The sequence below is a fragment of the Protomyctophum parallelum genome (genome assembly GCF_964188405.1).
Source record: "Protomyctophum parallelum genome assembly, chromosome: 1".
NCBI classification, from domain to species: domain Eukaryota; kingdom Metazoa; phylum Chordata; class Actinopteri; order Myctophiformes; family Myctophidae; genus Protomyctophum; species Protomyctophum parallelum.
The window spans coordinates 71122772-71266950 of record NC_139697.1 but is presented as its reverse complement, the minus strand read 5'-3'; the positions used below and the strand labels follow the sequence as shown (position 1 = coordinate 71266950).

The 144179-nt window shown below is 43.1% G+C and overlaps 2 protein-coding genes across 3 annotated transcripts in view; one reads left to right on the top strand and one right to left on the bottom strand.

The window, feature by feature from the left end:
- The window catches only part of gabra6b (gamma-aminobutyric acid type A receptor subunit alpha6b), a gene marked incomplete at its 3' end in the record, with an annotated part of 34548 nt that extends 19943 nt beyond the window's left edge, over positions 1 to 14605 (bottom strand). Inside the window, exons 1-7 of the mRNA XM_083759462.1 lie at positions 14511 to 14605; positions 14220 to 14347; positions 13744 to 13811; positions 11998 to 12218; positions 9652 to 9734; positions 9108 to 9251; positions 6712 to 6864 (exon numbers count right to left, since the gene is read on the bottom strand). Coding sequence (XP_083615588.1) covers positions 6712 to 6864; positions 9108 to 9251; positions 9652 to 9734; positions 11998 to 12218; positions 13744 to 13811; positions 14220 to 14347; positions 14511 to 14599 — 886 coding nt within the window. The 5' untranslated portion in view covers positions 14600 to 14605. The remainder of the gene's footprint in view (positions 1 to 6711; positions 6865 to 9107; positions 9252 to 9651; positions 9735 to 11997; positions 12219 to 13743; positions 13812 to 14219; positions 14348 to 14510) is intronic.
- A 24299-nt stretch (positions 14606 to 38904) lies between these two features.
- Positions 38905 to 123748, top strand: gabrb2b (gamma-aminobutyric acid type A receptor subunit beta2b; the record flags this gene model as incomplete). 2 transcript variants are annotated; one of them, XM_083764908.1, is made up of 10 exons in its annotated part: positions 38905 to 39017; positions 39159 to 39262; positions 39938 to 40005; positions 76608 to 76828; positions 94626 to 94708; positions 110457 to 110594; positions 115587 to 115739; positions 119033 to 119277; positions 121284 to 121424; positions 123401 to 123748. In XM_083764908.1, 10 exons carry the CDS (start codon positions 38929 to 38931, stop codon positions 123746 to 123748), a joined length of 1590 nt encoding a protein of 529 aa, XP_083621034.1. The 2 variants fall into 2 exon arrangements, with proteins under 2 accessions (XP_083621034.1, XP_083621035.1); XM_083764909.1 differs by having other exon boundaries at positions 38929 to 39017; positions 39168 to 39262.
- Positions 123749 to 144179: the final 20431 nt, after the last annotated feature.

The window sequence follows — 144179 nt, the reverse complement described above, 5'->3', positions numbered from 1 at the left end:
ATATATTCCGATACACTTCCATCAAGCTAAAGCAAGTAGGGAAAAGAGGCCCATTGAAAGGCAAATATACGCCGTTGTAGCAGTGCACAGTTCATTAGCAGAAAGGGAATGATGGAGTTTTTAATGCAACTGATAATGGCAGGCAGGCAGCTTTGGTTGCCAGAGCTACTGTCTGTAACAACACAGCATTTAAATCCACCCCCCCCACCCTACTCCACACCATGCACCCCAGACCGAAGCGTACCATCTTAAACCAGCTTGAGTTAAATGGCGTCGGGCAGGAGAGACATGGGGGGTGTGGGGCATGTCAGGTTAGGAGGCATAAGTATTGTGAGAGAAAAAGACAGAGATAAAGAGGGAGTGCTGGAGGGATGGGGGGGTGGCGGGACATGGGGTTTGAAGTATAAAGACGGGATAGAAAAGTAGTACTCAGGGGCATGTGTGTGCTTTTATAAGAAGAGAAGCAAGAAAAGGTACAAATTAGGCCACTATCAATTAAGACTGTGTGAGTCTTGTGCTCAGGGGACTTTGAGCTCTTAAGAGAGGTTGTTGACAATGCGCTGCACAACAATGGCTTAATGTACCATGTCGGGCCGGAGTGCCACTATACAGCTATTTTCCCTCTCTCGTCTTTTTCTCCTCTGCCATGCCCTTGTTTCCTTCCTCCCTCCACTCTCCTGCCTAGATTCCCGTGCTTCGTATAACTTTATCAGATTTTCTCCAACATCTTCTTATACAGTACCTCTCTTATTGTTTCTCCACCAACGTTTGTCTCCTTCTGTTCCCCTGGCCTCACCTCTCACTCACTTGCCCCTGTTCTTCTTCTCTCCGGGGGTGTGAAAAAACACATTTCAGGTACTCTTGTTATTGTAATTCAGTAGCTTTCTCATAAACTCCAAAATCAGTCATTCTACTTTGACTTAAGCAGATTTTTGACGGAATGCAAGAATTACAGTATCTTACAATGATGCTCTCAAGGACACCATCAGCAGGGTATTCCATTTAAGTTTGCTTTGAAACTCTTTCCCCTTGTGAACCTTTCAGAAAGCTTTATAAAGAAAAGAGAGCATCACTGAATTGGAAAGGGATTGCTTGGTTGGATGTTGTATTCATCATTGGCATGGTTACATCATCAGGATTAGGCCTAGTACAAAATCTCATTGCTTATACCAGTGTTTCCCAACCTTTTTTGTCCCAGGGAACACTTTTCATAGCCTAAAAGTCTCGGGGAACACCTAGGGGGGGTATATACATACATATATATATATATATATATATACATACACACATATATATACACACATATATATATATATATATATTAAATATACATATATATTAAAAATATATACTAAATATATAGTCAAAGTAAATATACTTTTAAAAACACACATGACAGCACTCATCAAATAACTTTAAAGAGAAAGAAAAGGACAGAGACAGTGCCTCAGTTTAAAAAAATTGCTCATATACAATGTGAAATTCCACCTAATCATTTTCCTTGTCTTTATTATGGGCCAACTTGTGAAAGCTGCATGCTTTTATTGTGAAGGGTCTCAGTTCTCACAGCCTGCTTATTTCCACGTGCTGAAAATAGCTGATCGACAAGCTCACAACGCATTGAGTCCGCAACGCGTTGTGAGCTTGTAGATCAGCCACTTTCAGCATGCAAGCATAACACGTGTACGACAAAGAATAAATCAGGCATCACTGCGCTTCTGTGGTCACTGTGGAGGGAGGGAGATATATTTTGTTGGCCGAACGAGGCGATCATGTTTGGACATCTATGGACAGCTATTTTGGATATCTATTTTTCGTGGCACATTATGTTTAATCACAACAACGTCACGTTTACTTTACGTGTTTGGGTCGGGACATGTAGCCTAGGACTGTATGTGTCTGCTGTCTACGTGCATATGCGCTCTGCGCGCTCCAGTCTTTATAGAGGGAGCGAAATGTAGCGTCTTCTGCATGCATCTAAGCATTAACATTTCAATGGCCGAGGGTCGTTAGAGTCTATTGTTCCGTGTTGTTGTTATCGACGACGCAACAATAAGAATCCTGCAGCCCAGTAGCTATAATATTGCTTCCGGGGGAGAGTTAGTGTGCCGCCTGATTTGACAGAAAGTAACACTATAACTTAATTTCGGTTAAATTACGCGGAGCACTTGGACACATCAAACGGAGCACCAAAGCTCCACAACACACAGGTTGGGAAACACTGGCTTATACATCTTTCTTTGAGATTTATATTAGACAATTAAAAATCTGATCTTTTCTCCCCGATTCCGATCTTTTGAAAATCATGTGATCGGAGCCGATTTCCGATCACCCTATCTGATCGGGACAACACTACGTTTATTTTCTGATGTGATGTAGTCTCCTACTGTATCACAATTGGATTGTTCATAGTGATCATTACGTATGTGACTGTTAGTCCGAGTTATCACACTTCTTGCTAGCATTACTGCTAATATCTAAACCTCTTCTCTTCTCTTCTCTTCTCTTCTCTTCTCTTCTCTTCTCTTCTCTTCTCTTCTCTTCTCTTCTCTTCTCTTCTCTTCTCTTCAACCTCTTCTCTTCTCAACCTCTTCTGTTATGTACATCCATCAGCCAGAGCATTAGTGAGACATAGCCATATGCAGCTGCTGGCTTTCTGGATTTCATATGACTTCTTGTCATTTCAGCAGTAAACCATTAAAACACAGAAGCCATTTATCATCTCACAGCCAGAGCTCTATGAAGCATGACGATAAAGTTCATGTTGGTTCACGATGGTTTTTCATTAGTTCGTGGCCGCACACCATTAACACAGCCACTCTTAAAGGGTCCAGTGCTCTAACAAGTTGACCCCACGTTCCTGCACGACACCAGCCAGTCCACGGAATGTGTACTTTAATATTTGATCCCCAACATGGTGTGAAATGAACACCAGCAGGAGGGTGAGGTTAATGAGTTGACACAGATGTGCGGTCCACATGGGGGCCTCAACTTCGGCAAATGATGATTGGGAACAATCTTCTGAAGGAGTGTAGGCGCTTCCCGCTGCACTGGCAGCCCTCCGTGCACTGATGTGAGGCTAGACTCTACAAAGGCCAGCAGAGTGACCCTGCTGTCTCCTATTTGTTGAAAGTTCTAGAGGAAAAATTGGAATCGGGGTACGGAAAAGGACATATATGCTCTCCTTCACCCTCTTTTTCTGTTCCTCAGTGTTCTCTGTGTGCCTCTATTCTCTTCCATCTCTTTCTCCATCTCCTCTACCGCTGTTTCGTCTCCCCCCCCCCCCTCTCTCTCTGTCTCTCAGTCTCTAACTTCCCTCAATCGCGTTCTGTCTCTCTCCCTCTCCCACTCCCGGCCTCGTCTCCTCTCTCACTCTCTCTTGGCACCCGAGGCTAGAGCTTGGTGTCAAGTGTAGCGTGGTGTAATGTGAGCAAGCGGAACCTGCAAGTGTTCGGAGGCAGGCCAAGTAAACATCCTCTGCCCTCCCCCCGCCTCCCTTGCCCTGGCATGACCAATTTCAGAAAGGCACATGTATTCCCAATGAATTCACTGCAGTGGAGGACGAATAGAGATGAAGGAAGTATAAGAAAGAAGTACTAAGCCACTATGTGACTATGCTCCTCTACTTCTTTGTTCTGCTGGGATGTCACATTGTGTGGACTGTGCCATTCATTCAATCCATTGCCAGGGCCTCTGCCCTCCAACACAATAATCACTGAGCAATAAACTGTTGCTGTCAGCTGGAAACCTTTTATATTAATATATATGTAAAAACTACACAGACTTAACCATTTTCAACCATATCATTGTGAGCTTGCAGATCTGCACATTTGTTACAACTTCTGCACAAGACAGTTATAAGTAAAACAAGAAAAGGAAACAAAATACTGTATGGAGATAGAAGGTTTCTGCCCATAAGAGCGACAAAATGGAGGAGAGCTTTGTCTGATGCGCGTCTCGCTACAGTACGCACTGCATGGGGTCAAAGCTGTGGGTGGTGAGTCAGTAAATCCAGATTTATTTTTTGTACACTTGGGGAGAAAATAAATAAATTAATATACCTTTAGCTGTGAAATCTTGGCATTTAAACTCTTTTAACATCTTGGTGCTGACCTCAGAATGAATGCATATACGGGTGGGTGGTAGCATATATTTATATCATCATAATTTATAATATAATGTGCAATAGCTTGTTCTAGTTTGTCAACCTGTGGATAACATATAGAACAAAATGATATATTTGAATATGCAATATCATAAGTGTTCTGTACTTCCAAAAACATGAGGTTTGGTGGATAATGCGACGCAACCGGCGTTATCCACCCACCTGGAAGTATTTTCTTGCTGTTGCTGTGGTGACGCCATGATTTGTTGTCTACTATATCAGGAGGAAAATGTGATATTTTTTTTAAAATACAAGAATAGTAGACATAGTAGTAATTGCTCACCCCTACGGAGACCCTGCAAAAGCTCTTTCTGTGAACATTTTAATAAACAACAAAGTATTCTATCGATTCTATTCGATAGAAAGCACTTTATCATTATTCAGTAAATTCCCACTTTACTTGCAGCCTTTATCAAAAATAGAATATTACAGCTAAAATTATCTTTAACAGCCAGTTGTTCGGCCATAGAAGTCGTCTTTTGGCAGATTAAGAACAAGAAGAAGAAATTCTTAAAACAATTCCTCCCAGCATGTCCGGCATTCGCTCTGTGTTTGCTCGTCGTTGCTCATACACTTTGAGACAAACCTGTTCATAATTTGTGCAGTAAGCCAGTGGTTCTCAAACATTCCCCCAAATTGAAGTGTATTTATTTTGGCCACAGATCCCCATCTGAAATGATGTGCCTGGGACTACCATGCAAGATTTGGGTTTATTAAAATGTCCCAAAAATAAGTTTAAAAAAAACTGTAGATCTACCTTTTTGAAGATTACTATTTGAAAATAGTCAATATATAGGGTAAAAGTGGTTACGCAGATTTTGATGCTATATTAATTTCTGGGGACCGCCTGGAATCCCCCAAAGGACCCCATAGGGGTCGCAGAAACCCACATTATGAACCCCTGCAGTAACCAACAGTGGTAACTCTGCCAGCTCTCAGTGATTCAAAACACAGCTGTCATTGCTTCTCCATTTGGATTCTCCGATAACTCATCTCTCCCATGTGTCTCTCGACCAACCAGGGGAGCTCCCTGAACTTGAACTATGTGAGGGATCATGCCTGAAAATCCTGCATGTGGGTGTTTTCATCTATAAGAAATACAAGGGATTGGGCCATGCATCCAGCAAGCAAGCCTGACCCAGTAGTCACTTTGAGTAGCACCACACAAAGCCATGGGTGAACATGTACTACTGTATGTCACTGTCAGACATTAGTATTATTAACCCAAACCTAGCTCTAAATGCAAGCACGACGCAACGCATGTCGGACCAAAGCAAACTTTACTTTATCCACCAAAACAAAGTATTGCCTAACAAGCCATATGCTACAAGCTGGCTGCTGGAATGCTTTTCCAGAGCCTATACTAGATTATAACACGCCCAACTCATGTAAAAGAAAAGAAAAACCCCACCCAGTAGGGGAGAGGTAAGAAAAGCCCTGCCCAGTAAAGGGAGGAGATGGGGAGGGGAAGCATCAAAGCCTCGGGGCGAGGCTTCCCTCCACATCCCCTCCTAGTATTTCTTACAGGAATAGCTGAGAGCTGATTTCACCCAACACCGAAAATCCTACACACCGGCATCATTGCTACAGTAGGCCATAGTGGATCAGGCAATGCAGGCAATGCTCACATTGCTAGTATGCATCCAGCTTGCTCTATTTATTCTGTAAAGGTAACAAGCTGTGTTCTTTTTTTTTTAAGTATCTAGCTATATTATCTTGTAACATTACTCAACTATCAACTGTATGAAGGTAGAAACATAAAGTGTCATAATTTCAGTTATGGCCCTTAAAGGAGCATTCAGTGATTTGGGTGATTTGGAAAAACCCCCGGTCTGCCTCGGTAACAACATGTGCACATGCACACACTACAGTGGGGGGGCCAACAGCCTGGCGGAAGGCCCCTCCCTATCCTGATTGGATGAAGGCTGGGCCACCTAGCCAAAAACGAAACCTAAGGTTTTTTGACGCCAGGGGTTAACTGGGGAAAGGGAGGAACTCCTTATATGGTCAGCACACTCTACAGTAGGGAGGATTATCACAACAAAACAAAAAAATAAGTGATGTTTGAATTAAGTGAAATCACTGAATATACCTTCAAACATGCCTTGTAAAATGTAATTACTGAACGTGAAGGTGTTAACTACTTAATGATGGAGTGCCATGATTTCCCCCCCTAAAACATGACCATCCTACTATGATTATATTAGGATTATATTATGTTGTTGTATGATAAAGGGGGAGGGGTTAGGGGAGGGGATGATATTGTGATGTCACCATCACTGTCATTTCCATTGGGCCTTTTGACCTGGGCCTCGATTGGGCCTTTTGAGAAACCAAAAGACACATTTAAATATTCTAACTACACCTGGGGGCTGGGGGTCTATAGAGTAATGTTAAGTCCATAGACACATACAAAACAGAAAAATCACAGCACTCCATCTTTAAACCCCAGCAGTTTGCGACACATTGTGGGATATTTAATATAGACAGAGAACTTAAATGAAGCCCAGAGGGTCAACCAAATATAGTGTTAAAGTGAGGCCTACCGAACACGGTGCGTGCCGGGACAGATTCCTTATTAATCCAGAAGGAGACTTGCGCCAGGATGACGGTCATGATGCAGGGTATGTAGGTCTGAATGAGGAAGAAGCCCATCTTCCTTTGCAGGTGGAAGTGTACGGTCATGATGACATATTCACCTGGCACAGAGGGTCGAACAAACGGCATTTAGTCACACATACTGGCTCAGTTATACATCATAATGAAATGTGCAATGCCTGTGTGTGTGTGTGTGTGTGTGTGTGTGTGTGTGTGTGTGTGTGTGTGTGTGTGTGTGTGTGTGTGTGTGTGTGTGTGTGTGTGTGTGTGTGTGTGTGTGTGTGTGTGTGTGTGTGTGCGTGTGCGTGCGAACATGGTTAACCAGTGTCTTCCAGTATGCCTAACTTTGCTTTGACGTAATCATTGCCCCGCCCCTTTGCTTTGAATGAAGATCTATCTATGTAGATTACATATTACAGAATGCTGTCATCATAACGTCAGGTGAATGATGCACACTGGTTTTCTGCCGTGCCTGCAGGCATGTCACACACGTCGTCCCATCAAACAATGTGAATGTGAGGCTTATCAGAACAACCATTGATCACACAGAAATATTCAGCTTGAGCCAAAGATTATTCTGGGTGACATATTGTTCTAAGAAATACAAAATATAACGAGTTCAATGGCCTATACTGCCGGAACATAAATCTATGTATGCACAATCAGTTGTATCCCTTTTTCTTCTTCATTCAATGTTGATGAAGATGTGAAATGTACAGCATATTTTGTACAGTGTGCAAGGCTGTGGCCTTTATAATATATGCATACGCGGAATGCTGGCATCAAGTGCCGACAATGCTTAGTATAGGATTAAAAGTCATTGGGAAAATTAGAAGCGATGCCTTGTATTATATTCATGCATGCAAGGTTTACCTTATACATAAATCCAATTGTACACATCAAACGTGTTGAGAAATTGAAAGAATCGGGCTACCCCATGCCTTATGCGTATGCATAAAGCCTATAATACATTACATAAGTGCATGGCTGTGGTTAAAGCCTAAGGACCCGCTGCCAAATACAGCTGGAGTGTGTTTAGACTCTAGAGTGTTTTTTACTTTTTTTTCTTAATTTTTATCCCACGATTTTGTAACCCGTTTTTTCACCCAGTGTCAATTATCTAATGTAATCCTGGGCGCAACACTTCCTCTGCCAACCTGGAGGGGCAGTGGACTGACCTCATGCTCCCTTCTATGCATGAGGAGTCTATGCTGCTTCTTTTCACCTGACAGGGGAGAGTTTCCCCAGCCGGACCAAGGACTATTAACCCTTGGACTGCCAGTCCCAATTTTTTTGTTTGGGTAACAAATTGGCGTATTTTTAATTCATCGTTTTAACATACAAGAAAGATCTTGTGGCTTGAAAAGATGTTTTTTCATTTTTTTTACATTGATAGTGTATTCTCTCGATTCGCCACCAGATGGCGGGAAAGCACCATTACGCTGATTTTGGCCAAAATAGACGAATCTTCCTAAGTCACTTCCGGTTCAACGATCAACAACATCCTGTAGTATTTTGACCCTAGTCAATAGCTTGGCTGGTCCGGATTGCTAAGCTAATGCTATATTTTTCATAACTAAGTCAAATTAACCTCAAATCAACCCCAAAAGATCGCAAAATATCAAATTTTTTACAGCGACGCACATAGAGACGGCGCGCGTGCACGATAGCGCACGATCACGCGGATTTCGGCCGTTTTTTGGTAAATTACATCCAAAAATATTAATATTAGTGAAAAAATATTAACTTTTGATCTTTTGACCCCCCGATAACTGATATTGATTGTCATTCCGTTAACAGGAGGTTTAGATTTTTAGATTAATTCCGTTTTTTCCGTTAATTGTAGGCCAAGGGTTAAAAGAGGACAGGAAGCGAAGACTGTAGGGTGGACATGTTGCTCCCTGCAACCAGTTCCTTTCCCCTCCATCAGGCGCCCCGGCTGGCCAGGGACAGGTAGTTTTAGAGACCAGGATTGCTGCATGTTTTTGTAAGGGTACCTACCCTAGGGTACACAGGGAGAACATGCAAACTCCACACAGAAAGGCTCTTTCGCCAACCCCGCCTCGGGTATGGGCACTGATGACGCGCAGGAGGGAACACGCCCCCCAGCGCCCACAGACTCTAGAGTGTTTACTGTAACAGTGGTCCTCAAACATCTTCATTGCAAGGACACCCAAATTGGTATTTATGTATTTGGCAATGGACAGCCAACCGAAAATATGTTGTGCCAGAGAACATTTTCACAATAATTCTCAAATCTTTGACAATGTTGTCAAGGCATTGTTTTAGGGCACCGGTGGACCCCACTTTGAGAACGACATGGTATAGGAAGGTCCAAACTCACCCGTGTTGGATTTCAACCTCTCACTTGACACCGTCTGGCCGATGAGGTCGTACTGCAGCAGGCTGGAGGATTCCTGCGGCACTTCCACTGAAGACAGGGGGCCTTTCTTCCATGTGTACACGATCTCACTCATGGGATAAGCATCTGGCGAAGACAGCCACGGGATGAGCACGACACAGAGCAAGAGCAGAGAGATTTGTTCCATATTATAAAAAAAAAGTGTGTGCTCCTGTGAAATGATGGATTGCCCACATTTACCGAAGATTAAATTGGGCTAGTTTTTTATAGGATATAGGCCACAGGAACGCTGAAATGCACAAGATGATTGCATGAAGTTCCATTATGTTATATGTAGTGGTGTGTGTGTGTGTGTGTGTGTGTGTGTGTGTGTGTGTGTGTGTGTGTGTGTGTGTGTGTGTGTGTACTGTGTAGCCTAGTATACCATCTCAACTTATTATTAAGTCACACGCCAATAGTGACAGCATATCTGAGCTCGATAAGGATATAAATATATAAATTATATGAAAGATAATTGAAAACCTACAGCTCCCAAACTTCAGCGGGCAGGCATGGCCATCCATTGGAAAGTTCATCAGTCGCATAGGACATTCTGCATTTATAGTTAGTCTGCAGGAGAGGACAAAAAAGACCATAACTTAAAACACTTTTTGATGTATACTTTCATTCATCGCCAATGTTTATGCTTTTTATTTTCTCGACTCCCATGTGTGTGTGCTATCCATATTTGGAAGCTACCACCACCATCAAATGAATAATGTTTGAGCAACATATTGCAGATAGACTTAAGACTTCCGATTTCATTATGAAAGACATACAGTGTGAACTGTACAGCAATCTGACGACTATCTGATGACTTTGAAAGTGAAGAGATAATTGTGTATGTGTTGTTGCTGTTTGTTGTTACTGTTTGAGACCGAAGACAAATTTCTACATTGTGGACAATAAATGGAACTAACTAACTGAGTCTTGTGGGCTTAATTAGCATACATTTTTAACTTCTGTTTGATTTCATCCACACTGAACACAGATCAAATAAATGAAGGCAATACCAAATCCATAGTTTGATGTGAAATATTCAACCAAGCATTTTCAAATTGTTAATTTGTCACGCTCCCGGTGTTTAAGAATCTTTGGAAGTAGAAGTGTAGCATTACCAAACAAGAAGCATTCTTATTAATGGTTCCACCATAAAATAATGAGCACTATGAACTGCACTCAAGTGAGCTGTGGTATGTGAATCCACGTCTAGCCAGCCACACAGGATTGCATGCTTTTCAGGGTAAATGGTAAATGGTGCATTTATATAGCACCTTTATCCAAGGCGCTTTACATAGATTGTGCATTACATTCACCCATATTCATACACCGATGGTGGCGGAAACCATGCAAGGTGCCTTGCATGGTTTCTAGCACATCGGGAGCAATTAGGGGTTCAGTGTCTTGCTCAAGGACACTTCGACAATAACTCTGGGGGAGCCCGGGTTTAAACTGGCAACCTTGCGGTTACCATCCGGCCACTCTACCCCTGACCCCCCGCCGCCCCATACCCAGTTGTTCTCACATAACATCAAGGGGTTTAGTTGTGGTCCATAGTTAATGGACCACAATGGAAACAAGTCTTTGGTTTTTTGTGATTGTTTTCCTTTTTTTCTTCTTTTCTTTTTTTGAGGGGCGCTAGCCCCTCCTATGCCTAGCTTTGTGTGTTTGTAAAAATGCAAGCAGCTATATTTGCAGCTATATTGCAAAAAAAGGAAGCTATACGCAATACACACAATGAGCCTATAGATGACATATTATATTATACTGTATATTGTTTTATTATTTCGTTTATGCTAATTGGCTGAAGGGGTTGTTTGTCAACACTGTAGTCCCATAACCATTCCATTCGCATGTATGAAAATGCTATTTCTTTGACGTGGCCAAAAAAAGGTAGAAAAGTGGATCGAGCAAATCATAACATTTTGTCAAAAAGATATATAAAAGTGTGGGCCAGCTGAAAATAGCCTGAAACAATTTGCTTTTGTTACAGGGAAGACAGAAACCTACAGAATTATGGGACTCTGATAAGACAAGATATAATATGGAATGATACTACATCTAACAACAGGTCAAGAGTTCCGATCATACAAATTCATGGTGGTGTTTGAGAATGCTCATCTGAACTACAGTTGCCAAGGGCAACAGAACTATAGCTACCTACAGTAGACAATAACCCACCTCAAGCCTATAGTACCCAACTCAGGCATGCTTTCATCTGCACAGGACTCCATTCAACCGAGAGACCTTTAATCAACTCTGGCTGATATTCAGGTCAGCCCTAATGTCTACAGTGTGGCAGTGAGCTTTGGGCGATTTTACACTTGCAATAATTATTATTAATAATAAGCATCCCTATTTTAACATTATTTTGGGAATGTCATTATAGTCACACAATTTCATACATTTTCAATGTATTTCTAAAAATGTTCAGAAAAAAAGAAAAGAACATCTATAAGCAGATCTACAAGCATCACAACATTGTAGCGGGATGTGTTGTACGCTTGTAGATTGGCTATTTTAGCTAGCCTATTTGTAAGGAAGTATATCAATAGGACTTACTGTGCTTTTTAACATGCTTTAGAAAAGCTCATAAAAAGGAAACTTTAGCGAAATCATGCACCTGTTCTCACTATAGCCATCGTTTTCTTTAAAAAGCCTGCCATTTTTTGGCTTTCAAACGGGAGGCCGTCTTGCTGTTTTGGCACAAAGATCTCCCATGGCATTTCAAAACCTGCCGTGTATTTGCAGACGCTCGTCGGGTTTGATTTGTTTCCCGGGTCTGTGTTCTATTCTGGTCCTGGCTGGGGGAGGGTCCAGCATTACACTGTACCTCATGGTGTAGAGGATAGTTCCGTTCTGCATGATGCGGAACAGCTTGTTCGGGGTGGTCATGTTGTGCGAGATGGACCTCTTGCCATTTCGGAAAAAGGTGTCCGGTGTCCAGATCTTGCTGACCATCAGGTTGTTGAGCCGCAGGATCTCAATGGGACCCTCGAATTTCAGCCGCTCGTCAATCCACGTTTGACGGAAGAACACGTCCATGGTGTACTCCTGGAGAGAGAGGACAGATGACACACACACACAGTCACACACACACACACACACACACACACACACACACACACACACACACACACACACACACACACACACACACACACACACACACACACACACACACACACACAAGTCTGTCGGTTCAGTGCAACCACCCACACAATCCTGAGGGTTAGTTAAACTATGTGTAAAAGAAATCACACTTGTGTGAAGTGAGAGGTGATCTTATCATATTTTTTTTACACTGGTCCTGTCGGGGTCCATTTTCCAACAGGTTAGTTAAATTGACATTCAGGATTGTATGTACCTATACCTACTGTATATCAGATGGAGTGCATGAGTCTGTGGATTCATTTCAACTATACGCAGGCTAGTATATATACTAGCCTGGGTGAGCTGTTAGTACCACTTACTACTAGCATTAACAGTATCAGTGCAACATCTCACCCTCAGATATTCACTGGTCTTCTCAACTTTATATTCAAGAATTTAAGTCACGGAATTAATTGTTGATCAGATTCACTTGCAATGCACCGCATTGATTGACATCTACTACTAGCTCCTTCACTGTAACAATATTCATGCATGATGTCATCTTCTCAGAGTCACCCCGAGGGTGATATTTGTATTTCACATCACATGTATTGAATTTGACAGTGCAGTGTATTCACAGCAATCCCACACCCAATGTTCTGATTATTATCTCAATCAGAGGGGAACAAAGCAAAAGAAAAGAAAGGTTACACCCAGTAATCGAGCAATACATGCAGTTCAAAACTAAAACCCTCTTATCCATGCATGTGTCACTCTCTGAGTCTACAAAATGGAACCAAATGGAACCACCAAGGCCCATTTGACACTGTGTACATAACGTGTATAAATTATACTATAGCCCTACAGCATGAGGAGGAAGTATGCATATACTGGTGTGGCTCAATCACTGATGCTTTTAGATCAAATGGAAGGCTTTAGTGCTTCAGAGATAGCCGGACGCACGCTTGCCTATAGGGTTGCCCCACCAGTATATCACATGGTGAGGCAAGTAGGCTTTAGGTGCCATGAGGGAGGGAAAAAAAATATCATTATAGTGTGTTAGGGAAATAAAGCGCTCAGCCTATCCCAGGACAGAGAGAGAAAAGCCCATGCCTGTATCAACCATCTCTCTCTCTCTCTCTCTCTCTCTCTCTCTCTCTCTCTCTCTCTCTCTCTCTCTCTCTGGGATGGGGGAGATTGTCAACCAGATTAAAATCCTAAGCTGCACTAATGACATCGTGCTCAAATGCTGTAATAATGAAGAGCTGGTCATGTGAAGGGCGGTCTGCAAACTTGAAGGTATAGTGTGCACTAGGGAGAGCTATATGCGTGTCCACCTGCACTAGACCTGGCCCTAGAGAGACTGACAGCGGGTGCAATGACACCTCTCTTGAGATAATGAAGTGGGGGAATTATTATACAGCATGTGCATAATTATAGTACGCCAGGGCTATATATGCAAAGTTAAACTGTCGCTTGTACATACCATCTCAACATCTGAAACCGGTCCAAAGCTGGTGACAAAGATGTCAGTTTTGACCTCTGTAACTGGACCTATATATACAAGCGATAGGGTTGATGCAGATAAAGAAATATTACAAGTTAAAACAATGTTAAAGACAAAGTTATATGAAATTGAACAAAAAAGCAAATAAGCATGAGGTCCATTCTGAAGAGACCAAACCATCACTCCATGGGCTGTTATAAAGTGGTCTTAAATGTAGGCTACCTAAATTGCAAGGCGAGTATAGCCTATGGGCTATAAAGTAACCGGTTTCACCAAAAGCACTCAACGAAGATGGGACACCTGCGAGACAAAGAGTCACACAGATCCATGCGGAGTGAAAACTTGTGCGCACTTAGGAAAGGGACATCGTTGCATAATTATTAATACAAGTTAATCACGCATTCTAAGTTATATCAACTTGTTGAAACATAAAACGGATATTTATTTTGCCATACCTCCAAATCCAGGTCGTAGCCTGTTGTCATAGCCGTCCAATAATCTATCCAATATGCGCGTTATGTTGTCCAAATAGATCTCTGCTCTGCTCTGATCGGGCGCCTGATTCCCCGAAACGCTGCTCATACTGTAATCAAAGTACATATTCACATCGTTAATGCACATTTAAACTGCTAAAACGAGTCATTGCGATGATTCTTAATTTTGCTTCCATCAACAACAGTCTTTATAGTTACCGTGCGTAAAAGTCGGATAAACACACACACAAAATAAATAGTTTGGTTACTCACCAGGACAGGAATAAGCAGGTGAAAACGAAAGCCATGCCTCGCAAGCACCCCACAACTAAAAAACCCTGGTCAACTTTTAAAATCAGCATAGTCCATCATGTGAATACAAGGTGTTTTTTTTTTTTAACGTAGTTATTATTGCGCCAGTCCGGTACGGCTTGACTTCCCCTCTAGTGCGGTTGCGCCCGACTCAACCTGAATCGCTCTGTTGAGAGTAAAGGAAAAAAGAAAAAGAGAGAGAGAGTGAGAGGGAGAGAGAGATCGAGCGACAAAACTAAAACGAAAGTGTTTCAAGAGGGTGAAAGTGAAGAGCGGCAGCGAAGAGATGAACAATGGTCGTATTATAGGATACGAGATACTGCTGGATTCCTCTTGTCTGTCAAATAAGAGACCTTTTGAATATTTGGAACAGGTTACTGCCGTATCAAAAATAGATACCATTCACTAGAGATGGATTCTATTTCTATTTGGCTAACGGGCGAGCAGAGAAGAGAAAGAGACATGGCTAGAGAGAGAGCGAGGGGGAGAGAGAAGCTTAAGTGGGCTTAAGCGACATTGACTATATAGGCTATAGCCTATACCTGCAGCGCTATGGTTTATAACCCCGTGACCTTTAGACCACTTGTGACAGTCTGTCACCCACAGATCATATTCAATCAAATGTGCGACGACGCGTGTTTAGCTTAAATCAGTTGTTTTGGGCAGCGCAGTACTAAAAATTTAAATTAAGCTAAAGCACCGCAAGGATCAGTCAGTGCCATTCAGTAAATGGCTGAAGGAATAGAGTGGGAGGCAGACAGATGCGACCCACCCCACGGGCCTATTATACTATAGCGTACAACAAGTGATAGAGCACTCAGTGGCACCAAAGGAAGGAATTCAATCATTTTCACATTTCTCTTCAGTCAGCTCAACCAACAGCAGCCATCGACCCTGATTGTTGACTGAGGAAAGTTATGATGAACCTGACACAACAATGCATTTAGAGTTTTGTCAACAGATGTGACATTTAAGTTTTTGGCTGTGTCAAATGGAAATGTCACTGAGTGATTACATTACACCATTGGTCAGCCGTTTGACCTATAACAGACTATAGCCAATCGCAGAGCAATCTTCCCTCCAGGCTATATGGGCTAATAGTACCATTATCATTATTATTATTATTATATTTCTCCTCATTGATTAATTCTTGAGGGGTTGGGGCATGTCTTGGGGTTGTTGTTGTATAAAATCACCGATGTGTGTGTCGTCCGCACGGGGAGTGAAGAAGAAAGGCAGGACAAAAGGTTCTCCAGATCTCAGCGTTTATTTGATAAAACACAAGAGATTCAGTCGCTACAAAGCAAGCATGTCACAAAGGTACATGCAGTTGTCTGTTCCAACCATAGTAAGAGCCAAATGAAGACTCGTTCGAACAGCCTCATTCACAAGAAATACAAGGTGTTATATACTTCAGATCTGATCCCTCCTTCTCAGTACATGAACTAGGCACTTCCTGACTTTTTCGACCAATGAAATCTGGGCTAGTAGCTCATTCACGTTTACAGAGCCTCTTAGCAGAGACACTGTACATGGAATTTAACTTTGCACTAAAACAACAGATGATGACTTAAAGATACAATGACAAATTGTAGTTAAACATAACCGGTCCTAGATGAAACTGAACACTCTAATGAACATAGTTAAATATAACGGAACTGAAATGGAACAGAACAGAAGAAGTGAATTAAAACAGTTTGACCCAGTAACGAACACTATAATCTTATAGCACATTCTAAATCAGTACAAATCGCACTCACTATTAATAGTTATAGCGTCTAATTATTCTATACTGACAGTGTTGAAAGTCATTCTTTAAGTTTTAACTGTGGAATAGTTTACTGAGAGTCATTGACAAGGAGAGTGACCAACTGGTTACCAGAAGAATCTAGCTTCTTCACCCCAGGAGGGCAAGCTTCAAACAGAGTTAGAACAATAGCTTCTGATTCAGGTGTGTAATACATTCCTGGCCCTGAGGAGTGAGGAATCTACAGAGGGACCCTTGTATATCTAGAGTATTTCTGACCTATCCTATACAATGATGAATTTGGTTTAATTTTATACAGAATTATACGACATAGTCTCACCAAAAACTTGGGCTCCATCTTCCCTTATCCTTTATCCCTTATCCCTAAACGTATTTGCCATTTTTTACTATTTTGAAAAACATTTAAAAATAGTTCAACTTACTAGCCGATCTACATCGAGACATTGTGAGCTTGTAGATTGGTGGCGCAAGGTATAGCCTTTGTCTTTATAGGTCAGAAGAATTCATTTCTGTGCTTTTTTTCCCTTCCTTCTTTTATTTTCATCACAAGGAGTACAATTGCCACATTATCTATAATTCATGTAAGGAAATAGAAATATAGGGTATTCTTCTGGCAGCATTAAAATCTGTGGATTATGCAACGTATAGGCTAATCCTTCATCTCTTATTGCTCAACGCAAATGTAAGTTATATAATGATCTGGGAATATACAGTATATATACATATGCAAACCTGCAGCCACAAATAACTAGCATACACATTGTATGATGACAAGATTAGAGAGTGGCTATTATAATGTTGCTGACTCTTCTGCTTTCAACATAGTTTGGATGTGTATCTTGCTGAGTCATACACACATATCCATTTCCAAAACAAGCAAGCCAAGAAACAAGCAAGCCAAGAAAACGAAGGTACTGACAGTCAATCTGGTGGTGCCAAACCACAACCAAAGTAGTATGAAGAGACAAGGAGGCCCTCCACAGAGTGGTCAAGGCTGCAGGGAGGATCATTGGTACCAGTCTCCCAGAGATCTCCACAGTCTTCACCTCCCGCTACCTATGCCATATAAATAACATCCTACAGGACCAGTTCCACTCAGCACACCACCTTTTCCAACGTCTGCCCTCTGGTAGAAGATATCGACCCATCCGGTCCAGAACCAACAGACTGACCAACAGCCTTTAACCACAGGCTGTCAGGCTGCTGAACTGCCCCCCACCCCCCCATCCCCTAAAAGGATACTGAAAATGGACTTGATCTTGGCATTGAACTTTGGACTTTGCACTATTACATTGCAGCAGGTTTTCGTTAAAAAAATAAATTGATGACGTTTTTTTTTCTTCTATTTTTTGTACCTTATTCTTATTGTATTTTTTTATTTTTGTGTAAACACTGTTACTATTGGTCGTTGTTGTCTCTGTTCAATTTCAAGTATCTGTTTTTAAAGAAAGACTATAGCGACCACTTTGTGGAAGCTAATGGGGATCCGAATAAAGAATAAAGAACACAGAGGACAAAACCATTGCAGTGCAGACATACTGCAGGTTCGAGCCAGTCAAGGACTTAAAATACCGTGGGGCCTGGACTAGCTCAACAGAACAGGACCCAAAGGTCTGGGGAGCACTTGCCTGGAATGCCTTGCATGGGTTGAGGAGAGTGTGGAAATCAGACATGGGAGAAGACCTTAACCCATTCTGACCTGAGATCAGATTCATACGAGGTTTCCGCCGGACACACACTGGTCTGATAAACCCATTCTGACCTGAGATCAGATTCTAAAAATGCCAGTCGCTCTTCGATTTTTCAAAAATAGCAGACCTACAAGCTCGTATCGCGCCACTCGGTGGCGCGATATGAGCTTGTAGATCTGCTATTTTTAAATAGCTAAAGCATAACATGATGCTGACACCAAAATGGGTGCCCGTTCAGAATGGGTTAAGAGGCGGCTGTTCATAGCTATACTGTGGAGTCAGTACTGCTGTATGGGGCTGAGACATGGACCCTGACAGCACAACAGGAAAGAGCCCTGGATGGAGCCTAATTAAAAAATGTAATTTTGCATAATTGTGATCTGCAATTTCTGTGTCAATTAGCATTGTGGAATCAGCCGAGTATTATGTCCATTGTGCCCCGTCCGCTGTGATGAGCTGGTGTTTTGATCTCAATGGCAGTGACCTATCTGACCATTCACATGGCACTGGCCTTTGGCGGGTGTCTGACCTGATTCATTTAACTGCCGGGGCTCAGGATGAGCTCGGAAGGGACTGAGGAAACAGACATCTCATTGTTCCATGTAGTGGGTATAATGCCTGCCAAACACAAGCGTTTTCCATTTGTTTTGATGAGGCATATCGTCCATTATGAATGGCTGTTCCTGCATGCATCCATTCACACAGTATACAATGTCATGTAGAAAGTGGTCTTAAACTAGACATCATTATGGTCAGTCTGTGGTTGGCCTACTGAAAGCACGGTTTCTTCGTGCCTGCCTGCCTTCCTTCCGCGTACACGCAGGCCTGTCTGTCTGCATTCCCATCTCAGGTCCCCAGTCTGTATGTTCTATCTGAAAGATATGCAGGGTGGCAGAATGGCCATTTGGATGACAAACAAACTGAACTATTCATCCTGGCAGGATGAATAGTTGCATGATGAATGGCTAATGTACAGAAAGTTTACTTACTAGTTCTGGATCAGCATACTGTGACTGCTAAATGCCTAAATCTATATAAGTCACATCAGAACGACATTGTCATTATGATAAAGTATACATTGAACATGGTCTGACTTGTAGAATAAGTTGTGGGCTGTATTGGATTGATGTCCAGTTAACTGACTGAGTGACCGGCTGAGTTGTTGACCGCAAGTCCACTATATTTATTCCCTATAGTACCTGTCTGACCGAGACACAGACGGACAAGTGGCTTTAATTAATTTCACATTTTTAATGTTAGGCTCCAAGTGGAAGGCAGTCAAGCAGGGTTAGAAGGCAGGATTTTGATGAGCTGAGTTAATGCTGTTTATTTAGATCATAAAAGCAGCTAGGGGCACGGTGGCACAGTTGGTAGTGCTGTCGCCTCACAACTAGAAGGTCCTGGGTTCGATTCCCGCTGGGGACGCTGTGGACACTGGCGGCGTGTTCCCTCCTCCGCGTCATCAGTGCCCATACCCAAAGGCGGGGGTTGGCGATAGGGCCTTTCTGTATGGAGTTTGCATGTTCTCCCCGTGTCCCCTAGGGTAGATACCCTCACAAAAACATGTAATCCTGGTCTCTAAAACTACCTCCCCCTGGCGCCTGATGGAGGGGAAAGGAACTGGTCGGAATAACGTGTCCCTTCCACGCGCTACGTCCGGCCGGGGAAATTCCCCTCTGTCAGGTGAAAAGAAGCAGCTTGGACTCCTCATGCATAGAAGGAGGCATGAGGTCAGTCCGCTGCCCCCCCAGGTTGGCAGAGGAAGTGTAGCGCCCAGGATTACATTAGATAATTATAAATTATAAATAAAGAAAACTGGGTTACAAAATCGTGGGATAAAAAATAAAAAAAAAGCAGCTGAACAGACGGAGAAACTGAAACCTTTCTTAGAGGCAAAGCTATAATGGACAGTTTTAGCAACGTTTTCCACCGGGGTTGTTTAACTATAGAGACTATGAAGCCTATAATTTAAATGTAAGTGCCACACGTCAAAAATAGCCAATCTACAAGAAATTAAGTATATGAATCAGTCTGCTGTGCTCTTGTCTTCAACCTAACCCATAATCTCATTAATATAATCAGCATAAGCTTTGTTTCACTCTTTTGACGAATATCTCAGAGGGGAGCATTTAATATGATTTTTAAAGAAAATCACAATATTTAAGATAAATACAATAATAAACAAACTATAATAAGAGTTTAGAGTCTTGGCACAATTTCCAAGCCATAAGCCCCTTAAGCCCCCCCACCACCACCCCTCCTCCCCAACACCACTATTTTTGTCCACACTTTTTGTGATGTTCCACTGTGGCACCATGGCAAGTATTCCCCATTGACCGGTCTGCCTGCCCTCTCTCTGACCAATTAGAAAACATGGTCATTAGTTTCCAGTTGATGCTTAAGTGTTAAGTGAGGACAGAGCATTAGCTTTCACCGACTAAAAAAAGGATGATCCCAGGAACTGTTCATTAGGATAAACATCTGAAATGTGCTGGAAATTACATGGTCATAATGGAGGACTGCAATTAGTCGTGCTTTATACCACGAGAACAATATACCTCGCATGCCCAGGGTTGGAAGCAATTCAATTATGTCAGTTAAGCAAGTGTGATTGCCTTCAAAAGATAAGGAGACGCCCATTGGAACCCAAAGAGTGTTGACAAAGCACATCTCTGGTATAGGAGCGCTGGTTAATTAGTTCTTTATTCAATAGAATAGGATTTAATTAAGTCGACCGTGATGCACACGTCACATTTGGATAGGTTACTGTGAAACGTGCTGCAGCATTACATGGGGAAGAAAGAACACAAAATTGTGGCTGTCAAATTCCAGACTTTTTGCAAAAACTATTTTTTTTTACAAAAAAAGTGGACAGACAGACAGACAGACAGACAAGATACATATACTGTTGGTGTGGGGAGACAGAGAGGGTGGTGGGGGACAAGAGATATTTCTTTCTTGAGATCAGAAAATGATCAACTCTTATGGGCAGCATCACGCCACTTAAACATGCAATGTACTGTAGCCTTCAGTACCATGGAGAGCGCTGCTCTACTTCAACACAGAGTGTACTGTGGTATTCAGCACCGTGGACAGTGATTTTTCGGCCATTTTAATTTTATATTTGATAAGTGGCATTCGGAAAACTGTCCGTGCCCCTGCCCGACCTGCCCGACCCCCGGAGCTACTCAGCAGAGGGGGGAGAGGGGAACGGAGCCCAGGGTCGTTATACTCTCTCATTTTCCTGACGTTTTCGGCGCGGGGCGGACCGGACAGGTCCCCCGGAGACGACAGTGGGTCTTGCGGGGGACCCTCGGGGACCCCGCCTGGCACCCCCAGACGGAGAGAGGGGCTTCCTGGTTGGATAGCCTCCGGCCACGGACCACAGTGTTCCGTACCGCTTAAACGGAAATCTGGAATCAGTTAATATTTTATTTTGTAATACCTATTTCTACGTTTTATATTCCATGGAATATAACATTCAAATGGCTGAAAAATACATGGACCGCCACTCCACTTGAACATACAATTTACTGTAGTCCTCAGCACCTGGGACAGCGTACAGTTTACTTCAGCACCATGGACAGTATCAACCCTCAGTTTGATATCAATGTTGACTTCATCGACTGAAAAGTTTGACAACAATGTTTGTCGACAACCCTCACTGATGAGACTACGACTAAAACCAAAATCAACACGGTTTGATGTGCATTAGGCCATAGACCTTTGTCATTATTTTGAGACAATTCTCATACGACTTCAATATGCACTGTAAACTCCTCAGTGTTAATTTAAATCTGAGGGTGTGCAAATGGATACAAATGGACCTGTTAGGATCCTTTTGGTTCCTAACTATCAATCATTTTGCTATAGCATTTTGCTATAGCCCTTGGAACCCCCTTAAGGGGCGTGGCACTTAGAGTAATTCCCTAAGCTATAAGTATGAATAAGTATTGTCATAACCAAACTCTGAACACAGTACAGCAGTGCTTCTATAAATATATGCCGCCCACATGGGACGGACCTTCTCAACTCCTCGCGCCTCATGTGTTGTATCTATGGTAACCGGCTAACCGCTTACTGTTGCACTTGTGATGGAACGTGCGTGCGTGTGCGTGTGCGTGTGAGACTGTGTGTGTTTGTCAATAAGATATACAGTTCAAGTTATGATGTGTGTACAATTCATACAGATCTCTATTAGGGAATTCACCTGCCTCCCTAAAAAGTTTCCTTTGAAAACTTTAATACCATCTCTCTCTCTCTCTCTCTCGCACGCACACACACACATGCACGCGTGAGCTTATAGCATGAAAAAACTGAAAAAACAGGAACAGAAAGGGGAAAAGCCATCTAGATTCATTCCAGTACAGTTTCTATGGCAACCGCAGCATTTTGTGTGCTGATAAAGTAAATGGTGTGTGTGTGTGTGTGTGTGTGTGTGTGTGTGTGTGTGTGTGTGTGTGTGTGTGTGTGTGTGTGTACGTGCGTGCGTGTGCGTTCATGCATGCGTGCGTGTGTGCTTGCGTGCGTGCACGACTGCGGGCATACTGTTTACGCTGCCCTGACCTTCTTGCCCAAACAGTCAGAAAGTTTGCCCACAACTTACTACTGCACCATGGTGGCCAGCCGCCATTTGCTGGCAGCAAACAATGCAAAGGGAATGAGAATAGATGGAGATGCACCAGGGCTGGCAGTAACAAAAGCACCGAAAATTTCACTGCTTGTCATCGCTTGGTACTAGAAAAAGGTTCTGCGTGATTCATCCTCTAATTCTCCAGACAAATAACAGAGCTGTTGGCAATGCACACGCTGCTTTTTTTTTGTTGCTTTCTGTGGAAAAGCACACAAAAACGTGTACACCCATGGCCCAGGGACTCGCACACGCATACTGTACATGCACCCATGTGTGTTATGCACACAGTGCACACATGCTACACAAACACAGCGCCCACACTCGCGTGGAATCAAATATCATATTCTAATATCGTTTCCATGGTAACGGCAAGCCCGCAACAGCATAAGACGAAGTTGGTGTTGGATTTGAGATAACTTTTGTCATCGTTTCTCGCCGCCTCTGCTGACCTGTTGTAACCGGTTGTACACCGACAGAAAGGGATGTTTGTATAGGAAACTTCTGCTTCACTGGACTGCTGCCATAAGCTAAATGTAAAGCTGCATGGGTTTTCAATGACTCCAAGTCACAGCCGCGGTTCAACCGGATGCCATGGAGGCTTGCAGAGAGAGTTTAATACTTATATTTTAATAAGAGTAATATAGGGTGTGGGCGGGGGTGGGTGGTTGTACTGACTCACCAGTAAATGCTGATCATTCAGCATTTGGTTCCATTAGCATTGCTACAAAATGACGACAAGCTTCCAAGTGGACATTTATGAGTAGCCTATAGCATATAGTGCCATTTCAAATGCTTTTTCAATCATTTCAACCATTGGAAATTGTGACTTGAAAGTTGAAACACAATATATGAATCTATGAAAAACAAATAGTTTACTAGTGCTGGGAAGTTTATTCAGTGAAAGCTCTTGTCTCTTATCAATACTCTAATAATAATACTAAACAGACAACAAGTGCACAGTGCACACACATAATCACTCACATACTCTATGCACACACACATATAGACCTGGGCTACATTAAAGAAACAAATCAAGCAGTCATTGAAACGTAGTTAATTCATACAATGAATACAAATGTAGGCCTATATACTTTACTACGACCTAAGTTAATATTCATAATTTAAACAATTGACTGGATTATGCGGTCTCAAGTCTCCATGCAGGTCTCAGGTCTCCAGCGAGAATCGACCCTAACATTATAGTCAATGGCATCATCTATGCATTTCTAATTTTCATTATGTAAAATGAACAAACGCATTAGCCAGTGCTGTTTTGCATCGCGCTGTGCTGCCTTGCATGTAATTTTCCTCACCTCCTACAACAGATGTAAGAATAGAGATGTATTATAATTATACAGTCTCTATGGTTACCGCTCATCATTAAGGAGAGGAAAAGCAAAGAGGGCATCTAATGTCAAGTCAAAGTCAGTGAGTGTGCAGAAGTTTTCTCGCTGGCTGACACGTCTCTGACAGGACTGATCTGATTCATAGTGACCCTGGTGGACATTTCAAACGCAGCTCATCTGTCAAGGTTGGGCTCAAGGTCTCTCCCGCCCAGTGATTTCATTTCAGGACGTAGAGTTCATGCCAAACTTCTATAAAAGTCAACCCACTGAAGGTTCCCACGTGGGCGATGATGACACAGTAGATATCTTTAAATGGATTGCAGTGTCGGGTTGTGTCAATTTACAATTAACAATTTAGGCATTTATAGCAGACGCTCTTAATCCAGAGCGACTTACATTAAGCAAGAACAAAAAGCATGGCAATACATCATATACATACAAAGTACGTAGTTATCATGAATCATACGTATAAGCTAAGAACGTAATACACATATACATGCATAATCAGGGACATGTGTATGTACATCTGACATTTTATAGTAACACACATGCAGGATTGAAAGGATTGTCACTGTGTGAAGTTAAAATATTTGTTGGTCACCCACCTGTCTCTCCTCTGCAGTGCTGGCAATCTAATCCTGTTGATTGGAAGGGGCAAAGTATTGCAGAGCAGGGGTTCTCAACAGTTTTGGTTGGGGACCCCGGGATATTTCTTTTTTAATAATCTGGGGACCACCGCCAAAATAATTTGGCGACCCCCACGCTGCTGTAGATGAGGAGGGGTTGAGATGTTTGTTCCTATGTTATTTTGCATGTTTCTTGGTTTGCCTGTTGTTTGAGTTACTGATACCATTGACTGTGATTGTGCTTGGTTTGTCCCACGTGTTTAAGAGCATAGGCATGCTGCAGACGAGGGGATTCAGTTCACTTTGACTTGAGGCCAGCCATGCAGGAAGAACATCAGGGGAGAGCTGCCAGGGCCTCATGGAAGGCACGTAGCCCGTTAGCAGTATATACTTTAAGGTCCTGTTTGTTGTTTTCTTAAGTGTACCTGTCTGTCTGGTGTCTGGTGGACCTGTCTACTTTGTGGAGCCTCGTGCCGTTGGCCAGCCTTTCCACAGGTTCAGGTTGTATTTGAGTTGTTCTGTGTCAATACGTCTCTGTTTCAAAGTGTCTTCCAAGAAGAGATAAGTCAGTTCACACACATACACACACTCACACACACAAACACACACACGTGCGCACGCACACACACACACACACACACACACACACACACACACACACACACACACACACACACACACACACACACACACACACACACACACACACACACACACACACACACACTCTCTCTCTCCATTTACCTACTACCCATCAATTCAAGGGTCAAGATTTGTAGTTGCTACAGTATGTCTCACAAGAGTCAAATAATTTGGCTTCAGTTCCTCAACATTGTAGAAAAATGCGCCGTCAGGCATGTCTTACGGATCAGAAGTGATAGAAAAAGTACTCAAATGTTTTACTTAAATAAAAGTATCAATACTGCAATGTTGAAATACTTTGTCTAGAAAGTCTAGAATTAAAAATTCACTTGAGTAAAAGTATTGGAATCAAATTGTACTAAGTAGAAAATACCCATTTTTGATCTACTGTACAAGCTCACAATGTGCTGAGGAATGTTTTTAATAATAATAAAAATCAACATAGTATCACATACAGTTTGCAAATGATTGTAGTGGTAGTAAAAGTACACTATTTGCCTCCGAGATGTAGTGGAGTAGAAGTAAAAATGCTGAGAATTGGCCTACTCCAGTGAAGTAAAAATGTATAGCTTACAATTGTACTTAAGTACAGTACTTTATAAATGTACTTTTACACCACTGCGGATCAGTATATGGCAACTCCAAAGAGGCACATCTCTTGGAGTCGGTCAAACTGAAAGCATAACTGTGACGACCGCGAGTCGTGATATTTGTAGTTTGCCAAGTGTGGTGTTTTTTCGCCGCGTGTCGTGGTGTAAACCCGCGCGCAAATCGATGCCAAGGCACCAAAAGAGGAGTTATTGGCAGGAGTCCTTCCTATAATCCCCCTCAATCTTTTTACCCCCTCTTTTCCATCCTTCCCTCCATCCCTCCCACACGGACTCTGACTGTGTGCAAAGCCGAGGCAACACCCCGGGTCCCTGTCGGCGTTCCTGGCTGTGTGTGGCGCCGAGCGTCTGTCAGTGCATCCCCGTACAGCGAACCCACAGAGCCAGATCAGAGACATCATGACTCTCTTGAGCCATTATGACTGGGGAAGCATCTGTGTCATTTTAGATTTTATTTATTTATGTCACACTTTGTCACACGTTGCAAAAGTGGCAGATTCACAGAAAAGAGAACAAAAAAAGTAGCAGATCCACTAGCTCGAAACACGGCACGAAGCGAGGTGGTTTGAGCTCTTTTTGCTGCTTTTGAATTTGAATCCTGAAAGGTAACAGTTTTGGATATAACACGTGGATAAGTTATCATTACTGTGGATGTGTAAACATGTGTTACATGTACATTATGGATAAACCATTGAAATAGAGGGTATGCGCATGCTTAAAGTGAATGGCACATCGAGTGGCAAAGCAACATGCAAAGTGAGTTTAATGTTGTTTAATGCAATCAGATAGGACTTTGGATGTATGGGCTGTCAAGGCCAGAAAGTAGTTTGTTGCCACTCAGTAGGCATTCCCACATAGTCCGGGTTTGATGATGATGTCACGCGCATACCCTCTATTGTATAAAGATTAGGGACAATGGATGGATGTTTCACCTTGTATAGCCTATACTGAATAGAAGAGAAGCAACATAACCTTTGAAATTACTCTACAAATGATGTATTATATATCATGCCAGTGACCGATTAATGAATTTAAGATAAGTAAGCCTAACTGGAACATCTCGAAATAGAGTCCAGAAGGAAGCACCCACATCTATAAAAGAAAGTCTTCAGGTGCTGAACAAAAAGATACGTACAGGGAAAAGGAAGGAGGTCCGCACACTGTTCTACAGCTTCCAGAGTATGTTATACCTGAAGAAGACCTGTTGTGGGTCGAAACTTTGTTTATTTCAAATACACTATATACTCTGGGAGCTGTAGAACAGTGTGCAGAGTTTCTTTTTCCCTTATTAGTACTATCCACATGTGTTAACAAACGTACAGACCCAGCTAGTATAAAAACCGATGTCTTCATATTATAACGGCATGACATCAAGGTGAAACATCCATCCATTGTCCTGGTGTGGCTAGATGGAAATTCAAGTACCTTCACTTAAAAAACCCTTGACTGTATCAAAAGTGGCAGACACTTCAGGAGGAATCCCTGGTATGGCCTAAGGAAGAACTAGAGACGGCCACGGAGCTAATAAAATGAGGCAACTCATATATCTGGCTGAGTATAGATTATACCGTACAATCAAAACTAGTCTTCTTAATGAAGTGCAATATACCATATTCTAGCCTGACGTCGCCAGACTAATATGTCAGAGCAAATTAAATTCACAAGTGGCAGATTGCCAGGTTGTCTGGGCTATATATAATACCACCCGTGACACAGTGAGACTCAGCCTATTACAAGGTTGTATCTTTTTTTTCCTGATTTACTGAGAGAAACTGTGTTTTGATAAGGGGGGTTTAAACTTTAAAAGATTATGATTTTGTCACCTCTTCTTAACAGAGACATCACTACCAGTTGTGTGTGTGAGCCCGCCTATATACGAGATCTATCGGAATAGCTGGAGATACCAGATCCCATTGGCAGGATAGATGGTTTTTTTGGACCTTAATTTCTCCAATGCTGTTTATATAACTTCAACATTTTGTTCTGAGTCAAATAAGGAATTTGCAACAATGGTATAGTATTTGCAACTCGATTATTTTTGCAGTCAGTGAAAGACACGCCTCGGAGACCCAGACGTTTTTATTTCCAGGGAGAATGACTGGACCAGGAGTGACTAGGAAGGTTTTATATTATTGTTCACATGCACTTAGGACACCATGCGGCGGGTTCTTTTTCACTGACCTAGACCTCAGCCTCATCATCTGAGGTCAGCTTTCACAGCTGAATGCCACGAATCAGTGGAATGACCAGCCTAGCAGCATGAAAGAGCTGTAGCTCCATTAGTACTTTTAAGAGCACATTTAAAAGTCCTCTCAACGCCTCTCAACTCTGTAAGCATTGACATTTTAACTCACTTATCTATGTTACTTTTGAGTGGTGCAGCCACTCCATTACGGAGCTTTGTGTGTGCCTGGGTTCCTCCCTGGGTCCCTGAACCGGCCAGGCCCCCTGGGCACGTTCCTGTGGGTCTGGAAGTTCCGGGGACCCCCCGGGGACCCCCACACGGAGTTGCACCACTCACTACACACGGGTGTGATTTCTTTCCCCTTTAAAATAAGAGTAGTCTTACAATTTTTCCACCCAGTTTAGTCATTAGGGCCACACACATTTCAGTGTAGTCCTGTCACTGCTGCCCCCACAGGCTTACCTGTCAGTGAGGAGCCCGCATGGAGCCCTTACTCACTGGGAGGGCGTAGGTATAGTGCCACCTCCCTTTTCCTGCTGACAGGCACCACCCTTGCAGCCCGTTGGACAAATAGAATGAAGCAAGAATCGTCTCATATAAGCATTGTGGTCCCAACAAAAAAACAAACTGTCTCTGCCATATTGTCGGGGAGGTGGTTCTGTATCTTTGACGAAAGTAAGTCACTCATATTTGATACTTTTTCTGGTGAAAATTGTACTATTTCGCAGGCTGTAACATTTCTTGCCGTCAGTTAATTCTTCATATCCATATCAGTCAAACCACTGGGAGCATGAATTTATTTTTGGAACACAGTTATTATTTGACACGATATAAGAAGTCTTTGGTGCTCTTATCTAGATATATATTCTATAACATCCACACCCATAATGTGGACCATCTTTGCCAGCATGCCGATCAGCTAGTTAGTTTGTTTAGTTAAATTTATTGTCCACAATGTGGAAATTTAGAGAGCTCATTAGCTTTAATCAGAGTCATGATGCACCCCAAATTAAGCAGATTAAAATATAAATATAAATTGGAGCACTCAAATTGAATCATGAACCAAAACTGAATGCCATACGCAACTAAACAGAGACATCAAATTGACAAATTACCAAGGAACACACAGTATACATATATTGTGTGACCATAGATTATACATTGAATAAGAGAGACCCCTTGAAGCAGAGGGAACAAATCATTGCGATCTGTAGTATAGGTAGATGGAGACACATTTCATTGCTATCCTTTCCACATTATTAGACGATTACAATTATAAATGTTTTTTTTGCTTGATCCCTCAAGAACAAAAACTATGATTTCTTTCTTTTTCTTGGAGAGCATGAACAATCTTTGCCATTGTGGCAGTTTTTGTTAGGATGCCACAATGTCAGAGAGAGAGAGAGAGAGAGAGAGAGAGAGAGAGAGAGAGGTCAGGAGAAACACAGTCGGTTGGGCAGGGAGTTGGCTGTCCGTCCGTCCGTCCGTCTCTGTGGTAGTGAAGGTCACAGCGACCTTGAGGTGGCAGCAGGTGGTGGCGCCTCCTCTGGTGACAGCTGGTTAATGAGGCATAAAGGTTGGCTGATGGATTCAGTTTATCCTGCTTATCTACACTTCACAGGTCGATGCCACCAGCCCACCACTGTGGCGTTTCACCTCGGGACCCAATTAATGTATTAATGAATTGATTGATTGATTAAAGGACAACTTGACCCATTTTCAACCTATATCTGCATGCAATTGGTCCTCACTGATGCTCATTTGTAATAATGGTAACATTTTTGTCTACCCCATCTGTGTCTCAGAAGAGGGCTGTGGGCAGTTCACAAACCCGCCTGCCAGTGACATCATCGATGGGGAATCCAATGTCCTTTAATGTGTTTAATTTACACGTTGCTTCTTAATGCTTCGTGTAAAGCACATTAGATGGCCTCGATTAAATGGTCCATAGACTCCATACTAATAAACGTGCCTTGCCTTCGAAATAAATAGTCAGGCAGAAAGAGCTTATCCTGCATTAGTATGTCGGCCATGTGGTTGGAGCAGCAGAAGTCCACCCCTGTAGCTGTCTCTCTCTCTCTCTCTCTCTCTCTCTGCCGGACAGCTGCCCTGTCAGAGAGCCTGTCTGCTGGGGGTGGACTTATACCTGCAGAGGGCAGACCAGGTGCAGACTCTACACGGTACCACAACAAGACAAAAGAGCTTTATCCCATCTAGACCTGAGGACGATTCTACAAATGTCTTCTAAATCCTGACAGTTTTCTGAAAAACAAGATTATATGTAATTGGCTGCCGACCCCCATCTGTGGGAGCGGGTCTTATGAAGGAATAAAGACTGATTGTTTATGGGATTTAGTAATATTTGGTGGTGGTTTATGGCGGCATTAGCAAGGCTTAATTGTGTGAGACCTCGCTGGGTCTTTTCTTCATAAATGTCCCCACATGCTGGGTGGGTGGAGGGAATTTTCTGTCTGAACGTGCATGCCCAGCGTGCACCCGTGCATTCAGGTAATTATGAAATGATAGATATGAAACCGGTGTTTTAATGTCAGAGGGGTTGGTTCTCTCTAAAATGTAAGGTAATATTCAGTGTTGCACTGAATATCATGTTTAGTTTATGTATTTTCAGATATTTAACCACTTAAAGCCTCAATGCATACCGAACTTGACCTTTGGCACTGCATGTACTTGGTGTGCTCGTTTCCCCTCTGAACCAAATGCTACGGTAGAAATCACACCCGTGTGAAGTGAGGGGTGCTCTTATCGTACATGCAAAATAGACATATGCCTATTTGCTCAGACACTATGACGTACAATTCTCCATTCATTGCGAATTGGAATTACATCTTTGTGTAGGACAAAAATACAGATTTGCTCAGGCACATATGATGTAAATTGTCAATGGGATTTAATGTTTCTGTGGACAAAAATAGACACTAAGCCGATTTGATCAGACACATATGACGTAAATTCTCCATTCATTGTCAATGGGAATTTAATTTGTGTATGACTAAAGTCTACACAAATAGCAAATAGCTCAGATGTACAAACTCACAACGTGTCACAGTGTGAGCTTGTAGATCTTCTACTTTGGCAAATGTTCCTCCCAGAATAAGGATAGGGTTCAAGTGGTTAATGTAGAAGAAATCACACCCGTGTGAATTGAGGGGCGCATCGTACCTCATCATGATGTAACATGTCCTTTCATTGTCAGTGGCATATAATGTTTGTATTAGCACAAAAAGCTGATTTGCTCAGACACATATACAGTATGACGGAAATTCTCCTTTCATTGTCAATGGCACACGAGTTAGGACATAAGCTGTATATAGGAGGGGCTAGCGCCCCCACAAAATCACACTTGAGTGAAATGAGGGGCGCCCTCTGTATTTATATCGGCCACATAACGTCTTACGTTGTCATAGTGCCCTAAACAAAATGGCTGGCAAACAATTGTGTCATACAAACATTGCAACATCCTCCAATTCGATAGACTTGGCTGCCATATGACATACAGTAATGGTAATCTTCAAAAGCCATGCATGCATTGGAGGGGCTAGGGACCCTCAAAAAAGCAAAGAAAAGATTTCCTATCACACAAACATTTGGCAGTCCCCCTGTAGTAACTGAGGACTCCCTATAGGGGTCCCGGACCCCATGTTGAAGGGCCATGCTCTAAGATGTAGGGTAATATTCAGAGTGTGTGCACCTGTGCGCGCGTTCATCCGAGGCAAACTAGAAGTTGTGACATTGAAACATCTTTGAGTGCAAAGCAGGAGCACACACTGAGCCAGCAGGCAGCACTGTGCTCCAGTATTCTGTTGGCCATTCTACTCATCCTGTTTGTTGTCAAATCAAAGCCAATGTCATGGCGGAGGATGTAATGCAATGTGCTATCGCATCTGTGTACACAGGCACAGTGTCCACGCACACACACACACACACACACACACACACACACACACACACACACACACACACACACACACACACACGCACAAGCGCTTACATGACAGACATACGCAAGCAAGTAGATATGCAAACACATGAATATTTACACACACACACACACACACACACACACACAAATCGCACGCAGACATGCACAAATACACATGACAGACGTGTATACATAAGAAAGTAATCAAGGACAGACAGGGTAAATATACACACGTATACATGCTACACACATGCACACAAATAAACACAGCCCCGTTCCAACTCCATTAGGTTTGTTTTCCATTCTGATCCTAGGATGTCAGTTTGCCAAATAGACAAATGGTAGACAGACAGACCTAGACAGTAATTCAATTCAATTGAATGTCCATCTGTGCAGACCAGAGCTGTAGTTCCAGGGTGCATCGTTAAGGTCCTTAAAATGAACACTCTTCCCACCGAGGATGCATGGAGGTGGGACGTGAAGTGACATTTTAAGCGACATTCGGTGATAACAATACAGCTGGGGGAAAAGGAGGGGGGGAAAGGAAAATAAATGTGTAAACGACTTCTGGAACCTGTTTTGCACAGGATCTATTCCCGTAAACATTAGTGTCTCCATCCAACCCTATTGAATGATTCCAGAGGGTAGCCGGAAGAGTGGGCACCAAAACATTCTGGGCACTATAAATCTGGGCACCAAAACATTCTGGGCACTATAAATCTGGGCAACAAAACAGAGTGGGCACTGTGACATCTGGGCACCAAAACAGAGTGGGCACTGTGAAATCTGGGCACCAAAACAGAGTGGGCACTGTGACATCTGGGCACAAAAACAGAGTGGGCACTGTGAAATCCGGGCACAAAAACAGAGTGGGCACTGTGACATCTGGGCACCAAAACAAGGTGGTTACTGTGACATCTGGGCACCAAAACATTCTGGGCACTATAAATCTGGGCAACAAAACAGAGTGGGCACTGTGACATCTGGGCACCAAAACAGAGTGGGCACTGTGAAATCTGGGCACCAAAACAGAGTGGGCACTGTGACATCTGGGCACAAAAACAGAGTGGGCACTGTGAAATCCGGGCACAAAAACAGAGTGGGCACTGTGACATCTGGGCACCAAAACAAGGTGGTTACTGTGACATCTGGGCACCAAAACAGAGTGGGCACTGTGACATCTGGGCACCAAAACAAGGTGGTTACTGTGACATCTGGGCACCAAAACAGAGTGGGCACTGTGAAATCTGGGCACCAAAACAGAGTGGGCACTGTGACATCTGGGCACCAAAACAGAGTGGGCACTGTGAAATCTGAGCACCAAAACAGAGTGGGCACTGTGAAATCCGGGCACCAAAACAAAGTGGGCACTGTGAAATCTGGGTATCAGAACAGAGTGGGCACTGTGACATCTGGGCACCGAAACAGAGTGGGCACTGTGAAATCTGGGCACCAAAACAGAGTGGGCACTGTGAAATCTGGGCACCAAAACAGAGTGGGCACTGTGACATCTGGGCACCAAAACAGAGTGGGCACTGTGAAATCTGGGCACCAAAACCTTCTGGGCACTATAAATCTGGGCAACAAAACAGAGTGGGCACTGTGACATCTGGGCACCAAAACAGAGTGGGCACTGTGAAATCTGGGCACCAAAACAGAGTGGGCACTGTGAAATCTGGGCACCAAAACAGAGTGGGCACTGTGAAATCTGGGCACCAAAACCGAGTGGGCACTGTGAAATCTGGGCACCAAAACAGAGTGGGCACTGTGACATCTGGGCACCAAAACAGAGTGGGCACTGTGAAATCTGGGCATCAGAACAGAGTGGGCACTGTGAAATCTGGGCATCAGAACAGAGTGGGCACTGTGACATCTGGGCACCAAAACAGAGTGGGCACTGTGAAATCTGGGCACCAAAACAGAGTGGGCACTGTGAAATCTGGGCACCAAAACAGAGTGGGCACTGTGAAATCTGGGCACCAAAACAGAGTGGGCACTGTGAAATCTGGGCACCAAAACAGAGTGGGCACTGTGCAATCTGGGCACCAAAACAGAGTGGGCACTGTGAAATCTGGGCACCAAAACAGAGTGGGCACTGTGACATCTGGGCACCAAAACAGAGTGGGCACTGTGAAATCTGGGCACCAAAACAGAGTGGGCACTGTGAAATCTGGGCACCAAAACAGAGTGGGCACTGTGAAATCCGGGCACCAAAACAGAGTGGGCACTGTGAAATCCGGGCACCAAAACAGAGTGGGCACTGTGACATCTGGGCACCAAAACAGAGTGGGCACTGTGAAATCTTGGCACCTCAGAAGAGTGTGCATGGGGAAATCCAGGGAACCAAAACAGCAATACTTGGTCCACTTGTGTCCACAGAACATGCTTTTGCAACTACATTCAGAAGATTTTCTCCCTCAATCCAAACATTTTTGGACAAATCATTTAAAGATGCCTCGTGCTGGCTCTTCTCCCCCAAATCATTCTCTTCTTGGAAGACTGGGCACCTCTACTGTCAACTTTTTTCACCCAAAGTCCCCACTCTTCTCTAGTTCCCGTCCTTCTTGTGTTCTTTGAGAGCAGTGCTTGAGGGTATCTGTAAGAATTATTGGTATAATCATTGCTATGTTTTTTCTTCCTTTTTGAGTGGTGCAACCACTCCTACAACCAGCAATGTCCGTGTCCGCCTGCCTATGTGTGTCTGTGACGTTAATGAGCACGAGAATGAGTACCAGTAGGGGCCAGAAACAGAGAGAGTGCTGCAGTTGCCTGCTAATGAGAGAGAGGGGGGGGGGGGGGGGGGGGGGGTCGGTTGCACCACTCAGTTCACACAGGTGTGATTTTTTCTTTCTTTTTGGCTATATATTTTAGAATGCATAGCATAATATGACACATACCAGGTTTGTCCAAGTTGTAATGCAAGATGTGTCATCTATGTATGACATGTAAGGCAGTAATTAGCAATATTAATGAAGCAAGCCCCCATCAGGTCAAAGTGGATATTGCACTTGAACCATGGCACCTTTTTCTTATTCTTCTGGAGACTCGTAACGGTAGCAAGCATTTGTAAACAGTATTAATGATAACTAGAAGAAGTGCCCCTCGGGGTACAGGTCTCCACCAGGATTGATTTTTGGATAAAATGAAAAGGACTAATATAAAAAACGCGTTGCACATAAGTCTGGTGGCGCTCGAAAAGGCAGAATTGAAAAATGCAGATCGGTGCAGTTATATGTAAAGATGCAACTCTGCCTGTTATAGTGCCACCACGGAAGGAGTGCAAAACATACTCTCCCCGAGTCCCCATGCCTTCGGCCTGGTGGAGACAACAGACAATAACAACAAGAAAATAATCATCTATACATGTTCATACATCATTGGACGTAAATTGAAGGGCATAAGGACTTCTCCACCCCCTATGGTATCTCAGAGGCCATATGGAACATCACATCACATCTGCTCTTTACATCCCACAGCTACTGTCCACAAGCCCTCCAGCTCATTCACCATCACACGCATGCCACACCGGCCACCCTGAAACACTGACTTCCGGATATATTGTCATTGCACATTGTCAGTGTGGGTTCCTTGGGAGGGGTTCCAGGGGGTCCCCACTCCCACCTAAATGATTGATAGATACTACCTGACCGTGCCGCATGGTCTGATACTCATAGAGCACTGTTTCCCACACTGACTTTGCTGATTTGTGGGATTTTTGGACAGAATCTGGAGGAGTAATAATAAAAAAAACGTTTTTTTTCAAAAGTCGGTCTCTTGGTGGCGCTATAAAAGGCAGTTGTGAAAAATGCAGGTCAAAGGTTTTTCCTTGGCCTCTAGGGAGTGTGAATTCAATGTTTCGCAGATCGGTGCAGTTATAGGTAAAAATTTGAAAATACCTCGTGGTGGCGCTATAACAGGCGTTTCAGGAACATTTGGAGTGACGCTGTCCATGGTGCTGAATACCGCAGTACACTGTATGTTGAAGTGGAGTGACGCTGTCTATGGTGCTGAATGCCCCAGTAATCTATGCTGAAGTGGAGTGACGCTGTCTATGGTGCTGAATGCCCCCGTAATCTATGCTGAAGTGGAGTGACGCTGTCTATGGTGCTGAATACCGCAGTACACTATGCTGAAGTGGAGTGACGCTGTCTATGGTGCTGAATGCCACAGTACTCTATGCTGAAGTGGAGTGGCTCTGTCCATGGTGCTGAACCCTACAGTACTCTATGCTGAAGTGGAGTGACGCTGTCCATGGTGCTGAAATCCACAGTACTCTATGCTGAAATGGAGGGGCGCTGTCCATGGTGCTGAAGACCACATGCTAAAGTGGAGTGGCGGTCTAGTTGAGAATCACTGTCCTACATTAAAGTAGAGCTATGAATACTCATTAAACCCCTTCCTTTCCACACAATGTAAATATGTAGGCTACTCTCCGTGACCATGCATATCAGAGTTTTATACAGTGCAGTGGCACACATCCTGCTTATCCAGCATGGAGCCACAACGGCTGAATACATGCATCAGCGGTCACTACACTACATTATCTCTACTTTCATCCACTGCGCCTTCAGGCACGGGGTTTTGCGCTTGTCCAAGGGTCGAATGCGAGGGGATCCATTAGTGAAGCTGGAATGCATGCCTATTGCCTATACCTGAAATATACCCTTGTAGAAAGGGAACGAGATTGAGTGTAGGGGGAGAGGGAGTGAGGAAGGAGGGGGAGAGAGAGACAGAGAGAGAGAGAGAGAGAGAGAGAGAACTATCTCCACATAATTTCTCAGATTCAGCAACATGGAGAGTGTTCAAAACGTACAGAGATGATAATTATTTTCTTATTTTCTTTAATTAAATCTTTTCTTAAGTAGGCTTATAATCTTACTCCTACTTATCCAAGGCACTATGGTGGAGAGCTTGTTTGTTGAGGTTTTGAGTGTACATCTGCGACACACCGTCATAAGACGAAGTAAATGACCTGGCGTTAACAGTGAGTTTTATCACACATCACCAACCTGACAGTGGCCAGTGAACAACAGCATCACCTCACTGTCATTGCCCTTTTAAGGGACCAAGCCCGAAGGGACTTCTTGGTCCTTTATTGTTTCTGTCTGTTTTATTTTTTCTTCTCACTTCTTCTTCCGTGCAGTCGTTTTTTGCGAAACTTGGCAATATGGTAGAGGGCTATATGCCAAATGGTGAGAACGCAAAGCCCATGGCCCATTGGCCAAAGGGTGGCGCTATAGCACTCAATTGAAAATGCAAACTTTGAACGCGCATAGCTCATGCATGAACATTTGTGAATTTGGACCTATTATGGACAATAAAAAAAAAGCTTCTTCTGCCCCTAATACATGCATACAGTGTCACATGCTTATGAAACTTTACAGTATGGTGGGTCATGCCAAATAGCACTGAAACCAGTCCTACTCAAATTGGCCATAGGGGGCGCTATAGCAATTTTTTGAAATGTCTGTCTGTTTGGGGTACAAACATCTGCAATACCGCTGGGTGACCTAAAGTGGCACTGTTGAGCAGCCTAAAATGGCTTATTGCTTGGTCCCGCCTTATCGCCGCTTGCAGCTATATTTCATTATTTTTCTTGACTTGAAAACTTAAAGGTGTCTTAATGTCCTGTATACCACTAGTGCAACACAGACAAGCACTGTAAATATGTGCCCCCGTCTCTCCCCCTCCCTCTCTCTCTCTTTGATCAAAAGTAGGCTATCCTGATATTTTAGGGGGCTTTAGTGCATGAATAGCCCATGATCTTTAATAATGAAAATATATAGGCCTATTAATATAATTTTACCAACCTTTTAAGACCCGGGGCTTCAGGGCTTTAGCCCCGACTTTCATGAATCTAAAAACACCCATGGCACCGCGGTGGTGTGCATCACTGTATCAACCCACGTCTCTCTTTCGCTTCTCTCTTTCACGTGCGCACCACGTACGTACACGCGCATACAAAGGAAGGAGTTCATGTCTAGCGAGCAAAACTCAACAATGTCCATGCAGCACACACAAAAGGTGAAATTAAATAGGCCAACGGCTCGTTTATTCTTGCATCCCTTCATTCCCCTTATTAGTTTGTAACGTTAACTTCACGAGGTTGTTTAATGTTCACAGTAAAATCACCAGTGCATGGTAAATGTTTACATGCGTAACTCTGAGGTAGCCTATATATAGCTATACATTTGTACTGAGTTAAACAGGGGTGTAAAGTATAGTAAGTATATAATTGGGATTTTTGTTTTGTCTTCCAATATTTCAATAGGCCTATACGACTTCCAATACTTTTACTTCTACTCCACTATATGCGTTGTGACTCGTGAGCCTGCTACTTTCAAAAATAATTCTAAGCTGTATACTTTTACTTTTGGTAGCCTATACTTTAAGTATTGTAGCGTCCCGGTATATTTACAGTAGGCTAGTATATTTTGATGCCAATACTTTTGTACTTTTACTCAAGTATAGGCTACATTTTGAATACAGGACTTCGAATTGTAACAGAGTAGCCTAGGCTACATATATCTACAATGCAGTATTAATGCGTTTACTTCAGTTAAACATGTGACTGTGAGTAGCCTACTATAGTAGCCTACTTCCATCCCTGCAGTTAAATTACTGCGGATTTTACTGTCAGGTTTTCGGGGGAGAGGGGGTCCTATATCCTACTTGAATTACGCTGCATGCCAAACGGGGGAATCCCCCCTCCCGTTTAACCGCTGTGTGTATCTTGGAAACTCGGAATCCCTCTTTCCCCTTTAAATTTTCCTCCGAACATGGGAGCAAACTCTACCACTCCTTCATGTTGTGGTCGAGTATTGCGCATGCGCCCGACATTGGAATTACCGCACTGGCCAGAATAAGTTGTAGCCTATCTCGTCTGTCTGTCTTCACTAAAAAGAAAAAAGAAAAATCCCAAAATCACATCATCACAACAATGGCAGTGTTTAGAATAAGGAGAAGGAGCCGTCTGTTTGGCGTCTTCTGGTCCTTTCCTCTGATCGTGGCTGTGGCATGTGCACAAAGGTAAGTGGCTGCTATTCCACGCTCCTTTACTTTCTGTGTGTGTGATGTTATATAGACACCGTGGACGTTACTTGGACATGTGGAGACCTGAGCATTTAAGCATTGATGTTCCTCTTTTGATCTCTTTTGTTCCACATGCAGTCCTCCCAGAGCAGCCAACGACCCGAGCAATATGTCTGTGGTAAAAGAAACGGTGGATAGACTGTTGAAAGGTTATGATATTCGATTGAGGCCAGATTTCGGAGGTAAACGAGCTCGTATTTTTACCAACTCCTTAATTTGACGTTATGTCCTATTGTCAGCCGGCATACCACTAAGTAGTAGCTTTTTGACGATAGTATAGGCTACATTTTCCACTCCGCTTCTTTAGGTAGGCTAATACACGTAGGACCTTTTTACACCTGATCGGGGACAGCTCGATCGTTCCACATGTGCTAATAATGTACGTAGCCTAATAAACACATTCGACACCATAATATAGGCTACTAGCACAATTAAAGCATGCCTTGTGGATGAATGGTTAAAATGGAATAGCTCACTGTAGGATTTTACATGTTGTTGGACGATATACGAATTGGACTACAATGTGAGTCGCACTGCAACTCTCTAGGCTAATTGTGAATTGAATGGTGTCCATTCGTGTAAAAATGTTGTTATAGTCGCGTATTATTTGGATCTGGTGGACATTTAACGAGATTATGTTTGAGTAGCCTACCAATTAGCCCATATGGGGATAACTTCTCATTATCCCCGACTATCGGCAGCTGCGTGCGCGACACTGCAAAAATGTATCCCGGCTAACAATAGTCATTTTATTTCACACTTATTACGATCGTGTCATTGTCTTCAAATGAGTCGTGACACCGTGTTTGCTGACTATGAATTATATAATGTGTTGTTCTCGTTTTGGGTCGCTTCAGGTCCTCCTGTGGCTGTTGGAATGAATATAGACATATCAAGCATAGACATGGTATCAGAAGTCAATATGGTAAGTTGAGATCCTTGTTTTTATTACTTGACCAATCATTTATCCCACGACACTTGCTGTGCAGTGTGTCAGTGACAGTGTGCATAACCACACCGCGGGGGACACCTCCCCTTCCCCCAGCCCCATGGGAACACGGGATACCCCCTTCCAGTGCTGGGTTGTCAAAATGTTTGGGCTATATGATTTTGTACACGCAACTTTTGTATTGTTCTGACGCATGCAGATTATGATTGAAACATCACAGATGAAAAGACGAGCCAGCCACGTATACGCTTTTCTATTGTCAAGGATCAGCCCGCTTCGTGATGCATGCTGCACCTGCTGCGAATTATAACCGTGTCAGATGATTGCTTTGAGAGTGAGCGTGTATAATGTGTGAGCATGTGTGGGCTTTATATTGGGCTGTCTCATATACAAAATGGTTGTTATTATGCCATACGCTCAGCATGTATGGCCTGGAACGTTTCAAGCAGGTAACATTAGGATTAAGATTAATAAAATGTGTCCGTGGACCGTCTCCCTGTTCACATGTCGGCATACTAGGCTATAACTTGAAACGTGTGATAGTGGCATGAGGAGATCAGGTTTTGCTTCATACAAGAGCACCCCCTAGTGATGGAGTTTAGGTACTGCGCCTTAGATTAGGTTAAAAATAACTTACCATTATATATAGCCTATATAGCCTATTTTTAAGGAAAGTCACTCCTCTTGACATTGACATTAAAAAACAACCCAAGACCCAATGGGGGGGGGGAACCATTGTCAACTAAATTATTTCACAGATTTGTTTGTTCATTTATCACTTGGATGATGTTTATTGGAGTTGCACTCATCACGTTTTCAGTGGCTATAGTTTTTACAAACTGGTGATAGCTCTCTCTCTCTCTCTCTCTCTCTCTCTCTCTCTCTCTCTCTCTCTCTCTCTCTGTGTAATTCTAGCTGTGATGTGAGTCATGACGTGATGTCAGAGAGTGATTACACGCCAGAGTATTTCTGGCAGCAGTATACCCGAAGGCTGTTGTTCTCGTTGTTATCTTTGTGTTCAAGCAAAGCGTGTTGATGAGTGGCGAGATGAGAGGAGGATGAAGCAGCGGTGCATTTGCATGCATGTATATTTGCATTGAAGTGTAGAAGGAGTTGCTGGAGAGTCTAAACACCTCAAGACACACGCACGCACGCACACTCGTGACCAAGCAACATGCAGTTGCATGCAAACTTGCACACATACTGTATACATACATTGATACACATACTGTACTCTTTCAGGACAACATGCACAGAGGGTCTCATGACCTGCACATTCATGTATTTATTGGGTGCTCTTTATGCGTTCATATGGACTAAATCAGTGATTCTCAATATTCGTATGTTCTTTAAAAGACCCCCAGTTTCATATGCATCAGGCCTAAAAATTTATGGACCTAAAATATTTGATTACGGATGGAACCAAATGGACACTTATGGTTCAACCTTGTTCCACCTGTACACTCTGAGTTACAGAGGGGTAGAACGAGTCAATTTGGTGTTCCCAACAATCATTTAGAGCCCCTGGGGGTCATTTAGAACCCCTGGGGGTCCCCGGACCACATCTGTGTAACCAAAGCATCATGCCACAGCTAGGGTCATGTGTCATACAGCTAATCCATTGTTTTCGGAGTGGGCGTACTGTATGTGTTGGAGGGCATCCACGTGTGTGTGAGATGCAAAAGTGGCACGCTTTTACACTGTATAATGTGTGTGCACAAAGAATATGTCAATCTTAAAAGTTGTAGCATCTGAACTATTGGCCATTATACTTTATTGCTTACTTGCCCTTTATGCCTGGCAAGAGCAGCAAGGATCTCCACTCCTGTCTGTACTTGGCCAGTGTCTTTACTGAACCCCAGGTGTGATGCAGGGTCTTCAAGGGCCACTTCACCCCTTTTGCAACCACATCTTATTTTAGTGATGTTTGGCAGACAAGAAGCATTTTGTAGTAATCCAGCAATCCAGTCAAACCCTATAGTCAAACACACAGACTGCATTATTCTTCTGACCATAGAGTGCACATTTCTAATTGAGCTACTGTTATCTACTATTGACATGTGTGACTGGAGGCTCTTCCAGCTGTGAAATGTCCCTTTCAGCTCTCCCTCCACTGTCCTACAGTGAAGGGCATTCCGGGTGGGGACTCCCTCTTTCATACTAGCTTCACTAAAACTATGCCTAAACCAAACCCTACAACTCTGTTCCCATAACACTATGCCTAACAGTATATAAACTCAGAGAGAATGTGCCTAAACCTAACCTTAATTCCACCACCTTTTCTCATAAGGTTGGTAGGCATGTGGTCCTGTTTACAGTACACCGGCTAAGAAGTTGTAGATTGTAGATATTATTTTGGTGTGAAATGTTGACAGGTTGTGGAGATTAGACGGGAACGCAGTTCTGGTACAGTCTCGGCATCATCAGCTCTGTTTTCATCTGGGTTACACTGTGTGTGTGTGTGTGTGTGTGTGTGTGTGTGTGTGTGTGTGTGTGTGTTGCATCAGCGTCTTTGATCTTCTCCTATGACTGTAATGTATTCACCAAATGGCAGCTGGTGTAGAGCATCTAGATCACTCTCCTGTCTTCTCTGGTCATTCTCCATATAGCTCCCTCTCTCTATGCCCCTTTAGTTTGGTGAAAAGATGGAGCCACCCTCTTCACTCTTTTGTGGATATACCCACGGAAGCTACGGGAGGGAGATGATGCAGTAGGTGTAGTGAACGGGGGTTCAGTCGATATAGCGGAATACTATTGACCATTATGGAGGAGTGCTAGGCCCCTACGGCTACCAGTAACATCACTGTGTGTGTGGACAGAGGCGTGCTTGCAATGTGACAGTTGCAAAGATGTTGTTGTAGCGCTCTTGATGACTTGGCCAAAGAATAGGAACCCGAGATAGAGCAGTTAGGAGGACTGCTGCCGAAAAATAACTGCTCCCTGACCTCTGCTGAATGCTGTGTGCCAACCTGTTGTCAGGTTGAGGTGTCGGCGTCAATCAAGTTGCTTCGTAACGTTTGTTTAGACCAGGGTTGTTCAATGTCTTTCAAGGCCAAGCACCCCTTAGGTGAGTGAGAGCTGAAGCACGGACCCCCCCCCCCCTCCCCTATATATTGTATTCATATTAAATGTGTGTTTTACTTTTCAGACATTTAATGACTTAAACCCTCAATCCTTTGTAAACTTGACCGTTGGGTTGTTAGTCGGTCCGCTCTTGTTTCCCCTGTACGTGACCAAACCTCTTTGCCGCAAATAGCCGATCTACACGCATTGTGATCTTGTAGATCTGCTATGTGCCCTCGCACCCCAGAATAGTGACGCAAGGGTTCAAGTGGTTAATGTAAAGCCCCCCCCGCCCCGTTCAGAATCTCAGAGGACCCACTAGAGGTCCTGGACCCCTGCTTTAAACCAATAGACTGCCGATAAGTTCCTCTGTTCCTACCTCTACATTGGTTGACGGGGCTCTAAAGTGACACTGATAACTTACAGTAAGTGTCATGAGCGACCAACCAGCAGTGTTTTCGTCAAGTGTCGAGTTGATAAGTGGCCTAAAGCTCTGCCTTCACAAACGGTGCTTATGTTTCTGCAGTGCAGAGCGGATCCTCACCCCGTTTCACCTCCACCCCTAAACCAAGTTTCAAACTGCCGAGGCACCTGGGCACAGTGCGCAGTGAACAAACACAATGTGAATTATGTATAAATGTAAATGAGGTATGGTGTATATGGAGCTCCAGGCCTCGGGTTATTACCAGCTCCACTGAGTCATATGGCATACAGCAAGTTACAGATTACTTGTATAGCGAAGCCCGGGAGCCCAGGTACGGAGTGAGAAAACGCTGTCTGGGTTCGTTACGTACCCACGAAAGATCCTTCACTCCCGGGTGTCCAACTCCAAGGGGCTGGATAATGTATGACGCAGTCATGTTAGACGTACAGGGGTCAGGTCTAGCAGCAGTATTTGTCTTTGTTTGAGAGTCCTGCCATTAACACCCTGTCATGTGAAGAGATCATAATGGTGTTGGAGGGAAGGTCACGTACCTACTGAGGGTTCATAACGCATGACTCAGAGGTGGACATTCACTCAAGTACACACACACTGAATGCCAATGGCATGTCAGACATGCAACCCATTGGGAAGCTGTACCTATGGAACGAGTGGAAAGACAGGTTAATGACGTAAACCCAATTTCTTTATTTTACATAAATAAAAAAACGTTCTTTCTTTCAGATTAAATACTGTGCCAACAGTTATTGTGACCCTGGATTGTGGTATGGAGAATACAGGAAGGAAACCAGCCTAGTCTAAGAATAGGAACAGTGATCTAGCACTGATCTGCTCGAGCGACTGCGTAAACAACTGCTTAAGACAACTAGTCTCAGTTCGAGAGAGAGAGAGAAGGTGCTGCCACACTTACTAAAGAGCCGTGGACGTTCTCGGCTGTCCGCAGCTTCTTTTCCGGGTTTTTAGACAGCTGGTGGATGGAAATTAAGCTCCACCTCCGTGGCTGACTGCCGCGGAGGAGAGCGTTTCCGGGAATCTGTCCGTTGCGGCAGTCAGCCGCGGAGGTGGAGCTTCTTTTCCATCCACCAGCTGTCTAAAAACTCGGAAAAGAAGCTAAGGACAGCTTCTTCTGTCCGCGGCTGTCGGCCGTTTTCCGCTCAGGTGTGGAAACACTGAGAGAGATCCAATTCAGCATTTTTGTCACTCCCTCTATCCTAATGTTCACTGTTACACATTTTGTTCATCTTTGCTGCCAACTGGCCGTGTGAAATGGTATGAATTAATAGCCTTGTAATCCTAGCATATCATAAGAGACTTGTAGCATCGCCAGTGAGTCGTCTGTAACCCACAAGTGCACAGATGGCCGGTGGTTATATGTGGCACGGGAGTACACCCAGTATTTCGGGTCAATGGACCATATCGTCCCTCATGATATGGGGGCCTGTGCCATGAGTGTGGTGTCATATGTGTCAAGGTGACCATCCAGGATTGGTCCATTATATTACATCCCACCAGAAAGTCCCCAACCTAGCCTTTATCGCTTGGCAGAGAGAATACTGTGTATGCTGATGACGAATGAACCTCCCATGGCCATCGTGACGCAAATGTCTCGGTTCAGAAGCAAAATTCTCATGGATTTTGTCGTCACGCATTTGTATTTATAGAATCAATTAACTTTCTTTCTATTTTGGTCCTTCACCTTCAACAGTCTCGGTGCCCCCTTTACACGTAAATAGTTTAAATGTGAGCCCAGTTTCACTCTTGCACCTTTTTGATTTTAACCCATTTTGGGTGGTTTGGTGTTTTAACTAAGCATTATGTTATACTTTAGCTATTGAAAAATATATACAGTACAGTACAGTACAGTACAGTACAGTACAGTACAGTACAGTACAGCGCAGCATCCAAGCAACTTGGTATATAGAAACATTGCCACTTGCCATGCTTGCTTTTAGACGGAAATAAAAACAAGCAAAACAAACAATAGGGCCACTCAGCCAGGTTGCCAACTTTGTACTTTCAACTGGATATTTTTGAAAAATCGTGAAAATGCGGCACAAATCTTTTAAATATATTTTCTTTCAGAAGACTTTATTTTATTTGGACGCCAGGCCTAAATGGGTTAACATCCCAGCTACCCCTCTCTCTCTCTCTCTCTTTCTCTCTCCCACCTGAGGAACTTTGCGGCAACCTGCTGGGCTTATCAACCAATTTTTCTCGGAAAGGAAAAAGAAGTCCACGCGCAACAGAAGCTGTATACATTACATGTAGCCGGGTCATACATCATTCAGAGAGAGAATGTAGCAAGCTCTTCAGAGGGCCTCCGGAGGGAAAGTCACAAGGGATGTGTGGAGGGAGGGATATTGGGAGCGAGAGAGAAATGGATGGATTGTGTGCGGGGGGAGGGGGGGGGGGAGGGGGGGGGGGGGTGCGTAAACAGCAACAAGCCCACCTCCATCTTGCATTATTCATTGCTGGTTTGTTTAGATACATGGGTCTCCATGCAGAGCCATGGTAATCCATTTAGATAACACTGATGTGCCTTGTAAAAGCAGAAAGACGACAGGCTGTTCTTTTGTTGTTGTTGTTGTTGTTTTCATATTGATAAAGATACTTTGTGTCATTAATAACGATGGTGTTTAGATGGGTGTTCATTAGCACACCGTTGAAAGTAAAGGATGATGGGGGCAGTGGTTGTAAAGCACTGCACAACTGTGCGCTGCATTCATTCACGCATGCGCGCACACACACAGGTTTGCGTCCTACACCCAGTTCTAAGCCCGGGTGCTGAACTTTTTTCACCCAGTGTCAATTATCTAATGTAATCCTGGGCTCTACATTACCTCAGCCAACCTGGGGAGAGCAATGGACTGACCTCATTCATCCTTCAACGCATGAGGAGTACAAGTGCTTCTTTTCACCCGACAGGGGGGGAGTTTCCCTGGTTGGACGTTCCAACCAGGTCCTTTCCAGGCCAGGGGGATAATGAAACCATATGGACCCTTACAGGTCCATTTGGTTTGGTTACAATCTCAAGAGTTACATTATTGTTAAACATCTGCATTACTTAATTTACAAGAAGTCTATACACAATTAAATAATTTGAAATAATTGTTATTTTGATCGTTTGCCCGTTATCTCTCCTACTGTATAATGGTACCAACATCAATACAGCATGGAATTGTGGACAAAGGATTAGTGCATGTTTTTTGTGAAGGTACCTACCCTCATGAACATGAATTTAGAGCCAATTTAAAAGCAGTTGAGGTGCAATGTAAGTGCAGACAAATGACTTTGTTTGATTTATGGCTCTATATAGTTAACGTGAGTCATAAAATCAGACAGACATCGAGTCATTGGCGTTCTAAATTAACACCATAAACAACAGTACAATATAAGCCTAATAAAAAGCTGCGTAGAAGTTAGTAGTTCATTGTGGACGTGCAGGTTACAACTACTTCTACAGAAAACTATGGCATCGCAGTTATTGCACGTTGCGTGCTCAAAGTAATTTCCCTCTCTGTTAATGTACCACACTTTGGAGGTTTGTAATTTTCTTCCAGAACAGTGGGCGTATATCCTCCCTGATCCCACTCACTCGTGTTGGTGGGGTGACGTCACCAGTGCATGCACAGACAGTCACACAAGGTGTGATTCCATTAAGCCTTTGCGAAAATAGGAAGCGTATGTTCAGCAAGTCGAAAAAAGAACTGCGCAGTGTCTCTTGTTTCCATCCACTGATTATTCGACTCACAGGATCAATAAGTTCATGAAATAAGCAGTAGGTGGCACTATTTTGCCAGTAAAGTGAGCCATACCGTTATATGACGTACATTTTTCTTTTTGATGTTCTTTTAGGATCGGACTGCCTGGTTGGCAATTGGGGACAGGTTTTTGTCCATCGGCTCCTAGGAATTTAATTAACTATTAAACTATAGGCCTATAGCTGGTAAGACTAGAATCACTAGATTGTAGCCTAAATATTAAAGTAGGCCTACTTTCCTGACTTTCTATTTAAGGGACATTTAACTATAAGCTGAACGCATTAATAAATAATAGCCTAAACATGTTTTTCTCCCCGACAGCCTGCTGCTCCTTGCAAACACAATTAACACACACAGAAACAGATACACATGCATGTATAGCCACCCTATAGCTTACTGTTGCCTGATTTGTGTTTCTTACCACGGTACAGAACTGATTCAACGCATCTCATCCGCTGTGATATTGTAGGCTTTAGGCTACATGAATGTTATTTGTGCCACATGCAACGTGCGACAAAAGCAATCCAAGTTTATGAGTTGAACTTAAAGGCTATAATATATTCGGGGCGCATGATGTAGCCTACGTTGGGACTCGATTGGAGCATAGCATTTCATTGGGTGTGTGTGTGTGTGTGTGTGTGTGTGTGTGTGTGTGTGTGTTTGTGTGTGTGTGTGTGGTGTTCGTCCCTATATTAAAGTGTGGTTTTTTTCCCCCCCGACAGCCCACCACCCCCTGCTGCCTCACAATAAACACACACGTAGGCTACAGACTGTTGCTTGATATGCGCTTCTTAATATTTACCAAAGTACATTGTGTCAGAAGTTCAGAGCTGATCTATAAGCTCCAACCAGGGAAACTTCCCCCTGTCAGGTGTAAAGGAGCAACTTGGACAATCAGGCATGAAGGAAGCATGAGTTCAAGTCCGTTGCTCTCCCCCATATATGGGGACTAGGTTGGTGGAGGGTGTGTAGAGCCCAGGATACTTTTTCGATATAGCCCCAAAATCCACCACCTTCGAGCGAAAAAGTGTTTTTGCGAAACATTTAGACTAATTCGCATTTTGAGGTGTTTCCATCCAGGAGATTTTGCGAAAGAGCCTTAATGCGCAAAAAAACGGCTTTATGGAAACACACCTACAGCAGAGCCAAATGAAGACTTATGGGAACCGTTTGCAGAACCGTTCATAAAGAAACGTTGGAACCGGCTCCGGATCCACAATCTTGGAACCAGGTCTGAAAAGGACCCGATTCCGAGTCCCAACCCTAGTAGGTACCCTCACAAAGAACATGCAGTAATCCTGGTCTCTATACTGCCTCCCCCCTGGTGGACTCCTCATGCATTGAAGGAAGAATGAGGTCAGTCCGTTGCTCTCCCCAGGTTGACAGAGTGAGTGTAGCGCCCATGATTACACTGGGTGAAAAAAATTGTTAGAAAAAAAGGAAGGCTGTGCAGTGTTCACCCATTCTCCATCCTCCCACTTGCCATTTTGGTGTGTGCACGTAAGCTATACGTTGTTTTACCTTAAATGCCAGTTGCGCCCTCTGTGTCACATGCATCTCTGTGTCTCATGTATCAACACTTATGTTTTTAACCCTTGGACTGCCAGTCCCAATTTTTTTGTTTGGGTAACAAATTGGCATATTTTTAATTCATCGTTTTAACATACAAGAAAGATCTGGTGGCTTGAAAAGATGTTTTTTCATTTTTTTTCATTGATAGCGTATTCTCTCGATTCGCCACCAGATGGCGGGAAAGCACCATTACGCTGATTTTGGCCAAAATAGACGGATCTTCCTAAGTTACTTCCGGTTCAACGATCAACAACATCCTGTAGTATTTTGAACCTAGTCAATAGCTTGGCTGGTCCGGATTGCTAAGCTAATGCTATATTTTTCATAACTAAGTCAAATTAATCTCAAATCAACCCCAAAAGATCGCAAAATATCACATTTTTTACAGCGACGCACATATAGACGGCGCGCGTGCACGATAGCGCACGATCACGCGGATTTCGGCCGTTTTTTTGTAAATTACATCCAAAAATATTAATATTAGCGAAAAAATATAATTTTTTGCTCTTTTGACCCCCCGATAACTGATATTGATTGTCATTCCGTTTATTCCGTTAACGGGAGGTTTAGATTTTTAGATTAATTCCATTTTTTCCGTTAATTGTAGGCCAAGGGTTAATAAGAATTTGAAGGTTTTCAGAAAACCATAGGTTAGGTTTTAGGAGGCGTTTTTAGAATCGTCCTAAATGGTCTAAATGGGTTAATATCATTTAAAGTAAAGGCCTGGAACCGTGGAGTTGGCTTTTTAGAATATAAAAAGATGTGAGAGGTTGCACTGATGCTGCTGCCTGGGGCCCATTTAGCTAAGTGATATTCCTTTTTTTTCCCCCACTGTAAGGGACATTTCTTAAATTGATACCATAACTTTTTGTGGCCCAGAGGGACCTCTCTCGTCTCTCCGGATCCAATATTGTTTAACTTTCACTGTTCGTGGTCTGAACATTATATGGAGATGATGCCCGAATCGGCTTCACTGCACTCAGTGGTTAATTGAAAAGTTTCTTCCATTGGGGAGTCAACTCTTTGCTTTCTAATGGAACATTGCAGGCAGCCTGCTGACCCTTTTATATTAAGAACATTGTGCACAACAGCGGGAATAATATGATACGCTGGTTATGAATAAGTCATTTTGGCACAACAACACTGGCCTAAATGGTCCTTGCACATTTTTTTTGTTTTTTGAAATGGACCATTTACGAGTGCAACACTGAGGACCGGCAATGTGATATAATGCCTGTGGCCGCTGGGCTTCAAAGTACCTTACAATTTCAAGAACCCCCATAACCCTGAGAGTGTATTATTACACTGTCAGACTTACAGACCCTTAGAGGTACATCTAGACCCCCTTCCCCCTTAGAACACAGAGGGTCTCTGTGGACCCCTTGAGAACCACTGTGTTCAGCTATTTCTCAGTATGAGCATTCAACCGCTTAAGCCCTACAGTACTTTGTGGATCTACAAGCTCACAACACATTGCAAAACATTGTGAGCTTGTAGATCTGCTGTTTTTGGATAAAAAAAATTTCTTCTTCTTTGGCATTTCTTTTTGTGTGCCAATAATCATTATAATATAGAGCAACATTGTTTTGGCAAGTGTCTGACAGTTGTTTTTCAAAGATATGCATTTTAATGTAATAATGAAAATCCTCTATAATAAAATCCTCCAAATAAGGGACGCCAGATTGAAAGTGGTTAAAACCTTTGGAGATTAAGGTAGATGTACCGTAATAAGGTTTACATCTACCGTGCGTTGCAGCTTTGAATAAGACATATCTTTGATTTCCCTGAACAGTGAAACACTACTGCAATTACGCCCCTTTTCCACTTAACCCAGTTAAACCGGGAAAGCATCTCATTTTAGATTTTTGCTTTGGCTGCCTATTCAAAAGTACAATTTGTGTGAGAAATACAGAAGCCATTTTGTAGACTCAGCCTCAGGTCCTAACGGGTTAAACCTTCAATGGTCAAGCACCAGGACATCAGGGTGGTATTTCTAGCCACCACATTACTCTCGCACACTTTAACTGTGACATTGTAATTAGTGTGAAGTATGTGTGGGAGCAAAATCCCTCATGTCTTTAACACCCGTGGCTCTCTCCCTTCACACCGGGGGCTCTTCTGCGAGGACTGTAATTACCGACTTGACTTGCAATAGCCATGAGCAGCCACTTGTCCACCCTGCTCTGAAGAGGACCCCTGTCAAAGTTCATTAGAGTCAGAGCGTGTTGCAAGGGCCCCTGTGAGGTCCAGTGTGCTCCTGTGCCATGACTGGTATTACACTGTATTACAGTGTACAACCAGTGGCATATGTAGAATAAGGAGAGGACAGGCGGCCGGCCGCCTGTCCAAATCCATTTCTGCCTGCCCAAAATCCATACACTGAGAAAAAAGATGACAAACAGACCTGAGAACTATTAGTGGCCAGCGGACTGGCCGTTGCGCGTAGAGCGCGACCCTCCAATCACCTGTTGGAAGGCAAATGCATGGCTTTCAGCCTTTGTAGCCTACTCGTCTGGCAGGTATATCTCTTTGAAAACCTTTAGTGCTTCTGGGGAGGTGGGGGAATTACATTTTGCCTGCCCAAAATGTAATTCCTGGAAACGCTATTGTGTACAACGCAATCAAGTGTTGTTTATCTGCTTATTTAGAGTATATTACCCCACCCATAATTGGGTATAGAGCTCGTTGATTTTTGAGGGGTGCTAGCCCCTTCTTTGTCCAGCTTTGAGTCTGTGTGAACACAAACATTGACAAAAGTGAGGACGCAAATTGTGATTGGCCAGAATGAGATGACGTATGATAAGAGTGCCCCTCACTTCACACGGGTGTCATTTTTATAAAGAACACCTTGTTGATCAGGCTTATCAAGCTGGGTTCTGTATCGAGCCCACTATCAAGCATTTTCTATTGTATTCTATTGTGGAAAGATGGGAGACAACAATACATTCTGAACAGAACTACAGTAGTATATTTTACTAGGGCCTTCAATTACAGTAATTTTCCAACAGACGGAAGGCAATTGACGAATAATATTGACACTGTTAACTGGTTAATGTGTGTAATGTATACCGTCACTTTGAAAGCGTAATGTTGTTTACCCGGGCAGCACTGATTGGCAGGTATCAATACAGTTTTAGACCAACATGTCTGTGCCAGCATGCGTAATTAGATTTATTTCTTCATCACCTCTTGTCTTGCTTGTTTAAACATGACGCCATGGGCTGCTATGCTCGATAACAGGTTTGATATGTCCAAAGCGTATTGATACCGGGCATCCTACTCATAATGGCTACTGGCGCGTGTGGTCTGATGCTATGCTACTGCCTGGGGGCCTGTTTTGCTAAGTGATGTCCTTTTTCACTGTAAAGGAATTGTTGGGCTGTTTAACACAAGTTTAACCATTTGCCACTAGCTTCCAAGTGAATTCATTCTTGCAGAAGCCATCGAAATGCACCTGTATGCTGTACGGCTAGAATGGATGCATTTTAATAACTACTTAAACTTGGAGCAGAATAGTTAAATCCAGGTGTCTTATTCTTAAAGGAGAATTCCATACTAAAAGGCTTTCTTACCTTTCTTTGTAGTTATTTCGTCCCCATCAAAGAGGTCCAGGTGTTTTTTTGTGCAAAAGCTCCTTATTGGCTATTTCCCCTAACATAAGCCCTAAATGAATTGCATTGAATTGAATGGGATGTATGGGGTGTTGTGCTAATTCGCTTATTTCCATCGCTCGAAATTATATATTTTTTGTATATATCCTCTCTTCATAATGTAAATAATAACCCAAGCGGCACACTTTACTACTTATTTTGATGGAAATAAGCGAATTAGCACAACACCCCATACATCCCATTCAATTCAATGCAATTCAATTAGGGTTTATGGTAGGGGAAATAGCCAATAAGGAGCTTTTGCACAAAATAACACCTGGACCTCTTTGATGGGGACGTAACAACTACAAAGAAAGGTAAGAAAGCCTTTTAGTATGGAATTCTCCTTTAATGGGAACATGAGCAGAGCACAGCATAAAGATCACTGCCGATACCCACGGGCCAGACTGCAATCAAAAACTCATAAGCTGCCAGGGCTGTAATGTCTGGGTGAATGTTGAATGAGGCTTTAGACCCCATCATAACTCTTCTATTAGCAGGTAGCCTGGGATCTGGATCACATTGTCTATACAGCATAAAATTCCTATTTGTTCCTTGGATGATCTTTTAAAATTACATTTCCCTCCAAGTTCCACAGCGATTTAGAGGTCATCTCCCAGTATGACTTTTCTCTGCCTTTGTTTATAATAACTTTGCGAATGACTTGCCTTTCTCATACTCTCGTTTAAAAATATTTTAATAGCAGGCTAGTTTATAATTGATTGGTTTGCGTATATAAAAGAGTATTCTGATTTTTTTTTTTAAGTTGGTCACAAAAAAAAGAAGAGCCAGAGACTTGTTTCCATTGTGGTTCATAAACATTCGAACGTCTAGAGATAAACAGCAAAAGAAACAATAAAAATAAAATAGAGTATTCTGAAACGGTTAGTTCCAATACTTGATTCTGATTGGCTGGTTGCCATGGTAAATCTCACAATAATCCACACCTTCAATCACTTTATATCATTCCCAGCTGTCTTACATTGATCCCTCAGCTCTGTAGCTGAACTGGGGAAGGGGAGCACTTGATTGCCTTACAAACAATGCGTCTAAGCACCGCCCGCGCTCATATGACTGTGAATGTGTGGCTCCGGGCGGCCTCGTAAAAGCATCAAGCGCCTCCTATTCCCCCGTCTTAGTAAAACCAAGGAAGTGTGGCTCGCAAAAAGGCGCAAAGTGTAGCTACTTTTGTGAATTGGCAATCGTTTTGAGGTTAATATTGCTATATGTTTGTAACCGTTTTAGAAAAGCAATAAGCCACTCGAGGTCCCAGGTTACTGGATATTTTCGAATGGCTGAAAGGGTCGGAGCCACGCCGATACACGTTGTGTCTTACTACGCCTCTCAGCCATTATATGATTATAAAATACCCGGTAACCTGAGACCTGTTGTGGCTTATTGCTTTATTATACCTTTGTAAAAAGGAGTTCTTGAGGAGCATTAAGTGGCTCAGGCATATGTTCTAGAGGCTGATGAACTAGTCGCACAAACCTAGTTACAAGATCATCGGATAGGCTACATCATACTATATGTCAAACTCCAGGCTCGTGGGCCAAATCAGGCCCGTGAATTTAATTATCTTTGGCCTGCGGCCCGGGATAATATTTAATTACTACTAGAACTCGTCCGCTTGTATATTGCATGCACCACCATAATAGTACAAGTATGTTAGGAGGAAAAGCATCAGGGAAAGGGTTAGGGCTCCATAAAAAAGTAAAAAAGCATTTATTAAAAATAAATGAAAAAAGTAATAAAAAAAAACCTGGACATAAAACCTTCACACCAGTGGCCTTGCTAGAGGCTGACCGGATAATGTTTTATTCCCCATTGTTGCGGCCATCACTTTCCTGACTTTTACACTATTCTATAATGCAAAGAACTGTCAATCCTACTATAAATGTGCAAGGGACGACAGATATTGCATAACTGGGTGCGGCAAGCATTTCCAACTTAATCATTCCAGACTTGCATCGTCTGAGTAGGCTGGTGCCGCCAGTAGTAGTAGTAGTAATACTAATAATATACATGCATGCACGCATGTACGCACGTATACTGAACAAACGCACACGATTAATCAACCATTTCCTTGTGGCTTAACTGGTCTGTATACATTAACCAGAAAAAGACCCAGGTGATGTGCATCAACACCCCAACAGAACCTCCAATCACCATTGATGGAGAGACATTGGAATGTGTTGAAGACTTCACATACCAATTGGAAGCCTCATAAGCAGAGAAAGTGGAATGCAAAAAGACATCAAGACGCGTCTAAACAAAGCAAGTGGTGCTTTCAGACAACTTCGCAACCTCTGGAAGTCCAAACAATATAGCCTCGAAAACAAGCTCAGGCTCTACAATAGTAATGTTAAGGCTGTCCTGCTATATGGCTCTGAGTGCTGGAGAGAAATGAAAGAGGATATGAGAAAGGTTGACGTCTTCCATATAGCTGCTTACGCAAAATCTGCAACATATTCTGGCCAAATAAAATCTCAAATGACGAACTCTATAAGAAGACGGGCAGCCTGCATGTGTCCCTTGAGATATAGAGACGCAGGTTAACGCATTCCGTGCGTTATAGCCTAATATCACAAGCCACGGTCACTGCCGATTTGTTTAATTACCTTTTGGAGCATAAGCCAAAGTATTTGTGCCTTTTGATCCATGAATAAATAGTCAACACGAGGAGAACTTCATCTGCCTGCGTCTCTACGTCTCTCTGCCTGTTTGTTTTTAAGAACTCCACTCCTTCTTTGTTTGTTATTTGAAGGTAGAACTGTTGTTTTGGTGCTTAACATTACCGATTTGGAGCTGGGGCGCGGACGTATTTAATCCGTCTTCCTAATGAATGGTCTAGCCATACACTCATACATCCCAGCATGCATCACAGACGTTATCCTTGACAGAAGCGCTAAAGATGTCGCTTGCGTCATTATTAATTATGGGAACCCTATTCATTGCGCAATTAGTGAATGTTAGAAAATGTCACGGGAAGGCAGACATGTCATGGGTTCCCCCAGGTTAAAGCAGTGCACTAGTTAGGCCCTCTGACTTGCTGTATGCCAGTGACAGTGAGTGATGAGTTGGATGTTTTCTCCCTCCAGCTGCAGGCCTAAGCATCAGGGCACAACATCTTGTTTGCTTGTCAACAGGCCACGCATGGGGAATTGACAACATATTGCCGTGGCGCCGTTAGCTCATTGCCGCACGATAATCCCTGCACCTGTCCTAGCTGCTCTCCCAAACTACACTGTCGCCGTCTCTCGCACACACTCATTCGCGCGCATGCACACACACACGTGCACGGCACGTCTTTCAAGCCTGACTTCATTGGGCAATAAAGACGAGCAAGGCTTATTGCCGTCAATACCCACAGATACACACACGCACCCACGTCTGCGTGCTCGCACATACACACATACACACACTGTTCTGTTATGATTTGAAGGCAGTGGGGATTACATTGATTCTCAAATCAAAATGGCTTAATCGTTGGTGCGTGCTGTTTCATGAGGTCCCCGGCTCTGCTCTGTTCTCCACTCCCCTCACTTCACTGATCTGTATTTTCATTACAATCAGCAAGAAAGTAAAGTAATATAAAGTTTAGATTAGCTAGTGGTACTTGAAAATCCCAAGTGTTAGCGGCCCACCCATCTGACCACTGAACTTACCGTATAATAATACTTAATAGGCACACATTTGTGCTTGCTAAAGGCAATGTTTTAGGCCCCGACGGCTGGCGTAGACGTCTGGGCACCGATAGGCTGCTAATCCAGCCCTTCAGCGTGTCGTGGGTTTAAATCCAGATCCCGACGACCTTTGCTGTGTGTCACTCACCATCTCTCTCTCTCTCTCTCTCTCTCTCTCTCTCTCTCTCTCTCTCTCTCTCCCCATTTCCTGTCAGCCTACTGTAATCTCCCAATAAAGGCAAAAAGGCCAAATCTAATAAATAAATAATTTCTTAATTTTCTTCAAGTGTCAGGTTGAACATTGATGAACCATGACCGTGCGCCAACCAATAGGACAGCGGTGAGCACACTTTCACCATTTCACTTGTAGTGAGCCAAAACGCCATCGCAAGTCAAATTACACCAGAACATGGGCATTCTGTCTGTGCTCCCCACTGCCCTACAAGACATCATGGGAAATGGAATGTGTCTGACGGATCAGCCTGAGATTCTGCACGGTGGACGGAGATGTGCATGTGACCATATATATATATATATATATATATATATATATATATAGCTTCAGATATCCTGCAGTGCTTAGTTCCTTCCCTTGAGAGAAGGACGTTAAGGGTGCAGAGAAACGGGTACAGTGGCAGTGGCGCTGAGTTGTAAGGAGCGTTGGCTTCTACATCAGCACAGCCGCTGAAAGTCAGATTCCCACAGAAATTCCCACCTCATTAATTATTCAGCGTTCCACTGGGAGCCAGGGGGAGCGTACTCAAGGAAACGAAGAGCCAAGAAAAATGGATGAGAGTAAGTTAACCGGAGTGGCGTTGAGAAATAGTTATTTTCCGTGCACAGAAGTTCTCACTCACTGCTTTTCAGAGCCGCGGAAGCTGTATGTGTGTGTGTGTGTGTGTGTGGTTGGTTTGCGCGTGCATGGATATGTGTGCAACTGTGCATGTACCGTTTCACTATTTATGTGCACAAGAATGTGACGAACACTGATGCACAATGACTCTAGAAGTTTTTCCATGTCTGCCGTACATGCCTGTGGGATTGCTGAACCACAAGTGGATGTTTTAGACTAGAGGCGGTAGAAGTTGGCGTCGGCAAAGAACCAAGTGCAGGAAGTGGTGCACGCCGAATATAGAAAAGCCTTCCTTGTTACGGTGTGTCGGGAGAATGGCAGAGCACGTTCAATGTATTAAATAAACAACAGGTGGGACAAGGCTTACAGCGTGATGAAGCAGGCAGGGGTCAAAGTTGCAGCTAGACAGTGTGTGCAAAGTAGTCTTAACACCTCTGTCCCTGTTTTGGGCATGTCATTCTAGGCCAAGATCTTCACGAATGTTACGATGCGACACGATACAACTTTATTGTCAGCTTGCACTGACATTTGTTTTGCGTCCATGACGTCACCGTTCAAGATACTGACAAGACAGACGAAATACATTACAAAAAGCTACGTTGCAGGACACAAATCACAGAAACGGACGGGAACAAGAACATAATTATCCTCTGGTTTACCGAGTTTGGTTTCAAAGCAGAACAGACTGGTGTACAAAAGAGTTATTTAGGTGTGTGTGTGTGTGTGTGTGTGTGTGTGTGTGTGTGTGTGTGTGTGTGTGTGTGTGTGTGTGTGTGTGTGTGTGTGTGTGTGTGTGTGTGTGTGTGTGTGTGTGTGTGTGTGTGTGTGTGTGTGTGTGTGTGTGTGTGTGTGTGTGTGTGTGTGTGTGTGTGTGTGTGTGTGTGTGTGTGTGTGTGTGTGTGTGTGTGTGTGTGTGTGTGTGTGTGTGTGTGTGTGTGTCTGTCTGTGTGTCAAACTGTGTAAAAAGATAATAAGGTTGGGAGCAGGCTTATATAAAGTGGTGAAGCAGGGGTCACACATAGGTAACGAATACGAACAGGCAAAATATAGTCCAAAGAATTAAGGCAAAAATCTAAATTCCAATGTGATGTAAAAGTCATTACAGAATCTAAATATTATCATAAACTGTTTATTTTGAGAAAGCGGTTTTGACGTTAACCCATTTAGACCGTAGGACGTGTGTAAACGCCATAGAGTAAAAGCTGCCATGTCTGCGTGCCCCGAGCTGCTATTTTGAAAGAAAACACCGGCGCTGATTGCATTAAGATCATAGCCAATTACTTTACCGAAATGTCTGCGACGCCAAGCGCGTGGTAACATAACTCTAATCTGGCAACGGGTGAGTTTAAAGGGTTTACTTTGGACGTATGGCAGCAAGCTGATGAAGGGATTGGAGACGCTTGAATAGATGGGTGGGGTACTGCAGTCCTGATGAAGCCAGTAGGAATAGGTGGGACTGAGGTGATGTGGATGGAATGTGGGAGTGAGCAGAGGGGACCGACAGAGAGAGAGAGAGAGAGCGAAAGAGAGAGACAGACCATGGCCTTTCGAAAGTCGTTCTCCCTCTGTCCTGCAGATGAGCAGGGTAGCTATATTGCGTTGGATGAAAAGGTCAAAATACACAATATCCCTGTTCCGCATAGACACTTAGGCCTACAGTATACCGGCTACAAGTTGTGCATATTTGCAAATGGTTGTATACTTGTATTACACTGTGCATAGTGTCAGACCACAGTCACCACACGCAACGGAAATAGTGAAATGCCTGCTATCCTGTTTCCCTACGTCAGATTTGGTGTTATTGAATGGGCTGCTGGGCAGTATACTGTAGCTCCCTAGAACAACAAATAGAATGGAGAGGATTAGTCTATACCATACTGTGTGTGTGTGTGTGCATGTATTGTGTGTATTGTCAGAGAGTATGCTTCATCGCACCAGAGGAGTGGATATGTGAATAAGGGCTTCAGCTCATTATTTACCCACAGCTCTCTCCAGATATGATGCATGCATGCTGTTGCATGTGCGAACCCTGAGTCCTGTCTATCTTGAATGTCCTCTCAATCAGAAAATGTACCAGATGGTATCGGATGGGATAGGAATAAAGCCGATAAGTGAATACACAGCAACAAAGGTTTACCCCATTTTGGGTGGGAACCCCTTTTGGTGTTTGAAACGTTATAATTTAGCTATTGAAAAATAGCAGATCTACAAGCTCATAGCGCGCCACCGAGTGATATATATATCTTTTTGTCAGGGCTGAATGGGTTAAGTCGAAATATGTCCTGTAAGAAGGCATGGCAATTATCACAAAACCACTCGTAACAGACACGATGCAGATTATTTTTTATTTCCTCCATCCAAATCGACTCTCTGATCATGTTTTGGCTAATGATGTGTCATTGTGTCATTTCTGTTGGCCTGGTTCTATTTGCATCTTTTCATGAAAAGACTTTGTATGTGGCAAAAATATAATATTCACTTTGTGTCTGGTGTAACTTTGAACACACTTTAAAATGGCACTGCACCACTCCCTGCGGGGTGTGGAGCGCGTGTGTCGATTTTGAAGTCTGTGGAGTGAAGGTCTAAGTCATGTGTATTTCAGACGTACAGAGACATGGTGCATTTATAGATACTAGAGCGGTGCCCATGTTGTGATGTCGGAACAGTCCAGATCCATATATGGAGATATAGGGGTGATCAGGTCCAGAGCCCGGGCAGAGGCTTTTGTGCTTGTTCTGGACAACAGGATATGCATGTGTCCCTTTTCTGCCCATATATGGAGTTCTTTGTCAGGCATGCCAAATTAGGCTTTTGTGCTGGTTCTGGACAACCGGAAATGCAGAGTACCTGTTCCGTCCGTCTGTGTCCCTTTTATGCCCATATATGGAGATTTCTGTGTCAGGCATGCTCCAAATATGGAGTGTTGTGATGTCAGAACAGGCTTACGAGTATGCTCATCTACAAACTCCACAAAATGTGAGGTTTGGTGCAACGGAATGGAGTGAGGCAGTGAAGGAATGGAGTGAGGCAGTGAAGCCTCGTTAGGGCTGGAACAAAGCCCTGAGAGCAACCGCGGACAAAAGCTCCATCTGATGGTTCAGTGACATGTGACCACTCTCCCCTTTTTAAAGGGAAGATTGACCCATTTAGTCACCGTGTTCCACTTGTGCACAGCTCTATCCCCACCCAGCATGCTGTGCTTTCACTTCACACAGGAAGTATAGCAGCATGAGAGTATGTGTGTACCCAGTGTGTCGGGCCTGGTATGTAGGTGTTTTATCCAGTAGAAGTATAGCAGCATGAGAGTATTTGTGTACCCAGTGTGTCGGGCCTGGTATGTAGGTGTTTTATCCAGTAGAAGTATAGCAGCATGAGAGTATTTGTGTACCCAGTGTGTCGGGCCTGGTATGTAGGTGTTTTATCCAGTAGAAGTATAGCAGCATGAGAGTATTTGTGTACCCAGTGTGTTGGGCCTGGTATGTAGGTGTTTTATCCAGCGTGCCGTGGGGAGCAGAGGTTTGGAAGTGTCATCATAACGACTCCTAACAGTAGTTGTATACATACTGACACGTAGGCTGGTACATTTTATTTTATTATACATGCTGCCCATGTCCAATTAAATAGATTTGCTTTTCATCTTTGTTTGGAAGAGTGACTCTTAGGCTGCATATCTGTGTAAATGCCCTCTTGTCTGTATCTATGCTTGCACTTTCCGTTTGCTACAGTACTAACCAGTAGTGTGTCATGCTGAAAGGTGCGCTATAAGCAAGATGGATTGAATCACTTCTTACAATAACACAGCTCCAGCATTATCCTTGTACGTCTTTGCCACATGCAACCACCACACACACACACACACACACACACACACACACACACACACACACACACACACACACACACCGCTGCAATCACACCTCCCTAAAGCACCCCTGTGTCTATTATAGGTCACTCCAACTGAGAAAGGATATTGCTTCTTCTCAGGTGTCCTTGCTCAAGGATGAATGTGGGCCATCAAATCTGGACTACACACACACACACACACACACACACACACACACACACACACACACACACACACACATGCACACACCTGTGAGCGTGTACACATGCATGTATACACACAAACACGCACCAGATTTTGTAGGTTAAGATGCTTCTTTGTCTTGTTGATAACTTATTTTCTACACACGCTAACCTGGCATCGATCCACACGCTAACCTGGCATCGATCCACACATGTCTATATATGGTTTGTTTCATGGTACGTTTCAGTGTTGACAACGTGGAGATGTGGCTTGTGCTTCTCGGTACGCTGTCAGAATAGCAATCAGCTAGTTCCTCACTTCTCCCGTCCTCCATAATGCATGAGGCGAGGGACTCACTTTCCACCGTGTGTGTGTTTGTGTGTTGGCAGCAGCGGGAGGCAGAGGCCTGGCAGAATAGTCTTTAGAAACACACACCCACACGTGCTCACACATACAGCCCAGTAGACAAAGTCTCACAATGACTTGCAGTACACGCACAGACAACAGTAACAACAACATCAAGCTGTGGATCAGAGGAGCATTAAGTGGAACACACTCGCACAACATGCAAGAGGTGAAATGGACACTCCCTGTATCCTTGGACAGATGACCCCCTCTTCTCGATCTTCCTTTCTCTCCATCTCTACCCACTCTCCTCTCCTCTCCGGGGACTGCAAGGGATGCTCCACTCGACTCTAATAAATTGCGTGTAGTCAGTTAACTGCACAGCTGCCAATTGGCAGACTATGGACTTCGGCCTTTGGGAGCTAAAAAAGAGTGCCTTCCTAAATTTGATTCACCTTCATTGGGGAGACTCGCTAGAGAGAGTGTGTGGGGGGGGTAAAGATAAAGTAAACAAGCAAGAGGGTCCTCTATTGCACTCTGTCACCGTTGCCATGTTGTAAACAAAGCAAATGGTCTGAAGGGGCATCAGATGTAGTAGTCAGACTTAGAGATTATTTTTGTTGTTGTTTTAGAGACACACCCTTCTAGTTACTCAAAACAACAGCAACAAGCTCACACTGTTAGGTATCATGCCACGCATGCACGCACGCACGGACGGACACACACACACATGCACGCACGCGAGCGTGCGCGCACACACACGGACACATGTTAGAGTCCAATAGGGACATATACTGTACACACTACACAGTAGCAGCGGGGATCACTTTCCTTATTCACTAATTTCAGAGAGAGAGAGACCGTGTCATTTTCAGAGTTTGTGAGAGGGAAAGGTAAGAGGAAGGGGAGACAAAAAAACAACAGGCACAGCGAGGAAGAGAAAGACCGAGTGAGCAAATGGTGGACACTGCTTTAGGATTCACTGTCACTCCTCAAGGTCGGTGCACTATAGAAATCATTTAAAGAGACATGCAGTTTGTCCCATTCCCCCATGCTTCTCTGAAAGCTTCAATCACACTACGCTCTCATTCTAAATAGAAATCGTGACCTGCTTACAGCTGTGAAAATGCCACTGATGTATATGGAAATCACAATTCACAATAATATAGCTTAAATAACCATGTTTAAACTAAAGTGGATCTTTGTTTCTCTCATGAGTGAGAGAACAAACATGTCTGGACAGGATGCATGGACAGCAACAGGGGTCCCTGTAAGGCCTGTATGCTAAATAGATCAGCTGCTGATATCCAGCACCTACTGTTCTTCCTGGTGACCACTACCTTATTTGGACATGCGTGGACCACTTTAGACTTCAGGGGGGTGGGGTCCACCTTTACAGCTGTTGCCTTTGATGCTTCTGTATAAAGATCTACTGAAATGTCTGTAACTGTGTGTTAGTACTCTGGAAGCCAAGAGGCTGAAGGAGCTATATGGGTCTCAGGACCCATGGCTGTGATCTGCTGTCTTTGTACTCTCTGATAATAAAATGGACTTGGAAACTTTCATTTGCCTGCATCGTCGTCAGTCTTCTCTTTATAAGTTGCTAGAAAATATACATCACCACGTTAAACGTTTCTCACCTTTTCAACCAAAGTTAACGTCGCATGTACATAACACATGTACATAACACATGATACATACATAACACATAACACATGTACATAACACATGTACATAACACATAATACATACATAACACATGTACATAACACATGTACATAACACATGTACATAACACATAATACATACATAACACATAACACATGTACATAACACATGTACATAACACATAATACATACATAACACATAACACATGTACATAACACAGATGCTATATTCAAATCCAATCTCTCGGCGTGCCCCTTCAGAATCCATCTAGCACCTCGGGGATCGCGATACTTCGAAATTAACCTGCCACATTCTACCGCTGCAATTTTAGTGTTGGTTTGAACAGTTCACGCTCACCCCGGAATGTGTTTCTCTAACTTAGCCTTAGGATACCAGTTTGGTCACATACATGAACTCAATTAAAGTTGTTTTATCTGTCGGTATATTTTTATCTTTTGCTTTCAAGTCGCAAAGAAGTGGCATGAGATGCTCTGGAATCTATCTCTACTGTCCAACAGAAATGTGTGTCTGTGTGTGTGTGTGTGTGTGTGTGTGTGTGTGTGTACACTGCAGTACAGGGTAACATAACAATAACATATGTTTATAGTTTGTTGTTGCTGTCATTGTTATCATTACTTTTGATGTTTTCTATGCTGTATACTGGTATAGCCACTGTTACTTTGTAAAAGTAACACAAAGACAGAATATCTCTTAAGGACACTCTCTCATGTTTATACATTTTGTAATACCCTGAGCTCACTAGGCTTTTCCTTTTAGTGTGGACGGTAAACGTATGCCTTTTCTGGAGCACCCTTGATCCACTGTTAGTCTGTCATTGTCCTTTCAATCACCGCCTCTTTTCTGAAAGATCCACCTAAGCTCCTTCGCTGGCGGACAGGACTAGCAGTCATTCAGGAAAGCCATTGTGTGCTGTGACTGCATACAGTCAAGGTTTTGCTATTCCAGTGGCTGCCAGAGAACAAAGTGACAAAGTGAGCATCTGAAATATTGGGCGAACCTGACAAATTATGACAAACCTGACCAATATTGCAATTTGCTTGGTCATCTGAAAACGAGAAAGCATAACGAGAAAGCATATTGAAATAGTTCTGAACCTTTTTTTTTGTGTTTAGCCCAAAACCTTTAGTCTGTGCGTGGACAGTGGACCAGTTGGCACCTTGGGTCCAGCTGGTCCTCTGTGCGTGGACAGTGGACCAGGTGGCACCTTGGGCCCAGCTGTCAGTTGTCAGGTGAAGCAACATAGCCAAGTCTGTTACCAAAACAGCGCAGCACACATTGACAGCCATAGGTGGAGGGCTTCAAATGTGTTGAGCTCAGTCAAGACGAGACCTGATGAATATTTAATTATTTATCACACATGTCATGTTTGCCTTATGCTACTCGTGCTTGCAAGATATCCTGCAGAATAGATGATACTCTGTTGGCATGTACGTACCAACTTTTTAACCAATTTAAGTTATGCCAGTTATACCATGTCTGTCAGGTGATGAGAAGTGGCCTGCTTGCTCACTCATGCATTGAAGGAATAGGCCAGTCAATCTATGATTTTACCCAAAATAAATTGCAATAGTAATCGTTCAAGGTATTTTAGGCTCATCCAAATAACATATTAAAAATAGATTATTATATAAATGTGGGCCCACATTTGGGCAAGTGGCTATGGGCGTTTTTAGGCCAAGGAGTGTTTTTCGTGCAAAACAAATGTTTGGAATGGGTTCAGAATCATGAATAACCCCTAGTTTGTCATGCCACATGCTACTTGAAGCACAATTCAAATGTGAAATGTTGCATGACATGCAGTGAAGGCCATCGTGATCGGGAGTCGAACCTGCGGCACACTGCCAGACTGGATTACCAGCCACGGTGTCATAATAATCAAATTTTAATGTTATTTGGATGGCCCTATAAGGAATGGATCATAAAAACCTTGAACGATTACTAGTGCAATCTCTTTTGGGTCATGTTGCTTTTCAGCTTATTGAATGGCACAGGTTGGCAGAATAGGGAGAGTATAGCACCCTGGATTACAGTTTAGGCGTTGGCATTTGACACTGGGTGAGAAAATGGGTTACAAAATCGTGGGATAAAAACTTTAACAAAGAGTGAGGAAAGTGAGAGGGAGGGAAAAGGGATAAAAAATAGCAGACCTTCGGTGGCGCGCTATGAGCTTGTAGATCTGCTATTTTTCAATAGCTAAGCATACTTCAACAGGCTACAACATAACATAATGCTAACACCAAAAGGGGTTCCCGCCCAGAATGGGTTTTAAAACGGATCAACTGACCAATACAAAATCACATCAGACTCTCTGTGCAAATGTAAGGCCTTAATGCTGGGCCCCGTCCAGCCCATAGATTCAAGAGAACGGCTATTGGGACTCTTAAACATCGATTCTGACTCATTGTTTCTCAAATTATCACGGAAATTGGTGGTATCCCCATCCCAGGATGTCATTTGAATGTTGATAGCTGAACAAAGTGCATCTATGTTTTGCTATGGTGAAGTTGCTCTGCATATTATTGAGATTATGGAGAGTAATTATTGTGTGAGAGATGTCACTGGTTTTATTTTCAGACTTGACTAATTAACACATTTCATTATATTATGTGCAGGTGGTGAAGATGTGGCAGGTTGAGGGGACTGTAGAAGGCAGCATGTGTTACCACGGTGTCTCCGAGTCCTGTTCCCTGCACTGATTTTTATATACACATGTGATTTGAGTGTAATACAGTATTAGAAGATAATTAAAAACTATTGATGCTCTGTTTTGCAATACTTGAGGTGTGAATATTCACTGAACCCACAATTTGATTAAATTACAATTCAATTATGTTAACAATAAAACAAATATTCTACAATGCATCTACATTTTCAAATACTGCAAATGCCTTACATTAATACAAGCAAATGCATATTATGCACACACAATATAGATAATTTTACAGTGAGCAACTTTACAAATGTGCTGCTTGTAATATACAAGGGTTAATCTTTGGGGAACAGGTCATTATTGAGAAATAAACCCTGAAGAAAACAGGAAAACAACGGGAAGTGTTGATACATTTTAATCAATATTTGGATAGGCTACTGCATTGTCCATCTCTCGCTTCAAACATTTAAAAAAACATTCTTGTAAGCAATGTTCATAGCTGTAATGATATCGATCCTGTGTTTGTTTATGCCAAGTTGGATACGGCAAAAATAAAGCCACGCAGATTGATATGAGCAGGTGTTCCGAGTATTTCATTAGACAGCTGTCTGTTATTGAGTTCTGCGGTCATTATTCAAAAATAACACACCACTGAATTCAGTGATTGACAATCAGAATCAAGCCATCCGTGTAATACATAGAAATAAGGTTTTTATAATGCAGCTTTAAGACAGGAGACTTCACAAACAAATGACTGCATGTGAAACCTTGTCAATTTAACTCAGTGAATCTATATACGCATGAAGCCTCATTGTAGAAGAGTGTCTTTTCTTAGTAAAGTCCCTTTACAAAACAAATCAAAATATACAACTTCATTAGGAGAGAAAAAGACTGAAAGGGAATTTTTATTTGATGTATCTATGTATCATGTATCGATGTATCTTAAAATAGATACATTTTCAGTTGTTTTTCTAACTTTATTGTTATTTATTTATTATCTTGGAAATCTACACAATGGCCATTTCTCCAGTTTGCCTAATTAAGGTGGTTGAGGTGAAAAGGACTGTATTCATGGTTCATGCCAGGAAACGGCATACCAGACTTTTATGACCTTCACCTGCCATACCCTGGCTTTGCCTTAGCATTTCAACCATAGTTATAAAGGATGGAGAGCGGAGGGCCGCCCCCCTGCTATTCATTTCGATGGAAGTTGCTCAGTGGCGTGTGTGTGTGTGTGTGTGTGTGTGTGTGTGTGTGTGTGTGTGTGTGTGTGTGTGTGTGTGTGTGTGTGTGTGTGTGTGTGTGTGTGTGTGTGTGTGTGTGTGTGTGTGTGTGTGTGTGTGTGTGTGTGTGTGTGTGTGTGTGTGTGTGTGTGTGCTCAAGATGGATCTGTCCGATATTTCATATTCCATCCTATTTGGCTATAATTAGTTTTCAAAATTTGCAAGATTGGCCCATTTTTAACAAAAAGCCTCAAATGATGATAGTACAGCAGATAATAGGAATGATCTTTCACTTGGTGATACAAGCGTGAAATTTGGCATGAACATGCCTCTGGGTCACCTCTTTAAATTTTTTAACCGAGCCAACGAAAAATCCAATATGGCGGTCATTTTTCAATATGGCCGCCAAATAAAAAAGGCCTTTTGTGACGGTTCTGGACAACCATGGGTGCGGCCGACTCGAGACCGGGCACTGCACTACCTGTGGGTGTGTGGAACGTGTGTGTCGAATTTGAAGTCGGTGGGGCGAACGGTTCTCGGGTTACGTGGATTACAGATGTACACACGCACACAAAATTCATGCAATATAGCAGATCATTGGAACGGTTGTTCGCTTGGTGATACAAGCGTGACATTTGTCTTGAACCTTCCTTTGGGTCAACTCTTTAACTTTTTTAACCGAGCCATCGAAGAATCCAATATGGCGGTGCTATTTCAAGATGGCCGCCACATCTAATTGTTAGCCTATGTCTACATTTCTTACAAATTTTAGGAAAAATGTCACCATTATAGATAGATAGATAGATAGTTTTTTTTTAAATATATTCTATATATATATATTTTTTTTGTTATTATTTTTAGTTTTCATACTGAAAATGGTAGCATGTTAATGCTAACATAATAATGCTAACATGGTAATATGCTAGCATGCTGACATAGCATGCTAACATGATAATGCTAACATGCTAATTAGTATTAGAAAATGGTAGCAATAGCATGCTACCATTTTCAGTATGAAAACTAAAAATAATGACAAAAAAAATTAAAATAAATATAAAGAATAAAAGAAAAAAATTAAAAAAATTAAAAAGATTAAATAAATCTATCTATCTATAATGGTGAATTTTTTCCTAAAATTTGTAAGAAATGTAGACATAGGCTAACATTTAGATGCGGCCATCTTGAAATAGCACCGCCATATTGGATTCTTGGATGGCTCGGTTAAAAAAGTTAAAGAGGTGACCCAGAGGCATGTTCATGCCAAATTTCTCGCTTGTATCACCAAGCGAACAACCGTTCCAATGATCTGCTATATTGCACAAATTTTGTGTGCGTGTGTACATCTGTAATCCACGTAACCCGAGAACCGTTCGCCCCACCGGCTTCAAATTCGACACACACGTTCCACACACCCACAGGGAGTGCAGTGCCCGGTCTCGAGTCGGCCGCACCCATGGTTGTCCAGAACCGCCACAAAAGGCCTTTTTTATTTGGCGGCCATCTTGAAAAATGACCGCCATATTGGATTTTTCGCTGGCTTGGTTAAAAAAGTTAAAGAGGTAACCCAGAGGCATGTTCATGCCAAATTTCACGCTTGTATCACCAAGTGAAAGGTTCTCTCACAATATGGCTGTTAGCCGCTGTACTAGAATGCAGCGTGCAATTTACGTGAAATCTTTCACGCACTTTCTTACTAGTTTGCTGTGTTTTGCTGTATTTGATGTTTGATGTTATATTATATATTTGCTGCTGCATTGTCTGAAGGAAGCAAAAAAAATGGTTGTACTCTTATGTACCTGTACACAAGATGTACGTAACAAAGTACAACCTTGAAACATCGGTACATCACTGAGACTTGATAAAACAAGTCTGTAAAGCATGTTTGTGTGTGGTGCGTGATTTGATCTTAACAAGCAGACAGATAATGAAAGTCTGATTGCCTCTCATTACTTAAAAGTTTGTCAGTTTGCATGAGTGATACCATGAGCACTCTATTGTGCCTTTCCCCTATCATGTCAATTGATGTTGTTAGCCTGGTCCATAGGGGTTTGAAGGGTAACCCAAGAACGTATCGCATCAAAGAGTGAAGTGGCTGTCACCGAGACCAATAACTATAACTTGTTTTAAAAACGATGGCAGTGGACGCTATCTTTGATCTTTGAATGATAGAAACACTGACAGCCAATCAAAATGCGGAAAATGTGCAGGCCATTGAACTCATTACCGGTGTTTACGGAGTGCTGTCGTTCATCGGTGTGGAATGGATGCTCGTAACATTAGCGTTATAGTAATCGTTCTAGGTGTGAACGGCCTTTGAGAGGGAGTGGCCTTCCTTGGCATTAAAAAGGTGACGAGGTTGAATGCCAATGGTCAATAAGCACCCATTCGTATATGTATCCTGTTCAGGGAGTATGTCTCCCTGAACAAAGATGCGAAGTCTACAGAACGGGGACCTTTAGGGTTCATGTGGTTAAAAGAAGGCCCTTCGTGTCAGTGGTATGGAGCGTGTTGAGGCATAGGAAGTGAGTTATCAAGAAGATCCATGCACGGCCACTAAATAGCTTTCAGTGTGGGTGTAAGAATGTAATGAATGCCGTGTGTTGTGCTCTCCTTGGCAGCTCGGCTCTCTCTCTCGCTCTGATGCTCATTATGACTGCTGTTATGACATCCTCCCTCACACTTACGCATGCACAGGGGCCATCGCAGTTATTCCGCTGATTTACAGCCTCATCCTCCCACACAGAAGAGGAGGAGGGAGAGCGGAATGGAGAGCTATAGCGGGGTCTTTCAGGCGCTGCCTTGTTCCACCGTGCACTCGCAGCAAATTGGCCACAGTGGCACCTCGGCAGGCCTCTGCACCGGCAAGGCAAACCGGGGTGTGTGTGTGCCCCCCCTTCCCGACAATAACTCCTCAGAGTTGACAATTGCAGGTATACGCGCGCCAGGCATAACAAGCGTGCCTCGATTCCACACACACGTCACACAAGGTACTCGGCTCGGCTGCGCGTGGTCTCGCCCAAAAAGTTTTGACAGCCACTTGAGGGCACCTCGGGGAGGAGAAAAAGACATTTGAACTCTTGCCGTGTGAAGGAAATGGCGCACGATTCGGGACAGCCGATGGCCTGCATCCGCCACTGTAATGAAGCTCGTTAGCAGGAAACTAGTGCTGGGATGTGATGTAACGGCGACAGTTACAATGGTTGTTATCCAACCCTTGCTGTTCCACATTGCGAGCCGTTTCGTAACAGAGGGGGAGAGATGGTGCAATCCCCCTGTGCCTGACAGCTCTTGTTTTCTGGATCACTCAGAGACAGATGTGTCCAACCACCTGCACTCACCTGGACACAGGACGCACGCAACTACACACTCTGTACACGTACAGCATGCACATATGGCCCCTATATAATTGTTGGAAAAACAACACACACAGCTGATGTACAGCATGCACATATTGCTCCTATATATATAATTGCTGGAAAAACACAAATAACTGATCTACAAGCTCACAACATTGAGCTAGTAGTTCTGCAATTATCTCTATTTTTATTTTATTTTATGAATTCCTTTTACATCTTCAAAGATTAAACAAATGTGGCCAGAATTGGAATGCCAGGTTGAACGTGAACACGCACGCACATGCATCACATACTTTTAGGGACAATTGCATGGACTGCAGTAAAATCACATGGGGAGACCAATTTAGTGTCCAACTGGTCCAGAACTTGTCAACAAAACATTTCCTGTATCAGGAATACACGCACGAGCACACACACACACACACACACACACACACACACACACACACACACACACACTCTCTCTCTCTTTCCCACAAATGGGTTACAGTGATGTAAGTAGGCCTATGCCCGAGAGACAGAGCTTTCTGAAACGACGAAAGAGAATTCCTGCATGCGTCAGTGCGTGCGTGCGTGAGACAGCGAGATGAAGAGTGGGTGATGGAGAAGAGTCTTTGATATTTAATACATCATAAGGAAAGCCCTGGCTTGTTTCATGTTTCAATGACGAGGAAATGGACAGAGAGGAATAGACGGCAACAAGTGTGTCTCTGCCCAGGAGCACATGTTGACGTGCCCTGCATGCCAAAAACCACACCCCGCTTGCCATCGTTGTCTGGTGGATAATGATGGTGGTACAGGATCGGGGAGGCAGCATGTGTGCGTGAGGAATGGCAGTGGTGGAAGACGTACTCTCATTTTGTACTAAAGTATCAATACCACAATATAGAAATACTCGCCGTTAGAGTACAAATTTGGTCGTCAAAGTTTACTAAGTTAAAGGCATCATGCAGAATGTCCCACTTCTAGTTTTCTAAATGAAAGATCTTTTGAAAATGGCAGATATACAAGCTCACATACTACATGTAGGCCTACTTCCACCACTGACTGCACAGATCACTGGCTGCATGGATCAGTGCTCGCACTCTATGCATGTCTCTGAATGTCTGTTGTCCTCACAGGACACCCAAATAATTGAGGGAGTACAGAGACTCCCCAGGGCGAGCAGAGGAGGGATTTCTGCCAGAGTGCTGGAGGTGTCCAGAGGACTGTCTGTCTTTCCCCTAAGAGGAGATCTGAGGGTCAATTTGCTCTTTTTGGACTTTAGAAAGAGGCAGGGGTTGAACTTGGTGGACACACTATGGTCTCCAAAGCACTTAACCCACATCGGGCAAGTACGGGTCATGCTCTATTCTAATGCCCCAAAGTTCATGTTTACTTGCCTGAAAAATAACATTGTCATCAATTTTAAACAATTAATGGGCAATACTTTAGCTAACGTTTCCCAGCTATACCTCTATTGATGTTTCTTGTTTTTATGCAAAGATCCTATCCAAATTGGCCATGGCAGAGCAAGTAATTCATTAATGTTCTCTTGTTGTACCCGGAGTTTTCCATCTCATCTGGCAGTGGATGACTGGGCAGCTGGTGAGAAGAGAGGGAGAGAATAGGTGGGGGGGTAGCAACCATCTTTCTTTTGGTACGTGCCCCGGGCAATCTGGCATTAGTGTCAGTGGCTGCAGATTAGCAATTAGCCTCACAAGAGCTTAAAGGAACCTCTTTTCAAACCAATAGTACTACTTATAAGTCACTCACATTCGATCTCTGAGAGGTATAATATTATAATTCTATGCAAGGGGAAACTGGTCACTTGACCGATTTTCGCACTCAAGTCAAGGTTGTGTACAAATCCTAGTTTAATTGCAAAGGGCACGCGAGGGTGTTCCAGGCCCACTTTTCACAGCATCCCACTGGGCCACCATGCTGGAGTTTACGTGTAGGTCCCGTCAGGCCAAGGACAGTAAGCTGAAGGATCTGTTCCCGTAAATGGAAGCTCTGTTCAATTCCTTTCGAGAATTTCTTTTTTTTTTTTGCAAATCGAGCTCAAAAGGTCAGCGTGTGCTGAATCATAATTAAAAACGGATGAATAATACAAGTTAGAAGAGGCCTTTCACTGGTCCCTGAATGCACTGTTCCCTTTCCTTAACCCCAAATCACATTGGGTATCTTACGGTATGTCACAAGGAATGAGGCATGCATCTATCACAGGGCCTTGGATATCCTTTAAATATTTACTTTAAACCCTATAGGTTTTATTATGTCTATAGTTGACTCCCCTCCCTTTTTCCCCTACACCACATCTCTTCGCTGGGAAGAGCCGATCTACAAGCTCACAATGCTTGAAGACCTGCTGTTTGTGCTGAATGTTTGCTTATTATAAACGTTATTATAGGCAATACAATACATAACCTATACAAAATAATTGGAAAAACTAAAATGTCGTTCAATGTCTTGCCTATATTCTGACATTCCCAGAATGGGGACACTATTTTTTCATGCAGTGGTACATTTACTTGTACTGTATGTACTTAAAGCCGCTATAAGCAATAATATGTCAACATTTCAATGACTTTTTTTTTCCCATTGGTATTCAAACAGCCAGCAATGAGTAAAATGCTCCCCCCCCCCCCCCCCCCCCCCCCAAAAAAAAGAAAGAATGTAGTCTCTGTGACACATCTAGGGGCCACAATCTGTATGTAACAAAGATGTTCCTAGATGCTTTGTCATTGGTCGAAACATAGGAACCCGTTGCGACCGCATGCTCTCGCTGACGTGGACTGCTCAAAAGAAGTGCGAAAGCAAGTGTGAATTTGGGACACAATACAAGAGCAAAACCAGCCAGTTGACTGCTCACGACACGGACTGAAACGCAACATTGCATAACAATCCATCAAAAAGAGATTTAAGAACTTGCTGCCTCGAGGAACTTTTTGTCGCGTTCGTCACGACTTGCACATCTGCTTCCTTGTGCTGAGGCTGAACATGCAGCTGGGTCTCTGTCTGGTGTCTGAAGGTTTTTCAAAACTCTGAGGGTTTTCAGCATTGTGGTTTGAAATTGAATAAGCATTATTTGCCATCCTGTAGCCTCGACTGGCCATCATCGAACTCGCTGTGAGTCATCTTTATTGTTTGTATTATTTATTTTCCATGGAGCTCTCAAACTGGAGGTTGTCAGCACCCAGAGCCCAGTAACACAGAACCATTTAAAAGGGCTTAAATTTTCCAAAAGCTGTTCTTTTCACCCATCTCCATCCAGTTCTATCCCAGCAGCCTCCAGTTCTCAGTGCGCCACTGTGAGCAACCAGACAGAGACCCAGCTGCATGTTCAGCCTCGCCACAAGGAAGCAGATGTGCAAGTCGTGACGAACGTGACAAAAAGTTCCTTGAGGCAGCAAGTTCTTAACTCTCTTTTTGATGGATTGTTATGCAATGTTGCGTTTCAGTCGGTGACGTGAGCAGTCAACTGGCTGGTTTTGCTCTTTTATTGTGTCCCAAATTCACACTTGCTTTCTCACTTTTTTTTGAGCAGTCGCAACGGGTTCCTAACGCCAAATCAAATGGGTTTCAGATCTGAGCCAAGTCTCCTGAGGAGGCACGCCTGATCTGGACGGGGTATCTGGATGCAAATCCACAAATTGCATAAAAAATCACAACCGTGTGGTCCCCTATATATATATATATATATATTTCAGAGCGAACATTTTTAACTCAAATATTTGCTTCTGGGGGGGTCCCTGGAACTACATATTCTGAGATGGGGGTCCGTGGCCCAATAGAGATATAATTCTGGGGGTCCTTGACATGAAAAAGGTTGAGCCCCACTGACACAGAAACACAGGTTTTTCAGAAATCTTTTTTGATTTAGAAGCCTATTTTATCGACCTCAGTCCAGAATGGGTTAAAGAAAGCTCCCGGAGCGCACAGGCAGCGGCTTTTCTTCCCTCACACTGTAGGTAGGAGGACCACACTGTGACGCACGAGTTCCATTTCATTTTTTTTCCCCTTCTCTCCGGAAACATGCACGTTATGTAACGCCCCGTGGCACAGTTAAAGCGGGGGCTCCGCCACGCAACACACACACACACACACACACACACACACACACACACACGTGTAACTGAGCTGTCTTGTGTCTGACTTGATGCGACGCGAGTGCACAGGACGTCAGAACGACGAGGACGACGCCTGCTATCTGTATACTGTGGTCGCAGGCGGACGACATGCGACCATGGGAAATGGTTCAACGTGTTTAAACCATTCTGACCCGAGATCAGATTCTAAAAATGTCCGCTACATCCTGACAGTTTTCTGAAAAAGCTATGTTTCTATGTCAGTGGTTCTTCGATTTAAAAAAAATAGCAGACCTACAAGCTCGTAGCGCGCCACTCGGTGGTGCGCTGTGAGCTTATAGATCTGCTATTTTTCAATAGCTAAAGCATAACATGATGCTAACACCAAAAGGGGATCCCGCCCAAAATGGGTTAAACCTGATTTATACTTTGTTATATGAGGGAACACACGAACCCAAATAGCCAATCTACAAGCTTATTGTGAGCTTCTTAATTGGCTATTTTCTGTGTGCGACTCTGCTTTACTACAGGGTTGCAGCCAGTCTAATGTATAGTGCAGCTCCTTGCACCAATATGCCTCCTATTGCCTCCTGTAGACATTTTTAAAGCACAGCTCAAGACCCACTTCTACACCCTTGCTTTTAATTGATCTTTTATTTTTTGTTATTCATGTCCTTACTGTATTGCATTACTGCTTGTTTTTTTTAATGTTTATGCCTTGCTTTTATTTTATTATTTTTCTCCATTGCTCTGTAAAGCACTTTGAGCTGCATTTCATGAAAGGTGCAATACAAATAAAGTTGTATTATTATTATTATACCTCATCAGGGGTCCCGCGATTGGAGCGACGTTAACGATGGGTGTGACCGGTATGTCACGTGACAGAGATCACTGTGACATCCTTGCTGTTGGTTTACCACAAGTGTAGAAATGTAACCAAATGAACCTGTATAGGTTACAGTTGGTCTCTTCATAGTTCATTTTACGAAGCACTTTACTGTGCTGTTAATTGACAAGTGGTAGTTGCTCTGGATAAAGCCCATGTTACGAATGCCTAGATTGTTAAATGTGAGTTTGGTAACACTTTAGTTAAAGGTTGGGTCTATAATGCATTATATAATGTATGAATTATAAGCTCAATGGAACAGCATATTATAACTACCTTAACTTGGTGTCTTTGACCAGCAATTAAGTTTTAATACTTCATAAACCTTGTTATACTTTCTTATGCAATATCAACAAAACCAAAGTACAGCCAGAGGAATGTTTTTCTGTAAGGAAACACAACACACCAGCATATATATATATATATATATATATATATATATATATATAATGTGTCTGATGGAGGGAAATGAGTGCTAAAATATTTATGCTTATATTTAAAAAGATAATGATATAGGCGCCGCTAAATGTTACCTAGTTAACCCTTAAAACACTTTATTTAGGAAGGAAGACTAAACAACATTAAAGCCAATCAATAATGACTGAATCATTATTGATTGAATTGTTTTTGTTTTATTTCCGTAGGGAAATTTCGTGTTTGATTGCTGTGCTCGAAATTGTGTTTGTTCTTCTTCTCTGCTTGTCTGTTCTTTCATTTCCCGTGTTTGTTTGTTTTTGGGGTTTTTTATGTTTTTGTTTTTTTGTTCCAATTTTCTCTTAGTTATAACTGAACAATGTAATAAGGATAGGCATTAGTAAGCCTATACCTTTTCGATCATGTCAAATTAGTTTAATACATGATTCTTCTTGTAATGTTCTAACGGCATAAGATCGAAATAAACCATTCATTCATTCAATTCAGCACCATGGACAGCAGCCGAAGTCCTGGTTTCACCCCTATTTCCTAAGGTATACTTTGTTCCTGAAAAGGAACCTTTTCAGAACCTCATTAAGGCCCCAGCTCAGCAGTCCGACTCTTTGTGGTTGTGCATGAAAAGCAGTGCCTGGTCTAGAGACAAAGACCCTTTCTTTCTGTCCCGGTCTGTCACATACGCTTGCGTTTGGTTTGCTTTTAAATTGATTTCACCCAATATTGAGTCTAGTCTGAGAGAAAAGTTGAAGAATGTCTGTTATTGTAACTCATTCTTACTTTCATTCTGTCTTTCCCTACAACCCCCCCCCCCCCCCCCCCCCCCTCTCTCTCTCTCTCTCTCCCTCTCTCGTCCTCTCGCCATGCTCTTACAGGACTACACGTTGACCATGTACTTTCAGCAAGCCTGGAGAGACAAGCGTCTGTCCTACTCCGAGATCCCCCTCAACCTGACCTTAGATAACCGAGTGGCTGATCAGCTGTGGGTGCCTGACACCTACTTCCTCAATGACAAGAAATCCTTTGTCCACGGCGTCACGGTGAAGAATCGAATGATCCGGCTACACCCCGATGGCACAGTACTGTATGGCCTCAGGTGAGATGGTGTGTGTGTGTGTGTGTGTGTGTGTGTGGGGGGGGGTACATTTGAAATGAACACACAATAAATGCCATCATGTAATTCTTAAGATAATAGTGGTCATTGCTGTTTAGAAATGAATTGATCCTCCTTGACTTATTTTGCACCGTGAATGTCTCAAAGTCATTCATTTAAAACGCTAGCTGCTTTTGTGCTGCTTCTGGACAACCAACCGGCTATCCGACTGACTCGACTCGACACCGGGCACTGCACTCCCTGTGGGTGTGTGGAACGCCGCGCGCCTGTCGAATTTGAAGTCTTGCATCCAAATTCACAGGGCACGTTCAGGACAACATCTTTGTAGAACCCAAATAAAACCAAAACTCATAAAAGACGTGACTTCATCCAAGCACACTGTTGGATGTAAACTGGAGGTGACTGACGTCGCCATCCATCTTAGTCACTGGTTCAAGTAGGACACTACTTTTGGAGCAGATCGCGTGTTGTTTTTCCTCAAACTGTAATAGTTGACTTCTTCAGACAACGACAGCTGTCATCTACTGTACTAACACCTCATCCATGAAGGGTGGGGTGGGTTTTTTCTTCTTTTCATTTTTTTAACAAAACAACAATATGGTGTAACCTTCTTCTGACCGATACATGCCTGCTCACAATATCACTGTAGCCTACATAATACTTTGCCCCTTGGTTACTTGCATACTTTTTCCAACCACATGATGATCACCAAAGGCAACATTTTGCCTATGTTGACCACTTGACACAGGAATTCAGATCAGTCACCAATGGGATAAAGGCCATGTTGACTCGATGCATAGTTTTTACATTAAGGTCAGGCAGAGATATAATTATGTTAAAGTTGGGCACACCTTTGAAAGTGCTAGCCCAATGATTTTATTATTATTATTCATGATTGTCAATTTCTTCAGCTTCCTATAGCCATTTTAGTGCCCTATGTGAGCACAGCAAATGTTCCATAAACTTGTTAAATGTCTAGCAAGTAGCAATTGATTCAACCTCATTCTTCAAACAATGAGTTTGAAATACCATTTGATTAGTAACGGGTCAAAAAGGTGCATTTGGCTGGACTGGAACGAACCGTTGGATCGCTTTTAATCGACTGATACAGGAATATATAGCAAATCTCAAAACAGTTTGATTATATTACAACCGGGAGGATAGGTTTAATAGGGCTTTAGTCATACTTTTCAGTATCAACCATACAAATTCGACAAAAAAGCCTAGCCCGCACTGATTTAATTCCATTAAGGTGTCCGATATCACCAATGAGTTTTGACCCCTGTCAATTTGATGACGGCATGCTTCCCACAAAACGTCCCCATCGACATTTCATCAGTTCATTTTTCTAATGGGCCTCTGATGCCCAAACTCTATAAATATATATTGAAAACCATAACACAATATCTATAATGGTAGATTGTAGTTGGCACTACTGCTATGAGGGGGACAAATTAAACACACACACACACACGCACACGCACAGAAAGAGAGTGAGAACAAGGGAAAGAAGAAAGAAACAGTTCCTGGGATAGTGGAGTCAAGAAAGGAAGGGGAGGGATAAAGATGTCTGATAAGGAATGAGTTTGAAAGTTTAGAAATTGTTTAAATTATGTGTTTCCTGATTGCTCAGGGCTCTCCCTCACTGTTGCGCAACATCTCTTTTATCTGCCCTCATTAGCGAGGGAGAGTAATTAGCCAATTGTTTCAGGAAAAGCTTAATTGTTTAATACAATATATCAAACACAGCAACATCTCTGCCCACGTATAGGCCAAATGAGAGGTACTGAGGGTCCGAGGTTATTTGTGCTGCTCGTGCCGAGCTGTGTGTGATAATGGCATTTGACAACAGATAAGTAGATTGTAAAAGGAGGCTGGGAGAATGCAGGAAAAATGGATGTAGAGTTTAAGATGTGAAGGGGGAGGAGTAGAAAGAAAGATCATGAATGTAGCAAGAGGGTACAGCTCTCTGGTAATCTGTACTCTGCCTGATTTCCTAATCTTTCACCGTCAACAATGCCTATAGCTAAATGTTGGCCTTCATGGGAAAAGGAGCGGAGCCAAAAGCCGTCAACAGCTTGTTGAAACACTGAGTTGCTATATTTCTAACAAGGGCATTTCTAACAATCACTTTATAGCCAGTTGAGGACTTATGTGCCAAACAAAGGCATGGTAATTGGCCCCTGGGGCCCTTAATCATGTATATCCTTGAAAAGGGGGAAAGGAGCTCACACTATAATCTAGCAAAGTGTCCAATTATACTTGAGTGTATCACAATGATGTAATGTCTCTCTCACATTATTTTATTATTATCTGTGTACGAGCTGGGTTTGCTGTGAAAGATGCATTTGCTTTGAAAATAAATTGGAAATTAGTTGTCTGGAATGCCATTACTTCAGTCAATTAATTATTGTCCAGTGATGACAAAACAATGAAAACATGTATAGAATGTAGTTAGCAAAATGCTCAGAGTATTATTATTATTGTTATTGTTGTTGTTGTTTTAAACCAAAGACAAATGAAAAGTAAAAACCCATGACTTTGTGATGAGGGAAATTGGCCATTTTACTACAAACTGTAGCACTCTAGAGGTCTACCACAAAATACAAATAAATAAATAAACCAACTACAAAAACAGCAACTGCTAAATACTTCAAAGAACAAAGCAACTGTAACCTGTACTATAAATGGTAGGCTACCAATAATGAATAATGTCCGTGTCAAAATGTGAAGGCCTGTGCGCCGAAACGCGCTTGTCTGTCTGGTATGACTGCTGCTGCGGAGCACTATCATTATTAAATAAAGACTCTTACTCGACTGAGAGTGCGGATTATATTCATTTTCTATATGTTCATTTTGAATCTGCACCCAGCACACGCCTGAAACTTTATAAGACTGTCTTTTCCCTTGAAGGCTACCAATAATGCAATACCTTTAACCCAATAGAAACCATGGACGCGAGAATCCGTTTTAATCTCCACATACTGTACCGCCTCGGCCAGAACGTGAAACTCTGTCTTTAATTTAATTTAATCCAGTAATATTTTTTTTTTCATTTTCTCTTTTGCTTTTACTCACATGGTAGAAACACCGACATCTTGATCCGACGTGGTCGCGTGCACGCTTGATGGTTATTTTTCTCCTCATCCATCGCGTGTCGATACACAGCCTAGAATGAGGATGTGGCCTAAATATGTAGGGCTATCACTTCTGTGTCAGGTGGAAGTGGTAGCTTTTTCTGCATTTCTGCGGGCCTCACAATCCCGCCTATGGTAACAGGATGGAATGTGTTAACCCATTTTGACCTGAGATCAGATTAAAAAAATGCCTTCTACATCCTGACAGTTTTCTGAAAAAGCTATGTAGTGGTTCTTAGATTTTTCAAAAATAGCAGACCTACAAGCTCGTAGATCTGCTATTTTTCAATAGCTAAAGCATAACATAATGCTAACACCAAAAGGGGTTCCCGCCCAAAATGTGTTAATATGATACCTTAGATTGGCTTAGTACATCAATGTAACCTCTGCTACCGACTGTAGTAGCTACCACTATTAGCCATTCAGGTACTGGAGCCGTCAATCTGTTGAAGTGCTCCTCACTTGCTTCAGAGCCAATCTTATATGCACTGATTGCAAGTTCAAATGTGGACATATAAACGTGTGAGAGGAATATAAAGAGGCACTGGTAGATTGACGAAGGTCGGACTGTACTGAAATAGAACCGCGACAGCATGGCATCTGGACCCCGTCATTGGGTCATTTGAGTCCAAACAGGTGACAGGCAGAGCCAGTGCCGACTGTCAATCCATGTGTGCAAATGAAAAGCCAGAATTACTTAGCTTGGCATTGCCAGACTGATCACGTGGGATCACCATCATCGCACGTTCCCCACAATATCAGTCTGGACTTCTGCCCATAGGCAGCAAGAAGAAGGTGGTAGTATGTACCTGAAACTCAGCATGGTGTTTCAGATTTCATATTTCTTAAAGATGGAGTGCTGTGATTTTCAATTATACAAGGAGGAAGATTTTATTTTTTAACCCATTTTGGGCGGGAACCCCTTTTGGTGTTTTAAACATTATGTTATAATTTAGCTTTTGAAAAATAGCAGATCTACAAGCTCATAGCGCACCACTACGAGCTTGTAGGTCTGCTATTTTTGAAAAATCAAAGAATAACTAGCTCGGTACCAGGCTTTCATTTTTGTTGGTGCAAAAATTGAAAGCCTGGAGGAACGCATTGGCCGCTCTGGTCTAAAAGTGGTAGTCAACCCTTCCGGGTGGGCGTCGCTCCAAATGATGTGACGTAGCGCTGCACTAGGGGGAGAGGAGGGGCCGGGGGTGACTGACAGATCGATGAGATCCAATCAGGGCGTGCGCAAATCTGAGCCGCGACCCGCCCCTCTAGACCAGAAACCTAACACGTTAGCTCAGGCTAAAGAATGACTGACATAGAAACATAGCTTTTTCAGAAAACTGTCAGGATGTAGAAGACATTTTTAGTTTTGTATTTTTTTTTGCATCATTTTGTTGCACCTGCATGCTGCTCAATTCAAAAAGTAAATGGCTAAGAAAATAATTGATAGTCTTAGATAGATTTTCAGAAAACTGGAGGATTTAGAAGAGAAGAGGCCTAAATGGGTTAAGTGTACAGTAGTTGTTAAAATGACGTTTTTATGTGGACACGCCCACCAGTTCATTAGGTATGCCTGGTTTGCCTGGTGGGTGGTGACCCACCTGAAGTGAAGCCGCACCCACAGCTGTTGCTGAATGATAAAAGGGGAGGGGATTGTGATATACTATTTTCACTGTTTTCTTTCATTGGCATGTTTGACCGTCAAGGTTAAGTACCGTCACCTCATAAACACATGAAAAACTGGACAAAATACAAAATCATGGCACTCCATCTTTAAAATACTTTCAGCGCCATTGCCGTTGATTTACGCCAATTTAAGCCTAATTTTGATACTAATGCTTAACCCATTTAGGCCTGACGTCTAAAAAATAATAAAAAAGTCTTCTGAAAGAATATATAATTATTCAAAGATTTGTGTCGCATTTTCACGATTAAAAAAAAATAGCAGACCTACAACAATGTAGGTCTGCTATTTTTGAAAAATCGTATATTTTAGGGATGCACCGAAAATTCGGCCACCGAAAATATTCGGCCGAAAATGGCTAAAAATGTATTTTCGGCCTATTCGGTTTCGGCTCAAATAGGCCGAAAATATATCACCGAATAGTCAAAACACCGGGTCGGTATAAACACAACACGCGATTGTCTTGAACGTAACCAGAGCGCTCCGCATCTACCTCTCTCTCTCTCCCAACTTCAGTCTCCCCCCCACACACACACACACACACACACACACAGCGTCAAGTTGCTCTGTGCTGTGGCTGCGATGCGCTCCGCGAAATCTGCGAGCTCAACAGGTCCCAAAACATGGTATTTGTGAGCACCGCCACTGTCTATTCTTTTGTCGTATGACAAAAAATGCTCCCCAATGTCTGAATCTGTGAGTTTGCATGCAGGCTACGACGAACACTAGCAGTAGCTTGCTCGTTAGCTCCTCAAATTAGTTCCACCTGTGTGTAATCTCAGCAGCGCATTGAAGTGGGCACAGGCAGGGCAAAAGCAGAAGCAGAACGTCCGTGAACGTTTTGCTTAACAATGATCAGTTGTTCAGTGCTGTTTAACTTTGGCAACATGTGATACTAGAGCCTAGAGAACATGCTAATATGGCTGCTAAATAAGAACGTTTTCCCCTATCAGCTAGCATGCTATTGTGTGTGTGTGTGTGTGTGTGTGTGTGTGTGTGTGTGTGTGTGTGTGTGTGTGTGTGTGTGTGTGTGTGTGTGTGTGTGTGTGTGTGTGTGTGTGTGTGTGTGTGTGTGTGTGTGTGTGTGTGTGTGTGTGTGTGTGTGTGTGTGTGTGTGTGTGTGTGTGTGTGTGTGTGTGTGTGTGTGTGTGTGTGTGTGTGTGTGTGTGCGTGCGTGCCCACACACTGTGTAGGACAGTGGTTCTCATAGTGGGAGTTCCAGCTAAATTATAGATAGTTAGGAAGTAAACCAAGTGGGGCCGGTCTGTAACAGAGTGCAAAAATGGAACCAAATACAATCTCAAAATGTACATTGATTTTTACAATAGAAATAAAAATAAATTGGGGTCCCAGAGATAGAAATGGGAAGAAAGACAGTCAGCTATACACAGTCAACATTACAGATTACAGTATCATTACAAGTACAAGGAACGGCAATGAAATCAAATTGTATTAAAAAGGGGGTAAAATATAAATTTTGAAGGAGTATTCATTTTTATTGTCTTTATTGTTAGTTACAACATGCCTACAATAACTTGAAGCATTTTTTTTAAAGGTAATTGCAAAAAAGGTGCCATAATCCGATTAATCGTTTAAATAATCGCCCGATGAATCGATAATCCATAATCATGTCTTTTGCCATAATCAGGTAGCTTTACAACAAAGCTGTATTCGGCTATTCGGTATTCGGTTTTCGGCCAACTGTTTCCTATATTCGGTATTCGGTTTCGGCCAAGAATTTCCCTTTCGGTGCATCCCTAGTATATTTACATGAAGGCAACCAAGGGCCTGCAGGCCAGGCACCCCTGTACCTTCAGGACATGATGCAACCCCAGAACCCTCCCCTCCACTCAGATCAGTTTGAGCCTTCCGTACCACATTAAGACCATGATGCAACCCCAGAACCCTCCCCTCCACTCAGATCAGTTTGAGCCTTCCGTACCACATTAAGACCATGATGCAACCCCAGAACCCTCCCCTCCACTCAGATCAGTTTGAGCCTTCCGTACCACATTAAGACCATGATGCAACCCCAGAACCCTCCCCTGCACTCAGATCAGTTTGAGCCTTCCGTACCACATTAAGACCACGATGCAATCCCAGAACCCTCCCCTGCACTCAGATCAGTTTGAGCCTTCCGTACCACATTAAGACCACGATGCAACCCCAGAACCCTCCCCTGCACTCAGATCAGTTTGAGCCTTCCGTACCACATTAAGACCATGATGCAACCCCAGAACCCTCCCTGCACTCAGATCAGTTTGAGCCTTCCGTACCACATTAAGACCATGATGCAACCCCAGAACCCTCCCTGCACTCAGATCAGTTTGAGCCTTCCGTACCACATTAAGACCATGATGCAACCCCAGAACCCTCCCTGCACTCAGATCAGTTTGAGCCTTCCGTACCACATTAAGACCCGATGCCGATTCTAAAAATGTATGTTGCTCTATATCAGTGCTCCTCAAAGCTTTTCATGTCAAGGAGCTCCAAAATTATATGTATGACCCCCATCTAAAGTGTGTGTGTGTGTGTGTGTGTGGGTGTGGGTGTGGGTGTGGGTGTGGGTGTGTGTGGGTGAGGGTGTGTGTGGGTGTGTGTGTGTGTGTGTGTGTGTGTGTGTGTGTGTTTTCAAAGATTTGCACAAATTTTCATGAGTTTTCAATGGTTTAAATATACAAGTTCGTAGCTATGAATGGATATCAATAGACAATGGACAAAATATAAAAAAAAATATTACAATGGTAGTCTTGCAGTACATGGACAAAAGCCACATTAACCACTTAACAAATATAGACATTGGCCAATGTCTATATTATAGACATTGGCCAATCTACACAACGTTTTGCAACGTGATGCATTGTGAGCTTGTATAAATAATGACACTCCCACGATATGGACACCATGTTGTTAATGTAATGGGCACAATACCAGGACACTGTAGTGTCATTATCCACATGCACAGAGGACATCGGGGAGAAGGGAACCTTTTCATTCAAGCCCTTCCCTTGAGGTGCAATTGGATGTTCTGGTTCCATAGATGCCGATAACGGACATAGCCAGTCTCAGAGTGTAAAAAAAACAAAACAATGAATATTCACACATACAAACTAATTTAATGTATGCTATTCAGCCTGGGGCTTAATTCCGGTCGCTATACAAGGCACACAAAGAGACAACACTGATTTGAATATGAATGTTTATGTCGATATACAGTACTGTAGTAAAAGTGTTTCCTTTTTTTCTATACCATGTAATTTCATTGATATTCAAATCTGAATAAACCATTTACACACACACACACACACACACACACTTCTGAAAGGATTTTAATTGTGTAAAAGCCAATGGTTAGAAATAGCACAAATAATAAAAGTGCTGCTCTTTGATTTTCCACACTATAGCCTAGCCAGCATATAACGGCAGTCCTGTCTTTATAGCTAGGCTATTTGCTAGGCCTAGGACTGTAAGTGCATAACTAGAAAAGTCTCAATAAGTGCATAACTACAGCCTTTGTTGAAGGGATTCATAGCTGTCGCAGAGGAATAGCAGTCGTAGGGGAAACGTAAGCGGGAACAGGCACTGTGAGATGTCAGCAAACATCGGTAAACAAACGAGGATGCATCAGTTTCTTTGTGAAATGCACCAGCAGAACGAGCACAGTATTTCATCTAATTTACTGTATGTTATGTTGGATGCAGAGGAAACTGTAACCTCATGGGTTCCACTGTTATTCTCATCATAAAAATAATGCGACAGGAAAAGCCTGAATTTAGCCATAAAGGTCCTGGAAGCAAGATACTAGACAAGTAAATGAACTGTCCAGACCGCGTGTCTCCATCCAGACCACGTGTCTCCACCCAGACCACGTGTCTCCACCCAGACCACGTGTCTCCACCCAGACCACGTGTCTCCACCCAGACCACGTGTCTCCACCCAGACCACGTGTCTCCACCCAGACCACGTGTCCCCACCCAGACCGCGTGTCCCCACCCAGACCACGTGTCTCCACCCAGACCACGTGTCTCCACCCAGACCACGTGTCTCCACCCAGACCACGTGTCTCCACCCAGACCACGTGTCTCCACCCAGACCGCGTGTCTCCACCCAGACCGCGTGTCCCCACCCAGACAGGGTGGCGGAGAGACAAAAGGGTCTGATCCCTACAACCCGTGATCTGCCTCGTCTCACTCCCAAGTTCACTCTGGCTGATAACTTGTGATAAATACATATAGCCACGCCTGCGTTCCGAGCGGTGAAGGCTCCAACCCCACATACGTATGTACCTGCAGGACGTCCCCGCCGGTGGCAGCTTATTGGCCCTTATTTGACCCCCGCAACTTCCATCCGCCCCGGTTCCCGAGAGGCAGAGGAGAGTCTGCTACATACGCAGGGTCACTGCAGGTGATCCAGCATATGGGCCTCCTCCGACGTTTGGCAGTGCTTGGCAGCGCTCGCTCAGGCAGTAACCAAGCAACGGAGAGAGCATTGTGCCAAGACTGTGCAAGAGACGCTGCCATGTGTTATTTCGCTGCTATCTCGAGGCGCAGAAACCTTGCATCTCCATAGTTTAAGCTTTTACGTTGGTGGTTTTCGTAGATTAGTGAGCTATACTTTGTCATACGAGTGTTGCACAAAAAGCAGTGGACATATAGCGGGTCTACAAGCTCACAAAAAGCTCACTATATGTTGGTAGATCGGCTATTTTCACTAATGATAAAAATTGAATGGTTTTAGGCTTACAAGGTTTTCCACCTGATCCCAATGTATAATGGACAGGAGAGCAGGCGGGCTCAAGACACACACATGCACGCACGCACTCGTGCACGCACACACACACTCTGAATCTTTATTTACTTTTACTATCACATACCGCGCGCACGCGCACACACACACACACACACACACACACACACACACACACACACACACACACACACACACACACACAGCCAGCAACGCACTCTGCCAGAAGCGTTGGCTCTCTGAAGTTCTACTCCACTGGCTCCATCTTGACACAGAGATCAGAAAGTTGCCAGAAAGTAATGCGACAATTTGCTCCTTGGTTAAACACTTGGAAGTCAGGCAGCCGCGTCACCTGCAGCAAGCGCGTCCGGGTGGAAGTAAACGCTGACAGAGACAGGGGGGACGCCGGGATGGAGGGCAAGAGTAACCGCTTTTGATGTGGGCTCACAGGAGCTCACCTGCCTCGCTACGTCGCGTCAGAGACCCTTGATGTGTCATTTGTACTTCTGTATTGCTATTAACTGACTTTATAGTGACAATAATTTCTCATCTCATATTGCTGACACCTCTCCTATATATATATATATATATATATATATATATATATATATATATATATATATATATATATATATAATCACAGAGCAAAGCAATAAAACATTCCCAGACTTCCCACAAGCCAATTTTCCCATTTCTTTTTCGAAAGCCAGCCACAATGTCTTTCTCTAGTATTAGTATTTCTATAAACGGCTGAGTCACTCAATGATAGTATAAATTGAGTTGTTGTTGGGCTATTTGTCACTGTACATTTGCACCTACATTACAGGTGTCCTCTGTATATAGCCAGCCTAACTATTAAGAGCAGTGGGTGCGATTAATACAATTTTGTTTGTACAAAGAGGATATTTAGACAGGCTGTTCAGGACTCTGTGGTATAGAGAAATCTACAGAGTACTTCCAATGGAAAGGCTCAGTGCCAAATTAAAAGAGAGAGAAGATAACTTTATGAATATATGGCAGCCACGGATAGATTACTTGCCCAGGGATCTATCTACTGTGATTTATAAAGGAAGTGATGCATTGGGTTGGAGAGCTGTTTTTCTGTCGTAGAACAGCGGAGCAGCATTGTTTGACCAGCTGTCACAGGCATCTAAACATACGTTTTCACTCCTAAAATGTATAAAACTAATAATACATGTGAAAAAAAATATTTTGTAAAGGCATGTCACATGAAATTTGTAGGTTATTTCCAAGTGTGCAAGCAATTAAAATTGCGCAATTAAAATCAATGTTGCATTGCATACAATAGTTAACTTCCATGACATGGATCGAGAGGCATTTGCATAGCTATTAGCTGCAGTTATAGCTCTTCTTTTCGCAGATAAGTAAACCTGGGACCAAGTCTATGCAGCTATAGTCAAGTCTACCAACCAACACCAACGGGTATGGCTACTGCAATCTACAGCCATGTCTTTCTCGCGTTACGTCTCGTCCTTTTAATTAAGGATAAACCTGACGCGTCGCTCAAATGCCAAATGTGCCTTGCCGGCGTGCCAGCCAGCGCAAGTGCAGGGGAGTCGAGGGGACCGCATCGGAGATAGGCTAACCCAGCCAGCCCACAAGTGCCATGTACATGAGGCTGGTTTAGCCAGCACATTCATATAATTGACAGTTGACAGCCACAGCAGCGACTCGCGAGGCAATCTAAATAGATTGTCATAAACGTGCATGGTCACGGTTTAGAGACAGACCGGACAGGAGGGAGGAGATGCACCTAAAACAGCAGCGTGTGTGGATGCCTATTTAATTGTTATTTAATTCATATGGTTCACAGGTTCAGGTTTTCGTTCACTAATATATTTTGTTGTATATTAAATGAATGAAGACTTTAATAAGTTAGGCTACAACAGCAGCCTACTACAACTAACAACACACAGCAGGCGCGTAGCGTGGATCAAATGATTGACTGGGCAAATTAGCATTTCGGGGGGGGGGGGGGGGGGTAACTAGGTTACCATGCGTTGTTTGGTCGTATTGCAAAACGTTCATGACGCAAAAACGAGGGCGAGGCTTGATTTCATAGGGCGTGCCAGATAGATTTCAGCCGTCACATTTATTAACGTCAGAACGAAATTAAGGAAGGATCAGCTGTTTGCGATCACTTTATAAATGCCGTTGCGACGTGGGTGTACTACGAAACCTGCACTCAAATCTGTGGCAGATTTTACACTCGATTGATAAATGAGGGCCATAGGACGAGCAGAGAGAGTGAGATGAGGAGAGAGAATAAAGGAGACTGGAGGGTGATTATCTCTGCAGTGTAACACAGAGGATTGGACTCAAGATGAGCCTCTCCTCTGGCACAAATTTATCTATGTTGTCAGGTGTGCCTAGACGATTACCCACCATGCTGTGCAGCTCTGTGGCAGCTTTCGCAGGGGGAGTCAAATTCTCCCACAAGCCCAGAACTTGGGAAAAGAATGGCAGACTATTACTCACACTGCCTTTGCCTTATATTCTCCCCACAAAGCTTGATGGACAATTCAAACTTGTCTATTGATCTCCTCTTGGCTGGGCTGGAGTTATTATCCATTATCAGTCATCCCAGACAATTTGTGTTCATAATGATGGGGCGGATTCAATTGCCTTGTGCCAATATATTATGCAGATAATATTATATAGGGTAGTTATTAGCCAGTTTTATTATTAGTCGTATTTGCCGTGCTAACATACAGTAGATCCCATTCCCCACAGATACTTAAGGTGCCAAGATAGCAGACAGCAGATCTGAGCAGTAGATTAGGTCTCCATACTGTATGTATTTGCATATTAAAATTCTTCAAAAATAATGGCGCTATGTGTAGTGACAAATACCACCCTTACCGCCTGGCTCCCCTCCCCCAAACACGAACCAATTGTGTTCGCATGCATAAACGCTCGACAAAGCTGGTTGCACAGCGGTGGATTCGAACCCCCAGACTCCATGGTTGGTGGGCAGCTTTTATTAAGAGATGTTTGATGGCCCAGGCCGTAGCGTAACGGTCTGGGCACCGGACTGGTAATCCAGTCGCAGTGTGCCGCGGGTTCGACTCCCGGACTCGACACGGCCTTTACTGCATGTCATCCCCCCATCTCTCTCCCGTTTCCTGTCAGCCTACTGTCTGTCCCTTCAAAAATCAATAAAAGGCGTAAGCCGCAAAAAAATATCTTAAAAAAAAAAAAAAAAAAGAGATGTTTGATAAGGTTTGTGTCAAGAAAACTCTGCTAAACTGATGACACAGAATGCCCAGAGGGGCTTCTTTCCACTGTGGCAGCATCAAGAAGCAAGTTACTGTATACCAGGGCAAAATCAAAACACTGCAGGTGTATTGTATTGTTCTGGTCTGAGTATTAAAAAGCAATAGCCCCAGTCTGATCATAATTGACTGCTCATAAATTGAGTTGACCTTTCTATTAGCCCAGAAGACCTATATTGTATCCCATGATGTAGTCTGTCGGCGAGAAAGTAAAATAGCTTGGTCAAAGGGGTCAACTTCATAGGATATTGTCCCTTTAGGGTCAAGCGCTTGTAGGAGCTGTCTATACAATACCCCTCCAGGCTATCCATTGAAACGAAGATAAGTATCTAGAGACGTATTGATCTTTTTTCTCCGCACACTTCATAGATTCAGGTACCGAGAGGTTTTAATGGGCACCTCGGGTGTTTCAGATGACAGATCCATTTCGGCCTGGCCTGGGATAATGGGATTTCCATTTGTCATTTTGAGTGCCGCCTCCATGAAAACTCGTCGAGAAAATGATAACTCTGAGACATTTAGTTAATTAACACTGCAGGGTTGATAACTAGGTCCAGGTGTTAACATGGAAAAGGTTGTAATCTTTTCCATGTTTTGTCTTTGTTGTATAATGTTGAATTAAAGTAAGCTACACAGTTGTTGGGGGAGGAGCAGGCTTTTACCGCACCTCAGCACTTTGTTGTCAATGAAAGCTTTGACATGAGGAAAATCCAATTGTTAGTAGTTCATGAATTCTATTTGGACCAAAATTCTAGTTCTAAAGTTGGACACAATGATTAACGGCAATAAGCAGCATCATGGCCAAAAACCATCACTGCAGATGTAAAGTAGGGCATCACAGCAGTGACATACAAAAACTGTCAAATTGTTACAGAATAGGTGTGTATGTATTTGTTTATTTATTTGGAGAAGTGCAGTCATTCACAAAAGCTCTCTGTCTACCGAGCAATCTTTGTTCCTACTCTCACCTATGGTCATGAAGTGTGGGTCATGACCCTTAGAGACAGGGTGAGAAGTTCAGTCACGCGAGAGAGACTCTGAGTAGAGTCGCTGCTTCTTCGCCTGGAAAGGAGCCAGCTTAGGTGGTTCGGGCATTTGGTCTTGGGCGTCTCCCTAGGGAGGTCCTCAAGGTACGTCCCGCTGGGAGGAGACTCCGGGGCAGACCAAGGCGCAGTTGGAGGAAATACTCGGCTCACTGGCCTTGGAACGTCTCGGGATCCCCCAGGAGGAAGTCACTAATGTTGCTCTGGAGAGGGAAGTCTGGAGCACTCTGGTGGAGCTGTTGCCCCCGTGACCCGACTACAAACCGTTTGAAGATGGATGGATGGATGTTTAGACTATTTATCTCGTTACCATAGTTGCCACTGTACCATTATAGCGACTATATAGTTACCATAGTTGTCACCGTTTGTAACCATATGGGTCAGTGAAAGACACATCCTATGACACAATCTATGCACTCACTGGCACTATATAAGTAATATGCATGCAGTAAACCATATACCGTTTTATATAACTCTTCTTTAGTGTCTTGAGAAACAGATTCACAATGCTATATTGTGTAGCCTAGTATATTGTTTATAGCACCTCAGTCGACCATTTCCCTCCTCAAGTCATCTTGGCATTTGAAAGAAGCTTCAGCTCTGAGCCCGAGCAACATAACAAAGAACACCCCCCACTGTCGTGTATCTCACATTCCATGCGCTTCACACACAAACACACTCACTTTGTGAGTCACAGATGGAGGGAGTGATGGACCATTTAATTCTACTATATCTGAGAAGTGTTATGTGTTTTAGATTGGATGTATTGTCTTTATAGTTACATGTCCAAATGCCTGACATTGATGAAAACATGTTTGTTGTTTATTTAAGACATCTGTGCTGTCAAAACAGTGAATATAAATACCAGAAAACATTTCATTCTCTAATCAAAGCTGCTACTGGCATACATGTTCTCCTCGGAACAAAATGAAGGCCGAGGCGAGATATGTCATACGAGGTGCAGCCAGTCTGTCAGCTGATGCTCCTAATTGGATGTGACCTACTCACTTGGCCATACACACTGAAGAAGTCTTGACGCCGAAACGCATCCGTGTCTAATGTGTTTGTCTGTGCTGTATGATTAAAAGTACCAGAAGGATTTCTTTCCTACTCACTTGGCCAAACAGACAGCACATGCAACTCAACGTCCAACACAATGTCACCGACACAATTGACTTAATCATAAATAACAAGCACTAGGCAACTAGGTTGCCAAGTTATATATGTATTTCTAGCAAAGTGATACTGTGTATACTACCGGTACCAACCTCTTTCTTTACCCATTGAGACCTGAGACCAATTCTACAAAATGCCTTCTAAATCAGTAGTTTTCACCCTTTGAAGATTTTTCTTAAAGCTTGCAGCGTGGCACGGCACCGCACTGTGAGCTTGTATAGGTGCTATTTTTTTATAGCCACCGCAAACATCTAAAATTACACCGATGCTTTCCCAGTTTGGTTGGATTTATAACGTGACGGGTTTGTCGCACGCGCACACACACACACACACACACACACACACACACACACACACACACACTGATTTAGTAGTCCTATATTATATTGTAGGAGAGTTACGATGGTGCACATGCTCAGAAGTGAAACAAAGTCAGCCGACTCCTGAAAGTAAATGTTGGCCGATGCACAACTTCCGATAATCTATTCTTAACCCCCCCCCCCCCCAAAAAAAAACAGGAAATATCACCATGTTGGACACTTGGAACACTATCCAGTCCATGGTCTGGTGTATGTACTGTATCAGAAGGTCCTGGTGTGTGTGTACTGTATCATCAGAGCGCACAATGTAATAGTGGTATCATCACGGCTGCCGTTATCTCCAGCCTCGTTCCCCATGCTGCTGTCCCTGGGAGTCTTTGCCCCGCTGTGAGCAAGCTGAGCCTCACCTCTCAGGTATAGGGCCCGACGGAGAACGAGTGTGGTATTATCCAAACAATGCTGGAACTGGGACAGGCAATAGCTGTTGCCCTGTAATCCCTGAACACCCCCCTCCCAGGCTTCCACGTGACTGTAGCATGAACCATGTAGGGGCTTGTTTACTTAGTATCTATCCACGTTCACGGATACAGGGCGTTCCTCCGGTTTGGTGGACGTGCATTTGCGTCCCCTCGCCACCACTCGTCGCAAAGTTTTAAGGATTTTGTGAAATGTGGCAGCCACAGAGGAGGAGCTTGAGGAAGGAGTGTGCGCTCGTGTCTAAACTCACTTATCTCATTAATTGTGACTGGGTCGCGGGTCCCTAAGTGTCTGTCGTAGCAGACATGTGATTGTGGAACAGGGCGGCGATTATCTAAACGCGTCTGCCTCCTCGATGATGATGATCCAGCTGAGGTTCACCAACAGCGTTATCGTCTTACTCATCGTGCTATTAACTTTTATCTACATGCAGTGACAAGATATGGGCCCGGCATGGCGCACGCCACTCGCCAAGGAGGCCAATCCCAATGAGGCAATGAAAAGCGGAAAGAGATTAGGTGGCATGCATGTGCCCTTGTCTTGAGGGTGCAGTCATCTGCCCTGAGGGTGCAGTTATCTGCCCTGAGGGTGCAGTTATCTGCCCTGAGGGTGCAGTTAGGCAGTCATCTGCCCTGAGGGTGCAGTCATCTGCCCTGAGGGTGCAGTCATCTGCCCTGAGGGGAGGGTGCAGTCATCTGCCCTGAGGGTGCAGTCATCTGCCCTGAGGGTGCAGTTATCTGCCCTGATGGGAGGGTGCAGTCATCTGCCCTGAGGGGAGGGTGCAGTCATCTGCCCTGAGGGGAGGGTGCAGTCATCTGCCCTGAGGGGAGGGTGCAGTCATCTGACCTGAGCGTGCAGTTATCTGCCCTGAGGGTGCAGTTATCTGCCCTGAGGGTGCAGTTATCTGCCCTGAGGGTGCAGTCATCTGCCCTGAGGGTGCAGTTATCTGCCCTGATGGGAGGGTGCAGTCATCTGCCCTGAGGGGAGGGTGCAGTCATCTGCCCTGAGGGGAGGGTGCAGTCATCTGACCTGAGCGTGCAGTTATCTGCCCTGAGGGTGCAGTTATCTGCCCTGAGGGTGCAGTTATCTGCCCTGAGGGTGCAGTTAGGCAGTCATCTGCCCTGAGGGTGCAGTTATCTGCCCTGAGGGTGCAGTCATCTGCCCTGAGGGTGCAGTCATCTGCCCTGAGGGTGCAGTTATCTGCCCTGAGGGTGCAGTTATCTGCCCTGAGGGTGCAGTTATCTGCCCTGAGGGTGCAGTTATCTGCCCGGGGCAGCAAGGCTTGAGTTGATGATTGAGTCAGGGCTGGGGGGCGGGTGGAGGTGGGGGGCTCTTATGCCACTTTGACCATCCACTGCAATGAATAATAATACATACACAAACAATTTATATAGCACTTCTCTATAAGGTGCTCACATAGGCCTGGTGTTTTTGTCATCACTTGAGGACAACATGACTGGACAACTTGTTGTTAACCCATTTTGACCTGAGATCAGATTCTAAAAATGTCTTCTACATCCTGACAGTTTTCTGAAAAAGTTATGTTTCTATGTCATTGGTTCTTTAATTTTTCAAAAATGAGTGCCCTCCACACGTTCCTATATCTAATATCAGGTTATTGAGCTCTACAGTGTTAGTATAAGCTGTCGCGCAGCAGTGCGTCTACGTATAGGTGGTGCGCTTCTTCCCCTCCTGGCTTTGCTCAAGCTCATAATTTAATGACGAGATCTGCTATTTTCACCAAATGCTCGCCTGTTTTTCACCAAAATGTTTCCCTGTTTTTGTAGAACGCTCACCTATTATGGCATGGCACAATGTAGAATGGCCAGGGGATACTAGAGTTCATGTTAACTTTTAAACTTTTACTAGTCTTAAAAGTGTGTGCTCAATTGTCTCTCTCCAGGATCACCACCACTGCTGCCTGCATGATGGACCTGAGGAGATATCCACTGGACGAGCAGAACTGCACTTTGGAGATAGAGAGCTGTGAGTCATCCATCTATTTTGTTCATTCTGTCTTTTCTTTCTTTTGTTTCCCCTTTTTTTTGTTAATTTTTTTTACCAGACCCTGGGGCTGACCTATAAAAGTGAATGTCTGTTACTGCATGGCAGACTGCCCACTGTTGAAGCAAGCACGCACAGACAACTAACCATCACTTCAGCCAACAATGTTACCTGTATCCCTAACTCAATGAATCACCATTGTCCCACTGCCGGTGATATGCAGGCATAAAAAACATTTGACATTGGTGTACGGAGCTTAGTATAGCCTAAAGCAGCACGTAAGTCACGGTTAACCCATTTTGACCTGAGATCAGATTCTAAAAAATGTGTTCTACATCCTGACAGTTTTCTGAAAAAGCTATGTTTCTATGTCAGTGGTTCTTCGATTTTTCAAAAATAGCAGACCTACAAGCTCGTAGCGCGCCACTCGGTGGCGCACTATGAGCTTGTAGATCTGCTATTTTTCAATAGCTAAATCATAACATAATGCTATAACACCAAAAGGGGTAGACAACTCAATTTAGTCTATTATTTTTTTTTGTTGTATTTTTGTATTTTTATTGGCATCATTTTGTTGCACCTGCATGCTGCTCAATTCAAAAAGTAAAAATGGCCAAGAAAATAATCGATAGTTTCAGAATGATCTTTCGAAAGAATGACTCAACTTCCAGCCGGACAGAATTGGACCACAAAATAACACTGTTGTTTCCAGGGTCAAGCTGAACTACACACTTTCCTTAATTAGTGTTGTTTTAATTCCCCTTGTGGCCTGGGTAGGTTACAGGAGTGCTGCGGCTTCTTGTCAAGGTCAGCTGCTGTTTGTTTGTTTTTTGTGTTCTTCTCGAGAAAAATGGAAATATTGTTACATGCTGCTTGCTTCTTCTCCCCCCAAAGTTTATACAAATGTACTTTTTCTTTTTTTTAACATTTTCTTAAAATTCTCTTCACCAAATAATGAAACGGACACAGAAACACACACACACACACACACACACACACACACACAAGGTCACAAACCATGTGAGAGATGAGAACAGGAGCTATCGGCATCAAAATAATACTCAAAGTACCAAAACAAAAAGTGCTAGTGCACTATGTTTCACAAGTTGACTAAAATGTGAGCAGATCTACAAGCTCAGAATGCATCACGTCGTGTTTTGCTTAGATCAGCTATTTTGAATTAGGCAAAGTTTAAATAGTGGAGTGGAGTACAAGTAAAAGTAGGCCTATTGGAAATACTAGTAGCCTAAAGTAAAAAAAATAAAAAAATTACTCAACATGTACTTATAGTTTCTTTCCACCACTGGGAAACTGTGCCATGTTGACATTATCCTAATGACGCTGACCTTCAGGCTGACATAACTATACACACGACGGCTGGCCTGCAATCTATTGTTTCTCCTGCCACAGGGAACAGTAAGAAGAATCCTTGATCCAACCTAATGGCTAATAGAGCACCGAAGTCCTGACGTAACTCGCTCATCCCTTCGATTCCCCTGGTTCGCGGAAGTAATTTCTCTATGGAGAATAACATGGGGTGATCTTAATATCGTCTACTATAAGAGTTGTGGTCCAAAAATAAACAAGCTGTCTCAGCGTTATTGTCAGGGAGGTGTCTCTGTATCGTTTGCAACAGTCAGTCACTCATATATGATACAGTCTGCTTCTAGCGAAAATCTAACTAATTCAGCAGCAGTAACATTAGCGTTTTCTCTCAGTCAGTTGACTCTTCATATCCATATGAGTGAAGCGGCCGGGGTGACATGTTTATTTTTCAAACACAGTTCTTATATGAAGCGATCTAAAATCCCCCCTATGGGGATTACAATGCAACTAAAAAAATACATGAACCTGGGGACAGACGCCCTCTACTGAAAGTGACGTCAGACTTCGGTGCTCTATGGGCCATCTGATATTGAGTGAGATAGTGGACTGCTTGTAACTGAAAATGTTACCTCCAGCACGCTCTTAACCAAAATAGGTTAAGAGCGTCTTTGACAGTGGTTAAAGACCTAGTGAAACCACACTTCACGCTTTTAGACCATATCTGGAGTCATCAAACAATGGGAAAATTTCCATTGTTGTTCAAAAGTCCATACAAATCCTGAATGAATTACTTCCTTTTAGAAGGAAAACGTGATGCGTGATGACGTGTCGAGCCTCACATGAATACAAATGAATCTGAAAACATTATAGGTTAGAAATGCGCCATGAGCTTATTGCTGCCTGTCTCTAACGAACAATCTGCATATAGCGTCGCGCACACGTCCCATAGACTGGAGGGATACGACGCTCTTGATTGGTTCAAAAACTTGAAAGAGTGAAACTACAAAATAAAATGCCTGTATTTTTAATTTCACTAGGTCTTTAATGTTTGGACAGATACAGCTGGAAAAGAAGGACAGAAAGACGAACGGGGAGACTGGGGGCACGTGTTTGGAGTAATAAAAGGAACATAAAGTTACACCATGGTCACAAACATTCCACCGAGTTTGAAACATTCTGTGCGTGCGTGTGTGTGCATATTAATTAGACCACATTTAATCAAACCAGTTGATTGGGGACACATGTCTAATTTGGTCTCTCTCTCTCGCTGTCTGTCTCCGTCTGTCTCTGTCTGCCTCTCTTCTTCTTCTTCTATTGTTGACCAGAATCCCTCAGGGCGTTCGTACTAGGCCACCCTAAAATAGCGTATCTACAAGCTTGATGTGTGTTGTGTTCTTGTCGCCGGGACCTTTCCCGGTGGCCTGCCGCCTATTGGCCTGCCTGCCTATCAAAAAATAAAATCATATCATATCATAACTTGAGTGGCCCTCTGCGGTCACGGCCCACCTATATATTCCCAACCGGGAATATGCCCGGTACGTACTGTGGCCAGTCCACCCCTGTTGTCGCCTAACATTCGCCTGCTACAGTATATGACATGCCCCAGAATAGGGACGCTATGGGTTATCATGCGGTTCACACACTTTGCTTGGCTTTAGTCTGCCTTCAAAGATGCTGGAGTGGAGCCACTGCAACGTCTGTTTTAACAAGCTTTGACAGGTTCGAGTGTAACTTCCATGCACTTTCACATCCATTCCCTTCTGACCTTTTCCAGTTGTTTGAGACAAAAGTTGAAAACAAGCTGTCTCAGCGGCGGTTGTTGCTGAGTCAGCAGCGGTATGTTGTGCAAGGAGCGATGAGTCCACAATGTTTCAGTTCCACAAGAAAGTTCACGCGTTTGTTATCATCGTCAAATTAACACATGCAACAAAAGTCGTAGAATAGAATATTAATCATGCTGAAGATGTCCTTGTTTGTCTGCTCTCAATGGTCTGTTGAATGAGAATGCGCGGAGGAGGAAAAGAAAGTTGGAAAACAACTTAAAGGGCACGTCGTACATTAGTAGACAGTCCCTGGAGTCAAAGAGCAAAACATAATGTCCGGCAGAATTTTATTTACAGCCTACAGTATGTAATATCTGTAGCTTTAATGTCCTGTCTTTGTTGAATTTCCCGCTCTTCATTATTTATTTGTATATCTGATATTTTTGAATAGCAAAAGTATAAATGAATGGTTAATGTGGTTCAAATCTAGAATAAAATGACAGTTGATGCTTTCCAGGTTTTAATAGGTAACCCAATTAAGACCTGAGGCCGGTTCTACAAATGCCCTCTAAACCAGTAGTTCTTTCAAGATTTTTTTAAACAAATATGTTAATTCTATGGTATTCTTTCTCTCAACTTCAGCGTTCTATTTTTCTACGGCTATATCTTTAAAGTATTTAAAACATTATTGAATAATTCTGAATTATAGTAGCCTATAATAAGCTTGAGAACTACTGATTCAGAAGGCATTTGTGGAATCGGCCTGAAGTCTTAATGGGTTAAAAATGTGATTTTGCAGAATAGGTGTGATGACCAAAGCGTTGCCCACAGCGGTAGCAATCACTGGCCAACGTCTCCCAGTAATCTGCATTATGAGAGCACTCAAGGCGCAACACAATTAGAACGCTGTGTGTATTTTATCTAGAGTAACTAAGCCCTCTCTAGGGTGTGATTGGAATGTAATAAAATACTGTACATCTGACACAACGGCAAGCTCCTGCTCCCACTTGGGCAGATGAGTTTAAAAGATCAAAATGAGCTTCCCACCCCTCTGGGATTGAGTCAGATGTAGTGTACTGTTTGCAGAGTGTATTTGTGGATTGCAGTTTTTTTTGCCGTGCTGGATGGATTCAGGTGGATGGTTTCTCCCGGAGATATCATCAGATTGCCCTGCCTTTGACCTTGTCCCTCCTGATGAGTGCCTTATCTTCAGTAGTGGAAGAAGTTCTCCGATGTGTCATCCAAGTGTCAACATGACTGACAATGTAGAATTACTCAAGTAAAAGTCCTGATTTCAGAACTCTTCTTGAGAAGTATTGGCTTCAAAATGTCCTTGAAGTATAGCAAAAGTACTACTACTATCTATACTACTATAAGTAGGCAGAAAATGTCCCATTCCCCAAATGTTTATTTTTTCAATTATTTCAGAATATTTCAAAATGTTTTGAAAATAACCAATCTTCAAGCTCACAATGCTTTCAATGGCTATTTCACATCTATACCTACATTTCTCTGATGGCGGCTGTGGCTCAGGGGTAGAGTGGCTGGATGGTAACCGCAAGGGTGCCAGTTCGAACCCTGGCTCCCCCAGAGTTGGTGTCGAAGTGTCCTTGAAGAAAGACACTGAACCCCTAATTGCTCCTGATGTGCTGGTTGGTGCCTTGCATGGTTTCCGCCGCCATCGGTGTGAATGGGTGAATCTATGTAAAGCACCTTGGATAAAGGCGCTATGTAAATGCAACCATTTACTGATAGACAGTAGGCCTAAATGAATTCTGGACCAAATGACAGACCATAACAAACCAAATCATATCTTAACAATAAAATATGTTCAATAGACTCGGGTGAAGAGGGAATCTTTAAAAAGAAAGAAAAAATAAATTGGCTTGTTTTATTCTCTTAGTTTATTCTCCCGTGGACTGGCACCGCTACAAGTACTTTGGTGTTCGTAAGCATACTCCTGCATAGCAATAGACTGGGGTAACATAAATAATGTATCAATCTAATGCATTTCAAATTGGGGTTCTTGAAATAAAAAAAGATTTGAGAATCACTGATCCATTTGACTCAAAACCTGGTAGAAGCGTCGAATATGGTCCCCCAGCACTCCCAAAGATGAAGGACGGTTGGAGGACGTGCTGTGTTGCCTAAGAGCTGCTTTTCATGTCTGGTAGTGAGCTGTGGGCTCTTCTCCTCATCCGACTTACACATGACTAAAGTTGGACATGAAATACCTTTTTTATCTCATTTTAATTTACTGTCCCTCCTGGCACAAATCATTCCCTCGTACAGGAATTCAGAGACTGCCCTCTAACCTAAATTATTATTGTTTTCAACAACCTTCATGTGGGTGATGCTATACGAGCGCTTTCACTGCTACATTTCTTAACGTGGCCATTTTTATTAGTCTGGGCAGACTATGTGATGTGAAGTGCAACTGGTCGGACTTTGTTCCGAGGAACATGTTTACCGACCATTAATGTGTTCGGCTTGATTGGTCTTTTAAGTTAGACAATCGACCCCTGTAAATGTGTTTACTCGTGCTCACATTCTAAACCGCCTCTCTGCTGGGAAATGTTCTTTAGCCTTTGATCCAACCTCGGTTCTGATTTCTCATGGCGATGTAGATTTACTGGTGCAGAACTAGATTAGATCCCCCTGGTACCCCCCTACTAAATCTTTCCCATGGATGTATGACGGTATTTGTTGCTTCTGGCACAAATGCCAAAGGATGGAGTGTGTCTGGAAATCCAAAAAGATCTCCAACTTCACCCCAAAGAACCTTTATTTAATTTTAACCCATTTAGGCCCGACGTCGAAATTCATAAAATGTCTTCTAAATCCTGACAGTTTTCTCTCAGGATTTGAGCCACATTTTCACGATTTTTCGAAAATAGCAGACCTACAAGCTCGTAGCGCGCCACCGAGTGGCGCGCTACGAGCTTGTAGGTCTGCTAATGTATGTGCTTGTTAGATCTGCTAATTTTTCAATAGCTAAATTATAACATAATGTTTAAAACACCCAAAATGGGTTAATAATATATTGCTGCCAGACTGAGTTTTGGGCCCACTTCTGATCCCAATTTTGGAGAGCCATAGACCACCAATTGTGGTCTATGATAATCTTTGCAAACCCCTGGACTGATCAGTGCAGAATAGACACCTGCGGATGGAGTTTTTTTGTCACCCGCAACCTCATTATACGCCCGCTATCCAACCGCATCATCCTATTTATATCACCTGCACCACCATCCACGGCTAAATCCACCATCCGCGGGTCTCTAGTGCAGAATGTATTGTGCATTGCACTATAAAGGGTATGCGAGTGACATCATCATCATCATACCCGGAAGTTATGCAGGAACGCCTACTGAGTGGCAAAATAACTACTTTCTGCATGGCCTTGACAGCCCATATACATCCAAACAGAACAGAACATGATTGCATTAAACAACGTTAAACTCACTTTGCAACTCTATCTGCCACTCACTTTATGCATGTGCATACTGTACGCTCTATTGTATGAAGGCTGAGGAAGAAAATCCCTCAATATTTATCACAACTTAACTTTTCAGAACTTCAGTTGTATGGAGGTTTGATATGGGCTGAAACTTGGCAAAAATATGCTGACTGATGTCATAGAAATAGATGACTGAGTCATCTAAATGGTAAATGGTGCATTATACAAGCTCCTTTATCCAAGGCGCCTTACAGTACATAGATTGTGCATTACATTCACCCATTCACACACACATTCATACACTGATGACGGCGGAAACCATGCAAGGCACCAACCTGCACATCAGGAGCAGTAACTGTTAGAGGTTCAACGTCTTGCTCGACATCAGTCACCATCTTGTTTGCCAAGTTAATTGTAATCATTGTGCTGACATCATAGATAGATGATTGACCTCGTAGACCGAGCCACATAACATCAGAGATCGACAGGGATGCCATGCCGTCATTTGACCCTGTCTTGTTAATGTGTGGTTGGTTAAAAATCTGTTCAGAATATACCTTTTGAATGGTTCTGTGTGTTTTGTGTCCAGTTCTTTGGGGGGCACTAGCCCCTCCTATGTCCAGCTTTGAGGGTTTGTGTAAACACAAACATTGTCCTGACACAAACATTGATTGCCATTGACAATGAATGGCGAGTTTTGAGTGCGTGCGAAAAAGCAAACATTGAAGACAAAAGTGAGAACGCAAATTGTGATTGGCCGGAATGAGATGATGATGATTGATGATTAGAGCGCCCCTCACTTCAGACACAGGTGTGATTTTTATTGTTTGTAATGCCTTCTTAGATATATTATTTTGAAGTGCCCTAACCCCACATTAACAAAACGACAGTGGTATTTGATTCAGTCAAATAGGGATTTGATTCCATTTAAAAGTTACTTGTTTGGTCCAGGATCAATAAACAGTCTGAAAACGGAGAACTGAAACTTTAGACACCCGCGTAATCATAGATTGAACTTGTTCACACCTAGATATTGACATTTCATATTCGTATACAAACTGTAGCTTTGATCCATTGCAGTGCTAAAACCATGAGCCTTTCTCCACATGAAATCCATCTCTACGGTATATACCTTACTCTGTGGCACGTTGGCAGCTAAATGATTGACAGTTAGGAAATGGACCCATGCCGTTATGAAACACAGCGAGTGTAGAAATGGACCCAAATGGACCCATAAGAGTCCAAATGGAAATGGACCTGTAAGAGTCCTTGACCCAGGACTTCACAGTGTAGATTGGTCCCATGGAATGAAAGAGAAAACATAAAATGGCTGTCTGTGGCCTATGCATAAAACTGAGAATCCTTGAAATGCAAACGTTTGACCAACTCCACTGACCTGTCATAGACCTTGCAGTAATGCACAGCAGGTGTAGTCCAAGTTTATCGTAATGACCCGCACAAGGACCATGGTTTTTGGGATGCTGAGAGAGATGCTTATAGGCTCCATGCTTAGCCTTCTCAGCCCGCATTTGTTTACTTTCGTCTTACCCAGAATATCCATAATGCATGCACATTTGGGGGCTCCAGTGAGTGCAGTAGGTCATATACAAGACTTTGCCTACAGCCCCCCCCCCCCCCCCACACACACACACACACACACACACACACACACACACACACTCATGCATCATTCAAACATGTTAAACTCCTGGTGGTCTGGGTCAGTGTTACGATAATGTAGTTTACGACGAATATGCCTTGCTGTCGCTCCACCTTCACAGTAGGCTGGCTCAAGGCAAAAGTGGATGCAACATTGATTTCACAAGTCTAGCAGCTGGGCACCTGTTCAATAAATCATCATGAGCCTGCAGGTCACTCAACCATTAACAACAGAACACCGAGGCGCCCTGCCATACATGTTGTTAATGCTGCATGGCTTAAATAACTGTTGAGGGGACGGACGGGCCGCTCAGTGGAGAGAGTGACATTCAAACACGACTGCTTTCAGACGAGTAGAGAGTGAGAGCCACAGTAGTATCGGACCATGAATATAGACAGTCCACACACATGCTCACAAACGAGGTAATGGGCACACACACACACACACACACACACACACACACACACACACACACACGCACATTCTTTATCATTGCCAATGCCACATTATTACGGTTATTTTACAGTGCTAGCTGTCAGTGTTGTTGCAGTGAAGCTATCATCTCATCACAGCATCCCCACCAAGTAATGGTCACATTTTCCACACCAGTGACCCACATCATATGGACAGATCCTCCACCGATTTCCCCGCCTGCTATCTCATTGCTATCAGACACAGTTTTTTGGAAACTGCACACGTCCTCCGGGAGCGACTGCTTCACACCCTGGGGCTTGTGTGGTTTATTTATTTATCTGTTTTGGCTTTAGATGTTCCTATTCCTGCCCAGGCACACAAACCGGCTGTGCTCACCGCACACCAACAAAGTTTGGAGATACTATTAATTGGACACCAAGAATAACATTAAAGTTGCTTTGAACTGCATGGTGATCAAAAATGTATCTGAGCCTTGTTTAGAAGTGGAATATCCTCCCCCATAGTGCGCGTGCACGTGCGCACGCACACACACGATTACTCGGAAGGTTGAACCAGTTTGAATTGATCCATTGTCTGTAGATTCATAACATGCACATGGCACTGTGTGGTGTGTGTGTGTGTGGTGTGTGTGTGTGTGCGTGTGTGTGTACTCCTATAGTCTCTTGCTACGCATTCAGTCGGTGCCTGTACAGCTGGTTACTGTGGAAACAAACCCTCCCAGTGCATTCACTGTTAACACTACAAGTCTTCTTGGGATGTTTCAACAGCATCTCTTGTTCTGTTTAGCATGTTTTGCCATTATGCCCTGCAATGGCTCTCCCTGTCCCGAACCTCTACTTTCCAGGTGAATTCAGGGAGTTGGTTGTTGGCACAGCATAAACATGTTAAGATGATAAAGAATCAAGCCAGCTGTGTGGGTCTTTGATTTTCGGATGTTGCTTTCTGCTGAAGGTGACACTCAGTTTTGAGTGAAAAGGCGATTATGTTTGCAAGTGAAGAAGTGTTTAATCTGTTACTACAGCTGAGATTGCTATTGCATGACATGACAATAAATAATCTGTCAATATCTCAATGTTGTTCATTTGTAGTTTAGGAAAGAAATGTCTTAAAAGAAACGGATCCCCCCAAGCTACATTATTTTTTCTTTATTATCTCCATTTAAAACCCTCCTTTGCCCATTAAAACAAATCAATTGAGACATTATTGCATAAGCTTTGTAGAAGAAGCCTGCAGTTAGATTTACCCAGTGAGATATGCCAGGATCCAAGTGAAATAGCTTCCCCCCCCCCTCTTTTCCGTCCTATGTTATCTCGGCTGATGCTATCACCAACAAATCCATTTATTTTTAGGTCCATTTATTGTTCCCAGATTCTGGAATCCTTGAGAGGAATGTTTTTTGCTAGTGTAGCAGACCGCTGTGATCTGAACAGGGGCGGCCTTAGGAATAAGGAGGCCCGTTTCAAGACCAAATATGAGGCCCCCAAATATAACTATGACATAATTATTCTGTTGCTACAAATAGTTTTGACTGTTCAATATCACGCACAGCCATTACTCTCGACAAATATGCAGCAACAACACCTCTCCTCATCCTGTCGTCCCTTCACAATAAAGTGTCTCCCCTTTACCTCCCAATGCTGCACATTTTACCCAGGTTATTAACAGGAAATAAGTGTAACTTATCATTATGGGAGGAAATAAGTGTAACGGGGGTGGCTGACACCTGGCGTTCAGTCGGAGCTCGGAGGCCCCCCTGAGGTTGGAGGCCCGTTTCAATTGAAACTGGTGAAACATAGCAAGGCCTCCTATGGATCTGAACCCAGGTCTCCTATGGGAAACCAAACGTCTAATATTCATCCAAATGAGAATTTATCATATCCTTGGCCACGGTAGGCTTCTGCATGGTCTTCAAGCAAGCAGGGCTAATTCATCACATCTTTCAGCCTGGGTTGGCTCTTGCCACTGACTGACAGACTCGTATAGACCCTGTTTGACTGTCTCCTACATGGGAAACTCTGCTATTTCATCACATCACAACTGTGAGTTCATCAAGTCTATATAGGTTAGGTCTGAATCTCTCCCCACTGACAGACTCGAGGAGACCCTGGCAGTGCATTGGGAGACTTCTCCTTTCCCTCTCTTTCACTCCATCTTGTTTACCTTCCCTCTTATCTGTCATCACTTGTTATTCAGTTCACAGTTCGACATTGCTACATATCGGGGAGAGTTCTCTCTCGCTTTCACTCTGCTTCCCCCCTCACCACTTAAACCCTCTATACTTGGTAAACTAATAACACCCCCCCGCCCCCCATCCTCTATATCAAATAACTTCAATTAAGCAGCGTGTTGAAATGCACTGCGTTCTTCTTCTTTTAGATCAGCTACAGTATTTTCAGCAAATCTTTCCCCCCTTAATAGAGATGTTAGGGTTCAGGTAGTTATGGCCGTCCCAGCATATGACGTAATGACTACTTGTGCCTGATACGGCAGTGGTGCCAGATTACATTCATGTATACATACATGTATACATAGGGGCATTACCTTTAATCCTCCCGACACTAAAACATATCGTCCTTACGTCACCATCGAAAACCAATTAAACCCTGTCATTGGGTCCTTTAATCCACATCTTTATTACGTCGTCATTGAGAGCTAGTTATACCAGTTATACCCTGACGTCATATGCTGGCACGATACATACGCATCAAACGGGGCGCAAAGTAACCACATTATGCTGCTAATCAACTTACAAATTACATATACATATACATAGAGGCATTTCCTTTAATCCACCCGACACTGATCGACATATACGTCACCATCGAAAGCCATTTATGGCCTACTTGTGTGCAACAAGCAAGTAGGCACTCGGCAGAGTGCAGTTCTAGTTGTTGTTAAAATCAGTTACTTCCATTAAGCGACATGCAGGTAGTACATGTATTACGTACTACATAGGCTACTGCCACTCTCTCTGCCTCTTCCTCTCTTTTTGTGGTTGATATCATGGTTGATATAACCATGACAGAGAATGGAGGCTCAGTGACATAGAAACAATGGAATTAAGTGTATGTGTCACACCTCAACAATCCAAGCCCAAAGACCAGGGAAGATATTTAAGAAAAGGGTTTTTGATTTGCTCACAAGTCGGAAGAATTGCATATCTCGCTCATTATTTGGAAATGACTTATAATTGTTCCAGAATAATGAAAGTGATTTGCACATAATTACCTCCAAGACAGATATTTTGTTTGTCACTGCCATCAAATCAACAGTGGCATCTGTCGTTTAGTGCTATAAAAATAATCATTAAGTGTCCGCTTGTAATCTACAAGTTGTTAATATTTACCACATTGCAATGAACTGAGGACATAAATTATCAGCAGAAGGCATGCACGTATAGGTTGGTGAACCAATAGGCCAGTGTCCGTTTCTAGCGCGAGTTTGATCCGCCCCTCTATGCCAATCAAAGGCAACGTTCTTTCAGGCTAGAGTCATACTGTAGTGACCTGCAGCATGACGATGTGGCCTGTCAGGCGGTCCTCCCTTAAGCCAATTGTAATATACCTCTGCTGTTCATTATTTTTTCAAATATATTTTTTTCAGGAAATTAAGAAAACCTTATATATAACAAAGCAATACAGCCTCATCAAAGTTGGTGTTGTAACTTTATATGTTAATTACTTCCATGAGAGGGAGAGAGGTGGTGGAGTTAGTTGCTTTAGCAGACATTTTGAGGGTCCAATGGAGTTAAGAGGTTTTGTCCTTTTTACTTTTACTTTCCATTGGTTCAATATTTTCGAAACAACACGCAGACGTAAAGGGTGTTCAATAGCACTGATTTATGCCAAAAAAAATATCAAAAACCTCAAAAATGGATTTATGAGGTTTCCTCCCGACAGCAACGATATACAAATTAAATGACTGTGTAAAACCTTTCATTTATATGGTAATTTATGTTTTCAGAATTTTGGCTAACATTGGAACTTATGGCTACTGAATCTAATTCCTTGGTCATTGAGTTTCCCTTGTGCTGCTTTGAAAACAGCTGGGTGTGTTTCTTTGCATTTTCTCAAGCCTTGAAAGGGCTTTTCAGAAAGCTTTTCAAATGGAAAGCTTATACGTTTAGAAGAGATGCCTCATCATTATCAGCTTGGATTTCAAATGGGGATGACACACGTGTCACTCTTCAACCCAACATGTTTTCACATGAAAATGCTGAGGTGAATACTGCAAGACATGGATTCTTGTGCTGAAAAAGCCCATGTGTGAACCACTTAAGCCCTACCTACAGGGTATATTTAATCATTCGACAAATGGCGAACATAGGCGAGATCCACAAGCTCACAATGCATCGCAAGGCGACGCATTGTGATGCATGCCGGTATTAAAATGTGAACATTTGACCAAAACGGGGACACCACGGTTAATGCAGTATAAAAGGATGGAGTACACACTTAAAATAGAAGCTTTGTGCCAGGATTCCACTACTTTCATCGCTAGCCAACAGGAACAGTAGGCAGTCATAGCGTGTGAGGATGGTGGATGCAGTCAGCGAAGGACTGGCTTTAATAATTCAAAGCAGCTAAATGGGTCACACAAGTATTAATTAAGGAGAACAGGGCATGTGAGAGGCAGGAGAGGTGGAGACTGAGAGAGGAGGGGGGGGGGGGGGAGGGGAGAAAGAGAGAGAAATAGAGGGAGGGGGTCGGGAAAGACAGGGAAATAAAGATAGAATGATAAGGACAGGAATGGAGATGTGAATTCAGGAGTATTCACTGAAACGGTAGGCTATACAGTATGGGACTGCAGGGAGTTTCCCCATCAAACATCTCTTATCCACCACACCTCTGTATGTGTATAATACTGTACACTAAATCTATGCACTGTATATTCATATACAGCATACTCCCTGTTTTATCGTTTCCTCACACTCGCCCCCCCCCTTCCCAACACTACACACACAATGTTTATATCTGCTAGAAGCATGACAAATAATTGCGCAGGGATTTTCTTACACGTATCGATGGAACAAAAAGACAGTTGTTCATTTGCATTCCGTAGGCTATAGAAAACTACACTGCCACAGAGCTGCAGCCACGTTTCAAGCCTCTGCATATGGCGGTGTTTGATTTGATCCCTTTCAGCACATGCCGCGGAAGCACACATACATACTATACTCGCATGCATAATTTGCCTTTCTGTGTATATAGTAGGAGACTTTAAGAAACACTCGGGCACGGCCAGGCACCCCCTTCTTCAGAGGCCTCGGCATCATCAACCACCCTGCGCCGCATGCGTTCATCCCTCTGAGCTCACCGCGCTATGCCCTCCAGCACAGACATTCCAGCGGATTATGCAAGAGCCCGTGCTTCACGCCCCCCCCATGACGTCTTATTATTTATTTTCTCTTACAGTACATCGTCGTCATCGGTGATTCTACGATGCAGCCCATTGCTCAATCATTTATTATTCCCAGTGTGTAATTTGCAGCCCTGCTGACATGGCCACCACCGATTCGGTGCAACGAGAGTGAAAAGGCACAGGGGGTGGAGTGTGTGGCGCATGTACGTGTTTTTGGGCTACTGATTTGTTTGTTTTTCCTCGTTCTTTCATTCCTTTCTTTTTCAGGGCGGGAGGATAGGCGCTCGGTTTTCGTATTTAAACATTTAGCAGCACGCAGGACAAAACACAGAACACAGATTTGCTCCCGTGTGCGTTGGGTCATGTTCGTACATTCAGGGCTCCTGTGGTCACGCCATGACCGCCTGTGAAAGCTGCTTTAATAAATGATCACTTTGCATTTTTTCGTCCCTATTATTCAGGTGTGTATTTACCGGTCGGTCCGCGGGCCTGCATTTGCCCAGCAGATGGTTACTCAGGTGTCTCAGATGAGCACACACGGCATAGGGGAGCTGTTGGAGGGTTATGGGACACCTTGACACATAGACTGGACATGCTCTCTCTTTGATGGTCGAACAGTTTAGCTCAAACTGTTTCGCTCGAGACCCAAAAGAGAAATTAGATGTTTGCCCAGGACCCAAACTAGTGAAAATAGCAGATCGACAAGCTCATATAGTTCGTACGTAGATATGCCACTACTTAAACATCAATAAAAACTTTTGTTCTTGATTATATTCATGAAATACGTTGTGTTTTTGAATTGATGAAAAGTTGATGAAAAATATTGGAAATGAAATTACAGGCGATATTTACTCACAACCCACAAAAGAAACGGATCCCAGACCCACTGTTTGGGAGACCGGGCCCTATATTGTATACCCACTTGCTACTACGGCAGTCCCAGCTCAATCAACAAATTGATTCTGAGCCTTGAATATGCCCTTCAACACAACAGATGGCGATGATGGTGGACATGATGACGGAAACAATATTGATGCTAACGATTCAATCAGGTTGTGCCATAATTCACTCCAAAACGACATACCTTGCATAATGATATTGCAGTCCCCCTCGGCTGGGGCTTGGTGCACTATTATAATGAGGGGTCAACTGGGTGTCAACAGCATCTAGAATGTATTTGTTTAATGCACATTAATTGACAGGTACTCTCTTTGAAGTGAGCCCATGCTATGTAATAGATTACCATTGATAATGGTAATAAATCCTGATGTATATAGTCTCCGTGCGACGGTGTTGGTCGACCAAGTCGAATGTCTACATTTGTGGGTCTACGTTATACAATCATGTAGAACTACAATCCTGAAGATCTTATAGTATGAATTGATTGAATACTTTAACAGTTTGCAAAAGGTACACATGTTACAGTTGTGCATTGTACAATGATGCTAAAGGGCTACCACAGAAAGCCCTGTTGCAATTAAAAGACTTGTCGCAATTGTGGTCCATGTGGCAGAAAATGGTTTAGCACCACTCCGGTATCTCACTCCCTCTCTCTCTCTGGCCCAATTATGTGTGTTCTTTTTTTTATAAATGCTGGTATGTCATCTCCCTTTCATCATTTCAGATTTTTGCCCATATCTCCCTGTTATGTTCTGACCTGCACGAATGAACACAATACACAGTAGCTTCTTCATGTAATGATTGTCCTCTGTCTTCCCTTCGTAGATGGCTACACCACAGACGACATCGAGTTCCACTGGCGAGGCGGGAACAATGCTGTGACTGGCGTGGAGAGAATAGAGCTGCCCCAGTTCTCTATAGTGGACCACAATCTCATTTCCAAGATTGAAGTCTTTTCCACAGGTAATGTTCCATGGCAAGTATTTTTGATGATGCCCCCCCCCCCCTCACAGTTACACAGTTGTATATACTGTACACTGGATGCCATACATCTAGGACACAGGTTCTTGAAGCAGGTGGGGTCCGTGGACTCCCAGGGGTCCTTGGGGTGGGTTCCAGGGAGTGCCCGCCTATATGCCTGATGTGAACCAAATGTCTGTGAAGAAATACCAAATGGACTCTTAAATTAGAGTTAAATGAACACTCTACGACGTACATGTGGGTTCCAAAAGAATTATATCAAATGGAGGTTTGGGGTCTAATGCATCTTTCAAACCGTTAGTCCTTGAAATTTAAAAGGGTGAAAAACACTGTTAAGAAACACAGGGTGCCAAAATGCAAAGCAAAACTAAAAAGAAAGAAAGAAATTGATACAATGTAATGTGCAAGAAAGCCCTAATATGCATATTGAATGTTGTTCCATAAACCATAGTGCGTATGCAGGCAAAGAGTTCTCTCTCCTGTGACTCAGCTGGTCTCTGCGCTGCTAGGAAATGCATTTTAAATTAGCCATAATAGCAAACAAAAAGGTAGGAGCGCACACCAAAAGTAGGGAGGTGCTGACCACAGGAGACACATGCACTTTAATATTGAAAGGAGGGGTCGCACTACAGCTCGTAGTCACGATGCCAAAAATACTTTTTATTGTGTTACCAAGCAACTGTCACTGTGTGTTAGTTGTATATACTGTACAATTATTAAAATGTTTATTCATTTAATATACAACAAGATTAGTGAACGAAAACCTGAACCTGTGATTCTGTGAAGCATTAATTAAATAACATTGCTCACGTCATTGGAATGAGTTTGGACACGCACAGCCCGTGACAAATGCTGTTTTGCAAATAGCTGCATCTCCTCCTCCGCTCCTGTTCTGTCTGTCTCTGTCACTGTTGTGACCTGCATGCACGTTTATGACATTATTAGCCTAAACCTTATGTGGTACCTGTGGTAGGCTATAGTGGTGGAGGTCCAAAGTTGGCACCCCGTGATTTTCCATATGACGAAAAAAAAAAAAAGATGCAGTCCCCACTTTCGCTGCCTCGGCACTGTCTGCATGTCACATTTATTGGCATTTGAGCGCGTCAGGTTTATCCTTAATTAAAAGGACGAGACGTAACGCGAGAAAGACATGGCTGTAGATTGCAGTTGCTGTTGGTAGACTTGACTATAGCTGCATAGCCTCGGTCCCAGGCTTACTTATCTGCGAAAAGAAAAGCTATAGCTGCAGCTATGCAAATGAGATCCATGTCATGGAAGTTAACTATTCCAGGAGGGGGGGGGGGTCGGGGGGGCTACCGGTATGCGCTCATGCAAAACACTGTTTAAATGGCTTAAGCATGACTTGCAACATTGTTTTTAATTGCGCAATTTGAATTGCTTGCACACTTGGAAATATCCTACCAATTTAATATGACATGCCTTTACAAAAGAAAAAAAAAATCACAATAGTTTTATACATTTTAGGAGTGAAAACATATGTTTAGATGCCTGTGACAGCCTCTCAGCTGGTCAAACAATGCTGCTCCGCAGAAAAACAGGTGAGGACAAAGTGTACGACAGCTCCCGACCAGACGTGATTTTTGTCCTGGCACACGTTCAATTTCAAGCTTTGGCGGAAATGTTAAATGCCGACAATTGCGGTAATTTCGGCGTGCACCCATATTTTGGCGTACGCACGGTTGATAAATGAGGACCTATGTGTCTATGGTGTTAACGCTCTAATATACGCTGTCTCTGGGAACGTAATTTCCCAGATCAGCATTTTTGTCATTTTAAGCTGCTGCTGCTGCCTGGCTCATATTCGACACTGAAAGCAGCCTGCACAATTCTAAATGATGCAAAACATTTTGGTGAGCGAATTAGCAATGGAAAATAAGCGGTAAAGTTGCACTTTCGATTGTACAGGGATTCCCAACCTGTGTTGCATGCACCCCCTGGGTTGTGCAAGCTAAAAGGTAAAACATATTGGTAACATTTTACTGCACCAAATAGTGGAAATCTCACTTGGCAATCACCTACAACATTCTGTTGATACAGACCTGAAACACTAGTGAAAAGTAATAGGCTAAACAAAGCTGATACTGTATGATGTCAATATGACATGTGTTGTTTATTTGGCTGCATTCCACGTAGAGCAAACGTAACAATGAAATAGATCAGGTGCATACTTTACCAAAAGCTGTGCATACGCCACTTCTGGGATGAAATGTTTGTTTGAATCACTAGCATTGTCTAGAGTGGAAGTGGATGAAGTGCTAGCGCGTTGCATACATTCCGCAACGTGTCTGCGGGACTCTGCGCCTGGTGGAATTGAGGCGTCATGTTCAATGTATTATGCAACACTGTGCACCTACAGAGGTGTGTGTGTGTGTGTGTGTGTGTGTGTGTGTGTGTGTGTGTGTGTGTGTGTGTGTGTGTGTGTGTGTGTGTGTGTGTGTGTGTGTGTGTGTGTGTGTGTGTGTGTGTGTGTGTGTGTGTGTGTGTGTGTGTGTGTGTGTGTGTGTGTGTGTGTGTGTGTGTGTGTGTGTGTGTGTGTGTGCTCATGGTGACTGAGAACAGCACACACAAAGAGTTCTGTTCTTGTTTTTAACAAATAGTTAACAAATAACTTTCCTCTACCCATCACATTATGCTTGGTAATGTTATTACCACCAGACTACTTGCAAAGATGGCAGTATGCAAATGCTTACTCATTCTCCATATTCATCTGCACTTATTGCTCTGGATGAGAGCGTTAGCTAATTACCTAAGAGTTGAACTCCTGCGTGAATGTAGATTAGATTAAACCACTCCGCCTCAGAAACAGGAGGACCTTCATGACTTATTTAACAGCAATAAAAAAAAAAAATGCTGTCTGGCACCATGACTTATTCAGTTCCCTTTACATTTTCATATTCACACGGGCTGTTGTAGGATAGAGGGTCAGTGCTTCTGCTGAGCACAGTGTGGGTGGTCGAGGTTTGTACTCGAGAGGGACATATTAACACAATAAAGGCAATAAGGCATTATGCCGGCGTCGCGTGTTGTGAGCTTGTACATCAGCCATTTTCGCCGCATGGCACTGGCGTGCGACAGAGCGTAAATTAGGCATAGCGCGGCACCGCACTCCATCTCTGGCAGTCGTCTCAGGGGCTAACCTTGTCTATGCTGGCTCCCACCGCTATGCGCAGCCCCCCACATTAATAACACAATGCTTCTGGATGCATAGGAAATGTGTGTATGCTGTGTATGTGGGAGCTCGTTGGACACGTGTGTGTTTGTGCGTGTCGTACATGTGTCGTCTTGTGTAGTATAGTCTCTATTATGTTATGCCAGGATGTGGAGGGAGGGCGGGCGGTGGTGGGGCGCGGGGGGGGGGGATTCCCATTTAGCGTGCTGTCTATTGCGACAGTGAAGGGACTGACCCTGGGGTCGCGCAGAAAGGCAGGCATCAGCAGAAGCGCTCTGGCATTAATCCAATACCTGAGCCTTGTTTGACTCTGAGGACAGACAATGTCCTTGTTGCCTCATGAATAATAATGCTTGGCTGTTGCGTCTGCATCCTGCCACCCTCTCACTGTCCCACTGGCCCATTACCTTCGCGGGACATCATTCAGTGACACAGCTGGTGTACATACTTAGCTTCCTAACTGAAATTACAATGCTACTGTAAGTTGGCCTCGCATAGCCAGCCTTCATCTGCCTTTGCAATGAAATGCATATTGCCCTAGGCAGATTATGTCTGGCCCCTCTCAATTGTGGGAGGACTTCATTGACAAAGTGGTGACGAGCCAACCAGATTTGTCTGGAACCAGGCTATAAACCAACCAAGGCCCAGTATGCAAATATAGGGCGGGACATTGCAAAACTGTAAGTGGTGATATTTGTGAACTGGAGGGGAATATTTTGCTGTTTTCAAGTGTTTGATGTGGTTGTATGATGATCATTGTACAAATTAAAATAAAAAATATAACACACACACACACACACACACACCCTCACACACACACACACACACACACACACACACACACAACCGATAATTACATAACACAGTCACAGACTGATTTCCACTGTGGCGCTCATGATCTATCTGCATACAGGTATTACATTTACAACACAGTTGTCATGAAATGTAACAAGCAGAATTAGACTTAAAAGTCAATTAACCCGTTAAAACCTGATTTCAGGGTTGTCTATTCAGAAAATAGCAGATATGCTCCCATATGCAACTGAACAGTGACAAATTACCCCAAAGGTAATTATTATTAATTGTCATTCAATTCTAGTCGTGCTCATTCTTCTGTTTCTGTCTAGCTCGCTGACGTTGTGTTGCGCCATGCTTGGACACTTTTTAAAAATGCCCTCCCGGTGGGGTTTCTGCTTGGTTGACTCGATCAGACAAGAGACACCACAGTCCCATCAATTCCCACAGGACCGAAAAGGTGCAAACTTACACAATTTGCCTTAACCGAGGACCTGCCGAAGGACATATTTCAGATTGAGCACAGATAAGCAGAAAACGAGAGAGAGAGAGAGAGAGAGAGAGAGAGAGAGAGAGAGACCCACCCACAGCCCTCTCTCACAATATTGTACATAAACACAAGTATTGGTGGCAAAACTGGTGAGTGCTGATACTACTTATAGGAGAGAATAAACCTTACTGCTGTGTCACGTCTTTTGAAAATGTGATAAGAGATGATGTGTTGAGGGCATGGGTGGGCAGGCACAGTATACCACTGGTTATGTCTTTAGTGTACCGGGCAAGTCAATAACGGCTTCTGATAGGTCGGATATATTGAGAGTGATAGGGGTCTGAGATTGCATAACCTGGATACATAAAGCCCATGAGACCCAAGGTCAGTGGAAATATTCTTTCATCTAACGGTGATTCTATTTGCTCTCTCTCCCTTTCCCTCCGCCCCCTCATGTTACACCACCTCTTCCTCCTCTCCTCTCCTCTTCCTTCGCTAGGCTCCTACCCTCGTCTGTCCCTGAGTTTCAAGCTGAAGAGGAACATCGGCTACTTCATCCTGCAGACCTACATGCCTTCCATCCTGATCACCATCCTCTCCTGGGTCTCCTTCTGGATCAACTATGATGCATCCGCCGCGAGGGTGGCTCTAGGTGAGGTTCTCCGGTACATTTTGGAGCATGTGGTCAAAAGCACACTTAAGGCAATGCGTCCACGAGGCATCCGTTTTCAATGATTCAGGAGCGCTCGCAGCCGCCTCTGAGCACTTCCACTTCAAATTGTCCCTGCTTTTCAGGACTGGGGAAAGAACGTGCGAGTGCATTACACTCTCCCTATGAAAGTCCTCACTGTCTGCTGAAGAGAGGCAGCTGGCGGGGGAACTACCCATAGATCCGAAGTCCCGTTAGTCCGAACATGCACTGCTCCCGTGCTTGCGGTTAGGTTTAGGTTTGCTCCCGTGCTTGCGGTTAGGTTTAGGTTAGGGTTAGAGATAGGGATAGTAATTTCGGAACAATGAACCTTCTGACTAATGACACGGCACCGCTGGCGGGACTCTGTATATCGGAGATGTGGTTGTCTACACACCATACAGCCTCTACAGGCCAACAGTGAGAGTAGTGCAGGGATTGAGGTTAAAAACAAAAAGGAAATTTTCAACAAAACTACATGACCCCTAGTTTCCCTGTTCCTTAAGAGTTTATGTGATTATGACAAAAGAAAAGAGCTTGTGGTAAATGGTAAATATAGCGCCTTTATCCAAGGCGCTTTACGTAGACTGTGCATTACATTCACCCATTCACACACACATTCATACACCAGGCATTTAGCCCACACTCCAGCCCACAGCCGGGTCATCCTCGATTACGTAAGAACTGCATGGAGTAGCCTGTGGGGTGCATACTTAGTTTAGACTAGTCATTGGTTAGACATGGGTCAAGGTTAGGTTTAGGTGTGCTGCCCCGTGGGAGGTTAGGGTTAGGGTGAGGTCTGTGTTATTATGGGTCTGTGTTTAGGAAGATTCTTACCTTTCCTCCCTTTCACCGCGGCCTTCTCCGTCGGCCCTTCCATTCAGGTCTCGCTTTAGACAAAGAAGCAATCTCGCTGATATGAAGACTGGCCGGAATTTGATGATCTGAGAGAGAGGCCACACATTGGGATTGCATGAAAAATAATAATAGCAGTAATGCTCCATAATGTGGGCCGGGTTGGTGAACGGAGCGATATTGGGAGATGCTGGGTCACCTACGATCCAAACAGGAGCCACTTTTGTTTTGACCCAGTTTCAGGCCTCCATCACGTGGCCCGCAGTGTGCACCACCAACCCCATTGTTGTTATTGTTGAGCTGGCACAGACACAGCTGGGGAAAGTTGAATTAACTTCACTTCAGTGATGCTTGCGGAACTCGACTTCGTCTCGTTCCTTACCGCATCACTGTCGTGGCAATAATCACGTTAAACCACACCCTCTCGTGTAATATTGCAATTCTACAACAGTTACCCTTAAAACTAACTTTTTTAATGACCGATGTAGTCACTACGACCACAAATGTCCCAAGAAACTAGCTAGCCTAGCCACCGAGTTTGCTAGCGCTCTGGGAAAACAGAGCAGCTGAATTATTTGTTTTGATTAGGTGGTGAATGGTGCTGGTTTGATCCACGGCTAGAAGCCGTTTCAACCAATCAGAATGCTTCCTCGAAACGACCTGTTGTAGAATCCTGTTTTGAAGATTGATGCCTGTTGGCTGTAGCAGTCATGGAATAATTGAGTCAATGTTTGCTCAGACACTGCACAGACAGCTCCAGTACACCCAGTACGCCTCTGCCTTCCAGTAGAATTATGCAGGTGGCATAGGAGAACTATGCATCAAAGATTAGTTTGAAACCAAAATTTTTGAGTGTGTATTGCCTTCATGTGTAAATGAGTTTTCCAAAGTTAAAGCAGTAATGACACGGAAACCGATAATAATAATAATAATATTATTATTTTGGACCCTGGGAGCTGAGCTCTAAAATGTCCTATATGCACTTGTGCAAATGGCAAATAAAGATTATTCTACTCTAATGTTCTAACCAAACAATTGCTCACATTTGTTGAGGTTAAACAAAGAAGTTGTTTTGATTAAGCTGGAATTCACTGGAATGCCGCTATACCAATATAGCATATTTTGAAGGAGGTTTAACATGACTTGATTTATAGCCACTGGTAGAATTAATTTATACGGCTTTTGGATGATATAATCTTATTATGGGTAGCCAGGAAGGCATACTTTTATCCCGGACATACGGACATAAAGCACGCAAAACAAATTCAGTAATGAGGCAGGTTTGATGACTAGCACATTTGTGAAGTCAGCCAACTTCAGTGACGGACTCCTTCTCAGTTTTCATTTTACAGATTAATTAAAGTTGAAGCATGAAGCAAGGCCTTCGACAGCCCTGCGATAGTCAGTGGGGGCTCGTATGGTGTCAGTCAGAGTAACTACAAAGTCAATGTATCGAATTGCAGAGACAGGCTGACAGTAACTATCCCCTCGGCTTGCCCTCACCGAGGGCATGCAAGCTTGAGGCTTTTGAAGGTTTTGAGCAACACATTTTCTCTGCAGGGGTTCGCTGCTAATGAGCATAGACCAAGGTTTAGATATGAATTTAAAATCCTTTAATCACTTAAGGTGCACCACGTTGCATGCAGAGTTTAAACTCGCAGGGCAAACTGAGGGATTACACTGGCCATGGCCGACTTAATCAGGTGGAGAATTATTATTGTGTGAACCACACAGGTGCTTTCACATTCAGTGTCATATACTGTTCATATGCACTAAATAAAATAAAGATTGAAGAGGACCCATTCCTAATGAACCAAAGTTACAACTTCATCATTATAATACTCTTCTTCCTCACAAAGTTGAATGCACTGTCTACTGTATGTCCTCTTACACTTACATAGATTTAGCACTTAAATAGATTTAATTGTGTATTTATTTCACCCATTCACACACATTCATACACCGATCGCGGAGGAAACAATGCAAGGCACCAACCTGCAAATCAACCTAAAAATCCATTTGAAAACACTGAGAAAAGAGAGAGAACAAACACCAGACCTGATGGCCGTTGCGCGTAGAGCGCGACGCTCAATCACCCATTGGAATGCAAATGCTTGCCTTTCAGGCTGCCTTTATATCCTACTCGTCTCTTTGAAAACGGTTCTGATTGTGATTGTGGGTGGTGGGGGGCAGACGGACGACGGGGACCAAACGGCGGTGAAAAGTTGACTCGTCCGTTCACTGACTGATTTATAAACGGCTTCGAGTCAGTGTTACTTCCATGTTGCGTAGCACTGTCCAATCTTTTCTGCCAGTTAGTATCCCAAACAAAACGATAGATCCTAACTCTCTCTCTTAACCTATTTTAAAATGAACGTGGCCCGTCTCTTTCCCTCCCCCAGGTATCACTACGGTGCTGACCATGACCACCATCAACACCCATCTGAGAGAGACGCTCCCCAAGATCCCCTATGTCAAGGCCATCGACATGTACCTGATGGGTTGCTTCGTCTTCGTGTTCCTGGCTCTCCTGGAGTACGCGTTGGTCAATTACATCTTCTTCGGACGGGGCCCTCAGCGCCAGAAGAAGGCGGCCGAGAAGACGGCGCTGGCCAACAACGAGAAGCTGAGGATGGATCCCAACAAGGTAGGTAGCAACATCTTCCTTCTCATGAATACAGTACTGTATAGGGTTTAACGAGGTGGATTTCTTCATAAACTGCCCAGTACAACATTCATCTTGAGTAACTTTGCTCTTCTTGTTTTTCTTTTCGTTGCACAACTGTCTAAGTAAAACGTAGTATACGGTAGTAGTTAGTGACTGTCCTCCTGTGTCAAGGAAAAACAGTATACCGGTAATACGTTTTTACTGCCCATGTTTGAAATACAGATGAGACACGCAGGCATCTGAAAGAGAGGTAGAAAGTTATATCTGCCAATTGCCTTAGCGTATTACGCTCATAGTCCACTTTAAATTCCTTTTGGAGCTAAACCAAATAAGTAAAAAAAAGTCAAGGACACTCACCAAATCATAGCACAGTGATGAATTATGGACAGCAAAAATACGTTATTTTTTAAAGAATCCTTGGCTTATACACCGATAGAAAGGAAAAGTGGTAGAAAAACTGAGTTTTCTCTCATGAGAGCAATATTATTACAATGCCAGAATGCCTACTGTATAATGGAATCCATATACAAACAGTATGAGCTCGTAGTTCTGAGTAGTTATTGGTGAACGAGCAGTTACTTTTCTCCCATGATATAATGGATGGATACTAGCCTAGCCTAGCCAAAATACATCTAGAAAGGTGTGCTCGGTGGAGTATATCTCCGGCAGGCAGGGTGACCTACCCAGAGATGTATAAGTCATGGGTTGCAGTCAGTAATGGAGGAAGCTGCAGGGGGGGGGGGGGTTATGACGTGTACGTAATCGCAGGTAAACATGTATGCATTTCTGTCACAAGCTTAACAAGATATCCTGTCAAAACATCTAATATAGTTTAATCAGACATTTTTTTTTCAGTCAAGGCAGCTGAGCAGTGGAACACCCACTGACAAAAATCTGAGATCAGTAAAATGTTTAAATAATCTGTAAAAGATAAGAACAATAATTTATTTTAATATTTTATATAAAGTCTTATTGTGATTTTGTTTACACACGGCCTTTAATGAATGTTGTTTTGATTCAAATTGTGTCATTTTTCTTTTCATTATATTTATGATTCACTATGATTATGCTTAGACAGTTTTCCATGATTTTCCATTGATTTTGAATCTGTACTCAGAATTGATGTGCTACCATTGACACCTATCCAGTGATTACAGATGTAGAATAGCTTTGTATCCTTGTGTAAAGTCTCTGTCACTCTCTATTATGGTCAGAAGGGAAAGCGCTTTTTGGGTGCATTTCCAAATTGGCGTTCATTCACCTATGTTGTAACACCGATCCTTCTATTTGGAGTTCATGTTGTGTCTGACATCAGTGCATGTTGATCTGACTGCTTTGGGCACATCACTGCATGGTCAGTGTCACTTGCCTGGTCTTGCCTGTTCTCAGCTCCTTTTCTGGCCCTCAAAGCATGCATTCTATGTGTTAGTTGTGTCTCATATCACATATCGGTGCATGATCGATCTCCCTATATGTGCAGGGCCCTGCCGTTTCGGTTATGTCTGACATCAGTTCACGATTGGATGCTTTATATTGTCTGACATCAATGCATGTTGAAAATCTCCATGTGCATTTGACTGCCTGGGTCCCCAATCAATTTGTTTTATGTTGTGTCTGACATCATGATGTGCATGTTGCATTTGACTCCATATACTGTATGTGCATTTGACGGGGGGGGGGGCAACTGAATGACTCACCCATCCACCCACCCATTAGGCAATTTTAATCTAGAATAGGCCCCTGCCCGAGTTATGGCAAAAATCGAGTTCCTGTATAGTGTGAGTTGTGCTATGATCAAGAATAACTCAGAAAACACAGACAGACCGGCGTGAAAACATAATCTCCGTACCCGGCTGTTCCAGCCGCTCGGAGATGATGAAGAAAGCAATTACCTTTTGAATGCACTCATAACTGCACCAAACCTATCCCTATTTCTTTACCCTTTGCAACGTCAAATAACCATGACAAATTTTGTATGCTTACAGTGGCTGGTGGGAAATGTTGTCGGGCGGGATGATTCTTTGTATGCCAGAATGAAACAGAGGGATCTGGATGGGCATGACTCAATGTGGGAGCCCATCTTTGTGGATGATGCAGCACTAGGATTAAGCGATCAAAAGAACAAGGTATTGGTTGAAACTCAAAAGAGTGAAAACACAACACTTTTCCAGAGTACCTGATGGCTCAGCCAATCAGTGCATAGACCATAATCCTTAGTGGTAAACCCCATGAAGTGGGCTTTGAATCCGACCCCTGTCTTGTCTCAAACGTCTCTCCTCTGCCCGTGCCCTTTCTAATTACCATGACCATGACCCATCTGAAATAAAACATAAATAATGCTAGGCGTAAATCAAATAAAAATACAGTGGTATTGGATTGCAATAAGTAATAATAATAAAACTTTATTTGTATAGCACCTTTCATGACATGAAATGCAGCTCAAAGTGCTTTACAGAACAATGGAGAATAAAAGAAAGAACGACAAAAAACAAGCAGTAATGCAGTGAGGACATTAATAACAAAAAATAAAAATAAAATAAAAGATCAATTAAAAGCAATGTTGTAGAAGTGGGTCTTGAGCTGAGCTTTAAAAATGTCTACAGAGGCTGCCTGACGTTCCATGCCGACGGCCCGTAGAAGCAAAAAGCTGCTTCCCCGTATTTTTTAGTTGCCATTTCTTTAGGCAAAGCGAGCAGGCCAGCAGTGGAAGACCTTAGGGGGGGGGGGGGGGGGGGGGGGGGGGGGGGGGGGCGGTTTGGGACATATTTAGGAAGGCAGTCATGTAGGTAGGAAGGTGCGAGACCATTGAGAGCTTTATAGACGAGTAGAAGAATTTTAAAATCAATCCTAAAAACAACCGGAAGCCAGTGCAGTGATGCCAAAACTGGAGTAATATGTTCTCTCATCTTAGTTCTAGTTAAAACTCTGGCTGCTGCATTTTGGACAAGTTGTAATCTGTCAGTTGTTTTCTTAGGCAGTCCTGAAAAAAGTGCATTGCACTAATCAAGCCGAGAAAAAACAAAGGCGTGGATTAGCGTTTTTGCATCGTCCAAGGACACATAGGCTCTGATTCGTGCAATATTTCTAAGGTGAAAAAAGGCAATCTTGGTAACATGATTAATGTGTGAATTAAAATTCAATTCAGAATCAATAATAACCCCCAGGTTCTTTACTGTACTGTTACTTTCTACAGTCAGGTTGCCAAGTCTGCTTAACCCATTCAGGCCTAAGGCCGATTCTAAAAACGCCTCTAAATCCTGACCTAAGGTTTCTGAAAAACTTTAAATATTGATATAGCAGAATCAATTTTTTTACATTTTTGCATACTGTACATACTGTACAGAACCCAAATATGGGTTCCCGGCCTGAGGGGGTAAGAGAGAACTTGGTATATTGTCTATGATTGGCAATACAGTTTTCACTGTAGCAAAGACACAATTCTGTCTTTGCTAGCTGCAATTTCTGTCCCTTTTTATTTCAGTGTCTTCTGGTCTTAAAACTGTTGATTAAACCGACTTTGTAGTCTTGTTCATAGATTACACAGTGCACGTACCAAGCCCCACTTCAGTGACGACTGTGCTCCAGTTTGTTAACATCCCAATCGCCCAGGACGAAGTTCACCGTCCTTTCTATTAGTAACACCCAGCGCCCAAGACGAAGTTTTATCCAAAAGACGAAGTTTATTGATATGAAAACGGATCGCATCGCTCCACAGCCTAGGAGCGCCTGTTGCGCAATCCTCGATGTTGCGCAACAGTGAGACGTCATCGAAAATGTTCCCCCCCTGTTTAGCCGACAACGAAAATCTTAAAACGTTAAAAACTCGCGATCTAAATCATCCCGTCCAATTCTAAGAAAAGATCGTGTTAGACGGGCCCCCGCTGTCCAGTCGCTAGTCGTGTTCGATTTTACCTCCCGTTGTTGTCGATCGCAACGAGAGTGTTTTGGCTACATTTAGCTGCTACAGCCACATCCGGAACAACATCCGGTCCGTCGGTAAAAGTGCTCCGTTGCTATAAACCGATTGGGCGCTATAATTTAATGGATTAAATAACCCCGGGCAATTAGAGTATGAATAAATGAGTTGATTTTGCACCGGCAGATGGACTCGCATGAGAACATCCTCCTGGGCACCCTGGACATTAAGAACGACATGGGGCCATCAGAGCTGGCCCTCGGCCTCAACGACCCGCGGAACACCATGCTGACGTACGACAGCTCCGCCCTGCAGTATCGTAAGGCGGGGCTGGCGAGGCACAACTTTGGCCGCAATGCGCTGGAGCGCCACGTCACCCAGAAGAAGGGCCGGCTACGGAGGCACGCCTCGCAGCTCAAAGTCAACATCCCCGACTTGGCCGACGTGAACTCTATTGACAAGTGGTCGAGGATCATCTTCCCCACTGTCTTCTCCTTCTTCAACGTTGTGTATTGGCTTTATTACGTTAATTAGGGAAGGGTGGAGTGGGGGGTGTTAACTTCATAAGGGCAAAAAACAAAAACAAGAAAATGTTGTTTGTTTCCATTTTGTATCTGGTTTGTTTTGTTTGTGTGCGATCTTGCAAGACGAGACGTATTTACTATATCAATGTCAGGACTGGATCCACCTTAAAACATAAACCCCACCCCACCAAAACGGCAGATCAACAAGCTCACAAACCGCCGTATTGAATCGCCTTGTTAGCTTGTCGAGTGGCTATTTTCAGCTAAAGCTTTCCCCACACCATAACAGAAAACAGCCGAAACACTAGTACAGAGCCCTGAGGGACTCCCCTCAACTATATGGGGTTCCCCCCCCCCCCCCAGAATGGGCATGCTGGGGTTCGAGGGGTTAAGTTGGAACACCACAATTGCTGGCTAACACATAGAAACCTTATAGGAGAGATTAAAAACATATACATGGTGCCTGTTTCTGAGTAACCGTTTATAATTTTACACTGATTATTTTGTGAATTGTGTATTTTGCCATTTTACAATGTTTGTTTGCATATATTTTTATGTTTTTTATTTTGCTAACTCTACATAAAATAGAATCTGTTGCCAAAATCTTAGTAAGGAATAAATTACATGGATATTGGTTTTAGATTATCCAATATTTTTTATCAACACATATTTGATGTTTTTTTTCTAAGATAAATTATTTAAGACAGAAAATAATCTATATTAGAATTGTTTTCTTCTTGATATTCTGAAGCTGTTTTGCATTTTACAATGCTGTGTAAAGTTAAATCATTGTGAAACGCAAACATTGTTTTCTACTTATAATGAAGACACTGCATCATTTATTTCTAACATTTAACTCAATTCCATAAAGCATTTTGAATTGTTTTTATGATGAAATTAGGTAACAAACTAAGACCATTCTAAACATTCCAGGTGTAGGTGCAACTAGCATTCAAGGCTTCAAGATCATTGATGGTCAGCAAATTAATTGCCTCAATACAAAAAAGCCAAGAGATGACTATAAAACAAACCAATGTTTTCATCGGTTTAGTTATCTATTTACTTGGAGAAGGGTGATCCTGTCCACTGTGTCGAATTGTTATATAGAATACATTATATAAATATATATATATATATATAGTATAGAAAGTTACTTCATATAGGAAATAATTACTAAACATATACGTGACACATTGTTGTACGGTACCTATATTGTTTTTTAAGGACTAACCCATTGCGCCAGCACTTATCCAGTTCTTTATGTGAAAGAAATGAATTGCCTCATTCCTTGAGCCACTGTACATATAAATATCCTCTGTCTAAGATTTTATAAATATTGATAATGTAACCCGTAACGTTTATGTCAGCTCTGACTTTGGATATCAATTGTTATTTAAAATAGGTCCCAATGAATATTAATGTAATGTATTAATTATGGAAGGAAAAGCCTGTTTTTGATCCACAGAAAAGACCAGAGTGCATGAAAAAGCACAATATTTCTTATATCTACTGACAAAGTGTCATCTTTTTATGCCAGATGACATGTTCCTTTTTGTTGGTCATATATATTCTTCTCCTGCCAGATTATTGCAATTCTTATATATAATAATTAGCGATAGCCAGTATATATAGTCCTATATTGTTTGTTCTGCTATTACAAATTACAGTCGGGTTGGCATCCCAAAATGACAGTTTTCACAGCTGAGAACATGATCATGATGCCCTGCCTTTAACTACTATACGATAGGTAGATTTTATATAAAAATTTGCACACAAGTTGCACATAAGTTCTTGAAAGCCATAGTGGCTCTATGGTCATTGCTCTAATACTTGGTGCTGGTGAGCCCTTGGCCTGTGCGTTCCTTATGGAGTCTGCCTGTGAATGAGCATGATTAAACATGGCTATGGTTACACTTGCTATTTTAACCACAAGCATGACCTGTGGGCACAACAAAGAAAAAGTCACAGCTTCATCATGGCAACATGGAAAATGTTGGAATTATTCATGTGACATGGAAAGGAAGAGAGAGAAGAGAAGTAATGTGTTTTCCGCTCATCTTAATAATGCCCAGTACGGTATGCATTATGGCCATGCGGTTGCACAGTGTGTTTCTTGGGATTTTACGTTTTGACAGATCTTACAGAATTGCATTGAAATGACAATTATAACCGTAGCCTTGTCTCACATGCTTCCTACCTAAAACAATAGTGATTTATCATAGCGGATTAGTCATTATCAGCCATTTCAAAAGAGTAACACTCACTCATAAATATTTGTATTTTCATTGTACTTAAAATACTTTAAATGTAGCCATGCCATCTCCAATTGCATATGCATGCTCTAATTGTCTCAAAGGAACAATTTATTCATTCATAGTCTCCTTAAACCAAATATAAACTACAGTATGAATTCTGTTTTCTATTAGATATATGACAATGTATTCATTCATAATTTAAATACGAATTTAGTATAAACAAATCAATTGAGATTTTGCTTATTGTTTGATCCTCATATAGTACATGTTTTTAGCTACTTTGTTTCCTGCTGCCATTTTGTAACGGTCACAGAACAACTATCATCACATTCACTCACATCTGCTATGATTAAACAAACCAAACTGTTGCATTTGCTCCACATATGATTATAACTCAACTCAGCTTCCGGCACATACTCTTTTCAACACCTGACACGGATATCACAGTTAACACAGTTAACTGTGTTACTTTACTCATCGTAAAGCAAACGAATATCAGCTTCTACAAGAATGTGTTGATCGATATTAATAGCAAACTGCACAAACTAACAAATTAGTAGTGCACGTTATTATTTGAACAGATGTCATCACTGACATTCTTTCAGTTTGTTAGTCACAGCTACACCCTAGCTAGCAACATTCCAGACTCTTAAAAAAATATATTGTTAGGCCTATTGTAACATTTTAAGGTTTTCTACCGATAGGGATGCGTCAGACTCTTATTTAGAGTCGGTCTCATAACACATCCCAAAACTGGTTGAACCCAGGTTTATATGAAATAGTGTCTTAATCATTAATTGGAGAATAGCAGCTTTGTAGATAAATACCAGAGATTTCTAATGAAAACATACAAGGACATTTACAAGTCATTTATGTAAAGGGAATGCAAATCAATGTCATGGTTGAAGATGTTGTAAAGCAAATAATGTACATATTTTATAAAGAAAGCGTGATCACCTACAGAAAATATATTATTTTTTATTTTGCTCTATACATACCGTCGTCTAACCACATCTTTAGTTTTTGCCAAATTATAAAATGTTATAAAGAATGTAGTTATTAATAAGCTGTCAATATAATGTGTCAGTAAAATATAAGCATTTCTGTTACCAATGATCAGCTAAATATGACACAATCTGAGCTACATTTACACACACACACACACACACACACACGCACACGCACACGCACACGCGCACGCACACACACACACACACACATTTTCTTTCACAAGTGATTTGAAAAAGAGACTGATAATGCATCTACTGTAACAGAGAGCAGGAATGAAGGAATTACTCCCATCTCAGGTTAGCATGAGTCACTAACAAAACCAGAATTGTAATTTAGGAAGTACTTGGAAATCGTTCATGGGAATATTTGAACTTGGATTAGTAGGGGGTGGGGGGGGGTACGACGACTAAACCTTGATTTGCTTTAAATGATTTCCAAATACAATAACACCCATGAGACCAATCTCAATCACTGCCCAGTAATGCTACTATATTAACTGTTGTTTCATTTCTACATTTGCAGTATGTTATGATTATTATAAGTATGATTATTATGATTATTATTATTATTATTGTTATTATGATTATACTGTATATGTAGTGTGTTTGAGTCAGAGACAGTATACTGTATGTATGTCGGCCAGTAGTTGTGTTTCAGAAACGCATCAAACGTCTGGGTTTCCGAGGCTACTCAAACTGGCAGAAAAAAAGTTGTATTTCATAAAACAAGGCTCTTCACTTTGTGTTTGTACCTCACCACTTTATTTCTGTCAGATATTTTTATACTTCTATACTCCTATGTATTAAAGCAACAATACTGTTGGTAAAAAAATAAAAATAAAACTAGCACCTAGTTCACAGATTTGCTCGATATAGAACGTTCACACAATTCTCAGTGGGCCGAGTTCAAAACACAGGTGAATGTTGACGTTTCTTGAAAAAAAGGAAGAACCTCAACTACAGTATTTACCTTTCCCAATGCGGATCATGTGGACTCAGACTAGATTTCCAATATCAAGTAGGCTATTTTGTATAATTTCAAAGTAGATTATAACTGTCTAAGAAAATTGGATGGCATTGGGTTGTCGGTTGCATCACTCCGCTCAGCACGGGTACTTGCTCGGCTAGCGGCTCGCTCAGCCGAGCGTGCCTGCCTTAATACAGTGGTTCTCGAACATTTTCAAGTCAGGGATCCACAAACTAATACTGATTTGGGAGACCCCCCCCCCCCCCCCCCCTTGTTGTACAAGCTCACGATGCGATGTGTTTTGAGTTTACATTTAGGTATTTCCAAACAGCAGCTGTGTGTTTATGCTGTATTAACACATTTTGCTGGGGACCCCCTGAAACCCCTTCAAGGACGCCTGGGAACTTTGAGAACCACTGCCTTAAAAGATAGAGATTCGACAAACCAGTGGTTTGCAATTGGCTAACAGTTGATATTTTGGAAATCCAAGGTTTTTTGCCCGGCAGCAGTAAAAAATAGTGCTCGTCTAGGGCAAAATATATGGATGGAGTTTAACGACATAAGAAAGCCTAAATGACACCTCCTGGTTCCAGTGTATGTTTGCACACACTCACTAAAGAAGCCTTAAGCTCAATTTATACTTCATTGTATGATGATAACGTGCACGGAATATAGCTCATCTACAAGTTTACAACGCACATCGGTGCTGTGCATTGTGAGCTTGTGGATCAGCTATTTCTGTCGTGCGACATTGTCTTACAACAGAGTATAAATTAAGCAATAGCCTCCTGCTGCCCTGGACTTCACTCCGGACCGAGCAGGATCTATCCTCTTTCCCCCACAACACCTTTACCTATCTTCTGTATGTGCCACTCACTAGAACATTCCCAGAGAAACCAGAGCTGTACCTTCCTAAATATAAACCCAAGAATAAAGTCTGTCTTTACTACATTGAAAAAAATATGGAGATGAGTATGTTGTCAATAAATATTGTATATAGTTCTAAACATGTGCATGGCTTGATGTGTTCTCTGTATAGCCCAATTGATTTGTTGAGAGGAGGCAGAGAGAATGGAGAAGAGCATTATTGTAACATAACACAAACTGTAAAAATCCAACAACTTAATTTTCAAATTAGTCACACCAAAAGCCTGACTTCGACTATGAGCTAATATTGTACACTAATAAAGAAAGGTTGCCTTAACAGCCGTGCTTCAGAGAAATTTAGAAAGACTAGATAACGTCAACTTAAAGGTGTGTAAAAAGAATGCAAAATTACAAACGTTCATTATTATTCACATATATAATGTATACTACATTATATATGTATAGGAAACTTAATGCAGGGAAGTGAAATGGCTTGAGAAGTTCTTATTGCATCCTTCTACATTCAGTGGTCATCAATATTACCGTACAAAGACAAATGTGTACGGTGTGCCTGTGGCAAATGTTATAGTTTTATGTTATTTACTTTTTACATTATTTTGATTAGAAAACCCAATTACTGAATGTCAGTGTCCAATTTTTCTTCAGAATATGTATGAAACTGATCAACTTACTATGAACTTCGGAGTCGAGTACAGATCTTTTAAACTTTTAGGACCCCCATAACTCTGATAGTGTACAAATGGAACCAAATGGACCCGTAGTTACAGACTACCTTCACGGAATTGAATGTGATTTGATGATGATAGTTTATTTTGTTATGTACAGTGTGGAATGCTTACATACTGTACACACAGCTAGATATGTTAGAAAGGGGCACTTAGTGGAGTGGAATCTCCGACAGGAGTCTGAAGCAGTAACACCTTCTCTCTACTGTACAGAACATGCAGATGTGTGCGAGTCATAGGTGTGCAGGGCATAAATTAGGACTACGGTAATCTACTATACGGCAACCTTCCCTGTGTTTCTTCACTACTCCGATCCAGAAGAACACAGTCTGCTACAGAGCTGACAATAAGGTTAATATATATATATATATATATATATATATATATATATATATATGTTATATCTGGAATCCTGCCTCAAAGCAGACCAGAGGTAGAAAACTGTCGTTCCCTGATGTCATCTCTAGGGACACATGCATCAGTAACCAGAACTGGGGATGGCAATGAAGGACCGCAAAGTCTGCCGTGGCATTGTGAAATCCATGATCTCGACCGTGGTCGAAAAATGATGATGATGGAATTAGGTGCAGACATTGGCCAATGAGACAAACACTGCTTCACCACAACAAGTTTGGTGTGACTAGATTAGCAGGAGAAGGTTTTTTTATTTTTTTTACATGCACAGACTATCAACAACAAAGCAATAGTTGCACGGCTTCAGCCGAACAAATTGGCTAGTCGCAGTGAGTGATTGGCTAGTCCCACTCATTCTGGAATTGAGTTCCTTCCTTGGCTCTATTCACCTGTTTCAGTCACTGTGAGCTCTTGTAGATTTGTGCTTGTTTTCATAGACCTGGCCACTTGTTTCTCTTGCAAAATCTGGCAACACTGTGAACACACAACCAAAGGCTCATGGAACAGGTGGATAATCACACACACACACACACACACACACACACACACACACGGACGGACGGACGCTCGCTCACTCGCCTGTTTGTGTGTGTCTGTGTGTGAATAAAATGTATTCTGATTATGTTAATACATCCACCAAAGGTGTGTCCGTTTCCCTGCAGGAATTCAGATCAAAGCAGCCTTTCAGATGCATGCACCATGTGTTGCTCTCCATCAGGGGTGGAGACGTATCTACCAATGACTCCCATCTCTCTGAAAATGTTAAGTGAATCACAGAGCAACACATGGTACCCTTTACTGCTCATCTGTATAGCTTTTTGATCTTTCTCTATGGGGATAATTAAAAAATAATGAATAAAATAACGTTTCAGGTATAGTCTTTTTACCAGCTGCTGTGTAAGCACAGCTGGTCACTCTGCTGTGCTTTCACGCCCAGTTGCTGTAGTTGAGACCTATGTTTCTCATTGGCTGTACTGACAGACAACCTATCGTCCTGATTGGCTGCCTCGTAAAAATTGAGGGTAGAAAAGTGACGCCAAAAGTGATTGTTCGGAATGACATTTGTGATGAAAATAGCCAAAGTATAAAAACTACAATATATTTACCTCTGAGATGCAGTGGAATGGAAAATGGACATACTGAAGAAAAGTAAAAACCAACAAACAAGTATAGGCCTACCTAAAATGTGTACTTGAGCTTAGTTACACTAAGCTAAAGTTATAGAGGTTGAAAAACCTCTAAGCCAGAGTATAGTGCCCATCAGAAAGAAAAATGAAAGTGCATTGGACAGAAGCATAGGGGCAGGATGTTCAGCATGCGCATTTAAGCTATATGCCAGAAGTAGAGAGGACACATCTTTCTTTCTTTCTCTCTTTCTCGATATAGATATTTGTGATATTCTTAATCATTGTGAATCTGAGCAGAGATAACCTAAAAGTTCTTCATCTGGGAGTCCATTATTTATTTTACTTCCTCCTTCCCTTTCTTCCTAGTACTGTACCTTCCACTGTTCCTGTCCTTCCGCTGTGCCTTCCTTACATCTAATTCGGGATATCATTTCGTTTAGGGTACCATGGGTCTGATGGGGACAGCAATTGCCACCGCCTAATGTAGGCTTTCAACCTAAAAGACTGTGTGACATTTGACACATTATAAGCGTTTTCTTGTCTGCAACCATACCTATTTTGGGAATGTGTTGCATAATTGTGAACTCATACACAGGCTAATTTTGCTATATTTTAAATAGGCCGTAACTTTAAGTGTTATGTTTGTTTTTTTGCCACCACTTTTTCTGAAATGATTGCCTCTGCATCTAATCAGTGTTTGTAGACGTTCTGTTGATACTCTGTTAGAGTTCTCCAGGCACCTGCTAATGGGGTTCAGGCTCACGGTGACAGGCAACTCTTACTGCTGACAGCCACTGTCACTTTCTGTATTTAGCACAGCAAAGATGACTTATGGTAAAGGTGGGTTTTGAAAGAAATGTACCGTTGTAAAGGTCAAATGGGGAATTGTTGGTTTGACGGAAACATTACGTGGTGATATCTGGCTTGAACAAGGGGTCAAAGGTTTGCAGAGTGTTTAAAAATAGCCAGGGGGCCGTCCGGGCGGCTGGTGTAGCTGTCTGGGCACCTTGGCTGTAAACCAGGCTGGCAGTGTGCCGCGGGTTCGATTCCCGATCCCGACGGCCTTTACTGCGTACGTGTCACCCACCCATCTCTCTCCCCATTTCCTGTCAGCCTACTTTCATCTATCACTCTAAAAAGAAAGAAAACTAGATAAAGTGCCAATCGGCACAGGTCTCCACCAGGATTCTTCCTCAGCCTAGTGGGAATATGCGTGCACAGTTTCATCGCAATGGCTGCGTTGAGGAGTTGTGGCGATTTGTACAAAGCGGGCTACTCCTGAAAACTGTAGGCAATCGTGGCCAATCAGGATGGAATATGAGAAATCAAACAAACCTGTCTTGATCACATGACTATGGAGATCATGGGGTTGATTTAGGACTTCTATTTTACTTACTTCTATATTACTAATCTAACTACAGTATTATGATCTGGGGGCGTGTGGTATGTCATATTGCAATTTTGGGCATGTTAAGAAGCGCTTTTGACACCCCGCGGAGTGCGCAAAACGGCCTTGAATTAGTCATGGGTGTGTTTAAGGCGTGTTTGAGACGTACCCAATCAACATGTCTGTACTATTCTATTTACCAGTCAGCTGATGTCACATACGGAATGCGCACTTTGGGGATCGTGGTAATACATTTCTGCAGGCTGGCACCATAGAAGACATGACATGACTTTGTCACATTTGGGTTAATTATTCCTATTGCACTGCATGCTATCACCTTTATGCCTCAAAAGAACAGACCCACCTATACCTTTCAGATCGGAATGGAACTGCGAGTAGATAGCAGCATATTGGGAAATTGGCAATCCATGCGTAATGTTCCCAGAATCGTCGAACCCCCGAACATGCAAGTTCGTTTGATATTGTTTAATTCGATAACGATAGAACCATGTACCATACAGCGAATGAAAGCAAGATTCCTAAGGAATATGGAGATTTTTACATTTAATAAAACGGTTGAGAAATGAGAGAACCATGAGTGTTTATAGGCTAATATCAACGTTTTTTTATGGAAGACAAACGGGCTGTGAACTTGAAGAGCTCAATCACCATCCCGACACGGAAGAAATATAGCCTAGTGCATGCATGTATATGCACTGTTGCACTTGCACACAGTAGCCTACACACGCTCTTTATTTGTTTCTATTGAAAAACACCAGTAAAATAACGTTTATTATATTTTATTTCATTCAAGTCACGACGAAGGAATGAGTTGAATGCATGCTGCGTAATGCTGTGGCCCCGATGGTATGTTCTTCGCTGAGTTCGCTCGTAGCATTTTATTGAAGAAGACTTGAATCGGGTGTGATACAGCATATGAAAGCAAACTTCCCACGGATTATGGAGATGTTTTTATTTATTTTTAAGGTTGAGAAATGAAAGAATTATGGCCGTTTCTAATCTCAACATTAAAAAAAAAGAAGACGCAAAACGAGGCTGTTGCCATGTCTCATAGAAACAAGTAAATAGGTCTATAAAAATAAGCGCATATAACAGGGGTCTGTAACCTATTTTAAATGAAGTGCCATGTTTTTATTTTCTAGATAGTGAGTCTGCCATATCCAGATTAATTATTAATGACACCACATTAAAATAAAAAAACATATTTTGATTGTCCACAAATATAAAGTTCTTCCTTCTTTTTAAATATGTTCTTGCACATTGTTATAATGATCATTATATATATCCCCCTGCAGTCAGAGTTCATAGTTTTAATGAATGAATGTGATGCATTGTGAGCTGGTATAGATCTGCTATTTTCAAAAGTAATCTTGGAATTTTTGTATTTAATTTTTGGATTAGCCGTCCTTAGTTGGGCAAATGCATTCATCTGGGGATCCTTGACATGGGAATGTGCTGTGTGAGGATCACTGGTTTAAACAACATTAGGAGAAAAGCCCAAATAACCACTTTAGAAACAAGAAAAGCAACCACAAAATAGTACAACTACCAATATTTACAAGCAACTTTACAGAAAAAGAAGCCGCTTATAATAAACAGACATGGCAACACTCTAGCAGCCTCTCAGAGCCGCTCAAGTGTCAAATCAAACAGTGCTTTTTGCGTTTATGAGGTGGTCAGACCCACGTCTAATTGTTATGCGCTGAGTGTCTTTAGGTCAAGGGGCTTAATAGCAAATTGCGCAAAGCGAAAATAATTAACATATGGACACTCCCACAATGCTAAAATATTCAGGAACGCGGTAAGCCATAATGTGTGTGCGTTCAACACGGCCGAGTGCGTTCAACACGGGCCGATATGCCTTTCATAATACGAATGTGCGCAGAGCGAGGCCAATTTATGTATTTCCATTGGTAAAACGCACCTTCAAAATCTACCCACTAGTGTACCGATTTGCGTGAAATTTGGATAAAATGTGAAGGAGTAATAATAGAAAATGTGTTTTACATATGTCGGCCTCCTGGTGGCGCTATAAAGAGCAGGCAAAGGTTTTTCCTTGGCCTCTAGGGAGTTGGCATACAAAGTTATCCACAGATCCGTGCAGTTAGAGGTAAAAACACTTGTGTGCAAAATTTGGCATCGACCGGGTTAACGGTGGGCGAGATTAGCTGCTCACGGACGGACACACGGACGGACGGACGGACGGACGGAGTGCAAAACATACTCTCCCCTAGCCTTCGGCTGGTGGAGACAAAAAGGCGAAAACCAAGAAAAATATCTTAAAATAGCTAGGGGGCATGGTTCATTGTCTCCACCAGGCCGAAGGCATGGGGGGAGAGTATGTTTTGCACTCCGTCCGTCCGTCCGTCCGTGTGTGTGTGTGTGTGTGTGTGTGTGTGTGTGTGTGTCCGTCCGTCCGTGAGCAGCTAATCTTGGCCACCGTTAACCCGCTCGATGCCAAATTTTGCACACACACTCCCTGGATGCCAACGATGAACCTCTGCCCCAAATTTTCCAGAAAGGCCTGTTATAGCGCCACCAGGAGGCCGCTTTGTGCAAAACAAGTTTTTGCACAGTACACCTACAAATTTTGTCCAAACATCACGCAAATTGGTACACAGTCTCTCTAGAGCCATTCAACGAAACCGGTCTTTCACATTTCTCAGACTCCATCCTGATTGGTTAAGATTGGCTTCCAAAGTTCACAGGAGTGCTCAGTTTCAAACAAAATGCTGCAAATCATGAACACATCGCGTGATTTCCGTGAAATTGTGCACCCACATTCCCACTAGGCCCAGGACGAAATGCCACATGAACAATTTCAACTCAGACTCAAGGTGGCGCTATAACTGGCCGAAAAGTGTTTTTACCTCTAACTGCACGGATCTGTGGATAACTTTGTATGCCAACTCCCTAGAGGCCAAGGAAAAACCTTTGCCTGGAATTTTTCACATCTGCTCTTTATAGCGCCACCAGGAGGCCGACATATGTAAAACACATTTTCTATTATTACTCCTTCAGATTTTATCCAAATTTCACGCAAATCGCTATACACTATCTCCATAGTCATGTGATCAACACGGAGCAGCACCATTTCCCATCTTCCATCCTGATTGGCTAAGATTGGCTTCCAAAGCTCACACGATTCGTCCATTTAGAAAAAAGGCCACAAAAAACACAGTGTGCAATTTCCGTTAAATTATACACGCACATTTTCACTAGGCCGAGGACGACATGCCACATTTTTTCCCTCAAAATCAGCCTCACGGTGGCGCTATAACAGGCCAATTCCTGTTTATAGCTATAACTGCATCGATCTGTATACAACTTATGTATGCACACATGGAAAAACATTGTACCTGCATCCCTCCAACACGAACCTCCGGCCCAAATCTTCCTCAACAGCCTGTTATAGCGCCACCATGAATCCAAAACCTGACCTGCCCTGGTGGAGACCTGTGCCGATTGGCACTTTGTCTAGTTAAACATGTGAAGGGAGTGATATTAGAAAATATGCAATGAAAATTCCGCAAAGTGGGAAAGGGATTATAGTCTGTGTACACTGTGAGAGGGGTCCCAGAACCAGCATACAAAATGCTGTAATCCCCAAACTAATAGAAGCACCTCTTTCTCAGTTATGAAATGGCTCATCTGATATATGATTTGAACTTTTTTTCAGTCAGGATGCAAGCATAAGCTTGCACTCCTCCTTAGAAAACTGTAACTCCCTGCACCTGACCTGAGGACGATTCTACAAAATGTCTCCTAAATCATGACAGTTTTCTGAAAATCCCATGTTTCTGTCATTGGTGCTCAAACTATTTCATGTCAAGGACCCCCAGAATTATCTGTATTTGGCTGCTGACCCCCATCTGAAAATATGTTGTTCCAGGGACCGTCCCAGAAGCAAAGATTTGAGTTAAAAATGTTCGCTCTGAAAGTAGCCTATATATTCAAAGATTTGTGCCACATTTTCACGATGCTAAAGTATAACATAATGCTTAAAACACCAAAAGGGGTTTCCGTCCAGAATGGGTTAATTGGTACAGTAAAACAGCTCCAACTGGTGCAAAAGTCAGCTGCTATAGAAGTAATTCTATGAAACATGATCACTAGTTTCTCTTCACACATTTCCAGGGAGTTTGGGTTTTATGATTGTATTACCTTTAAAGTCTTACAAGGCCACGCTCTTATAATTACATTTTAGATATCCTGTTCTCGCCTGAGCACAGCCTGCAGCCTGCAGCCTGCAGCAGGCAATCAAGCTTTTGCATCCTGGGCACCTATAGCTATAGGCGTTGGCCTGAGGATGCAAAGTGTATCTATTCTCTGTGGAGAATAGAGGCAAAAGCCATATATCCCTTAAGGAACGTGTGGCGCGACAACTGGAGGCAGATGTTGTTTCAGCATCTGCCAGCCTTTTGTGATTAGGACCATACGGTGCGATGTGTTGTGTTGTGTTCCAGATCAACTAAGTGAGCAAGTTCCTGCAGGGCCCTAAATGTTTCAGTCGTGACTCGTGACACAGAAAATATACCGTGGGTCAGAATGTCAGAATAGTGTCAGAATACCTGCAGGAATATCGTAAGAATGGTCTCACCTCTGCCAAAACAAATGCCAGAGAAATAGCAGAATACTGAAGTGGACATGAGTTGGCCAGAAGGGTGCCAGCAAAACAGAATTAGACAGTTTGAGTACGAAGGAAGAGAACAAACTGTGTCAACTGCAGAGAAAGGGAGTCTTTCCCTGTCCTTTATAGACAACTCTGGTTGCAGTGGAAGAGAGGTTTTCTTATATAAGCTATACAGGTATGGTTTTCTCTACTCTCATGGCATGATGAGAAGCAGTGTGCACTGGGGAAACTGGATGAATGCTGCATGCCAGAGACTGGAGAAAACAATTGATTGACATTGATGCAGAGAATCTGGTGCTGGAGGTTAAGGGTGCTGTCAGAGCTTTCTCCACACACGTCTCATCGCCATCTGAGATGCTTCATACATACAGTATCAGGAAAATGTCCTTGACATCTACCCCAATTTGAGCGTACGTATAGCTCTCAGGGTGCTTCTCACTCTCGCTGTGACATTGGCTTAAGGTGAGAGAAGTTATTCATCCTTGAAGCTCATTCAATCTTACAATACCTCAGATCAACCATGTCAGTTTTCTTCCTGAACAGCACAGGTGCCATACGTCGTTCCCTTGCATATCAGCTTTGATTTACAGTCTTCCAGTTCCAATGTATTTGTTTCATCACAATTCAAATTGTTTATGCTGTATCATTTAGAATTGACTTCACCAATTTAAATATTCACAACTTGTTCAAATGTTAAAGCCTTGGCAGTCACTGCAGGTAAAATCATGTTTACCCACATCTTCATCAGACAAAATGTCAATGCCAGGTTACTTTTCAGAACAGTTTTTACGTTTACTTTAATACAAGTGTTTATCAGAAACTTCAATATCAAAGTGGTCAGCATTCTTTGGTGCTTCGTACACTGATCCATTAACCACTGAAGGAGTCTGAGAAGAATCCTCCATAATAGAGCCCATATTCAAAGCCACTTTGACTGTACAGTATGTAGATAGAGTGTACACTAAGTGCTTCTTGAATGCAAGAGGCTGAAACAGCTTGTTATGATTTAAATAATTATGTCTGGGACAGCTTCTCTTTTTTTTCTCCTTTTTTTTTTACTTAAGGGACTGGCTGCCTGTTTCGCTTGATTATTGAACATCTTTCAGACTCTTGCCTTACAGAGTGTTAATTGCCAAAACATCATTTAATAATGTCAAAACAGCGCAATTTAGCTAAAGTAAACTAGTGAAAAAAATCTCTGATCTCTGATTTGTAGAGGTTTGCCCTTGAATCCTTGTCAATTCATTATTTATTTGGAGTTTCTGCACACCACCCGATATGTCCGGCTGAATAGCCATGTACACAGATGTGAAGAATGACTTCAGCATTTCAAGAGTTTTCTAAGCATTTTTCACCAGGAGAGGCTCGTGGCTGGAGACATCATCAGTTAGAGGTCCGTATTCTGTGTTTTGTGGTGGGCCCATATGGGATGTCTTATCAGGTGACGGCAGGTTTTTTTTGTTGTGTACCAAAGTCAATCGTTTTTTGGAGTTGTCCATAGGATTGCCAAGGAGATTTGCAGATGCAAGATCATCTTCTTCCCTAGTCCAAACACATTGAAGGATGTTGGCATGAGGATTCAGACAGCTGGCACAGCATGCATGCCTTCACTAAGCCATAGATGGCTGTCACATACAAATTAAACCACTCAAACATAATAAGTTGCACCTCATTCAACTGCAAGGCACCTGTGAGATTTGTGTACATGTCTGTTGATTATGAAGGTTTGAAACACATTTTGAGAAATGGCCCTGTTTATTTTAATTCCCCTGCACACCTGTTTTATTTCTCTTGGGAGAAGGAGGCTATGCTCATCTTCAGCTTTCAATTATAATAATCATAACCCCTTTACAAGTGTGGATCGAGGATGCAAGACTACTTTAACAAATTCCTTGTTTTAAAGTCTAAATAACATGTCACGCAGATTGACTGGATGTTTTTTCTTTGAGGGAAAGGGTACTTTGAGGCAAAAGGGCAGGCGCTCAAGCCCTCCTAGCCTCCCCCTCTGCACGTGCCTGGTGCCTGGAATAGGCCACCCTATTCTAGGCACTGGAAGCTAGGTCCGAAGTGTTTACATTAAAACACACACCTTTTTCATGGTACAACGCTTCGGCCACAGTTGGCCTTCATCAGGTGGAGAGGTCATGGGAGAGCTCTCAATTAATATGCCGTGGTGGGATGCATTGAAAGCTTGTAGATCTATATATTAAATGTACTAGTCCATACCCGTTATTGACATACCCAACCCAATCCCTCTCCCCTTCTTTCTCGCTCTCTCTCCCTCTTTCTCGGCTCCCCCCTCTTCCCCCCTTCTCTCTCACCCTTCTGTGTCCCCCCTCTATCTGCCTCTTATAACGGGTGTCCTGTGGCGCACTCATTATGTGATGCTCAGCCAATCACAACGCAGAATGACACACCTTCCAGCCAATCACAGCGCGCAATATCTGCGGACGAGTTCCGTCCACACATTTTGTCCTCAAATTTTGAGGACGCAACATCTAACATGATTAGTTAAGATATACACACACACACGCACGCAAACATGCACACACATGCACGCACATGCACGCACATGCACGCACACACGCACGCACGCACACGCACGCACGCACGCACGCACGCACTGTTACGGTCTCCAAACAAAGTATGCAAGTACAACAAGTGGCTCGAATTGGAGACCCCAACATAAAGGAAGGACATCACAAAATCCCAAGTTTAACGGTTTTTATTAACCACTCTGGATCATTAGATCAACAAACAATATAAAACGAAGTACAGTTCAACTTTACCAACTCAGGAGAACAAAAGGAGACCTGGAGATGTCGGCCAAAACAGGAGAATGAGGGGGGCCCCAGGCCACCCCCTGTAGGGACGTCGAAGCTGTTTCCCCCCTCCCCTACCTACAACCAACTAAATAATATAACGAAAACTAGGACTGCCGGTCATCTCCAGGCCAAACTAAACTAAATTAAGATTAACTGAAAACAAGTATCGGCATAGTGTGGGAGTGAGATGTTGCTGGGTCTGTGTCTGCCATGACACTGAGCTGGCTGGCTTTTATAGCAGAGGGCTGCAGCAGAGGACAATTAGGGGAATCTGCTGCAGGTATGCCAGTCTGGGTGTGTCAGTCTGAGTAGGGAGGAGAGACAGAATTAGCACAGACAATGATTGAATGACTGAGTGTGTGTGTGTGTGTGAGTGATGTCATGGCCACACGCAACACCCCCACCATATGATGGTGAATACCGGGAGTGCAACGTGAGGTCATTCACTCATCAGAGAAAGAGCGTGACAATGTGTCGGCCAGGACATTATCCTTGCCACGGATATGCCTGATCTCCACATTGAAATACTGCATAAAGATAGACCACCTCATTAACCTTCGGTTTGTGTTCCGCATTTGGTTCAGGAAAACGAGAGGGTTGTGATCAGTAAAGACGAGGGTAGGCTCACTGGAGGAACCCACATAAACCTCGAAATGCTTTAGGGCCAAAATAAGCGCTAGCGCTTCTTTCTCCACTGTGGAATACACACGTTGATGCCGATTGAATTTCTTGGAGTAATACGAGACCGGGTGTTCAATCCCATCATCCCCATCTTGTAGTAGGACCGCACCCGCCCCAGCATCACATGCATCCACAGCGAGTTTAAATGGCCGCTCGAACGAAGGTGCTGCAAGAACTGGAGCACTAGTTAGCAAGGCTTTAATACAATCAAATGAATGCTGACAGCTCGGAGACCATTTGTAGCGTACTTTCGGGCTCAACAAGTCGGTTAATGGGGCTGCAACGGCAGAAAAGTTTTTGCAGAAACTTCTATAATATCCTGCCATTCCTAGAAACCGCATTAGACCACGGCGAGTAACAGGATGAGGAAACGAGAGGATGGCTTCCACTTTAGAATGTACAGGCCTAACTTGACCCCGACCCACGATTTTGCCGAGGTATGTCACTGTAGCCTGCCCGAACTCACATTTGGCAAGATTTAAAGTGAGATTTGCCTCACTCAACCTGCCAAATACTTCACGAAGTTGTTGGATGTGTTCATCCCACGTAGTGGAATAAATGCAAATGTCATCCAAATAAGCCTCGACACCCGATAAACCCGACAAAACGGTGTTGACCAAACGCTGGAACGTTGCTGGAGCGTTTCGAACACCAAACGGCATTACCGTGTACTCTAGAAAAGCGTCAGGGGTCACAAAGGCAGATATAGCTTGAGCCCTAGGCGTTAACGGCACCTGCCAATATCCTTTTAGTAGATCGAGTTTCGTGACATATTTGGCACAGCCAACTTTATCAACACAATCATCGATCCTAGGCAAAGGATAACAGTCAGGTTTTGTGACCCCGTTCACCTTTCGATAGTCGGTACAAAACCGATCCGAGCCATCAGACTTAGCGGCCAAAAGGCAGGGTGAACTCCAAGCACTTATGCTAGGTACAGCTATGCCATTTTCCAGCATGTAGTTCACCTGCTTTTGGAGACGTTGCCTTTTTTCGGGATTAACGCGATATGCGTGTTGTTTAATTGGCGGGGAACTACCGACATCAATGTCATGCTGCAAAACATGCGTACGGGTCGGCACGTCTGAAAAGAGATTTGCATTAGAGCCAATTAAGCCGATCACATCCTCACGTTGAGACTGAACCAAATTTGGAAGACAATTATGAAGATTAGCAAGCATTTCTGAATTCCTAAGTCGCCCATGAGTAACATCAGTGGAGATACCTACAATATCATCTTGGTCGTCCTGAGATTCAGAGGGAGGAACACTGGCATTGCTAGACAGTGCCAGAGTTACCTTGTCAGGATCACCGTTTCCACTGGACAGCTCAGGTGGCACACTGACCTCTGTGCCATCAGAAGGGTTGGAATCAGGCTGAGAGACTCTGTCAAAATAAGGCTTCAACATATTAATATGACACAGCCTACTCCGTCGCCGACGTTCAGGGGTGTCAATGATGTAGTCTCGATCGCCAACCTTCTTTTTGACCAGATAAGGGCCACCATAACGTGCCTGCAAAGCAGAGCCAGGAATGGGCAACAAAACCAGAACTTTATCACCTGGACTAAAACTCCTGCTTTTTGCATCTTTGTCAAACCACCTTTTCATTTTTCCCTGTGCAACGGTCATGTTTTCTTTAGCCAATTCACAAGCACGGTGAAGTTTGAAACGGAATTTGGACACATAGTCGAGCAGATTTTGAGGTTTGCTGTCGCCCAGCCACTTCTCCTGCAAAAGCCTCAGGGGCCCTCTGACTGTGTGTGCAAACACCAGTTCGGCGGGACTGAAGCCGAGGGATTCTTGTACCACCTCACGAGCGGCAAAGAGGAGGAGATGGACACCCTCGTCCCAGTCCTTGTCGAATTCAAAGCAGTAGGTACGCAACATAGACTTTAATGTCCTATGGAAACGCTCGATGGCTCCCTGACTTTGTGGGTGATAAGCACTCGAGCACACATGAGTGATGTTAAGTTGTTTCATGACCTGCGCAAAGACCCGTGACATGAAGTTCGAGCCCTGATCAGATTGGGCCACCCTAGGTAAACCGAAAATAGAGAAGAACTTAACCAAGGCCTTAACAACAGCTGGGGCTGTAATGGAACGCAATGGGATGGCCTCAGGAAAACGAGTCGCTGTGCACATTATAGTTAAGAGGAATTTGTTACCACTCTTAGTGCGAGGCAAAGGCCCAACACAATCAATTTGCACATGCTCGAACGGTTCACCAATAACAGGGATTGGATAAAGTGGATATGGAGAGATGAACTGCTTTTTAGCAACCTGGCATACATGACACGTTTTGCAATGATGACGCACATCACCCTTTAGGCCTGGCCAGAAAAAGTACCGCAAGATACGATCAAAAGTCTTGTTAATCCCCAGGTGACCAGAAAGTGGGTTATCATGAGCCAGTTTCAACACCTCACTTCGGTATGACTGAGGGATAACAATTTGTTCCACCACCCCCCAAACATCATGGCCAGACAGCCGCGGAGGTGTCCATTTACGCATGAGCACATCACTTTTCAGGAAAAGCCCTGTTGACAAATCTTCCAACGCCTCTCCTGAAACAACACTTTCAAAGAGAGGAGCTAGTGTCGCATCCCGTTTCTGGTCAGCAACTAGCTGCTCACGTGACATGCATATTCTCGAATCAATTTGAGGCAACACAACTGAATGGGTAGGGGCCCCTGGAGAGGCAGGTGGAGCAGCTGAATAGTCAACCAGAAAACTGTCAGACAGCTCCACCTCAGCCTCCAGCTTCTGACGCTCAGCCATCGCCCGCGTCATGGCACAGACTGAAAACACTTTTGGAAATTTTAACGCCAAATCGTCAGAGTTCGCCGGCAGAGGAACAGCAATTACCTCTGGATTAATGAGCATTTTACCACCAGCCAAATCATTGCCCAAGAGAAGAGTCACCCCCTCGATCGGGAGTTGAGCACGGAGCCCCACCTTAACACACCCCTTGACCAAATCAGAATCAAGAAAAATTTTATGGAGCGGCAGGCCCACGTACTGCATATCAAACCCCCTCACTAGCACATCAGATTTAACTGCAGACATTTCTGAAAACGGTAACACATGCTCTAGAATTACAGACTGATTGGACGCAGTGTCCCTGATGATATCAACAGGTACCTTAGGGCCCCCCTCTGTCAGAGAGACAAAACCTTTCATCAGAAATGGCTGAAATTCAGGATCAGGAATGCGCACCGGCCCTACTGCAACAGGTGGCACTGAGGAAGACTGACTTTTAATCAAAGCAACAGTTTTAGGTGGCTGATTCTTGTTTTTGAGAGCATAGCATTTATTTATGGTGTGGCCAACTTTTTTGCAGTAGTTGCAAGTAGGCCTTTCTGTAGCCCCCTCCCCCCCCTCTGACTTTTCTGGCTTCCCCTCACTCTCCCGTTTAGCAAAGGATTTTGCTGAGGCCGTGTGAGAAGAGTCTGATTTGTCTGAGTGGGAAGAGTTAGGCTTCCGCCATGGAGTATTGTAACCACGCT